At 46.1% G+C, this 125,538-nt stretch overlaps 3 protein-coding genes across 5 annotated transcripts; 1 reads left to right on the forward strand and 2 right to left on the reverse strand.

Annotated features, from left to right (window-relative positions):
- Window positions 1–23,223: 23,223 nt before the first annotated feature.
- ARHGAP31 (Rho GTPase activating protein 31) lies at window positions 23,224–81,237 on the forward strand. Of its 3 annotated transcripts, none has more exons than XM_054830452.1 (12): window positions 23,224–24,265; window positions 59,188–59,290; window positions 59,792–59,936; window positions 64,662–64,744; window positions 64,909–65,016; window positions 66,696–66,841; window positions 68,638–68,836; window positions 70,585–70,709; window positions 73,114–73,173; window positions 73,816–73,920; window positions 74,771–75,084; window positions 75,958–81,237. In XM_054830452.1, the coding sequence occupies exons 1-12, from the start codon at window positions 24,166–24,168 to the stop codon at window positions 78,424–78,426; spliced, it is 3,957 nt and encodes a 1,318-aa protein (XP_054686427.1). In that variant the 5' UTR covers window positions 23,224–24,165; the 3' UTR covers window positions 78,427–81,237. The 3 variants fall into 3 exon arrangements, with proteins under 3 accessions (XP_054686427.1, XP_054686414.1, XP_054686421.1); XM_054830439.1 differs by having other exon boundaries at window positions 23,225–24,265; window positions 73,816–74,442; XM_054830446.1 differs by lacking the exons at window positions 23,224–24,265; window positions 64,662–64,744 and having other exon boundaries at window positions 73,816–74,442.
- A 7,637-nt stretch (window positions 81,238–88,874) lies between these two features.
- UPK1B (uroplakin 1B) lies at window positions 88,875–100,943 on the reverse strand. The gene is made up of 8 exons (XM_054830462.1): window positions 100,714–100,943; window positions 95,445–95,532; window positions 94,698–94,898; window positions 93,079–93,153; window positions 92,107–92,229; window positions 91,628–91,807; window positions 90,836–90,919; window positions 88,875–90,209 (listed from the first exon to the last, which is right to left on the reverse strand). The coding sequence occupies exons 2-8, from the start codon at window positions 95,511–95,513 to the stop codon at window positions 90,159–90,161; spliced, it is 783 nt and encodes a 260-aa protein (XP_054686437.1). The 5' UTR covers window positions 95,514–95,532; window positions 100,714–100,943; the 3' UTR covers window positions 88,875–90,158.
- An 8,997-nt stretch (window positions 100,944–109,940) lies between these two features.
- TEX55 (testis expressed 55) lies at window positions 109,941–120,052 on the reverse strand. The gene is made up of 8 exons (XM_054818502.1): window positions 120,045–120,052; window positions 119,124–119,285; window positions 115,894–115,900; window positions 115,398–115,505; window positions 114,546–114,734; window positions 114,261–114,416; window positions 113,926–113,988; window positions 109,941–113,377 (listed from the first exon to the last, which is right to left on the reverse strand). Exons 1-8 carry the CDS (start codon window positions 120,050–120,052, stop codon window positions 113,264–113,266), a joined length of 807 nt encoding a protein of 268 aa, XP_054674477.1. The 3' UTR covers window positions 109,941–113,263.
- Between the last annotated feature and the right edge of the window lie 5,486 nt (window positions 120,053–125,538).

Consider the following 125,538-nt stretch of genomic DNA (forward strand, 5'->3'; position numbering starts at 1 on the left):
CAAAACAGGGTGAAAGCTTTATATAGAGGTTAAAAGGACCTCACATGGAGAAGCCTATTTTTGAACAGCTATGCAAATTGGTTTTAATAATTTTAAGAATATTGGAGATTGCTCTTCTAAGGTATATCTGGGAGCCACAGGGGATTTTTCATCTCCCCCAGGGGAAAAGTCAGTAACATTCAAAGAGAAGCAAGTCCCTTAGATACTGAAAAGCAACTGCTTGTTGTCATCTATGTAACAGACCTGTATAGAGGGACTTGAGAAAAGGGTGGGTGGGAAGGGTTTCCACCAGATCAAAATAAGACTGTGAATCATCAATGTCACACTGTTGTGAAAATGTGTAAGACCATACTAAGAAGTATGGCTAGACTCCTGTTAAGGAAGTAATCCTTCAGCACTAGAATTGGTACGAACTCAGCTCAACAACTGGCATCACACCTCAAAATGTTTGTGGATCAACTGGGCAGAGTCTAGGAGGAGGGTGCCAAGAAAGGTCAACGGTCAAGAAAACAAGATCTATGAGAAAGGACAGAAAGTACTGTGCTAGCTAAATCTAGAGAAGATGACATTGGCTGAGGAGGAGGATGTGATGCACAGTCTTCAACTGCCACCACTGCGAAAAGGATGGGAATAATCCTTTTTTCGTATCTATGCTGGGGAAAGGACATGTAGTGAACTGCAGCAAGAGGAATTCAAGCTGGACATTCAAGTTTTATGGGTAAGGCTAGAGACACACTGAAGTATTTTGTCTGGGATGGGTGAGTTTCCATCAAGGTAAACTTAGATAAATATCTGGAATGGCCCAGATACAGGTAATTCTCTTTTGGGCAGGAGATGCATAAAATGAATGTTTGAGGTCCCTTTTAACCCATATTTTTTTATTAGTCTACAAGCAATATGATAAACCTTCACACTAGCCACACACAAGGGACAGGATTTTGGTACTGGAATACAGGGAGAAGGAGTGGACATTTGTTCCAAAGGTTGCTGAGCCTTGAGAAGGGAATCAAGGACTTTCCAATTCAGAATATGCAATCAGAAAGGATTCGTTTAATGCATTAATATGCCAAGCAGAATGTTGTCCACACATCATTAGGAGTCAAGGCCTTTAAAGTCTGCTGTATGCTGGCACAGAAAACAAAAAAATTGTCCCAGTAGCCCATATATAAAAAAAATTGAATAAAATTCTCCCTCATGCCCAGCTGCAATGCACTGGCTGCTGAACACAATTTGTTTGTCACCCTCCAGCCCAGTGATGGTTGCCTTCCAGCAGCGCTGCAAGTACAGCAGAAAGGTGCGCAGAATACTTCAGGATGGAAGTTTCTCCCTACAGAGCCATATGGCCACGAGCAGATAACGCTGTGAGCAGCATTCATTAACAATTTCCAAATCTGCAGCAGCTGGAGCGTGGGATCATTTAAAACATGACTGATTTACTTCCTGCAGCCTTGAAAAGGAGGGATCGGTTGGAACCCAAATGCACAACACATTTCTCTGGACTTATCAAACGAAGCCACATGCCTCTCATTACCATCACACACACACACGCACAGAAGTTACCTCTTGGGCAGGGTACTGGAGAGGCACACAGGACAGATGCTCAGTGGTGCATTGGCAGGAGACCAGGTATCCCAGTTGCTGGGGTGGCTCCAGAAACTGAGCAGAATGGAGCAAGAGGAAAGAATATCTATAATAATCCTGATGAAAACAAAGTGTCGGGCTACTAGTTTATTTTAGCCACAGCAATAACAACAATAAAAGCTGTCAGAGGCAAGGGCTGTTCTTTCAGCAAAACTGTTCTGTGAAGGCTCGTAATGAACTGCATTCACCTAAAAATAGTGTTCAACTTAACACAGCGTACCTTAATTTGCTGGATGGTGATCCATCTTTGTGTCCACCAGATGTTACTGCATTAATTATTGACAACAACATGGCATTTCTATAGCACTTCATAATGTTAAAAGAGTTTTATAAATAGATAAAAAATTAATCAATCAATTTTGTTAGACAATTAACTAGCATCCACCATTTTAGTCTGAGATGATGCCAAAATGATGTGGGTTTTTTTTTAAAGCGTGCAAGAAGGGAGAGACTGAGCTTGCCAGAAAAAAAGAGAAATGCTTCCAACCTAAAAAATGTGGAATAATTTCTGAATGTTAAGCAATGGGGTTAAATGTTTAGAGCCTCCAAAAATTTTGGGCACCAGGACGGAATTCATCTCCCTCTGCTTGATTGAATGCAGACGTTTGCAGCTAGGCCCATCATCATGGACTCCCTTTATAGTCAGCAAAAAGAAATGAACCATGCCCTTCAAGTGCCTGTTCCTTTCGGTTGATCATAAAAAGAGATATTGTAGATGACAAGCTCTGACGTAGGCATCGCACAGCTGGGGGAGAAGAATCCTCCCCTGACAGCTCCTTTGAAAATCTGTCATGAAAAACGTTTCAAGCTCCAGCCTTGGAGCTGCTGCAGTTTAGTTCTTTAAAGATGAGGTGATATGGGACCTCAGGGGAAGGACTGCCGGGCACATGGCCAGCGCAATAATGGCACTTCCTCTGCAAAGGCGTCGCGTAACGAGGGCACGGAAAGCTGCTCCTTCAGTACCTCATCGTGGGCTTTACCCATGAGCTGTGCTGCTGCAGAGAGTTAAGTGTCTGAGGTCCGGGTTATGAAGGAAACTGTTGTCCAGAAACACATGCGCAGGCTTCACCAGGCTGTTTGGTTCATGTTTAAATTGCTAGGGCTCTTGCTGGGATCACAGGGGGGATGCTGGAAGCACAATGAGTAGTGGTCACTGGCTGCTGCGTACAAGGCCATCCTGGCTCTGTGCTTTGCACAGCCTGTGTGGGCTTGGGGAGCCTGAGGCAGTAAAAGGAAGCCAGCACAGCTATAAGCTGAAGGGGCATTAGCGATAAATAAGAAAAATATCCAGAAATGGACTGCAAAAGCCCCTGCTCTGTTGTCCCTGCAAAAGGCATCGGAGCTGCTGACAGACTGTCATACATGGCTTCTTTCATCCATTTGCCCATAGCAAATAAACTGTTGTTTGTTTTTACTCTGCTTTTTAAGAGGATGTAAGAGGTCAGGTGAGGAACAAGAGAATAGAGAGCTGATACTGTGCAGGCAATACAGCACACACTTAAGGCTGAGAGACTTGCAGTGTAAAACACCAGGACCAGGATCCCCTCTCTGGACAGCAGAAGCCAGCACTCACCTGATTATTTAGATTTTACCTTCCCAGCTGGAGAGGACTGTAGGATCTGGCTGTTAGAGGAGATATGATGGGAGGGGAAACAGGAAGGGAGAACTTCTATAAGTAGGGATGAAAATCCTGTTTCTTCCTCCTGTTTTGAAGGCCAAAACCAGAACTGTTCCTACCTTGGGGACAGCAGCATCCAGCCCCATCAGTATTTTATGAATTTCACTAAAATCTTTCCTTGTCATTTTGTTTTAATGCAATGTACAGTCACAGCACGATGCAACAGGTTTAAGAGAACAATATCGTACAAAGCAAGAACAGCACTGGTTATCACTATTGAGATAATACTAACAAGATAAGAACATTTTGTTGTTTTATGTTGGAGGACAGAAGACATGGCTGTTACCTTGTAAAGGACTAACCTTTACAACTTTTTCCTAGGTAGGCTTTTTTGGGTTCATCGGAGTTGCCACTCACCAAAATATTCGAGTGTTATTTAAAAAATATATCCATGGAAACGTGTTAAGAATACTTATAATGAGTTCCCATAGATTTATACACTTTATAAATAATGCTTAAACATTTAAGGGTTCTTCTGCATTTGTGCTCCTGTGCAGTAGTCCTCAGTGGGGATTTCAGTGGCTGTCCCCAGGCTTGGCGATGAACATGCAGCAACACAAGCTGATTGCAAAGATGGGACATGTAGGAGAATGCTACAAGGTCAGCATTACTTCTTTTATGAAGTAATGGCCATTTTTTATTTTTTTTACCCGCACCCCCAAAAGAACCCTATATACTTTCACCTTGATAGTAGTATCTTGATTATGAGTAATCTTTCACAGTCTACCACATTATACATGCATATCTCCTACAAAATTTTCTTTCAAGATCCCCACCAACTAGAAAACACTAGAGCTGCCACAGACCAGGATGCTGATTCTTTTGCCCTGGATCTCCTGTGACTGCTGGATTTTCTCCTCTTTCTGTAGCAGTGCCTGGTTTCTAGAGGCAACGCTACTACATTGTTTGTCTTGTGCCACAAATGTTTGTGGCACCCTCCTGGCAGATATAGAGAGATAGTTCCTGCCCCAAGGAGCTCTTGACTGCAGCTAGGTTAAAAAAAAAAATAAAAAAAATAAAAAGAGAACAGTAGAAGCCTGATGATAAGAGAGTGAAATGCAAGGCTTTTAGGGAATTGCTTGTGCAGATTTTCTCTGCTCCATGCTGGGAGGGGATGCTCTGTATCTCTCCTCAGAATTAAGGGTCTCATTAGGGAAACCATACCAGCTCATCTGACTGTTTGAGGAAGCAAGCAGCTGTGAAGTGCATAACAGGGCTGTGAACAGAGTCTGAAGCCTTGACTGAAATACTCTTACACTCAGACCTTGTGGCTGTTTATGGTGTGTGAATGGGCCATGGGACAGAGCAAGAACAGGGCAGATAGGAGATTTCCCTTACCACAAACCAGTGCTCACTGATGCTTCTTACTCCTTTGCATTTTTTGCACCTGGAGACTTCTGCAACCTGGAGACTTACTCAGAGAAGCCTGGTTCCCATTCACCTGCCACAGGAAACCAACCCATCCTGCCTCTTCAGCCAGCCAGGCCCCTTGCCTGACTTACTAAACAGAGGAATACTTCCAAGCAGGGAGGCTGATAAAGCGGGCCAAAGCTTTTGGCCTTTTCAGTTGAGCATCCCCATATGTATCTGTTGGCCACTCACAAATCTTGGGTTTGTTTCTGCCAGGAAAAGGCTGAAAAGGCAATTTTCAGGTGACCAGCTGAGCTACATCCTGGGGGGGGAGTTAAAACTGCACACTTCAACACACTCCAGAGACTAAGAAATTGCTCCCCAGGGAGCAAACATCATGTTACTGCGCCAGAGAGTGGACTTCAAATGTGGTTTGCACTGTATGTAGCACATAGGGTTCGTGTAATAATACTACGGAGACTGCGCACTACCCCTTGCCTTAATGCACACAGAAAAAGGGTTTACTTCCCAGAGAGGGAGGGGGAACAGAGCCTCTCTACTCTGCTACATCTGGAGGACAGGGTATGTGATTTCATCAGCTCTAACCCATAATTGCAATTCTGATTTAAGCTTTATTTTAATTTTCTCTCTCTAAAAACAAATAGAAAGAAAACAATTTCCTTAAATGCTCCAGAACTCTTAATATAATTTCTAATTAACATTTATTCTTTTAGTTTCGGCAGCTGTACAGAGCGGGCCAAATTAATCCCTGGTAAATTGTTACTAATCCCTGTATACATACTTAATCTAATGTTTCCAGGCAGATAGAGCAACTGCCTGACCACTGTCTATCTGCACAGGTTGATTTTAGTGTCTAATCTTGCAAGTTCAGAGGAGCTGCTCACCTTTGCAGTCCAAGCTGAGTTTCTTAGAGCTGGAAACTGGCTAAACTTTCTGAGAGCATATGATTTCCCTATGAGATTTTGAGTGTAGGTTGGGCTAAAATTATGTTTCTGAAGGGATAATGATACTTTTCAATTCTGATTGTAGGAAATGTGGAGAAGTACAAAAATAAGGAATATTTCAATCTCTTTGTAACCCTCCAGAAGTGTTAGGTTGGGCTGCTGCTCACATCACCTGAATCATAGAATCATAGAATCATAGAATGGTTTGGGTTGGAAGGGACCTTAAAGATCATCTAGTTCCAACCCCCCTGCCATGGGCAGGGACACCCTCCACTAGACCACATTGCCGAAAGCCTCATCCAACCTGGCCTTAAACACTTCCAGGGATGGGGCATCCACAACCTCTCTGGGCAACCTGTTCCAGTGCCTCACCACCCTCACAGTAAAGAATTTCTTCCTAACATCTAATCTAAATCTACCCTCCTTCAGCTTGAACCCATTACCCCTTGTCCTGTCACTCCACTCCCTGATAAACAGTCCCTCACCATCTTTCCTGTAGGCCCCTTCAGGTACTGGAAGGCTGCTGTAAGGTCTCCCTGGAGCCTTCTCTTCTCCAGGCTGAACAACCCCAACTCTCTCAGCCTGTCCTCATAGGAGAGGTGCTCCATCCCTCTGATCAGCTTCATGGTCCTCCTCTGGACTCGCTCCAACAGCTCCATGTCTCTCCTGTACTGGGGCCCCCAGAGCTGGATGCAGTACTCCAGGTGGGGTCTCACCAGAGCGGAGTAGAGGGGCAGGATCCCCTCCCTCGACCTGCTGGTCACACTGCTTTTGATGCAGCCCAGGACACGGTTGGCTTTCTGGGCTGCAAGCGCACACTGCCAGCTCACGTTGAGCTTCTCATCAATCAATACCCCCAAGTCTTTCTTCTCCTCGGGGCTGCTTTCAATCCATTCCTCACCCAGCTTATAGTCGTGCTTGGGATTGCACCGACCCACGTGCAGGACCTTGCACTTGGCCTTGTAGAACTTCATGCAGTTCGCACAGGCCCACCTCTCCAGCCTGTCAAGGTCCCTCTGGATGGCATCCCTTCCCTCCAGCGTGTCGACCACACCACACAGCTTGGTGTCGTCTGCAAACTTGCTGAGGGTGCACTCGATCCCACTGCCCATGTCGCCGACAAAGATGTTGAACAGTGCCGGTCCCAGTACCAACCCCTGAGGAACGCCACTCATGACTGTTCTCCACTTGGACATTGAGTCATTGACTGCAACTCTTTGAGTGCGACCATCCAGCCAATTCCATATCCACCAAGTGGTCCATCCATTGAATCCATGTCTCTCCAATTTAGAGACAAGCATGTCATGCGGGACAGTGTCAAATGCCTTGCACGAGTCCAGGGAGATGATGTCAGTTGCCTTTCCCTTATCCACCGACGCTGTAACCCCATCATAGAAGGTCACCAAGTTTGTCAGGCACGATTTGCCCCTAGTGAAGCCATGTTGGCTGTCACCAATCACCTCCTTATTTTCCATGTGCCTGAGCATAGTCTCCAGGAGGGTCTGCTCCACAATCTTGCCAGGCACGGAGGTGAGACTAACCAGCCTGTAGTTCCCTGGATCTTCCTTTTTACCCTTCTTAAAAATGGGGGTTATGTTCCTCCTCTTCCAGTCAGCGAATCATTTTGCTCTTCCCTACATTTTCTTTTAATAAAGATGGCTCTACCTGTGCATTCATTATTCAGTTCCTAGCAGCAGATCAGCTCCACAAGACACTCCTGGTTGCGATCATAAATGGCACCAATCAAACCCGAAGCTGAAATATCCCAAATTTCTTTGAACTCAGCCTCCTAGCAGACTTTAGAATTAACTATGTGGACACCTTCTGTTTCTTTACTTGGGTTAAGACCCTCCTACTATTCCTTCATTAGCATGGTAAAAGCATGCATAATGATCTCAGAGACCATAAGCAAAGAGATCAAAACACAAATCTTAAAAGATGTTGCTTTTCTGGATGAAATAAGACCTGGGCCTACCTCTTAGCTGTTTTTCTTCCTTAATCAAATGTTACTGCAGGATAAGAAGATGCATAATACCAGGGTGTGTGGCATACAAGTGTGTACTGGGCTGATGGAGGGATGCTCCCTCAGTTTGCCTGATCCTGGCTTGTGACCCTTGCACTTTCTAGTGTGAGTTCTCGGATTATACCACACGTTACCACTAGATGTCAAACTGTCTCCCAAATCCCACAAATGCCTCCAGTGTCAAGTGTGGAGGCCCCTACATGCTGTTCCTGCGCAGCCATCTCAGCAACAGTGTTAAGGTAGATTTTAATTTTTCCTCGGAGGAAAATGATTGACATGTTTAAAGGGAGTTAGCTACTGCAGACACAGGGATTTCTAAAGGTACTTTGCCCAGAGAGGCAGGCTCAGGTGTTACTAACAGCTACTAACTGTGATTTGCTTAAAAAATTAAATCTACCTGCTCATACTGTTAATGAAAGAAGCTATTAATATAAGTCCATAGAGAAAAAGTTAACTTATCAGCAACAGAGGCTATATTATTTCTTTGCTCCCTCTTGGCCAGTCTGAGTTGCTTTAAAACCAAAATCAAAAGAGAAAAAGCTGAGGAGCCTTTAGCTTAGGATGGCAGCTCTAGCAGCACTCATATGCAAAGCACAAAAGTTTGGATGAAGGATCCCCCTGCATGCAACAAAACCCACAAGAGCAGCTGATTGGTTTGAGTGGCTTAGTTTGGAAGCAGTTGAGGTGCTCCCTTTCAGAAGAGCTAAACACTGAAGCCTCTAATGAAGGGTGTTTATTAGAAATCCCATGTTTCCTTCCTCAGGAAAGGTCTATGGCACTGTTACTCTAGCCAGGTTTGAACTCACTACCTTCCACGTGTTTGGTTTCTCAGATGTGTGCTTCTTGTCATCATGTTCATGGTTAAATGACAGCTCTGTTCCCACCCAGATAGGGTTTCTTCTCAGCGGAGGTGAAGAAATTCCCATCTTACTAAATGCCTCTTCCATGAAAGCTATTATGTAAAGCATGAGATCTTGCCTTTACCATGTGTAGGAAAATACATAGTTTGTTAGGTGTAGGCTTCTGAAAGGACACCGCTTGGGCTTTTTTAGCCTCACCAGCATCCTTCCTGTTTCTACCAAAAATAAACATGCCAAGGCTTTTCTTCTCTAGCACTTTTAATCCTTCTTGGCTTTGACACAAGTTGTGTCACAGGATGTCCCACATCACCACAACATACCACATCACCGCAGCATGACATGGGCTGAGATCAGCTCAGCCCTCACTTGCGTGGGGAAGTGGCTGGGCCCCTCCTGCTTGCAGTTCCTCATCATCATCTCCCAGTTGATCCAGGGTGACCAGGTACACCAGGTGCAGAGCCAGCACAGGCATGTGCTCCCTCCACAGCCTAATCAGGAGGATTTAATCACCTCTTTTTGACCTTCTTGTTTAGCAATGGTGCCTTACACCTCTGAAAGATGTAAGGTGTGCAAGTTCCCCCCTGTATACAGCCACAATCCTTTCCCTGTCCATCCTCCACATACACTGAGTGAGCAAACAACATTTAGTCACGGCTCATGTCCCTGTTTGGGTTGGTGCTCCTCAGTACTTCCTCAGTGGTCCTCTTCCATGACCAGCAAGCTGGTAAGAGGCCCTGAGGCATAGCTCTGTAAGGACAGAGGGTCTCTCAAACATGGCGTGGCGGTGGTCTGCCTCCTGCATGGGGGGGAATGGAGGCTCTGGCTGAAAAGCTGTGTGGAAAGGACAGGCTGTCTTGGCCTGAAGTCTTTCAGCCAAACCTGTGACATTGTCTGAAGGCTCACAGCAACTCCTCCTGGACAGTCCTGCTTTTGTGCATGGAGCAGCACGTCTGACTGGAGGGTCTGCTCAACCAAACAGGCTGCAGTATAAGTGCAATTAGAAAAGCTGCCGGGTCTGGTTACTTGTCCCCAGAGCTATCTTGTCAGCCAGAAAATTTCATCTTGACACACGAGGAGGGCCTCCTCAGCAAGTGTGATCTATCAAAACCAGGGAAGAAAGGGCCTTATGCCAACAAAACCAGGCCAAAACTATGCAACCAGACCTCCAGCACGTTTAAAAATATCTCTGGGTCCCTGTACATCCCACTTCTCCTGGCTCCCTTTCCGGCCTGTTTCTCAATGCGAGGAAGGACTCTGTAGCTAGCCGGGGTTTGGGATGTGGTTTCTGTGGTAAAAAGGGTGGGGTTCCCTTGTTTTCTCCTTTTTCCCCAAAGTACTCTGGCTCTCGGTCAGTGCCTGTTCAAAGAAACCGTCGCTATTCCTCTCCACTCCCTGCCTCTCCTTCCCTCACTGGAAAGGTAAATTAAGGAGTTGAGGGATGACGGGTGCCTGCAGCAAACCTGTGCTTTCCACCAACCCTCTCATTACAGCAAGGTGGGGCCGGCACACAACCCAGGATGTCAGCCAAGGCAAGCACTTCCCTCCCAGGGCCCTCCTTCATACTGTACCCACACTGGGACACTCTTTCGTGGGATTTCCTTACTATGGTAACCCACAATGTTTAGAGGAAGGATCGTTTTGTTTTTTTCCTGTGTGACTACCTGCTCCGCTTGCCTTCAGAGTCACCTCCTGCAACCGAACGACAAACTGGCAGAGGCTGGGATGGAGACATGGAAAACACCAGGGTGCCCCAGGATAGCAATGAAATGAAGCGGCTGTTGGCAGCTTGACAATATCATTTTTCAGTCATCATTTCTCTCTCTGAATTTTATATCTGAGGCTATATCCTGTTCTGAATATAATGAAAAAGTTGTTCCCCTTCGATGACATGCAGTCCTATAGTTAAATGGTTCTCCCTTCAGCATCCTTCTTTCACGTTCACTGTCCTTAAGGTGTAAAAATTAATAGCAATTTAAAGTAAAAATGATGATCTTTTTGCGGTCAAACATTGGCATATGACTATGCTCTTCATTTTTCTCAAGCTGTGCAGTCTCACTCATCACAACTGATCCATATGCCTGAAACCATGACAGGCCAAATATCTCCCTCAAAGTTCACAGACAATCCATGGATGAGAGGAAGAAACTGCAGAAAACTTGCCAGATAACATGAGATAATAAAGAACCTGAGGAAATTGCAATCTGCTCTGGGATACTCCAAAAATTGAAAAGGAAGCAAGGTTTGCTGAATAAACAATTGATTGCAAAATTATTCACTGAGGTCTAGGAGCCAAATAAAAGGAGGGAGAAGGATCCAGAATATGTTACGGTAATAGAAAGTATGATGGTATTGGCACAGGAGGAATGTACTTCCCAGGAGCGATGACAAAGAGGATCTGTCTCCTTATTGGCATTTTTCAGAAGCAGAACAAGAGGTAAGACTCAAGAAGAAAAATAGAAGCAGTTTTTATCCACAACCCATAGATCCTGGGGCCCCAGGGCTGAGCTGTCACTTCTTATTTTTATATCCTACTCCCAGTGTGTGAGCATTTTACCAAGATGTTTTCTTTTCTCCCATTTCATATTTTCAGCAATTGCTATTGTTCTGCACCCTACAAACGGGCTCTGGGAAGCCAAGGACGGCATGAAAAGCTGAAGTACGGGAAGCATTGTAGCAGGAAAGGGCAGAGCAAGAGGACTGATAGGGGTGACAGAGACTCCAAGGTCTTCTGGAAATGCGGCGCCTAACTACCCCTGATGCAAGAGCTGTACTCAGATGCAAAGGCACTTCGAAGCTTAGGCAGCAAGTTAAAAAATTTTTTATAACCCTCAGGTATTGAGTGACTGTGGTTTCACATGTCTGTAATAAGCAGTGGGTAGTGTTAGACTGTAGTGAACAGAAAAGGTGGTGTTTGGGGTTTTTTTTTTCTTTTGATTGGAGGCTGCTAAGGACATACTAAGTGTTGGGGGTCTCCACTGCTATCCACATACAACCTGTGAAACCAGCAAACACATGAGGAACTGTGTTACTTTTTGCAAAAGTTAACTTGAAAAGAAGAAATGATCCAGCTCAAACTTATTTGTGGGTAGCCCAGACAGTTTAAAAGGGAGACAACTGTGAGTTGGCACGATCTGGGATATCTTAGAAAAGCATTTGCAAAGTTTCCACAAGACTGGTGCGTGATAATGTCTGTTCAAGATGGTGTGATTTAAAAATATCAGATAGCAAAAAAGGATGATTGGAGCAATCTATTTTAATTATGCTTCACATTTGTAGTTATTTCCAAAACCTCATAAAAATTACCAGAAAACAAAACTAAACTAAACTAAAAAGGTTGTTTCCTGTTAGCTGGTAATTAAAGCATCCTGATTTGAAACTAAATATAGCCCTTCCACTAAATTTGGTAACTTTTTGCTAGCCTGGGCTCTCTGCACATGTAAATAGAACAATCTAATCGCTCACATTTATTCGGATCCATAATTTGCATTTAGTTATGTTAGAAAATAGTGAATGGCTTTGCTTATTTACATAATTATTTTTTTACTTTGATTTGTGTCAAGCTATTTTTGGATGAGAATTGGAATTCAATTAAGATACAGAAAGCCAGCATTTTCATTCTGCTTTTTATTAGACAATGAAGCTACACAGTAGCTGTGCAGGATATACAAGACAAGTTGATCAAAACTGATTAAGCAAGGAAAGGACATATTATCTGTAGGTAGTGAATTGAATTGTTTCTTTTTGGTCAATATGTCTTACAAGGTTTTAGAGCTAATAGATCTCAGCCTTTCAAACATCATTTATACTGAGACCAAAAAAGAAAATCTAGTCTTCCTTGGTTTTCCAACTTGCTATGAATTTCTTAGGGCTGATCAGGATATTAGTTATTGAATCAAAAAAGTAATATTAATGAATAAATTGCAGAAAACCTCCTAGAACTTCCAGAAAAGGCTGCAAATTGTATGGAAAGGAGCTTTTTGACTTCAGCAAACTTCTCTTAGACTTTGTACTGGTGACTTGCCTCACTGCTGATGTGAGATTAGGACTTTAATACACTGTGTCAAAATTTCATGTTCATTTTTCAAACAGCTTCACTTTCTAAAAGGAGGATTCATTTCTTTCAAAGGCTAAAACCACAATTTAAAACAAAAAAAAGGCAACAATGATTCCCCCCCCCCTCCCCAGCAGTCCTCTTAATCCATTTCACATCTAAACAAAAGTTTCTGAAAGAGGTTCCTCCCAGAACAGGGTCCACGGTGCAACCACCAAACACAGGTTTTCGCCGCGGGTTCCTCAGAGAATTAGCACCACCTCAGCAGCCATTTTCTTGCCATTCCTGAGCTTCTCAGAGTGTCATTAATCCACCTTCTTCCCCTGATCCTCCCTGCTGGTAAGCTTTTCCGTTTCCCCTTCAGCTGGAGTTCAGGACTTCCTCCACCTGGCCTTGCTGCCACAACAGGTCACAAAAGGAGTCTGAGTCTAAAAATCTCCTTGGCCGTTCAAGCACTTGCCCATTGGCTTTCTTATAGGTAAAGGGCTGCAGCGCTATCTTGGGGAGAGTCAGAAGAGAGAAGTGGCTGCAGGCCAATCCCTTTCGCATCTCCTAAGCAACCACTAAAATAGACGAACAGTCTTTTCATAATGGCATCATGATAAAGTGATTTGGCAAAATGAGAATATAATTTCCTGTTGACTATTAAGGCTCCACAAATGATCTTTAGTCACTGAGCACAGTGGATCTGTGTTCTGCAATAAACAGCAAGTATGAAATAACCCCATTTATTACTGCAACATGAACCAAGAGCATCCCAGATTTCTCAACCAGCCTGTGTGCACCAAATCAGGAGCTACTATAGAGACAGGCCTTTGTTTTTTAGGCTGCTATCCAAAATTTTCTGAGCTTTTAGGGTTTGTGTCTTTAAAATTTCCCTGTACACTAATGAAGGATGTAGCTTTTTTGGTACTGGTTTATACTTGTCCTGAATTTTGGCTGGGATAGACTAAATTTTCACAAGAAGCTGGGAGGGGACACAGCCAGGACAGCTGACCCAATCTAGTCAAAGGGATATTCCATACCATATGACGTCATGCTCAGTATACAAGGGGTGGAGCTGGCCAGGGAGGAGGAATTGCTGCTCAGGGCTGGGCTGGGCATCAGGTTCTGGGTGATGAGCAAATTGTATTGTGTATCACCCACTTTGTACATTCTTTTATTGGTATTGTTGTAATTTTCCTCTTCCTTTGCTGTCCTAGTAAACTGTCCTTATCCCAACCCATGAGTTTTACCTTTTTCTTCTGATTCTCCTCCCCATCCCACTGGAGCTGGGGAGGGTGACTGAGTGAGCAGCCATGTGGTGCTTAGCTGCCAGCCTGGGCTAAACCACAATGTACTGAAAGCTCAGATTCTTACAAGAAATCCCCTGACTTCAGGAGCTGGGACTTTAACACAGTTGCTATGTATGACAAGAACATTACAACCCAGAAAACTCGATACATATGAAATGGCCTTATTGCCTATGACAAGGGCCATCCCCAAATGACTCTTTCAGGTATTTTAGTGACATCTGAGTTATTCAAGTTGTCTTCTGTGATATGTTGAAGTGTGATGGTGCAGGGTCCTGCTTAATGTAGCCTATGGACACTGTTTGCTAGGGGTCAGTCTGAAATGCAGCCCTTCCTTCCTGCATTAATTTCTCCCTTTTACCTGATTTGCCTGCTGTAATGCTTGAACTTCTCCCTGTACTCTCCACTCATCTACACAATTTCTGCCTAAGACTGCTGTCCTACAAAGCCTGTCAATTGGTGCTATGTGTCCATGGTGTCAAAATATTATCTGCTTAATTCTCCCCCAGCTGCATTTTTCCTGCCAGCATGTGTTCTCCTAAGCTGTTCTTAAAAGTTGGTTCCATTTTCAAGTTGCAAATACTTGGTATCGTTACAAAAAGATGCTATATAACTATAACTCAAACCATTGGAATCGTCCCAGCATCTCTTAAATTTGCCAAAGAACAGTGCGTACGTGGTGATCAGTGGAGTGAGAATATGACATTCTGGCACTGGGGGCACATGTGCTCCCCCTATTCCTCACAGGAGATTTACACCCCTCTTCTCAGGCAGGACCAGCAGATGCCTGTGTGGTTTGGGCAAATACCTTTTTAGCTGATGTTTCTCTTGCCCTAACTTTTGCTATGATTCTGGTATTCAGCACCTTTCTGCCTCTGCTGGAAATGTTGGCATCTTTTTTTTTTTTTCTCTTTTTTTTTGCAAGCTCTGACCTCGCTAATGCTTATGGGCCTAAATGAAAACCCAAAACAGATCCAACAGAAGGATGTTCCTGGAATATCCCTCAGGGATACACATGTCCTTTTGGGGCTAGAGAGTGTTTGGCTCAGGAGGCCGAAAGAAGCATCAAAGTTGGAACCTAAGGTAATGGAACGAAATCCGTTTTGGATGCAAATCTGCAAGTTCCAGGCTCTCATCATTTAGGCTACTGTGGATCAGGCAGACCCCTCTGTCCTAAAGAAATCTCTCTTCTCTCTCCTCTTCCTGTCTGGCTTTTTCTCCTTCTCCTTTGTTTTTTTCTTTGGCTCCATTTGTTTAAAACAAGCAAAAGTAATCTTAACATGGTTCTTGTTCTCCTCTCCAATAGGGCTGGGGCTGCTTTTTTACTCTCCCTACAGTGCTGAGGTTGTAGAAAATGGTAGCCAAGCACCACAAGAGCGCAGAAAAAAACAACCATGGGGTGAATGAGAAGGGCATCTGACTGCACCTGTAACCCTATATGTACATGAGCAGCTTCTACCACAATCGGGGCAGATAGCAAAGGCTTTCCAGGAACAACCTGTTGCTAAAACATGCTCTGGCAGGAATACAGGATTAGAGGTGAGGGAGAACAGAGAGCAGATCTTACATTGCTCCTTGCCACCCTGATTTGTTGCCCCTTGGCACTCCCTCCATGTCTTCTGACACCTCCTCAAAGACCGTCCCTGGGGCAGGGCCACACCACAGAGCTCTTAGCATGGGGAAAAAGTCCATGATTGGAGGTTGAAGCAACAGGGACAATTGCTTCCCATTTCCCAGTACAGTATGTTACAAAGGGCCGTTGCAAAGCTTGGCTGCCTGACAGTTTCGTTTGCAAGAGCACTGGCCCCTTTCCAAGCAATTCTTTCAGGTCTCATTGTTTGGTAGGAAACAAACAAGGGGAACAGCACTGGGTGGGCACACCAAAAAAGGGTCTAAATATAGCAGGGCAGCGTTAGGGAGCCAGGCTTCTTAGCCAAAGCTTACGCTACAGATAACAAAACCCCTCTGCTAGTCTACAGAAAAGACACCAGTTCTACTACAGGCACCCTAGTTACACAGGAGAGGGCTCCCTAGATGTCCCAATCATATTGGCCCACTACAACGATGCTACGCTAGCCATAAAAGTTGAAAGTAGCCTGTTAAGCTGTGTAAGTAATTGCAAAGCACAGAGAGAATATTATTGGTTCCAGCCTGAAGTCTTCTGAGTACTTTCTGCTATAATTCACACCCAATATAACTTCAGCATGAGTCAGGAAATAATCTGAACTACAGATTTAGACAATGAGGTGTCAGAGTGAAGGCAAGCCAAGCCTGTGATGGAAAGAAGATAACTTTGTGCCACCTTTGCCCGGAGGTGTTGCGACTCAGTAGGATTCAAACTAAATAATGTTGCTGACAGCACTGCAGGGCTGGTGACATTTCTGAAAGCAGAGGAAAAGAGAAAATAAGTGTGCCAAAGTTTTAAAACATCCCCCACAACCTGGCACATCCCCCCAGAAAACACCTCCTGATAGAACAGCCAGGTAAGGAAATGTTAAAGCAGAAATGTGGCTTTCCCTGAGGGAGTATACGGAGAGCTTTAATATTACACATCCTGAGAGAGGGGGCACTCGACTCTCAGGCAGAAGGAATCTCCCCACAGAACTGATTTCCCTGCTCAGTACCTTCAGCATTTGAGAGCACAGTAGAAAAACAAGTCATTTCTCCACTTAACCTAGGCACACACCTGACCGTGAAGAGGGATGTGGTGCAAGGCAGGAAGGGAAAGCCTAGAAAGGAGAGAGGATATGGTCAGCCTTGCAGAGAAGACAATAGGAGATCATTTATGCAGGCCCACCAGTGCTTTCCGTACAGGGACTTAGCTCAGCAAGTAGAAATAAGAAACAACAAATGTGCAGGAGCCTGCCACTTGCAAGAACACCTGGCCTTGCCTACCACAGCTGCTAGCACTCTACCCATCACAGCTGACAGCCCTCTTGCAGAGGTGTTTGCAACAGGGACATGTGGCATTTGCAAACTTTATTTCCTCTCTTCCCCCTTCCTGTCACCAAATTGTATTTTGCCTTGCTAGAGACAGAGAGAAGGGGTGAAGTAGCAGTCTGTCCTAGCTGGAGACCATCATCATAGCTGGCAATTCTTCACAGGAACTCTTCTTCCTTGTGGCACTAGACGTTCAGACAAAATAAAAAGAGTCTTAGTTGAAAGCTTGTGCTAAAACAAGACATAACTCTCTCATAGAAAAGATGATTCTCGCAAGTGATCAAGAGAAGACCGCAGAATAAAAGAAGTCAGGTTTTAAGTGACTTCTAAAAATAGCACGTAACAGGCTAGCTTTTATCCCTAAAATAGTGAACATCCCCCGAGCTATTTGTTGGGCTTGTTTTTTTTTAACAAATAAGATTATTACAAAACAGCCCTTATCTTCTACAGAAAGTGATCAAAATAGATTATTGCTTGAGTGAACCAGTAAACTCATTTCTTTCCTCCCTTCCAGCTTAGTCCTTATCATAAAGTTTCTTTCCCAGTCCTTAGCCTTGCATCACCATTAAAATAATGCAAGTGCAATGGACTGCTTTTATTTATGCAGTCGGGTTAACCCACAATTTCCTTTTCCCATGGCAACATGGTTAGCAGAACAGACAATAAGAGAGGGACATCTGAAGGTGGAAATACAGACAGCGAAGTGGGTGTTGGTGTCAGTGTTCTCTGAGTGGTGGTCAGCTGGGCTAATCAGAAATAATACATGTGAGGTCCTTTATAGTATACTACCAATGCTGCTGTTTGCCAGAATTGAGAGCAGGAGAGACTAAATAGATTGTCTTTTTGCGTTACAGGCCTCTGGCTCAACAGATTCCTCATTTCTGCTAGAACAGTGTCTATAGGATAAAGGGTAGGGAAAACTCCTACAAAACCAGTGGGGTGCAACTGTGGAGGAACAGATACTGAAAGTCTGCTCTCTCTGGTATTAGAGCTGCTGGACATAGTGACTAAGCAACGGGTGTCTGAAGTGATAATGTCCTCAGGATTTTCTTCCCCAATTAAGTTTTCTCAGCTCCTAGAGATCCTGTGTGTGCTTGAGAATCTGGTTATTGCTTGTGTTCATAGGCTGGTAAGACATGAGAAGCAATGGGCTTATGGTTAAGGCATTTCCCAATTTCATAGGTGCTGTTGATTTGGCTTTTTGCTTTGCTATAGAGTCACAATGTAGTTTTAAGCAAGTTGTTTAATTTCTGTAGGTCTCTTTGGTTACCTAAGCAGGGAGAAAAAAGGAGGCAAAAACACTTCCTGGTTCGGTGAGAATCCTTATTGTCATTATTTCCAGTGAGACAATGTGTTGAGGAAATCACCTCTCTCTCTACGAAATGCTGTCTTGCTTGTACTCAGCACAGGGCTGCCAGCTGCCTCCTCCATGTTATTCAAAAAGCTGCTGGCAGGATGCTCTTGAAAAGGCCTGTGTGAGTTTGGAATGGCTCCACAGTGTGAGGTTTGTGGCCTTCCTGCCTCACCAAATGGGTCATCTCATTGGTAAGATGCTTAGAGAAGGTTCAGAACATGCCTCTGAGATGAAGGAAGCTTTTGCTAGCTGTGTGGCTTGTCTGGTAGATTTTTTCTCTGAATGTTTGTTTTATAATACTATCATATATTATTGCACTATCAATAGAGTTTTACATGGGGACACATAAAGCCTTTCTATAATGGTCTTTATGTTGTTTAAAGAAAGAACAATTGGAGTCCCTAGTCAAGAATTACAGTTCCTCTGTGCTAGATGCTGTACAAACACAGGATTAAGCAACCATCGCTGTTCAAACAAGTTTGTGCTCTCAGTCATGGAAGGGAGATATGCTCATCTGTTTTTCTGTATGCAAGGCTTCTGAAATGACTGTGAACAGCGGGAGAAGGCAGTCTGTCTAAAAATGTAGTCACGTGTTTCGTAGTTGTGGTGTGTATAGTCAATAACTGAATATCATGCTATATTAGGCTACTTATGTACTTCAGACTTCACTGCATCTGGGATGATACTCAGGGAGGTAGAATGGACAGGAGTATATGTCTGCTCCTAACATGTCAGTGACTACATCTGGTCCTCTGGACGTAGATCCTTGCCCTATGCCCTAACTGGCAAAATGAGAGAAAAGTACCTTCCTGGTACAACAGATGTTCCATTTGTTCTCTTCTGGTTGCCTTCTATGACATTGCTGTGTTGACATAACATCATCATGCAGGCTCATAACTAAAGCCTTCTGGGCATAGGTCTGTTGTACCTCCTGGTTACACCGTCGTGTTGTGGGTATGCAGCCAGCAGTAAGGAGGCTCAGTAGCATGCAAGCATAAGGTGCCTCCTTCATTTGTAGCTTAAGTGCTGCGCTCTGCAAAGTAGCAAACAAAAAGCTCGCGTGGGCCAGACAGACACACAGAAGAAGGGGTGTCATGATATGGGGCAAGAGGGTTCTCTGGAAGGTGGAAAGGGAGAGAAGCTGAAGGGTAGCCCCATAGTCTGCTGTCCGACGTGTAGTTAGAGAAACAAAAGCCTCCACACCAAACTTTAGGCTTCACAATATCCTCCAGCTTTGGTCACAGGGATGGGAGTAGACAGGAAACTGGGCCGGAGAGGGGCAGGAGAGGAAAGAGAGTATGTCGAGGGGTGGGGAGGGAGGGTGAACTGGCGTGTCAGGGTCTAACAATGAACTGTCTGTGTCAGGAAAACAGTCGTACTCAGCAGGGCTATTTTTAGGGGTTCAGATCCCCCCTCCCTGGGTCTTCCACTCCCCAGCCCCCCATTCTTTTGTGCTGAGTGGCGCCTGGCAGATTGGTGGAGATTTTAAAGCCACTGATAGGAAAGAGCTCAAACACAATGAAGGAAATGCAGCAGGGAGGGGAGAGATGGGTGCCCAGAAATAGCCTGTGTGACGCCTCTGCCACGGCCCCCGGCTCTTAGAAGGGGAAGAAATACTTAAGCCTAATGGTTGAAGCTGTTCCCCAGGCTCTCTGACTGCTTCTGGGGTCACCGATACCTTGTCTGTGAGAATGGAGAGAACTGAAAAGTTATTATCTGTCCTACATTCATTCATATACAGACGCTGGCTTGCCATGTCTGCTCTCAAGCCGAAGGGTGAGGCATCGCACATTGGCAACGAAGCAGGATGGGAAGGTGCCCCACTTTCCTGCATGAACCTGCGTCCCTCTCTGACAGGGAGGCCTTTGTGACTAACTTCAAATCCTGACCTATTTTTACAGGTTCAAAGGGAAGGAATTAAAGTAAGTGTCGTGGGCCATGACTGCCTGATTTGGGCTGTGGTACTGTGGGGCAGCGGGCCATCACGCTGTTTGTACAGCGGCAGGGACTAGGAAGCAATCTATACAGAGAGATTGCTTCTGTGAGAGCTCTGCCTTGGCTTGGTGTTGCTCTTATTCTGCAGACTCACTCTTTTCTCTTTCAATTTTTTTTTTTTTTTTTTTTTGTTTAGGAGGGAGAGAAATTCCCCCTTCTTTTCCAGCTGTTTCAGCTTTGAACTCCTTTTTGCTTTTCATACTTCTGGCCCAAGCTCTTTTCCTCCCCAGCTTTGCCTGTTCTCATCTGTGAAAGCTTCACCATGAGAGACACTGGCTTAGTCCTTAGCCCTGCCGCTCACCCTAACTATTGCAGAGACCTCCTCGGTCTCCCAGGCTGCGCAAATCCAGACTTATTTTTTCCCTCTATGGAGGCAAACATCGCCCCTTTCCCTCGGTAAAATCCCCTGGGTCAGCACTGATTTCAGACTCTGATACGAAGCGCTTTATTTGTAAATCCTGCCTTGTTTGGTTCCTGCTCACCTTGCCTGACCTCCTCCTCCTCCTGGCCCTGGGCTCCCCAGGCAATCCTTCAGTGACCTCCCCTCTGTCCTCTCTCTGAACCTCGTCCTGGCACAGGGAAAGCCACCCCTGTAGCCCAGCCTGCCTGGCAAGAGCTCTCCTGGAGCTCCTTGTGCCTTCTTTCACTCGCTGTGGCACACGCCTCTTTCACCTCGCCTGCCACACCATTTCCTTCCTCCAGCTCCCTTTTCTCTCCATCGGGTACCTGGCATGGGGCAGCAGAACTGCAAACTGCAATGCCTGAGAGCGCCTCTATGAATAAAGTGGGAATCCTCCGTTTTGTTTCTAGCTCTTCTTCCCTGGATTTGTGCTGCAAATACTGTTTTTTCTTGGCAGGGGGATGGCAGTTTCTCCCCACCCCACAGTGGCACTCTGCTGGCAATGGCTGATGGTGGTTCTGCAGCCTGGCGCTGGGCAGATATCATTGACCCATAGCCTAGCTGGGATCAGGGCAGCAACAGCACAGCCCCCAGATAACCAAAATCAGATGGTAGTGCTTGATTTCTGCAGCATTCATCAGCCAGCTCCCTCCCTGGTAATGTGAGGAAGCCATATGCATGCAGGGGTCGATTTTATATATATTTTTTTTTTTTAAGCCATCCTCTATTGTAGATATCCTGTTTGGGTAGGCTTGCAAGGGAGGAGACGGGAAACTATCTAAGATGAGGGAGGGCATGGAGGCGAGGGCAGGAGTGTGGTGCAGTGGGTCATCAAGGCACCGGGGACAGGCCAGGGCAGTGGGCATATACCCTGTTAGTGATGCCATCTGACGCAGGGTCATGGAGAACATCAGCATGGGGAGTTTAAATGTTCTGTTAGGTTCATGGAGGGAGGGAGGGAGGTGTCTGCACGGAGGAGTTCAGGACTTTGAAGAAGATGGTGTGATTACTCACAGCAGTGAAGCGGATCCGGTGCTGGGGCTCTGTCCTGCGGGAGAGGGCTGGCATGTGCGGGAGGACATGCCTCCTCCCCAAGGGGCAAGGAGAGGGCTTTCTCTTCCTACAGAAGGCAGCTAGCTGTCCAGGCAGTGAGAGAACAGCCTGGCGAGACATCCAGGTCTGAGCGTCCTGTTGTCTGTCCGACCCGTTTGAAGTCTGCCCCTCGGCAGGCAGGCAGGATGTGTTGCAGCACGCGATGGGTTTGGCAGCACGCCGGTACAGGGAGGGATCCCGTGCACAACTCGACATCAAGGTGCTGTGAGAAGCCCAGAATAAATTCAAGGAAGCTTTAAGTGTTTCATGAGCACTGAGGGTCCCTGACAACAACCATCGGTCTGGTGGTGAGAGCTCAGTTTCCCCCCTTAGCCTGGGAGCGGGAGCAGGAGGCTGGGAGCCGACAGGCCAGACACCTCTCTGGCACCCTTCTGCAAATCATTTTCCCCTCAACCTGCCAGCCACCAAAGCTGTAAAACGGGGATAATGATGATAATTACGGTGATAAACTGCACAATAGAAGTTGTAATTGCTCAAGGTCCTTCACTAGGGCTCCAGGTGTTTTTTCTTGTATGTGAAATCTTAACACTCAATACCTTTGGGGGGGGGGGGGGGCGGAAAGAAGTCACCATACCAACAGTCAGAACCTGAGTGGCTTTTGGCAGCAACTGGATCACAGCTGGAGGCTTGATTTCTCTGAAAAACGGCTCTTTGTCAAACTACAGGGGTGAGGTGGTGAGTTTGCAGAGGTCTGTGGGAGGCGATGGGGTTTCTCTGCTGCGTGAGGGTGCAGAGCCCAGGGTTGAGGAGGGAGGTGCCTTAAAGGAGTCCTTTGCCCCATTTCCTGGCCAGTTTTCCTCCAAACAAAAACTACTCACTCTCTCCATCTTTGGTTTAATTTTTGGTGAAAAGCTGCAATTTCCTGTTTTTCCTTTGTTTGTTTATTTTTCACCCAGACCCATACAGTTATATTTGGAGCAAGCGGGGGCAGTGAAGCCGTAGCAGAGTTAAGTTTGCCTCCATAGGTGAAGCGTGCGGCCCACCAGCATAGCCAGTAATGTAAAGAGGTTGAGTTTCTGGGATAAAACAAGCAGAGAAAGTGCAAGTGACTGCTTTTACGAGCTGAGATACACATGTACTGAAGGTTAGACTAGAAAGGTGTTGGTGGAGGGCAGCAAGATTCAGGGTTCGAGGACAGACCTGTCCTGTTTCCCTTCTTGCTGCTACTGGGTGATTTCCGTTCCTTGTCTTTAAACCCCTTCGTTGGTCAAGGGGAGCCTTTTTTGACAGCTGACTCGAAAGTATGTGAACTTAGATGCCCGGACAGTATCTGTTTCTGTTTGCCGGGGAGCTGGGTGGAAAGGAGCTGAAGGTTTCCCTCCTCCCCCTTCTCTTTAGTTTCCCAACTTTCTTCCCCGCTTCTTGTGCTGTGAGCTCCAGCCTGCGCCTCTGGAGAGGAAGGCAAATCCTGAAGTGACAGAGTCATGTTCGAGGGCAGGAAGGTGCCTTGCGACGAAGGACTCGATGAACAGAGGCAGATATTTACTGGAGCAGCTCCTGGTCTCTCTCCTCCTCGCCGGCCCCTCCTCGGGCCTTTTCAGAGCTGAGTGTTGGTAGCGCAGGAAGCGTCTGACCGCGCCGTGGGCTGCGGCTGCGGCTCAGCTCGCAGTGATTTCCTCTCAGGCAGTCCGTTATCTGTCGACTGTCAGGACAGGCTTTCCCTCTTCCTCCCCCCCCCCCCACCCCATCCCCATCCCAGTCCCTCAACTCCTCTCCCCGCCTTCCCTCAGCCTCTCTTTTTCTCTCTCTCGCGCACACACACACACATGCACTTTACTGCCAAAAACTGTCCTCCGCCCCTCTCCTCAGCTAACTTCCTTTCAGCATTTTTTTGAGCTGGATAATCCTAGGATTTGTAAAACGGGGGAAAAGGAGAGAGCGAGCGAGCGGGAGTCAGAACAGGAAGCTGGTTTCTTATTCCTCTAACTGTCCGAAGGCAGGAGGAGGGGAAGGGGGGGAGCCAAAGAGGAGCCTTGTGCAGACTCTTCCCCGGTCCCTTTTCATTAGTCTGCTTGAACTTCCAGTCTCCTCCGAAAGCTGAGAGAAGGAAGACCAGACTGGAACGCTTTCTGCTGGAAGTGGCGACAGCGTGGCTGACAAAACCCAGAAGGTGGCCCTGGAGGGTCTCAGGACCGTGCTGAGGGAAAGACGTCCTCCCCTACCATCGCCTGCCCCCAACTTGCCAGCTCCGATGCGGGCACCCGTCCACCACCCGCTTCCCTCTGATGAGAACCCTTCCGGGCTCGGGCTATGATCGCTGCTGCTGCCGGCTGGGGAGCCTCCTCTTGCCCTGACCTTCCTCTACCACAGGAGCAGCCCAACATCTGGTGGGGATTAATGTTTACTTCTCCAGCTGGACGCTGTACAGGACCCCCGATGTTACTCCCTGGGAGCGGGACACAGGCAGTGGTCTGAGAAGAGCAAGATTTTTGTTGCCCAGCGTGAGACCGGGGGGAGGGGGGCAAGGCAGGAGGGGGGGCGAACCTCTTTTGGGACTAACCTCATGAAGAACAAGGGAGCCAAGCAGAAACTCAAGAGGAAGGGAGCCGCGAGCGCGTTCGGCTGTGACCTGACGGAGTATCTGGAGAGCTCTGGGCAGGATGGTAAATGCCTCTTTATTCTCACTCTGGTAGCGGAGGAGCAGGGCGCGTGTCCCCCCTTTTCTTACCGGTAGGACAGCAAACCGGACCTTTCCCAAGGCTGAGGGCTAGACAACCTGGAGCTGGTTTATCCCCAGGAAGTGGAGTCACTGCCCAGTTGCTCACAATGAATGAACAATCGGAAGATTGCTTTGGTGACGCGTCTGTGTGACCCTTGCATGAGTATGCATGTGGGGAAAGGACTGGGCTGGGGCTTTCGGGTTGCCTAAGTGTGGACAGAGGTGGCCAGCTGTATGTTGTGATGCCCTCTCCCATCGCCTGGCCATGGAAGGGGGTAGCAGGCTTTTAGGGAGCTAGCTTTGGAAATCAGAACTGCGCATAGCGTTGCCTCCTCCCGGACTTGGAAATCCTCCTGAAGTCAATGAGACTAGAGTGTTGCAGGGCTGTAGGGAGGAATTGGGAACGTCCCATCTGCCCCTCCAGGACTCCACTATAGTTCCCATATTGTCCTTTCACTGCTGGATGGAGACAGGATAGAGAATGTGGGGTGGGGTGGAGTAGGGATGTGTATGAGGTGTAGGGGGCAGCTGAGCTAATATTTTCACTGCCCTGCCTTATCTTTCTCTCTTCTCCTCCTCCCTCTGACCTCCATGCCCCCAGATATCGGAGGAGAATATGGTAGCTCAGACAAGAGGTAACTGCAATAAGATCAGAGTGTCCAGAGCTTGAAATGGTCAGTCCTGGATGAGAGAAGGAGCGGAGCGATTTTTCTTAAAGAGGGTCAGATGATGAGAGAAGGAGCTGAGAGTTCGGCATACAGAAAGACCTGCAGTTTAGCAAGAAGAAAAATAAATACATGCCTGTTACGATCCCTGATGTGAGCATTATGTTCCAGTTTGAATTAACTAACTTTAACCAATGTCAGGCTACTCCGAGCAAAAAAAAGCTGCTAGCAGCAATGTCAGCTTTGTACGGGGAGGGCTGTACAATCAGGTCTTTCATTTGCTGATGAGCATAGCTGATGAAGTACAGTGTGGAACTGCAGTGGCAGAGGGATGGACTACGTAAGTAGTCCTTTCCGTTGCACAGTGAAGAAAGCAGTACATATATCAGTAAGCTAAAATGTTATATATGTGCATTTATTTAGGTATCAGGGAAAACCAGTCATTCAATGTCATTGTGAGGCATCCATAACAATTACTGTATCTTTTAACTTAGACAGCCCTTAACAGCAATTGAATTGAAATAGCAAAAATAACAGACTTAATGAACTGATACCACTTTGCCAGCACAAGGTACAGATAGATAAATTCCATCTAGTGCTAACATGAGCTGCTGCAGGAGAAACAATTTACAGCTGTTTACAGGAACACTGAAAAACAACGCAGGGAAGGCAGGCACAGCCAGTATATTCAGTTGAAGCAGCCAGGGGGATTTTAAAGGCAGAAACATAGTTACTGCAGTTGAAATTAGGCCAGAACAGCAAAATTTATTACCCAAAATGCCATAGTTTTTTAAAATAGTTTTTTTGGGCACAAGAAAGGACATTGTCTCAAGTGTCATTTGTGGGATGGTTCACAGTTCCAACCTACTTATCTCTCCACGTTGAGGAGCAGTGGGGGAGAATGTGAAGTTCCTTTCCCTTTATGCAGTACTGCTATTTGCTGAATAGCACATCCCATTGCCCACTGCCGTGGGATCCAGAAATGAAAGACTCAGTTGTTATAGGTTTACTGGAAGGCTGTAGGTTAAGTTAGTTGGTACAATTCAGTTTGTCAGGACAGGAAGAGGAGAAGTGAGAGAATTAGAGATTGTTTTTATTTTTTTTTTCTTTGTTGGTATGGCTCTCAGGATCAATAGGAAAGTGACCAAGTATGCCAAAGTGACATCTTGGGAAGAAGTGAAGGTTCAGATGTCACCAGGGCATCACAAACTTGCAAACTGTTAACTATGAAACAAAATCAGAGGAGCATTTAGGGTGTGAGCGATGGTTGATTTGGGGATAGTTGAATTCTCCTGCTAAGAATTATTTCCAGTGACAAGCCAGTGCTCCTGCAAGCAGGGGCTTTGGTGGAGACATAAAGCAATAACTTTCTCTCTGCGTTAGATAGTACTACATGTTTAACTGGTGGGATGCAGGCTCTGTTTGTTCCCTGCTTGGAAGCAATGAAGATGTAAGACTGTTCATGGTATCTGCGAGTGATGAGGAGGAGGAGAGTACTTTGGCTGCTGTCCAGAAAATGGTTTGTTGTGGACCTTTATGAAAGTAGGTTTTAAAATGCACCCAAAAGGGTTAACTGGAAAAGAAGAAGAGGCTGTAGGACAGGCAGGACGCAAGATTGCTTGTGTTTTCATGCTCAAGTCTGCTTTGTGCCATCCTGCAGTGCTCCTTTGTGTAACTGGTCCTGCACACTCACACAGGCAAAGAGAAGCAGATATCTCCTTTGCTGGTGTTGGGGATTGCAAAGGGAGAACAGGGAATGGCCAAGGCTAGTGTAGACAATTCAATTTGGCTTTTTTCCCTCCGGATTAGTACATGGCCATTACAGTTAGGGGGTGCTGCACTACTTGTGTGGTGCTTTGTGGAAAAGATGCACAACTTGAGTCCCTACATGCTTGCGGTTGTTGAAGAGAAACTTGGGCTTTCTGCAAGGACCTTAGTCCCTGTGTTGTTGCCAAATTCCAGTGGAGAGAATTATATTCTGCTTAAGGTATCAGCATTTCCTCTCCTGTCATTTAACTGTTTAATAACTTGCTATGGTCCGCTCCAGAAATGGCTGCGTTTCAGTGAAGGGTGAAAAGATCCTGCTGTCTCCCTTACTAGACAGATGTACCTAAGGCTGTGTTATAAAGAGCTTTATGATAATACAATAAAAGCTGCAGCAGAACTACAAAGTATTTAAGAGCAGTGTAGATGGAAAGACTTTATCAGGTACAGTGGGTTAGCTCAGGAGACTAAAAATTGATACAAAGCCTTTAGCCCTAAGATGATTCTTCAGATCTGATCCAGGTCAGTGGTGATGGACAGATGTTGCTGTCTGGTGGCTGGTTCGAAGGTCAGATGTGTTGAATTTACTGCATTTCAAGTCAGTTCCTGTCACTACCGCATTTGACCCTTTTTGGCCTTTTCCTGCTGGCAGTCTCTACACAGAGACTGGTCATGCTCCTTATGGGGGCAGACTGCTATAAGTGCTCCCAAGCATTTAAAATCATGACTCAGGCCACAAAAAATCATGAGATAAAATAAGAATCAGTGCTGGGTTCTTTTTCTGCTTTCTGTTTTCTGAAACTTCAGTTTGCATCTGAGTTATGTTTTCAAGTCTTTCTGCTGGCGAGAGGGTGAGAAACTTGGGAAAAAATTAACTTTTCTTCCTTCCAACTAAAATTCTCAAACAATTACTTTAATAGCAGTGGATTTGAGGAAAAGCTCACATAAAAGAATGGTGGCTGGCAATACCAATGAGTAAAAGTTGTCTGATTTAACATAGTCCCTCTTCTGTCACTGCCAGCACTGAATCCACACATGGAGGCAAGTGATCTTTTGGAGTGTCAGAGCTTCACTAGAAAGCAGTGTCAGGCTTTGGGCATGGATAGGCACCCACGCAAGAGGAAGCTAATTTCCTCTACTAAAACATTTTCCTATGTCAAACTTTAGTAAAGTGTTGTACGGGTGCAATGGAGCTAACAGATATTAGCCCTGAAGGATTAACATCAGAGACATATTTTGGCCTCTCAATAACCAGCCTGGTTTCCAGAGGAGAAAAGCTGATAGTGTCTCTACTGAAGTCAATGGGAGCTGCACACCAGGCCCCCAGTTCCTGTAATAACAACAGTATAATTTTCTAGTGACGGTTGGGCCAGCAGAGAAGGCAAGACTCAAGGTTGTACACAGACCTTAGTTGGAGCAGGACAGTCTGAACCACCTAAGAAAGCAGTCACAAAGAGTAGTCTTGCTTCTGGTTAATATCACAGAAGTGTTGTAAGAGGGGGCTGAAAAAGTCAAAGCTGTTACAGTGAGAGGGACTAAGTCAAAATGGAGTTTAATATTCTCAGTACTTCTAACTATGGGAGATTCAGACTGGGATTTCAGGTACACAACCAGGTACAGCTTCCATTTTTTAAAATGGAAATATACACAGCATCTATAAAAATTTGAATGTACTGGTAAAAGATAATCCGGTCTTTTGCGTGGGAACCACTACTGATTTGGACCTACCTTTGCTCCATTTGCTTAGAGCCAGGTAGGACTTGGAGAAAGGCTGAATCGTTTCCTTCATTTTTAGTATGATGGTGTCTAGATGTTGGGATAGGAGGTGCTACCAGGACTGCAAAAAACCAAATCTCAGATTAGATGCCTTGTTCTCAGGGTGCAGGTCGGCTCTGTGCATCCTAGCTTCCCCTATTTGCTGCAGAGTTAATTCTGCTGTTGCTGTACCCCTCTGTGGTTTCTTGCACATCTGTTTCCTGCCTGATGTTGTCTGGTTGGGATGCAATGAGATCAGCTTTTCCCCTTAACCCCCTCCCACACTCCCCACAGCTCTCTCAACGCTTCTCATCCTGAGCCTGTGGCACCCAAAGCACTTTCCATCTCTTTTCCTAATGCTGCTCATTGGCGTTGTTTGTTATTTGCTGTAGAAACAGAGCTACTTCATTTGAGGAGCTCTGAAGCCACCAAACCCCTCGTGCTCTCCACGTGAGGCTCCTTCTTGCCACGGCAGAGAGCATGGCCGGCCAGCAGTGCTGCCTGAGGCCGGGGAGGGAAAGGGAGCTGTTGTCTGCAAATGGAGCACAGGGAGACGGGTGAGGAAACCCTTACAAGCCCCTGGATTGTAATATGGGGAAGGAGACAACAATATGGGTAGCCCACATGGTATTCTTCTACGCTGTGTGGCTGTGCAATGACTGCTTCTGCCTTGTCACAATTGCATTGGAATGAGAGGCTAAGGAAAGTTTTCATTTAGTGTTAGCGGTCTCATAAAAACATAAGACCTCTGGCTTGCAGTGACTCCCCAAGCAGGATCTTAACCACTTTTGAGAGCAGGTCAAGACTTTACTATAAGTAGTACTGTGAGATAGGAAAGTATTTCTGAGGGAAAACAGTAATTCAGTGGCAATATGCTTTGTACAAAGGAAAGGTGGCCTTGGGTACTCTTTGGCTGTTTTGGTACAGTCCCTTAGCACGCTACCTTCTGCCTGATTTTGATGCTATGATGTGTTGCATTGTGAAGCTGCCTTGTCTGTGCTCAGAGGGATGAGGAGATCTGTCACTCAGGAAGAAAGTAGTTTGTTTTGAGAACAGGCTCCCCTAGGAGCCAATCGTTAAACCTGCTACCCAGATGTGAAGCAGCTTTTCTGGGTCGCGTAGCTTTCCTTCCTCACACTTGCATGTGCAGCTGCATGTGTTTGTGGGATAAGAGCATGCACGGATGTGCGCGAGGGTGCATGCAAGTCCGGAGCACATGTAGGTGTGTACCACACAAAGACGCACTTGCATCCACTTAGTATTTTTTTTTTAATCTGCTTTTCCTGTGTTGATGTTTTGAAGTGAATGCATGCACCATAGGTGCTTTTGGTTAGCGATGCATGCAGGAAGTCCTGGGAAAACTGCTGAAGGATCATTAATGGCAATGAGGAAAAAGATGAGGCCTTTTTTTTTTTTTTTAAATCCCCCTGGAAAAATTAAAATACCACAAGATCATCTAATCTGCTGCAGAAGAATGAAAAGCTGCATTCATCCTGCTCTCAAAATTAGAAAGTGTGGCACTGGGGATTTCTGTCTCAAGAACTGATAGTGCTGAAAAGAAACCTTTTTCTCTCTTTGTGGCCAGGTTGCTTTCAATCCAGATCTCTTCCCTGATCTACCTCACCCTGAGGCTATGCAAACACTTGTCTTCCTGCAACGAAGGAAGTAGAGAAGGGGACTAGAACAACCTCTTCGGCTGGCTTGAAATGCATTAGTCCTCTTTTTTTATCTTATGTGCTGCTGCAATCTGCTCTACATTTTCACATTGCTGATGTGCTAAGCAGCCCCATGACCTGCTCTGTAGGATCTATCCCTGGCTGTAGTCATGCAGCTTGTGTGGATACTTAACCTGCATCCCCTCATCTTTGTGAAAGGAGCAAAAGGGACAGTTGGACTCCGAAGTTTTGGGGCAAAAGAGGGACTGTATTATTGTACAGTGGAGGAGAGCTGTGGCAGTGCAGCCCTGAGGGCCGAGTACATGAATTGGCAGGTGGAGTAGCTGCACCAGGCTTGGGGGGAAAACAGATCCTTGGCCTTTCAGAGTCTGGCAAGGCATGTCCAGTGGACAGGAGAGTGACAAACTCTGCTGACAAAAGGGATAGTGTGGGGGAAATTATTAATAACATAAAGGTTGCTTTTCCTCCACCCGCTCTTATAAGTGGAGCATCACGTTATGAGTCCCAGATATCAGCCTCTATGGCAACAAAGTGAGAGCAACAAGACACCGGGAACAACGGGAGCAGAAGCCATCTGTCTGCTTCTGTTACTCCTGTGTTCCTCCTTGTTTTGGATGATGTTTGTGTTACTTCCTCAATCTGTTTCTGGTTCCTGGGAGCTGGATTTTTGTGTCTCTGTGGAACAGTGTTACTGCAGTTAAACATTCGTGTTGTGAGCTCAGCCCCTTGTTCTATATTGACTTTCCATTGCTAGTGCTGTGTGATTAGCAGAGACCTCTTCCATTGCTGCCTCCTGCTTTACATTTCCCTTACCAAGCACTGCAGGAGGCACGCGTGTCGTTTGCATGCACTAAGCCCTGCTTTGATCTTGCCTTCTCCCATCCCCTGCGAACAGCGTGAATCACATGTCTTGCCTGCACATGCTAGATTAGAAAACATATCTTGATTTAGCAAATGTTTTCTCTTTGTTGGTAACAGCTGATTTCATTTGGACTTGGGAAAACAAGGAGTAGGGACTTCATGCTTGTGGTATCACAGCTCACAAAGGTTCAAGGAAAGAACTGCAGTGGATGAACTGCTGCAACTGCACAGGGTGATTGTACAGCATAGACTGATGTAGACATGATGAACAATTAGTCTGGGACATCCCCAAGAATCTGCAGTGCTTGGATCTGAAGTTTTGGTGTAGGCCTGGTTCTAGTTTGGAGAGCTCATGACACAAACAAAATACTAGAAAGCTTGCAACTGTAACTCGGTCTTTGCATGTATGACACAATTCTACAGCAGCAACGTTTGCTGGCAGTCAGGCTTGTGCCAAAGATTTATGTTCCAGTGTTTCTCCTTTAACGGTAACATGGGAAATGAAAACAGCCTATTAGTAAGGGTATACCCAGTCCTGCTCCAAGGGGCCTGGGGTGGGGTGGCTGTCAGACTCAGTGCCCATATCACTGCTTCGACTGGATCTCTGATCCGCACCGGATGCAGGTTCCTGAGTGTGAAATGCAAATGGAAGGTGATTAAAGGATGGAGAGCTACCAGCATCTGCCTCCAGTTCTGAACCACCAATGGGGTGCCCAATGCACTTAGAGCTTTGACACGGAAACCTACAGATACCTTATTACAATACATAGGCTACTAATTGGCTCCACAGCTGGTTGTTTTAGGGGCAACTAGTGTTGCTAGTTGCCTACTAGTCTCTACTTTCCATACATTCCCAGAGCCTCAAGCCCCAGCTGTCCTTTGTTTGTATGCCAGAACCTTCAGCTTCTCTGCTGATAACTTCAGTGAATGTGTTTTGCATTGTCAACAAAAAAGGAAAAAAATCTGCAGCATGTTTACAATGGACACAGACAGAGAACAGTGTAACGTAAATTGAATTTAGTGTTAAATTAAATAACATGGGGCAACTGTGCTGACTGTATTATTAACTTTCATACTTAATGCAATATGTAGCCCTCTGTTTTCTATATTTATCTGAAACCACAAGCAGACTTTCTGGTCTTCTGCCCCAGTGTGACTGCAGATATGAAAATACTTACCATGGGCTTGAGACCTAGCTTGTTGTCAAACGTCTAGGCCCTTGCATATAATGAAGTTATAGACACCAATACTAAACTTCACCCTCACTCAAGTGCCAAATCAATGCTGTCAGTGCGTGTGAGAGCAAAGAGTTTAGTCTCTAACGCTACAAGTCTTGGCACACCTCACTTAAGCGGCAGGGAAGTCCCAGTCCTCTTCTGTCTCACCCCCCTGCCTTGAACATGACGCTGCAGCTGGATTAGATTCCCCTTCTTCAGCCCAGTGGAGGCACTTCTGATCTTAACAGTGCACTAAAAGGGATAAAGCAAACCCCATGCTTTTTGCATTTGGCTTCAGCTCCTGTGCCTCAGTTGCTGTCCTCCCTTTTGGGAGCCTGGTCTAGGTTCAAACCAGCCTACCTCCATCCTAGTGCAAGCAGCTGATGCTGTGTGTGACAGCCCCAGTTCCAAGCAATGGTGGGTGGACTGGATGGCCACTTGGACTTAGGTAATTTAATGTGCATATGGGAAAAGTTACATTGACAACAGCCAAAAATGTGACAGAATCACAGAATTATTGATATGAGCAAGGACCTCTTGAGATTATCTAGACCAGCTCCCTGCTCAAGCAAGGTCAGCTAGAGCTGGTTGCCCAGGACTGTGTCCAGCTGAGTTTTGAATATCTCCACAGATGGAGACTCCACAACCTCTCTGGGCAACCTGATTCAGCCTTTGACGACTGTCACCATAAAAAAATGTTGTGTTCAGATGGAATCTCATTTTTTTTAATTCGTGCCTCTTGTCTTGTCAACGGGCACCACTGAGAAGATCCTGGTTCCCTTTTCTTCATTCCTTCCCATCAGGTATTTGTACACATTGATAAGATCCCTTGTGTTCTTTCTTTTATCCAGGCTGAACAGTCCCAGCTCTCCCAGCCCCTCCTCATATGGGAGGTGCTCCAGTCCCTTAATCATCGTGGCCCTGAGCTGGGCTCGCTCCAGTCAGTCTGTGTCATTCTTGTACTGGGGAGCTGGACACAGGACTCCAGGAGTGGGCTCACCAGTGATGAGCAGAGGCGAAGGATCACATCACTTGACCTGCTGGCAACACTCTTCCTAATTCTTCTCATGTTCCTAGTAATTCATACAGTTTCTATCAGAAATTGGCCTTGGTCTCCCAGGCTAGGCTGGCAATGTCAGTCAATAACTAACATGCAACTGGGACAGTGTTAAGGATCCTTTCTGCCCTGGTTAATGCTGAAAATGAATTGTCTTTTCATAAAGGGCCGCTGTTCTTTAATGATTTCTGCAGTCTTGCAGCTGGCCAGCTCAAACAAATTAATGCATGCTTTATATAATATGCTGATATGCTGCATCTGATGAAAGCTTTGCAGAGCCTTGGCTTAATAGAAAGCCTACAAATCATGCAGTGAAGCAGCACACCTTTCTCAGGTGGTGGTTGTACAGCCCCCACAAAGGCACCGTGCACCGCACTGGGGGCTTGTGGCCGGAATTCTTCCTTTCGCGTTCCCTGCGTTACATGCCCTTCTCCAGCACGGGGACTGGGCAAGGGGAGGGGAAGTGTGCATCCCTGTGCAGGATTCTCAGCTGTGGCTGCTGCTCTCAGAAATGTGCCCTGAGCAGCTGAGCTGGGTTCATAGCCATTTATCTCCAGCTCCTCTCTCTGCCCTCTTCTACACTCAAGGCTCAGCTAACTAAATGCCTTTGGAAATGCTATTATCTCCTGTGCTCTCTGGGGCCAGGAGCAGTTTGAAGATTTATCATCTGGAATAGGAGGCTTTGTTTAGTTCTGTAAAGCACAGAACTGTTAAAGAAAGAACAAAAACAAACCCCCAAACCAAATGCAAAGCTCTATTTACATTTCATGTCTTTCCTTTGCGTTCTCTCATCTGGGAACGTGTGGGCATTTGGTTTTGTAATGTGATTAAATGCTGTCACATGGTGAAATGTTTAGAGGAGATATACCTGCATCTCTAAAATAGGGATTGAACATCCAAAGGGCCAGGAGACATACGCAGTGTTAGACAGGAGAACAGTTCAGATTCTCCAGTACAAACTTATTTTAAATGATACCAGTATGGTTTTCACCAAACACAGCAGCATTAGTACTGCATTTTTTTCTGAAAGGTGCTGACATGCTTGCGAACTTCTCTACATGTGGGATGCAGGGCTGAGAATCCAGGCTAGATCTGTGCCTGATCTTACTGTCTGTATTCACTGGCTCATCAAAAAATGCTGATTTAGCAAACCCAGAACACTGGGAGAAAAGGGAGGGGTTTGTTTATTTGGATCTGAATATTTCAGCTGGGATATTTTTGATACTGTAAGTATTCTGTGTTTGCCATCTCTAGCAGCGAATGTGACTGTCAGTCCTGTTGCATACAGGCAGCTTGGCAGCACAACAGGGGCAATCAGCCTGTGGAAAACCCTTTGCTCCATGTGCAACTAGTGCTTGTTTTTCTATTCATCTCTCATTATGGTGCTGCTGGTAGCGATGGCAGTCACACCTCAGGAGGTTCAGAGGTGTGATCAGGCAGGGTGAGCCTCCTTCTGGATCCCTTGCGTCTGTGCTGCAATTTGTGTGAAATAAATAAGCTGTCAGCGGGACTGAATTGTTTTCTTTCCTTATGCAAAATCAGAGAGGGGAACAGCTTCACCATTTTGCTCTTTCTCTTTTTATCTTCCTAGCGTGCTCCGCTTGATATTGCATTTTCCTTACCCTTGCTCTGGTCAGGTAGTTTCAGATACATGAGAGACTAAATGAGAACAAACTCTCTTGTGAGATTTATTGCATCTTCTGCTTCTAATCAAGCCAGAAAAATAGAGCAACAGACTTCCTTCTATAATCCTGTTCTCTCCCTTCCAGTCCCGGCTGGAAACCAGAAGTACAACAAGGTAGAGGAATGCAGAAAAAAAAGTTAAAACAAATGTCCTGGAACCTCTAAAAGGAGCGTGGGGTTTGGCCTGAGGTGATGGCTCAGGGTTACAGAAGGGGCATGGGGGATTCTCCCTTCTCTCAACTGTTTTCAGTTCCCCTTACTTAGTTGGGTGTTTTGGTTTTTTTTCCCCCTGCTCTCTTTCAATAACTTTATTGCCAGGATGGCAGTATGCACATGTTGCCAAAGTCAATATATCAAGCGTCACCGCCTAAGGCGGGCTTAAGAGCAGTAAATGGGAAGAGCTGGTTTTGATCTATTGAGTCCATTATTCTTCCTTCCTGGCTCAATAGCAAGCGCCAGTCACATACTGATGCCCAAGGTTTGCTGTGTAAAGCCACAAATGCGGTCTAAGTCAGGAAATCCAGCTCTGCATCCCAGTAGCTTTGATTTGGGGTCCCCCTCTAGACATCCTCCTGCAGCCCCATCCCAAGATCAGCCAGGCACAGGTGACCCGTCCTGGGGGTGGCAGGCAGAGCGCAGCAGTGGAGGCAGCCCCCCGCCCCCAGCACTGCTCATAAATGTGCTTCAGAGGCAGGGAAGGAACCAATGTAATAAATGCAAAGAAGGGCTAGGAGTCCTAATTAGTCCTCATTTCTAGCCTGCTAAAATACCCATCTGTCACTCCGCTGCAATAATGAGATTTGAGAAGATTAACTGGATACTACTTAGGCTCCTAAACATGGCAGCTCAATAAGCGTGCTGCTGTTCAGCCTTAAGCCACGCTCACAGCAATTACACCCTAAGCAGGTTTATGTCTGGTTAGCGCTTGCATGGGAGTTGCTCAAAAAAAGCTGCTGCAGGAATGGGGTGGGTGATTCAGAAGATGGCAAGCACATTATCAGTTCAGTCAAGTTGCTGCCTTGGCATCGTTTAGGGTAATGTTGCCACTTGAACGCAGTGCAAAACAAGGGCCCCAATCCTTTAAAAAAGTTCTGGTTTATCTTTTGTATCTAGGGGATAGGGACTTTTTTACGTATGTACATGCTGTGCTGTGTCTTCCCCTTTCCAGAAACAATTTCAGCTGGAGCCATGGTTTGTTTTTTTTTTTAACTCAGTGTCCTAAACTGTCACGTAGTGTTGCTCTGCCCAGCTCAACAGCTGCCACCTCTCAGCCTAGAGGTGGGTGGAGTAAGTCTTGTTTTTGCAGTTTGTGAAATATTTCAGGATGTAAGGCGCTCGTTAAATTATTGATAGCTCTTGGGCATTAAAGACGGACGTGAACCGCAGCTCTGGATCCTAAGGGCTTTGGAGGCTTATCCCTGCCATAGTAATGGTTCCCTACTTTGGATTTTTCATGCATCTCTTACTATAGATTTGAACTCACTGCAGGATGGTGGAAGGATTTAGCAGATGGACAAAGGGTGACAGCAAGGCTTTTCTTTGTGACATTATATACCTATGAAGCAATTTTAAGTGAGCATTGGTAGAAAAAGAGGAAAGAGACATGCGTGTGGTTTTTTTTGGGAGAATAGGAAAAATCAGAAAAATGTGTTCCTGCCTCTTGACAGAGAATGTTTGCAGGATATGAAAAGATTTTGCATAGCTGTGATTCAGGGGACAGTGCAGGTGCACCTGACATCCATTCTTGTGCTTAAGGAAAGATATTTTAGCTTGTAAAGTGCCTTATTTCTACCCCTTTCCCCACTTCTGCCTCCTTGCAAAGAGGGTGATAGCAATAGCGCTACTTGCTTTACCTCATGGTGATGCTGCATGGAGGCTGGGACATTCCGTGCTGTCCTGTCTCTGCAGTGCTTTCAGCTCTTTGGTTGGGCTGCGGTGCTGAAAGCGGGACCTCGACCGATGCGGGACAAGGGAGAGTAGGCAGCAAGCGTGGCATCGCGCACTGCTGAGATCTCCGGGTGGCTTTGGGGGCTGCTCCCAAGTGCACAGGGAACTGGCTGCAAACCTGGGTATGGCAGGAGAATCCTCTCCCGTAGTTGACGAGGGCTCCCATGTTAGGGTTCAAATGGGAAGCTTCTTCCTTCCCCACCCATTCTCCCCTCCCTGCATCGGGCTGTTGTGGTTTCACATAAACCTCCTGTTTATTATGGGGGAGACGAAGGGGTGAGGGCCATCTCTGACCCTCTCCTTCCCTTGGCAGTTTGCATGTTAATTAGCTTATCCCTACGAGACAAGCCCGCAGCCCGACAGAGCGGCGATTCAGTGGCCGAACAATGTCTGATTATCCCAGCCTGGGGAGCAAGAGGCCGGCCCCCAGCACGTGGGCTCCGTGTCCCTGGCCAGATGGCTCCTCGAACTCACTTGGCTGGGCCAGTAACGCTGCTTGGGGAATTTGACACATGTCAGCGGTTTTGGCTGAGTCCTTTTGTGAGCTACTAGCAGCACAGTTGTCTGGAATATTGGGAAGAGCTCCACGTGTGCCCTGGGCAGTGCCATCCGCTCCACACCCCATGCCAAGGCAGTACCGGTGGCTAAAAGGGAGCATGGATGTTCACATGTGAAATGAAATTTTGCACCCTCAGCTTGGCTTCCTTTATCCTGCATCTGGTTTGGTGACCTGGCAAAGATGTAAGCAGCTTAAAAGCACACCTTTTGCTTTTCTCTTTACATTGTGGTGTTTGTAAGCAAATGAAGGCTATGTTGCTCAGATTGGAGTTTGAATTACGTAGAGCAAAGGAGGTGGTTGGAGTCACACCGGTGGCATGCCACAGGCTATGGCAAGCTCTGCTCTTGCTGCTGCTTGACTCGGTGAGAGACCTTAGGCCACTCTTTCTTTTTCCACATCCTACTCCCCTCAGTGGTTAAATGATGCTGCTATCGTCTTCTTTTTGGTGCAAAGTTCTCAGTATTATTATTTTTTAAATTATTGTTATTCTTAAATGGGAAGGGTCTCAGCTGTTTTCATCACCCAGTACTGAAAAGTGAGCTCTTGTGGCTGTGGGGAGTGCCACACTGGATGACGCTGAGGGTGGAAAAGGATGGCGCTTGCTCAGCTTGCCTCTTTCAGGCCAAGGGCCTCAGAGGGAGGCATGAGGAACACCAGGATGGCATTACATACCTAGAGAGGAAGGTTGCTAGTGCTTCCTCCTGAGTTAGCAAGGCCTCTGCCCTGATACGTGACGTTTTAGCTTTGAAGAGAACATGACAGCCATTTACGACCTAACCCCTGGGTCTAGGAAATGGAAAAACAATGCAGCATCTATCTGAAATAGCAGAAGAGATTACCCTAAACTGGAATTTGGCCAGGATGCTGTCTTTAGTTCTGCTAATCTTGCAAAAACAAAACAAAACAAAAAGTGCTGCAAAGACTTTCTGCAAGACTGCAATCTTCATTTTATAGTCTCTGATTTAGAAAGGAGAATATGCAATAACACAGCTTTTTCTTTGCACACCCTGGGACATGGTTCATTACTGGCTCATGGGAAAGACTGTCCCTTACAAGTCAGCGGCAGCAATTTCAATTGATTCTGGTTTTGGAACCAGGCCCAACCTTAGGTTATTGATAGAAGCTAATGATCACGCATCCAAAGAAACAGCTGGGAGGAAAGAAGTGTGGCAGAGAAATGAAAAAGGAGACTGGAAGGAACGAATGGGGAAAGGGAATAAGGGCAAAGGTGTAGTGGAGAAAGCATGTGAGGAAATTCCAATATACTTGAAGGCGAAGGTTGGAAAAACTAGTCTGAGAGCAAAACTGACTGTATTGGAACTGTAGACTGCCAATGAATGGTAGTAGAGAGAGGGCTGTAAGTGGGAGCAAAATTCAAAATCCTGGCAGCTGTGGTAGTAGGGTTAGAGCAGATGAAGAGATGCTTTTCTGGGTACAGACAAGCAGAGGATAGACAGCAATAGTGTTCATCAGAAACAGTGGAGAGGAAAGGAAGATGCTCACAGTGCCAACACAACTCTTGTTATCCAAATCTCCTCTTCCAGATTCTTACCCAAAACTGAGCCAGGGCAAGAGGTGAGGGAATTATTTCTGGCTCCTTTCAGCCCTTGAAACAAGTTTGGTTTTGGAAAGTGCAAGGAGATGCCATTGACTTACTGCATTGCAAGTGATGCATTTTTTCATCAGCTAACTACATTTTTCCATTCCCCCCCTTTGGTGCCTAACTGATGTTAAAATGAGCTTCAGTCTCTGATCAGTTCCGGAGTCTATGGGTGTGAGCAAGAGCAGCTTTATCTCGCTTTGATAAGCTTTCAATACTTAATGTTTAAATGTGCTCAGCTTCGTTGCCTGCTGAGGGCATGCAGTGCCTCAGCTTCCTTTGCTTTGGAAGCCTGTGCTATGAATCAAAACTTCTCTGAGTTTACAGGCTCCAATAAGTTCCTGCTTTTCGATCATGCAGTTCATCCCCCTTTGAGACAGACTTGTGCAAGGAGATGAACTTAGCCTGGTGGTTTTTTTCCTCTCAAACCCATCAGCCAGGTATTAACATCAGGATATAGGTCTTGGCCCACAGTGTATGGCTCAGCTGTGTTGGCTGCAGAGAACTGCAAAGGTAAAGAGATGATTGACTTATACAGAAGTACTGTAGCTATCAAAATGTAAGGAAGTTTGATTAAGTATGATCTCAACACCCTTTTCCTGCAACACCCCTTCTTGTGTTTGCAATGTGTTTGTTAGTGTCTCAAAGCCCTTAGTACAGCAAGATCCAGGAGTCAGACAAAAGAAACAGCCCAGAAACCCAACTCCTTGGCATTTGCCTTTGAAGAAACGTAGTGCATTAAAGGATTTTTTTCGTTGCTTCCTCTTTCCTTGCTTCCCCCAATCTTTGTTATTCCCAGCAATGACCATATTTACTTATTTGCCTCTTCCCAAACCACTGGACAGACAGGGGCTTCATCAGGGAGCAGTTTAGTAGGACTGCTGGAGTGGGCAAAAACAATGGGGCTTTAATCAGGGTGCCTCCAGCAGCCGCTGCTGGCCAGAGGTTTCTCTGAATTCCCAACATGGAACAGTTGCCTCTTTCATGAAGCGCCTGTGGGATGAGCACAGGATTGCTACACCCAAAGCATTTTCATGCAGCAACAGCTCTCTGAAAGGAACACTGCTGAGGACACCGCCTGCAGTGCCCCAAGCTACTGGGGTGTCCAGTATGAGAGCCTCTTTCTTCCAGGCCTGGGCTGTGTTTGCCTTCCACATGCAATCTGTGAATAGCTCAAGTCTGGAAAGTGTTTAGGAAAGCATCTAACTTTTCTCTTAAAGGAGAAAAAAAAAAAAGGAGAGGAAAAAAAAAAGAAAACGTCAAGGGTAATGAAATAGTTTCCAATGACTTGATGCAATGTGGCCAAACCATTTGTAATAATTTCCTTTAAATTCCTTTTATATAGAAAGAATTAAATATGAAATCATGAATCAGGAAGCAGTCATCCTGCCAACCAGTGACATGTACAGAGAGATCAGAGCAAAGTGAGAAAGACACAGAACAGCAGGAGATTTGCAAAAACCTTTTTTAGCCCTCTCTTTTTCTTCCTCTTTTTGTTTAGTGTACGTATCCATGCAGTACTAACATTTCTTACCCAAAAGAACCTGCGGGAATCTCCTGCTGTTCCTTGTCTCTCCGATGGCAGCCCTGAACCTTCCTGTCTCGATGTGTCTCATCTGTCTGTGTTTCCTGATGGATTTTGCAGTCCCCAGATGTTTGGATACCTGATTCATCTCAAAGGAGACTGTGAAACATTAAGAATTTTTAAATACCCAGCTTTATAATTGCTTTGTTTAACTTTGCAACATTCTGAACTCATATAAGGCAATAATAAAAATCACTGATGTTTTCCTTCAAAGGATTTTGCTGCACTGCTTCTAAAGTTGTGTGCGCGCAATGGCTTTTGCCTTTGCGCTAGCAAGGTTATAACATTCTTGTTTCCCGAATTCATATTTTCCCAAGTCTCTTTTTCAAACCCTCTATAAAGCTTCCTGTCAGGAGTGCCCAGGCTGTTGTGTAAAAGAGGACTGAGGTTACCCAAGTGCTACCAAATCGAAGTTAAGAAATTTCCCCAACAAAACCTGAAATCAGAAGAAAAAGACCTTGTGTTTGTTGTCTACAAAGGTCTACAGGTCTACAAAGCTGACTTAAGTTTCACCTGAGTTTTGCATATCTCAAGAGCCTGCTTGGATTACACTCTGGAAGTCTGGCACTGGCCTCTGCTGTCTCCTGCCCAAAGTGGGAGATGAAGATGCCTGTCTGGAGCCCAGCTCATTTTGAACTGGTTCTTCTCAGATTGCTCTGATCAGGGCTGAATTTGGAGTATAGACGCCTGAGTTCAATTTCCCTGAAATCCGGGGTGTTCAGCTGCAGGGTTTTTATCTGAGTCTGTCTCTAGCTTGGCTCCAAGGGAAGGGAGAGTAAATACTACAGGCCAGGAGACTACAGATGCAAAAAATTATAGGCTTTAAAATGTCACTAGCTGAGCACATAATGGATATTCTTTGGATTTTATGATTAGCTGTTGTGTTCTGTTAGCCAATGCTGCCTTCCTGATGCGATTTATAAAGGCATCTCAGGTTGCAGCCAGGCAAGCTAGATTCAAAAGCAGATTCCCTGGGAATGCCACTATCTTTTGCAGCATTTCCTTTGTTTCTTCTGAGCAGGACAAGCTTGCTGATGTACACCTGAATGTGACTCCCACCCGCTTTGCCATCTCCCTTTCCAGCCTGAGTCCAACAAGATGTCATCCATCCAAATATCTGCTTGCATGCTGCAAAACCAAGGGGGTTATGAACCAGGCTATGCTGCTAAATGCTGCCATTATGCCCAGCATTTCCAATCAAGGGTAGCGCATTATGTGCGGGATTCATACAACTGACTCCCATCTCTACCCAGAGCCATCCTAAAGCCTGTGATGGCCTGAACGCTGCATGCAAAACCAGGCTCTAACTCTACATGGGATCATCTGTGCCCAGGGGACCAGGGCATCGGTCTGTATTCCACAACAGCTGTGTCTGCACTTCATGCATTCATGTCTCCTTGCAGCTCCTTTCCTACTCTGCTCAGGTGGGCCAGAGGCACAGCTGGCCTGACTGAATGTCCTCTGCCCAGCAGTCCTCTGGTATATGAAGCTATGTAGTAGAAGGGAACATGCAGGGCTGTGTGGCAAAGTTTGATGGAGCAGGGCTGTACAAGCCAGGGGATCCAGTTAGGAACATAGGGGTTGGCTGCATGTTGCACCACAGGCCTTCCCTAGCATGTGGCTTTTGGCACCCCACGTGTCCTTTCAAGTGCTCCAACATGCAGGTTCTCTCACAGTGGGACACAAGAAGTAGACAGGATTCACGTTGCTGGCAGAGAAAGGGTGTCTTCATTTTGTTACTGTGGCTCTGAAAAGTTTTTCCAGCACCTTGCAGCACTCTGACACCTTGCCTCCATTTCAGCATGCTGCCTTTGACCACTGAGCTCCTCCAGAAGCACAGGCAGGCTGCGTGGCATCTGGCCAGCTTCTGACCTCAGTGACACTAGTATAAATCTGGGAAGCTACGGCCAACTGGTGGGGAAGTACTTCAAATCTGCATATACAGCAAGTGTTCCAAGCCGTAAAGGGGCTTATGATTTAGGTTGGTGAAACAGCAGGACAAAAGCAACGTCTACATGACGTGGGTACTTGCGAATCTCCCCTGTGACAAAGTGCTTTCCCTGTTACCACCAGCGTGAGACATAAATTAGCTCCAGGGAAGTCCAAGGAACAGACCAGAACACAACAGCTGTCAAGAGTGAAAAAAAGAACCAAATTTTAGGTGGATTTGTCAACAGCAGGTAGCACTGTTGTAATTTACTGCACTTGGCATTGAAGATAGTGGTAGCATCAACTCTGAGAAAAGTAGATTGTGTTGGCCTAAATCTCCTGAAGGACAGACTGCTGAGAAAGTATTGGTGAGGCTGGATGTGTATCAGAGGAGCACTCAAGCTGAAAGCTTCGATGACAGTGCCTGGATGGGAGGTTCTGGAGACCTGTAGACAAGACGCTGTCTGTTTTGAGAGTGCTTGACCACAGAATGACCTTCTTTAAATGAAGCCTAGCTGCAGACAAATATGATCTTTTTTGAGACATGCTGCAAAATTCCGTTTGGCCAGGGCCCTTTTCTGCTGTAATTGGAGAAAATGAATTAATAATAAACAGTGGGAAAAAGCATTGTGGTAGGGCAAGATTGCCTGAACCTGAGAGGTGCAGAACAGAGAGCAGGAAGAGCCTCAGCTCATTCCTAAATATGATCATGTCCTTAACATGATGGCTACCAGGGAAGTGCAGTAGAGCACTCGGGCTCTTCAGGCTGAAGCCAAACACGTTATTTCAGAACAGCTGAGAGGCCACGACCGATATTTTGCAGCATATTGGCAGGCAAAGCAGAGAGAGCTGGACAAATGTCCTGGAAGCCCTGAGGATCCCCCTTGGTACAAACACTTCAGGTGGGCAGAGGAATGATGCTAAGGCAACCTTTACTGGGCAATGCAGGCTAAAAGTGGTTCCTGTGATGGGGCAGAGAAATACGGCCTGTGGTTGGTAGTTGACTCTTTTTCCCCATCCCTCCTGTGAACTGCCCTGTGATGCTGCGACAGTGGGCAGACATGTTTTGTGGGTACTTCCCATGGCTCAGGCGGAGCCTGCTGGGCTCTGCACAGGCTTGCAGGGAACAACCCAGGTCAGGATGGCCGGCAGCGCTGTCTGCCCCTACCCCGCAGCGCAGCCAGTGCTGACTAAGGAACAGCCAGTAGCCAGGGAGGTCCCAGGTCATCTCAGAGCAGCCCTGGGGGCGTCTGGGGAGGTGACAGGGGGTGTCTGGGGTAGGACATGCCTTTGTCCCCCCACTTGGGCTTGAGAGAAACCATTTCCACTTGGAAGTCAGCAGAGAGCTAGAACAGCCATGAGGGCTGTGGTCTCTGACACCCCTGCAGTCTGTCGGCTTGGGAGGCAGCAGTAATGCGTATATTTTGAGCCTTCTTCCAGACAAAGCGGGGAATGTCTGAAGGGGTGGATATCCATCCCAATATCTGAGGAGAGCCCTGACTTCCCAGCGTGGTTTCCTGTCCTCCTGGCAGCATTGGCAGCTGCTGGTTTGGAACAAACAGTCTGCGTGTCGCTGTGCGAGCCAGGGCAGCTGGAGGTGGATTTGTTTTCTGTTGATTTCATGGCAGTGTTGCTGCTTCAGGCCACTGCCTTGGTGTGAGGAACAACAACATCCTAGAGGAGACACCCAGTGAATTGCTGACTGCTCCACGGCTACACAATCTGTATGCCCAGCGTGGGAAGTGGTCAGACCACCCTGACGGCATCAACAAAGTCATCATGTTTGCTGACATTTCAAGGGAACAGAGAAGGGAACAAAAGCTGGGAACAAAAGCTAGGAACAAAAGTCTTTGATCCAGTTTAGAGCTGCAGTTGGAAGATACAGGCCTGAATCGTAAATGCCAGATCCAAGTGCCTTTTTTTGCTGGGGAGGGATTTTTAAACTTCAGTCCAGGTCCCAAAGGTGGGACTTGAGTTTGGTCCTCGTGGGAAGAAAATTATTCTGAAAACTGAGTGCCCTGTGAAATGAAAATGAAAAGTAAAGAAAGGAAACCAATGGATAGTTGAGGAGATGGAAGAAGTCAGAAGACAGGGAAGTTTGGCATAACTGATCTGTGAACAGACGGGACATCTTTTCCAGTGAATTCAGGCCTCCCCCCCAACCAACCTCCCTTCCCTGAAATGATCAGAAATGATGCAGTTTCTCCCCATATGGCCTCTGGGTAGCTTCTTGCCATTATTGTGGTATTTAGTTATGAGAGAACCATTCAAGAGGGAAAAAAATAAAAGAATTAGAAGTGAGACCAAGCCACAAAGCGTGGATCCAGTTCTAGACATTCCCAGGCACAGGGGTACTGAAGTCTGGTCTTTTGGTACAAGGCTAACTTTTAGGACAACCAACCCAAAAGGTTGCTCCAAGAATCTGATTGGCAATCTCTGACTCAAATCTTCTTCTGAGGTTCTAGTCCGTGTGTCTAGATTTTTGGCTAGAAGTTTGGGTAGGGAGGGTCTTTCTGGTTTGCTAGAAGCCTGGGAAGAGTTGAGCTCCCAGAAAAACACATCTGTGTGAGATTTTTAACTCAACTTTCTGGGTCAGTGATTCTGATAAGCCAGTTGTAATGTCTGCGTGCTTTACCAGCTTCTGAACTTTTGAAGGTAAGTTTCTGTTTACCAGAAGTTCAGATACCAGAAAACTGGCCGTGTGGTTTAGTTACAGAGCGGGAACCAAAGCCATGAGCTCTTCAACTAACTCATTGCATGATCTCAAGCTGCCAACTAATCTCTGTTTCTCATTTTTTGCACCTATGGGATGAAAACAATACTTACCCTCTGTTAATTCATGACTCCTTGCCAAGGGGTTAGATTTTTGCTGACGGAAGCAAAGCACATTCTGCAAGACTGTGCTGGGGTTTTATCCTCACAATGGGGGACGTGAGATACAAGCAAGATTTCAAATGAGGGTTTTTTGTATCCTGAGGGTTGAAAAGCAAACCCTAGGACACTTGCCTCCTTTTTCTCTAGTTCATTGACGAGAAACACACACAATATTATGGGCTTCAGCTTGCAAGGAATGGTGCTGCCATCCTCAGAAGTGTACAGAGAGGAGCAAACACTAGCCAGTCTCTGATGATATCACTCAATATTCATTAGAGCCGGTTCCTGTTTTGCACTGTGCTCCATCTTCCCCTACCGCAAGACTTCCTTTCATCTGGAATCAGAATAAAAAACGAGAAACTTCCCCTAAATAAAAATTCTTCAAAAGGTATCATTGAAAATAATGATATGGAAGTGAACACATTTCACCTTCTAGAAACAATATATTTGGGTGTTTCTTTGGTTGAAAAATTGAACCGAATCCCTGTGTTCCCGTGAAACATTTTGATTCTGTGAAATGCACACTTTTCCACTGGAAAATCATTCTACTGGAAGATTTTCAAGTAGCCTTTCTTCCCGCATGCTTTAGTATCCAATTTAAACTCCAGCTGCTGGCTGCGGTTGCCCCTTGTTGTAGCGAGTGCTGGCACTATATGCTTTCCTTTATAATTAACACAGCAAGCTCTTCCACGGGTTCTCACTGTGGCTTAAAAGGCATCACCTGATACCAACATCAGAAAGATGACAGCGGCCCGTGCAGGACTGTTCCCTTCAGAATAGTCTCCTGCCTAATTTTGAATATCCAGGCAGCGTGGCTCCCACCTCCTCCCTTGAGGAGGCAATTCTACAACATGACACTATGTCTCACTCTTAGGAGGTTTTTTCCTACCATTCAACCTAAATTTCCCCTCATAATTTCATTCAGTCACTCCTAGTTACAACCCCTTGATCATCCAGAACAAGCCATTTCCCTCAGTGGTAGTTACACTCCGTGCAGACCACTACTGTGTGCATTTGTTTCTCTCCAGGTAATTTGGGCCAGCTCTGCCAATTCACCACCACCACTTTGTTCTTCCTTGCGAGTCAGTCCCTGTAGATCATTAGAGTTTCTGCTCCTTTTCTCTTCCTCCTTCCCATATGCAAGCATGGTATCCTGTTTTCCTTGTAACTGTAGCCATGCTACAGGGCTAAAAGATTCAAGGATTTTTCCATTAATAATCTCCACACCCTTTTCCTGGTCTGAACATTGCTTAAGAGGGATTGAGGTAATTCATTCACGAATAGCAAGCTGTACTAAAAGAGAGGGAGTGCGCGACGGGAAATGTGAGCTCGGTGGAGCCTGCTTCTCTTGCGTGCTTTTTCGTCAAAGTGCGGCTTTGCTCCCAGGGCAGCTTTGGAAACGGGGTCCCATCCTGCAAAGCGCTCACGGATTTTAGCTGGTGCTGCCAGCTGCTAGGCACCTTCCAGAAAAGCCACTGGCATTGTGTAGGCTGGAGCTCCCTAAAAAGAACAGGGAGGTTGCCTCTCCCAGTCCCCCATCCTGCTTTCATGTGTGCGCAGCGGCACAGCTCCAGCTGAGTTTAGCTGTGCGGGGCACATCTTCTGTGGCCGGGAATTCTTGCCGAAATATCAACACTGCGAATTTCAGCAGCCATAGTCAACTTCTGCTGTGAGAATGTAGGTGGGCTTTTTCCCTTTGCATCTTACACCCGCATCAGCCATCAAGATTTTGCAATTGCACCGTGAGTAAGAATTTCTTCTTGCGAGGAAAACTAAGCCCCAGTTCACTCTCTTGCAACTCCGCCAGCTCTGCCAGACTTGGGGCCACATCTGCTGCTGGCTACAGTTGCATAAAGCTGGAGAAATTTTGTCAGCCTCTGTGGCAATTTATGCCTGGAGATTGGAAGTGTAACCCTTTGCTTAGTTCCTACAGTGACACAGGAAGGTGACCAGGCAACAGATAGGAAAAGAAGGAGAAAATCACATAACAATATTGAAACATACGAGAAACTCATCCCCAGAGGACCATTAGGAGCAGTAGTTGAGACTCTAAGGGACAGGTCCTGTTTTGGTTATTGCTAGGGACCCCTTGGTAAACCCCCTCCCCACTCCACCCATTTTGGACATAGCTTTAGGTGTGATACAGAAAATGCTGGGGGACCCTATTTCCCCAGTCATTCGCTAAGTAAGGGAAACCTCTGCTTGCAGGCGAACATCCTAACACAAGGCAGCTCCTCGCCCTGTGCTGGAGGCTGTGGGGGGCCGTGTGGCTGAAAGGCTGTGGAGGGCAGGCAATGCCGCCACCATGGCTGGCTGTGCTCCTCGTGTCGTGTGTGCCCACCGTGACGGAGCTTGCAATCACACGTTCCCGGGCTGTTTCTCATAGTGTGCAGCAAACTGATAAGCTTCTGGTGGGAGCTGGGACAAGCCCATCACCTGCTCTAATGGGACAAATGCAAACCTGGAATGCCACAGACCGGAGGAGGTCTGAAATGGTGTCTGGTTAGGTTTGCCCTTCTCTGCTTGGAGCAGTGGCTCATGCAATGGCAGTCTGTGGAGCTGAAGCGCTTCAGCTTGGCATAAGCCGTGTTCTGCAATCGTCGTCCAGTTTCTCCACTGTTGATGAAACAGTGCTGGCAGCGGTAGAGATTCCTCCATTTGAAAGAATAAAAATGAAGGCAATGGTCTAGTGTAAAGGTCTTGGCATCTCCCACAGCTTATGACAGCGCCGCTGGAGCACAGGGGCCATGGCTGTAGCTTTTCTTTTGTGAGCTTACATTCCTTAGCAGTGGGAAATCAGCAGATGTAATTGGTCTCTGATGTTCTCTGCTAATAACTGATTTCTCTGGTACTTGCAAATACCGGCATCCCTGAGACATAGCTCTATTGTTTTGACCTCTTATCTCTTCTCTCTTCTCCTCGAGAGAGGCCCCAGATGTTCTTCAACACTGCTAGGAAAAAAAAGTCCAGCCCTGCTCCTCCCCATTATATCCCTGTCTCCACTACCTTTTTTTTTTATTTTTATTTTTATTTTTCACGGCCTCTATATAGGAAAATGGCTCCTGCTAGTCCTCATGGAAAAGGACACAGATGCCGGCAGGAAGCCCATTTGCTTTGGGAGGAAGAGGGGCCTGACATCAACAGGAAGCGCTGCACGGCAGAGCTGCTCCTGCCTCCAAGCGAGGGGGGCCTTGAAAACAATGTCAGCTCATGGTTTAGGACTCGCCGGCAGGAAACGCATGCACGCTGGTGTTTGCAGTGCAGAGGAAATGATAAGCACTACCTGGCCTGACTTGGAGCAGAGATAGCACAGTGAAAAAAAAAAAGGGGAGGGGGAGAAGAAAAAAAAAAAAGGTTGTTTTTCCTCACACTGGTTTGGAGCCTGGCCTTTGCCAAATGGAAAACAAAATAAAGAGCAAAATATGGAATGTATCAGGAATCCGTTGGGGGGCTTGGAAACTGAGGACCACAATTGCAAAGTGACTAGATTTACTACTTTAGTAACAGCTGGATATTGCTTTTTTTTCCATTGTTAGTACTGAGAATGACCCTCAGCTTGATAACCCCTGGCATGCATATTTATTGAGAGATGAAGGGAGGGAAAGGATTGTATCCCATGTGGGACTGGGGGGATTTTCTGTGGGGGGAGGAAAGTCATGGGGACAGTGCCGTACACTCTGGGTGCATCTCGGTAGTTACGTGCCGACATCCTGGGGTGGAGGTAGACTCAAACAGCAGGGCAGGAAATATTTTCTTCCAAACAATCCCAGCCCAGCATCAGCCTCTAGAAGGCTGGGAGGTTGTGTGACACCATCTGCAAATGCTGTTTTCCCTCCTCTGCTGTCCTTGATGATTCTGGCAGGCTCCGGAGAGCAAGCGAGCTGTCCTCTTGCAACATATGTGAAGCGTTGATCTGCCACAAGGCTGGCAGATGGAGCAGTGCTGTATTCCCTGTTGTTTCTGAAAGAAACCCTGAAGGTGCAGCAGCACCACATCCAGATGTTGAAGCCAGGCTGCTTAGCAGCTTCTTTTAGAGGTCTTTACCCTCCCTGGTGTCTGGAAAGGAAAATAGGATCCCTGCGATCAAGGCTGTAAGGTACACTTTAGAGGGCTGCAGCCTCTGGAGATGAAAAGGTGTAGCCAAAATGACCCATATACCACGGGCTACCCTTCTTAACTAAGCTACTGAGTGAAACCAACCCACTGGTTCTGGACTTGCTGATATAGAAATCCATGCATGCCTGAGGAATCCACCCCCAAACCAACAGCTTTCCTTGGCTGAGAGCAAGTACTTCACCCAGAAAGGCCTTCTGCACATTAGCAACATGCAGGACAATGCACAAGCTAAATGCACTTTGCCTGGGACAGGAGGGCATGGAAAATGTCTGTGGCAATGACTTATTCTCTGGCTAGCTGAGCAAGCTTCAACAAGCAGAGCACCAGCATGTACTGATGTATCCCCCAACCTATGACATCAGCCTAGCAAGACTTTTGCAGCTCTTGACTCTGTAAATTAGGCTTTGATTGACATCTTATAAAAAAAAAAAAGCTATTTCTCTAAGAAGAATTTCCTGGTAATGCACATGAAACCTCTCACACATGCAAATATAATTGTATATGTAAAAATACATGCGTGTATGTATATGTACACACACACACATATATGTTGATATATGCAGAGATACACATTTATTTATGTATACGGGTATGTGTGTCTGACCAGGTGCTGCTTCTGGCAGAATTTTCTCCCTGCTGCTTGGACACAGAAACTGAGCCTGCAGGCTGTGGTGATTGTATGCCCTGGGCATTACTTAGGATGGGTAGAACAGCACCTCGTTTCACCAGACAAACATCAGCAATCCGAGTCACCCACAGCTTAATCCTCTTCAAATAAAGACTGACTTGTTTTCAGCCTCCTCTGAGCGGGGCTGGGAGGAGCATTTCTAGGTGACCTTCCACTGCCAGCAGCAGTCTTAATTCTCCACTCTGTGTTGAACCTCACACCATCATTTTATGCTCCTGTAAAGCTGGTGAAAATGCTTCTATCATTCCTGCACCTCGTTTGCTACTATTTGCATGCCACAGTAAGAGGTAAAAGAGAGTAGAACAAACAGATTTATTTTTTTTCTCTTGTGGAAAATACTGCTGAATTCAATGGGATTTTTTGTATGAGTGCGGTTCTTTGGGTCAGGCCCAGACAGCCTTGCAATGAAAACACTCAGTCTAAATATATGCTCAGCAACTGAGCAAAGATGGAATGGATTTTGTGCTGCTTGGCTTCAAACTATAATAACTGATTATTGCTAGTGCCTTTGCATGTTTGTTTTCAATCAGATTGACATCATAAAGCCTTATTTACTTTTTCTCAAAAGTCTGTTTTCATTTGCCTTTCACTTCTCATTTGCAGCCTTTACGGGTTTGTATTTAGGCTCCTCATCTGTCTGTCTGTGATATATAATGATCCTCAGCAATCTTCCCTGCTCTTTGCCCTAAGTTGTTGACTATCCGTAAAACAGTCCATTTGGAATAACCTCTGGAAATTGCTGTATCCACTCTTCACTAGGAGAGCCCTAGAGGCAAGATCAGTGAGTGGCCTGAGTGAAAGAACATTGCTGCATAATCTAGTGTCAGTCTGCATCAGTCCATCAGTGTGACAGAGGGCAAAATAAAAAGAAAAGATATAAATATGTGCTGTAAGATTCAGCCATGAAATTTTTCATCCATATGAGAGCTTGGCCCAGGAACAGCTTCTCAGTTACTTTCTACCTTGCTACCAAACATTAACCTGTGCTCTCAGTGGGGGGATTGGCCCCTGCCCCCCCTTTCACACACCTGAGCTCACTGCCATTGCCATTCTGCATTAGTTGGCACAATTGAGTGTGCGCTTTAAAGCTTGGGAATGTCTGTCATATACGCTTGTAAATCACTTGCTGTACAACAAGCTTGGAAGAAGAACCATGACTGCTGATGGACCTCCAACCTACCCTTGCACATTCAAAGGGACAACAATAATTCCCTGGGAAAGAACCTCAGAGAGAACTGCAGAAAAGCTCACCTTCTGCAGCACCAGAGTTCATGAGGCAACTGCCCAGCTCCTTGCTTCACTCTGTCTCTTCACCAGCGGGATAACAGCAGCATCATTTTTCCTGAAACTTCTATTTGGGAATGAGTTGCTTTGTCACCAGCATGCCATCACTACGAAAGTGGACTAAGGATCTGTCTAACAGTGAGACAGCATGACAGAACAGCGCAGAAACTACAGACAAATTCTATGTCCTATAGAGATTGCTATAGATTTCAGCGTATGGAGGTGGTGTTTGTGAAAGTCACTGTACAAAGGACTTCAAAACTGTTTAACTAGTAGCTGGTATTTTTCAGATGCACATCAAGATCGAAACACACAGAATTTCTAACAGCCCCAAAAGGCTTCCTTATGAAGAGAAACCTGGAATCCCTATGTCCTGGCACACTAAAGTCTGAGTAAAAAACAAATAAGGAACAAACTAATACTGACAGTCAGGGAGTATGCATTGATCCCCTTGAATTGCCTTTCTCCAGATTCTGAGATCCTAAGAATCTCATGTAAGAGTTTCCATGTGTCAGCGAAAATGTTGGTTGGTTTCTACACTCTTTTTACAGTCAAGAAATGAGTATAACAGCTTACAAGTCACCTCTAGAGTAATTTTTGGACTCTAAGAAACTAAGCAAGTCTGCATCAGCTAGCGGGCTCAGATAGGAGACGGAGACTGTGCACTGTTTGTTTTCCAGCTTGCTTCTGAAGCCCTCGCAGATGAAAACATACAGATCAAACCCTGTTGAGAGGAGGAAAAAACTTATGAAGTCCATATATTTTCCTTGCTTTGTTGCCAACGGTTAAGTAGGTTAGCGTGACTTACATCGGTGTCCATGCTTAAGAAGAGAGCGGAGAAAGGAAGGAAAACATGATACAGTGTGACACCTGCAGTCCATAAGCTTGTTTATTGATCTGGATGAAAGGCACTCAGAGAGACTTCAAATGGAGCCTACATCACCGCCATCCATCCCAGCGCTCAACACTTACCTGCACTCTTCCCTTGCAAACTGCTTCTCCCAGCTCCCTTGAGCTGCAGCATCAGCATTGCCCTACTCACTCCCGCGCTCCATCAGCCTCTGATACTGCCTTTGGGTTTGGTAGCGGTTTTAGTGCATGTTGTCAGAAATGAGGTTAACGGCAGAATCCCTGCCTCACAGCCTGCGTATCCTCAGAGTATCTAGGCATTCCCCAAGATGGAGGGTAATTCATTTCATGCAGTTTCAAAACTATTCTAATCTTTTCTATACTACCTGAGTCCCTTTTCCGACACAGCGTAAGTTGTCCCATTACTCCTGTGTCCAGAATTAATTACCCCAATTATTTGTGCTGTGGTGAACAAAACTCTGTACAATATACACCCTCATCTGCTGTGGATCGGAGTTGTTTGTTAGGATTCAAATGGCTAGGTGAGGCCATGCACAGCTCACTGCCTTGCCCTGCAGAACCTAAGCCACTGTTTTCCGAGGTGGCTTAGTCATAAAAGTTAGGAGCAGAGATATCCTGTTCGGTTATCTGGTCTTTTTGTGCAGGAAACCCACAGCAGGATGTTTCCCTAATAAAACTGTTCTAGTTTTCAAAAGTGCCTGCATGACAGAATCTGCCAGCTATGTCAAGGTACTAGTCACATTTCAGAGGGGCATGGTGACCGCCGGGGTTGAGAGTCAGCATTCGATGCCTGCTTGTGCAGTGCTTTCTCTTAGGCTTTCTTTGATGTGTGCTGTCGATGCGCTGGCCAGGTCTGCCGTGGGCTCTTTCATTTCTGCCTGGAACATCACAGTTGTCAGATCTGCTCTGGAAAATCAGGTGTTCCTACATGTCTTATTTACAGATGTGAGATGTAAGCTGAGTATAATATCAATGGGAAAAGCCCACCTTGATAGTGGTGCCGTTGACTTCATTCAAACTCACACTGGGCCTGCAGGCTGTGTTGAAATGCATTTACTTGAAATCAGCGTGCCACATCCCGAACAGTGCTCAGGGTTTCCACTTCCTACCCAGGCCATGGAGGGTGATGGCATGCAGCATCTGACAGATTCGAAATCCTTTTTTTTTCCCCTACGTCTTTGCCCGCCAGAATCACAACTGCGTTCAGGACGGTGCTTTCATCGCAGGGAACGTCACTGTTGTGCTAACCTTTGTGACACTGCAGAGACGTTTCCCACAGAAGTAGAGGGAATAAAAATACAAAGCGTGTGACTTATATGGTGATTCAGTTGTGTTGTCCATGCAGACAGGATCACCTTGGCACCAGCTATTCGTCTTTTTTTAACTGTGTTTATGGCAGCTAAGGGGGAAGAGGCGAGGAGGACTCTAACAAGGTGATTTGTTTTTAAGCCTGTTTAGTGTTGTTTAGCTATCTTACGCTATTCAAACACAGGTGTGTGTGTGCATGGGGGGGTTGTGGTAGCTCAGTGCTAACAGCCAAACTAAACACTGGAATTTGATGGTGAGACAGTTTATTTTTTCTTCTTCTGTAAAATGAATTTAGTGCTCATGAAAAGTATTCATAGACATCCTGGAGACTGAAGCCCTCTGTTTGTCCTTGTAGCAGTTATGTCCAGGCAGGGCAAACCTTCCCCATCCCTAGCTCTGCCAACTTCATCTCTGAGCAGCAGAGATCCTCTGCAGAGATTTCGGATGCTGTGGTCCCTTCCATCCGTGGCCACCGCTGAAAAAGAGATGGTGGAAGGCAAAGGAGATGGTAGCTGGGGGCAAAGCAGATTTTATCCTTAGCTGCCACGGGTTAGGGCAATGCATTGGGAGGCAAACTGGAATCATGACTGCCATGCTGGACCAGAACTCAGGCAAGATGCAGGGAGGAGAGCAGTTTGATCTCCTCTGGAATTTGTTTCTCAGCCAACCTTGTGCCTAGTAAAAATCAGACAAGATCAGCAAAAAAAAAAAAAAAAAAAAAAAAAAATCTAGTGAATCAGCATTAAAACTCATGATTTAAAGTAGGAAGCATCAGGAAATGCAGAAAAATGTCACATCAGAGATACTGCCTCTCAAGTACGTTGCCATTTATACAATGCTGTTCCTTTCCTGTGATTAGGAGGCCAAGTTAATGTATTAGTATGTTCTAAAGTGTGTACTATTTTGTTATTTTTTGTTTGTACAAAATAACAGCTCTTGGTTGGTACAGACTGAAGCACTTATTTTTTAGGAGGAAATATTTCCTAATTTAGTCATTTAAATTGAAACAAGAGACTATTTTGACCTTTATTGTCATGCTATTGACATAGCATGATAGGAAGCATGCACTGCTATTGAGGGCAATGGAAGACAATTTAAAAAAATACTAATACGTAACAAAACCAAAATGGTGAAATAAAAATGCCCACAACTTTTTTTATGGCACAAGATTCATTTTTAGGAAAAACTTAAAAAAACCCCTCAAACTATTTCCTGCAGGTCAAACATCAAAAAGTTGATGTTTCAGGTGGAATGAAAGGTCTGCATTTATTCTCCTGTTACTTGAACTAAAATTAAAATAAAATTAGAGAGGACATGAAACCTCCTCCGTGTGGCATAAACCAACCGCTAAGGAGGACCTGAGTAGCTCTGTCACTAATTTTTATCCTTGCAAGGAGCCCTCTGAGACAACAACAGAAGGATAAAGACAAAAAAGAATGAAGCATGCTACTATTCAATCCATTTCAATACAGTGTACCCTGAATACATGACCCAGTCCAGGTTATCTAGCTGTAAGCACAGTCTTGCTGGACAGTATTTGCACTGACTGGCATGGGTGGCTGACGTAGCAACCTACTCCCTAGGGTCCCTCTGCAGCCCATGGAGACTAAAAACTTCTTCTGGAAAGTGGGACTGAAAGCTACAGGGCATTGCTTGCATCTCCAGCTGGACCAGGGTCTTTCTTGCTCCTTGCTGGCTTTGGGGAGACTGGGAGGCCATCCTCCCACCAGTCATTAGATGGAACGACTCCCCTCGCTTCCTAGTATTCCCTCCTACTAGGGCTGCCTGGTGATTTAGTTAGGCGCATGCTTAAAGGTCTCCATGACTTTGATCCATAATGCTCGGCCCTGTGCCAGATGAAGCTTTTGTCAGGCAGGCAAGGAGTGAGCACCTTGCTGGCTGGTGGAGAGCTTTGGTGGCTGGAAAGGGACAGGAGAAGGGAGAGATGCCCCCTTCCCAGAAATGCCGGGAGGCAGGAGGCTCAGCACACATCGCTGGCGCTGGAAGCCGGTGGGATCGGGAGGGGAGAGGAGGCAGGTGTGATACCTGACCTAGTGGAGCCGCTCACGTGTGTAAAGGAGGTGGCATGAGCTGTGGTCATGGAAAAAACCCTGGTGAAGGTGAACGTGTACACTGAGTTGGAGGTGATATCCAGTGAGAGTGGAATGAGTTACTGTGACTGCCCTTCTGGTTTATTTTTGTCTAGGGGAAAAGAAGTATTGTCTTTTGTGTGCAGTATGTTTATAACTCAATTTCCCTTCTGACTGATGCCTTGCTCCACGCTCTCTTCTCCTCCTCCATCTGGTTTCTATTGTAGTTTTAAATGAGGACAGTTTGGCTGTCTGGCAGAACAAGTAGGGTCTGTGTGACACCAGCTGCCTCTTCCAACTTCTAAGCCTCCAGCAGAGTTTTAATTATAGAAGTGTCAAGATTGGACACCCCCCCCCCCCCCCTTTCTGTGCCTGCATGCACACACACAGCCCCTGCTACAAATCCCCTTCCACGTCCGATCTTCCTTCGGGAGAGACCCAGCACTGTGATTTATGTGTGCCCCTGTAACACCAACTGAGTCCTGTTGTAAAGCACGTGCTAGAGTCTGTACCCTCCGGCATTTAGGGTTGATCACAGCCCTTGTTTTGGTTTGTCGGGAGCCACGTCCGAAATTATCAAACCACCTAAGAGACGTCTGGAATTGAGAGGGAGCCGCTCGCTGCCACTCTAACCTCACCTCCCCTGAGTGCCCGAAAGACTCAGCTTTGTAGGAGATCAGAGCTGCTCAGGAATTTCAGAGCTGCAGGTTCTGCTCAAAGAAAACATTTATTGTGCTCCAGTTTCATACAAGCGCTGCATTTAGGGGCTTGCTTTGCAGGAAGCTGATGCAGTCCCTTCACCTCCAGGGATCTGAGGTCAAAAAATCTGTAATTTTTGGTTGCGAGGGAAATGTGTCCTATGTGGGATTTTTTTTTGACATCACAAAACCGGCACACATTTTGGTGTAACTGGCTATTTCTCTTCATAAGAACCAAAGATCTGGTAGGGCAGGAAATCATGTATATGAAGAGTGAAGGGCATTTGCAGAGATATGTGAGAAGCTCAGGGCTGGAAAAGCAGGGAAGATTGCAGGGCTGGAGTAAGAGATATCTGCAGAGCTCAGTGCATATTGTCTATCTGCAGTCAATAAGGTCGTCTCTGCTGTGGAGTCTTCACCCACTTTTAAAAACAGGTTGAATTTTATATGTTTGCTACAGATTATTCCCCTCAGGCCCCTTTTTTTGCTTACTTGTCCTCAACAGATGGATCTAGCCTTCTCCTTTTTTTTTGTATAAGAGGTTTGCTTACCTGCCTAAGGCCTCTTGACCTAATTTATCCCACAGAAACTTAAAACTCAGCAAAAACTAAAGGCCTGAACTCATTTGCCTTTCCTTTTTTTTTTTTTTCTAGCATGCTCATCATCATATGATCTGAGTTCCCTACTGCAGTTACAGATAATCATGTCTTACTCAGAGGTAGGAAGGTCCTCTTGCTAGATATGTCACTTGGCAGGATTTCAAGGAAATTTCATACTTTTATTTTGTTCTTTCTCCTTCCACATTATCTAGTCCTCTTAGGAAGTGAGTGCTGTAGGCACTGAAATGAATGCTTCCCATGTTCCTTCTGAAAGGCGCTGATGTACCTTCTCCTCAAGAGTCCTTGAGGAGAGAATCCTATAGCTCTGTGACTGCTGTGGATGAAGCTTTGATTGTGTAGACTTCCACTGTTCTCTTGGCGATTTCATGGTTTCCCATGAACATTGATTTTGTAGTAGGCTGGGGCCCCTGCCAGAAGCTCTGCTGTTAGTCTTATCCCAACAACTTAAGGGTCTTAAAAATCAGCCCAAGGGCTTTGAGTGTGAGGCAGCATGGGTAATTTATCTGCATTATGGGTCTCTGCTCTAAATACATAAAGTCAAATTTTCCCTGTTATTTTGGAGAGGCTCCTTTAACTGAGGAGAATTAGTCTGTTTGGATCATTCTGGTTTCTGGCACTTTGTGTGTTCGTGCATTTGGGTTGGCCAAAAGAGAAGGTACACACAAGAAGGACCTCTTTACCTCCCTTGGTGAGAGTCGGGAGGCAGAAAGGTAGCACTTCCCTGACCGACTGGGCTCAATAATAATGTGTCACTGAGGTGGGTGCCACCCTGGGAGTCCTCCTCACTGGAGCCTGTGCCCTGGGCAGCTTGGTAGGGGCAAGTCCACCGATGAGCTGGCTCTGGCCTCAGTGGCACCCATGAGAAATACAACAATGTTCCAGCTGACTTTTGTTCAGGCTGTCCTTGGAGTATTGGCTTTGGATCCCGCCTGATGAAGCACATGTTGATGCCATTATGGGCCTGAACTTCAGGCAGAAGAAGTCAGGGAAGGTCCAGCTAGAGGCATTATCTCTGTGGTGTCGCAAAGATGCAGTAGTTGCTATGCCTGGCTTTGCAGTCAAATGTGTGGCTTAGTCTGTTTTCCTCCATACAGCTTTCTGAATGCATAATGGAGCAGTGTCAGCATTACAGCAGGGAACTTTAACTTCTGCATTTACTGACTTTTGTGCTTATGGCTGTGTGAAGCATTGCGTTTAATACATAGTAGTTTCTAGCACCTAATAAGGAAGGGTTCTCTTACTGTTATTGTTATAGCTAGGGTTGTTATAGTACTGGGGACAGGGAGGCTTGGTCTGACCAAGAGGATGAGGGTTCCCTATACCTACATAATGGGGAAAAAATAAACATATGGTTTGGGTCCAGGTCTGGATGTAAATGTTGTGCCTCAGGCTCCTCTCAGCTTTAAGGCTGGTTAAGTCTTTGGCTGGTTATGTTGATGGAGTTCTTTTGAAGCCAATGTCAGATTTTGTCAGTGTGCAGATCTAGTCAATATTTGAACTTTATACCCCCTCTGTGGGAGTTTATGAGCACTAAACTGTGGGTTTGTAAGCTTATATGGAAGTGTGAATGCTTCTCTGATTTTTATCCAAGCCAATCAGACCTTTTGGCATGATTCAGTGAAGCTGGAGCTCTATCTTGGGGAGGGGGGAGGTTCCCAGGACCTCATGCTTTACCTCATGCTTTCAATTAGAATGAAATTGCCTCTTTTTCTGGATAGAAAAGAAAAAGGGAGAGAGAAAGAAACGCTACCTTTCTTCCCACAATATTTCTGTGACTTCAGGCTCAGTCATTGTCATATGGCATGGCCCAACCATAGCATATCCTCACTCTACAAATCAGCTGTGTCCACTTTGTGGGGTTTATTTTTGGTTTGCCCTGTTATTTCTCCCATTGCAGTACCTCTCCCTGCATCCGCAGAGAGCCTCTGCTCTTGTTTCATGAAACTGTCTCCTCTGTGGTGACTTGTGGAAGTTCTCGGGGTGTATTCATTGGGCATCTTGCCTTGCTTTCCTCTCCTAGTTCCCTACGTGCTGAAGAGCTGTGCGGAGTTCATTGAGACTCATGGCATTGTGGATGGGATATACCGCCTCTCAGGAGTGACGTCCAACATACAAAAGCTGAGGTAAGGGCAATCTGTCTGAGTGCCAGAAGGAGTCGGTGACATTGCATGGTACCTTTTCACTGTTAGTCCCTCAGGCATAGATTTGGGCCAACAGAGCTCTACACTGATGCAGAAGAGAAACTATCTCTGAAACTGGTAACAGGGACATACCACGTTTCAGGGCTTAGTCCATGACAAATAAAAAAGATATCTCCCTCTGCATCTATTAATGGGAAAGGCCTGGAGGGTCTCAGCACAAATGCTGAGTTGTTCTCTCTCACTTCAGGACAAAACAATCTCTTTATATCAGTTTGAGGTCCACTCATGGGACTGCTGTGGAAACCAGAAACTAGTTGAAACCTCGGGGCCTGATCCCGAGAGACAATCTGGGCCAGGCTGCAGAGATGTCTCTGCTTTCCAGTTTGTTTTTTTCCTTTAGCCGTAAAAGAGTACTTAGGGTGGAGTACTGGGATGCTAACAGCTCTTATTATCCTACATTGCTATGTTTCCATATTGTTTCAGACAAGAGTTTGTTTCTGACCAATGCCCGGATCTGACAAGGGAAGTTTACCTCCAGGACATCCACTGCGTGGGGTCACTCTGCAAGCTGTACTTCAGGGAACTGCCCAACCCTCTCCTCACTTATGAGCTCTACAAGAAGTTCACGGTGAGACCCTTTGCTGTTCTTCTTTCTCTCCAGCAGCGTGGATGTGCTGCAGGTTCCTCCATGACAGCTGTTTGGGATTCACTCCAATGTCCTGGCTTCTGGTGCATCTGTCTGTATAAACACTTCTCAGTGCTCTTCCCTTCTGGTCTTGCGCTGGCTCTCTTTCCCTGTCCTTGTTTCTTTCCCCCATTTCATGTTTATTTCTCTCAGTTTCTCTGCTGTTTCCTCCCCTTCGTTTTGCTCATTTTGTCACCACATTGCTTCCCTCTTTCTCCCCACTGCGCACTTCCTCCCACAATTACTAATTCCCTTTCTTTTCCTCATTACTGTCCATCACTGAGAGTCTTCTGGGTCACCTGGCGCTTGTGATGATAATCACAAGGATGTGGTTTCCTCCTCCCTGTCCCTCTGACAGTCCCTGACACCTGCGCAAACTGATTGCTCAGCCCATGTATAAAGCACCAACTTTTCTGCATCTGTAGCATTTTTCACACAGTTTGTCAGAGTGCAAATGATGACAGAGGTTATGCCAGCTATGGCATATCATGTCCGTCATGGTCATGTCATAAATACAAATGGTGGAGGAAAGTGGCACCTGGCCAAGCAGAAATCTCTAACCGTCTTTAAAGGGATTATAATTCAAAGAGTAGTAACTCGATCTGCAAAACAACCATAGATTATACATGGATACAGTTGGAGCCTAGGAGCAGACTGCGGGGGAGCAGAAAAATAAGACCACAAAGCCTGAATTTTTAAGAGGGTTGGCTAATTTTGATGACAGATAATATTTTATTAAAAGATGGCACAGCAAGCTATGCTTGTTGTTAAGGTTGCCTGCTCCTTACCGCTCTAAATCCACTTTCAGTTGTTTATGACACTAAGAAATTTAAATCCAGTCATTCAGGCTGAAATCTTACGTGCCAGAGGTGTGAATTTTCAGCTAAAAGCATTCACCGGCTTCTTAAAACAACTAGGGTGGGGGGATGGAAAGGATTGTTTCCTCAGTGTTCGAAACATCCGTCCTTTGTTAAGAATTTCTGTCATCCTACTCCTTCCCATTTGCTGGGAGGTGGGGGGGGACAGACATCGCCAAAAATGGCCGATGTTGCAGAGAAGAAGTTTTGCAAAATCATGCCCGAATGAAACGGGAAGTGGCAAGCAACCTTAGCTTCAGGTGTTGCATCACCTCTGTCCTGAATCAAGCACTTCCCAAGCGGCCCTGCTACGGCACAGGAGGCACTGATGGAGACCCATGAGGTCCACACAAGAAAATGTTCTCCAAAGACTCCCCGTTGCCCGGTGTGGGAAGGGGCAGGCACACCTGTGCAAGGGGGCAAAGTCAGATGGGACCAGCCAAGCAGCAACCTGCTGTAAGAAGTCAGGTAGCTGTTAGAGACTACAACTGAGCTGGGGAACACGGGGTGGGAATTGACTCACTCTGCTGCCTGACAGATATGCAATAGTGTTGGGTATCTTGCTGTTTCAATGCCAAATTTTAAGCAAAATATTTCTGTGTTTCAAGGTAATGTTTAGTCAAAATTCTGAGCAGGTCTGAAAAATTGACCTATATCCTCAGGACATAGGGATGCTGATGATATAGGGTGGGTTTTCAAAACTAGAGACAGTCAGGATGAATAGGACCTTGAAAATACAGGGTATTATTCAACCATTCACAGTAACTGATGAGTCTCATTCTTGTTGAAGCTATTTGGCTGGTGTCTTTCTGGCTATCAGTGCTGATTTATGAAAGAAAAATGCTCTAAAGGAAACATGAAGATTTAGATGGAAACTTTTTAAGGAAAGAATGTTTGCTGAAAAGTGCAGTTTTGGGATGATGACTTGCAGATTTTCATTAGATACATTTGGTAAATAGTTTTATTCAAAAACAAAAGGGAAAACACTTCTGTAACTGTCTAAATGTTTCTTTTACAAATACTTTCTAAAGGAAATGTTTGAACATTAAATCAACACATCTAACTCGCAAATAAATCATCTTTCAGAAAAGGGTTAAACAGCCCCTAATTTAAATGATCATTTCTTTCCCTTTTATTTGAGTGTGATGCTTTGGTCAACCTTGAACAATTGTTTTTTAAAATCTTGTGCCAGCTCCCCAAAATGTTATCACTTTGGATTGACCTAAAAGGGTTGGGGTTTTTTTTTTTTTTAATCTCTGGCTTTTTAGTTTGTCTGCTCAGCCACAAAATCCATTATTCTCATAAGTCTACTCAGTAGGGATTTATAATGGGTCACCCAGCTGACAGGAAGCACAGTCAGATACCGGGAGGAAAGAAAGAAAAAAACTCAATTCCACAAGGAGCAGAAAAACTGCTAGGAGCGTGTGTACGCGTGGGGTGTCTGTACAGGGAACCGTGGCAGCTGTGCCTCGGCAGAGGAGTGCTGGTAGGAGTAAAGGATGCATGCTAATCCCAGCCTGACTCAGTCAGAGCTGTCTCTGAGATGGGATAGGCTCCACTTTGAGTCACCAGAGTGATTCAGGCATTTGTGGCTAAGGAAAGTCAAATTCTTAATTACTAGGGAGGGGTTGGCCTTTTGGTCATTGCTGTGTTAAGTTCATGGATGTAACATCCCAGTCATGACCTCACTGGCTGTCAAGTTTTGCAAAACGATGCCCTCTAATGCTCTCCTGTTTGCCCTTTTGTATTCTGGTGATGGATGCTTGTTTCATGGGATAGATAACTTGAATCTGCTTGTCTTAGAGGGACCGAGTACTCACTCAGAGCCAAGGAGGCCAAGCCTGCCTTCTCTCTTGGGACTCTATTCCACTTGTTAACTAGTGTTAGTGAATCGTGCTCTCCCAGAATCACCAGCGGAATAAAAAAAAAAAAATCCAACATTTTTAATTGTGTTTTACATACCTTTACATACCTGCTTTCCTCCAAGTGTTCTCTTCCCATTTGTAAGACAAAAATTTAAATGACATGAATTCATACATTAAAAGACATGTAATAAATGGAGTTATTGGTTCTTCCTTGAATTCTGTATTCTGCTGCTGTAATCCTGAGTTTTGGAGAGGGCCTCAGAGTTCAAAGGCACAACACGTATGGGTCAGAAATGTGGCTCGGAGGTTTGAATGGATCATGACCTCAGAGAGGCTGGTATTCACTTGCTGGCTTTGAGACCTGGCAGTTAAATATAGGGATGAAAACCAGCATTGGGGGAGAAAATACTGTGTACAATCTAGCTGAAATATAATGTTTTAGATGCACCAGTTAAAGTTTGTATTTCTCTCTTTCTCCATTTTTGGACAAGGCCATTCAGCTGGAAAGCTTGTATGAAGATCACAGAGTTCTTATACTTAGGATTTCTGGGCTGATGGTAATAGGCTTTTTTTTTTTTTTTTTTTAAAAATAGAGCTGTAGTTATGGGTAAAAAGTACTAGAAGGAGTAGTTAACCTACCTTTAATTTGGGCAAAACAAGTGCATCCGCATCTCATGTACACCAGACTAGTGAGCTCACTCGTTTTAATTTGCCATCACACCAGTGAGTAAGTTCAAACTAGAGGGCATAGATCTCAATTTGCAGTGTTAGGGAATAAAAGATGATTCATATTAATCTCTGGCCTTGAAACTGGCAATATTTAGTTTGCTTGTGGTTGAACATGAGAAGTGGCTTGCTGGGAAAAGGACAGTGACCAGAACAGAGATGGCAGCATTACCAGTGTGGATGTTGTAGTGATTGCAAGGACAAGAAAATGCATCTCTAGTTGTGGCTGATAATTTCAGGTTCATAATGTTTAAGCCATGGGTGATTTGGGATGGGTTATTTCCTTCCTTTCCTAGCAGTGCTGACGTCTGTCTGTAGGCAAAGCTTCTGCTGGCAGCATGGGTCCCAGCATCTTTCTCTGAACTCACTCCAAACTCCAGTGGCAGTAGGGTAGGCAGGAGGTTCCCAGACAGTCATGCATTGTTTCAACTCACTGGTGGTTTGTCCTCCCCCAGCACAAATATTGAAAGGGAATAGTTGAACAGATGAATACCAATGTAGTAAACTTCTAGGAATGCAGACAAAAGCTTATCGTGGCTCTCTAAGCTCTTGGTCCATAGAGACTTGCTCAAGACCAAGATGTATAACCTTGATTCTGTCTAACCTAGTCTAACCCTGAGTATATGAATTTATTAATCCACCTGGATTTTGCTAAGGCTTCTCCCATCATAAAAGATGCAAACTCACACAAAATACTCCCTATAGCTATCTTCATATGGCAGCCAAAAATATTGCTTATTTTGATGAATATGGAACATGCATATCTCAGCTGTTTTCATAACACAGGGCTTGAAAGATCTATTTTATTTTTTCCACAGTTTAGGGGGGTGTCACTTTTTTTTTCTTCATTATTTTCACTTCTCTCTTTCCCTCTCTTTCTATTCCATCCATCACTGCACAAGTTAAAAAAGAGAAAAAGAACAAAGAAATAAAAGAAATGTAACTCCTAATTGAAGCTCTTGGTCCTTAAACACCCCTCTCCCCAAAACATTGACCACCCTGTCCCCACATGTGGGAAGGACGTACTGAGATGTAAAATAACAGCACAGCAAATCTCTGCTGTGCTGGGAACATAAGGCAACTTCTTCTACCAACTTCTTCTGTAAGGTAACAAGAGAGCATTCCCTCTGAGACAAGCTGTCTTGTGTGACCCTCCTTATCCCTCTTCCTTTTCCCCTGAGTCCATTGCCAGGGTGGACTGTTTCCTTGTATCTCCGCAGGAAGCAGTATCACGCTTCCCCGAGGACGAGCAGTTGGCACGAATTCAAAATGTCATCCAGGAGCTCCCCCCATCGCATTACAGGTGAGAACGTGCCCACCAAAGTGCTGAGGAACAGTGTGGTGACCTTCACTGTCAGGGTATATTGCCTGAAACAGCGCTGGAGTTAAATTTCCAAAAGTTAATTTCCATTGGGCAGGAATTGGTCACTTGACACTTTTTTCTCTCTTTATGTGAAACCGCTGCAGAACGCTGGAATACCTGATCAAGCACCTGACTCACCTGGCCTCCTTCAGCAACATGACCAACATGCACACCAGAAACCTGGCCTTGGTGTGGGCTCCCAATCTCCTCAGGTATAGTAAAGAGTCCTCTAATCCAGAGCACCATGGGAAGCACCAGCACCTGAGCCTGGAGACCCATCCCTTGAGAGAAATACAAAGACAGGGAAAAGCAGAACAACTAAAGGGGACAGTAGAGCAGAGCAAACAGCTTTTAAAAGGAGAAAAAATTCTTCCAGGTTGAATAATCTGAGGTTTTACTGCCAGCATCCAAGGAAGCTTGTGGCTTTGTGTGTTTCTTATAAAAAAAAAGCACTGTTATTTGCAAGTTGAGCACATTGATTTAAAAATGAGGAGTTAGCTCATCACTGTGGAACGGAAATAACATTTCTGACAGTGCCAGTGCTTCTGCAATGGGGTGGTGTGAGACAGCAAGGCTTGGAAGGGAGGGCAACAGGGCAGTAGTACTGCTTGAACATGAGTGAGATGAGTTCGGTGGGATTAAGATGGCAGTTATTGTCAGATCTCAAGATCACCAGCTAGTTTGTCATGTTTGCTATGCCTCGCACTCTGCTGGGAAGAGGCCCAGATAAGATGCAGGCAAAGGTTTGGCTGGTATGTTGTAGAGCTAAGCAGAACAAGAAAAAATAGTATCTGGAAAAAAAAAAGTAGTATTTTGTATCTTGTTGAAATTCCCTTCCCTGTCCATCCCATACGCATGTATTGAGAAGAACGGGCCATGCAGGGAGAGTCCAGGAGTGCAGCTGGGCAGGAGAAAGGCGCTGGCAGAGCTGGTGGGGGGAGCACCGGGCTGGCAGAGGACAGTAAGGAGGAACATTGGCTAGAGAGGTACAGGCCTGAAAAGCATTCTCTGAAGTGTTATCTCACCCTTTTAAGTCACAAAACAGGCAAAGCAGGTTCTGAAAATGAATCAAATGTTGACTCTATTGAATATCGCAGACTGGACCTTTACTACTGAGACATTTTCATTCTAGCATCTATCCTTGTCAAAAAAACCTGAAGTCTGTTTCCTTTTACAATCTCTTGTAAGTGCAAGTCCCAGGGAGGATAAGAAAGGAGCGAGCAGTGCAACTGCAGTCTCCTTACAGGGTTATCCTCTTGGCAATGCCCCAAGCTATTATCTAACACACCAGTCATTAACTTTACAAAGGATCCATTGCCCAGAGATAATTTCTTCAGCAACACTTTGGCATGTCAAGATAAGGAATGTTTCTTCGCTGAAAGCAAGAGTGAGAATGTGGGAGTGCAGGGGGGCAGAGAAGAGACTACTAAGGCACATGGTAAAGCATTGAAAAAATTGGCATAGGGAAGACCTGAGCAGGGTTCTAAGGGATTTCACTGAGTGATGATCGAAGCATTGAGTAGGGAACTGGAAGCTGTGTTTGAAGGCTTCTGCATTGTGTTTCAGGCTCAACTTCGAAATAGCTAAAAGAGGAGCATAGAGGGAGAAGAGTGGAGTTTGAGAGTTACAGTTTTATCTGCTGCTGAAGAATGTAAAAGTGAAGTAGGGAAAATAACACAGGCAGGAAAGCAAGCAACAGAGGTGACAGAGAAAACAGGGAAAATAAAAAAGGCAGAGAGAATGAGGGCCTGTGAGGGAAGGAGAGCAAGACGTGCAGCAAGAGTGGGGAAAACATCCCTGTTCCAAGTCTTGCAGGAAGAAAGCTGATCTCTCCTTCCCAGGGGCTGTGTGGGGCAATGCTGGCTGCTAGTATACCTCTTTCCTGGTGCAGGTCAAAGGAGATTGAGGCAGTTGGCTGCAATGGGGATGCAGCTTTTCTGGAGGTGCGAGTGCAGCAGCTGGTGATTGAGTTCATCCTGAATCACGTGGATCAGATCTTCAACAACAACAGAAAAGCCAGCTGTGCGGAGAACATTGGTAACGATCTCCCTGAACTGCTCTATGTGCCACTTGCCATGTACTCCAGCTCTAACTGTATCCTCTTCCACTAATATTTCAAGCCCATCAACCTTTACCATGCTCACAGACTCCCCCAAACATACCTTGAGCCCAATGCCTCATTAGTCTTGTCCTTTTTGTCCCCATCTCCAACATTTTCTTTTTGAATACTAGCCTCCTTCATTGTACTCCCAGATTGCCCTATGGCTCATCCTTTGCATGATTTCACTTGGCTTAACCCTTTCCGCAAAAGGAAGATCAGCTGATTGCTTCTCAGTCCTGGCCTAAGCTTTCTCTCTAAGCCCATCAGCCATGGTCTCAATTCTTCTTTCAGTGTCCCCCAGTTATAATCCCTCATACCGACGATACCTGCCCTGCAGCCACCATATCCACCTAAGTCAGAGGCCACACTCCCAAGATAAAACTTAAGCTTGTATTCTAAAAACTTATGTCTTGTACTTGCAGACATTTTATAAAAAGAGATTTTTTTTTTTTTCCTGGAACATCAACGGTCTTGGGAGATGCTGATTTTTGTTATTTAGTGACAGGTTTGTTGTCAAAATGCTTTTAAGCCTGGAAAGTGAGAGGGCTTGGATCCAGAGTGATCTCACATAATTTCAGAAATATGCATTGTTCTGTTTTACACACTGGGAAGACTCACAATACCTGCAGAAGTGAGGGAGTAACCTTTCTGCTTTCCAGCCCTGTGTTAGCTTGTCCCATCCACCTTTCCCTTAACACTTGGCATTCCCTGCTAGTCTGTCCTTGGAGCCCACAGTTCAGGTACAGTGCCCTGCTCGACCTGTAGCATCCCTGCTCTGCCGGTGCAGGTGCCATTCCGATGTCCTTCTTTATGCCCTGGCAGAAGGCATGGAATAAGAAAGTGCTCCCATACTGCCTTAAGCATTGCAGCAAAACACTGACTAGTAAATTCCAAGGCTTCTGGTTGTACTGCAGGTCACTGACCCAAAATTGACACAAGTTTTGTAAGCACTGAACACTGCTGGCCTTTAACCGCTGTGTGGAGTCAGGAGAGAAACATGCTGATGGTCCCAGTTGACTTCTTAGTGGGAAAGTGCCTCTTCACCCAGTCTCTCTGCACAGGCAGGAGCTTGCACCCTGCTTCAGGAGAAGGGCTAAGTACCTAATGGACTACAGAGACTGCACTTCTTTTGTGCATGCCAAGGAGGTGTGCTTAGGACAGGGCTGATGGTGGGGCGGCATACGGGAAGTTGGCTTTGCCACTGCCTATGTAAACAGGCACCTTCAGTTTCCAGGGCTGTTGGTCACACTCCTTTCCATAGCCCTGAAATGCATTAGGAAGGTAAAATAATGCTGGTTTTTAGAACAGTCCCCCTCCCTGGAACAAGACAAGGAGAAAGATGTGGAAGTGAGAGAAAGAATTAGGCACCAGGTTTGGATGGGGACTGAAATGCTCCAAAATCTGCCAAGGGAGGGAAGGAGGAAGGAGAAAGGGGAATGTGTGAATCCTGGTGGTTTTCAGAGATGTCTCTTTCACACCAAAGTGTCTACAGCAGAGGCAGCAGGTCTGTGCAACGCAGCCTTTGGCTGGCAAGCGTGGCCCCTGCTGGGAATGCTCTCAGATGGATAAGGTTGCTGGGGAGATGGAAGACTTATCTGACAAAAAGCCTCTCTCCCTGCATGTGCTGCTCCTTTCCCCCTCCGCAGGAGATGTTCCAGTTCAAATAAAGACATGAAGCTCTTGCTCTCGTCTCTCCTCACCCCAAGCTGGAATGTATTTTCTTGCTTTTCAGAGAGTGCATCAGTTGTGAAAAGTCTGACCCTCCCCTCGACCTCCCTGCCAATGAAACTGGTGAGCCTGGAAGAGGCGCAGGCACGCAGTCTGTCTGCCTCCCACCCTGCTCGGAAGGAGAGAAGAGAGAACAGCTTGCCCGAAATTGTCCCCGTAACTGGGTCCCTCTTCCACACAGTTGTTGACCTCCCCGACAGCAAGTAAGTGCCAAGAGGAGTGTAAAGTGCAAAGAAAAAAGTGCAGGTTCCCCAGCATGATCAGGAATGAGATTTTTGTTAGCGTGATACCCCCACACCTGCACACATGAATCTACAGGCACCACCGAGAGAAAATTCTGTGCCCTTCTCAAAAAAGGCACAGCTGCTCCTGAGAAGCATTGTTAGTTGCTGGGTTCATAACTCCACTACTCCTCATCCCTCCATCGGGGCAGAACCTTGCAGACCTGCTGCGGGAGGAATTAATTGTCTTTGCATCCTTGTGTCAGCTCAGGATTTGGCTAAACATGGGCTGAACGTGGAGCAGGTCCAGACACAGCTCTCCTACGAGTTCCACCTGCTGGCAGCTGGTCCACGGCGCGCCTGGTGGCATTGACCTGCTCAGCTTCATCGTTCTCCAGGTTCCTCTGCTCTCATAGCCAAGCAGTAAGGTGAATTTTCACTCCTAGCATGGAGAGACGTTTACATAGTGGCACCTATGCCAGGAAAAGAGTCCAATTTCAGCTGAGGTTGCTGCAGTTGTTGGCACTGATGCCCAGCATAAGTATCTATCTATTGGTCTATCTATCTGTTAATATATGGCCACTCTACTGCCTGGTTCTGAGAGATTATAGCCTTTGTAGTGGGGGGGCTCATTAATCTACTGACCCATAAAGCACTGGAGCAAAGATATTTATTTGCACTTGATATATTAAAGCAAAAAGGAGCCATCTAACAGAATACTGGCAAGAAGATAACCAGCTTAAGACAAAAGGGTGTATCCCCCTCTATGATGCTTTTTCCTTTCTCACTTGAAGAAAACAGTCCTGTCCCCAAGGTGTTAATCCTCTTTGTAGGACTGATTTGTGCTCTTCTGAGTACTGATCTGAAAGAAAGGCAGAACTATGGGGTTAGAAAGCCCGTTATGGAGAGCCAGGCAGGGAGATAAGAGGGTTCTTGCTCTGGAAACAGAAGTTAGAATGGGTATGTGAAGGAACTGAAACAGAGCTTCATGCAGTAATAGGCGTAGAAGAAAATTGTCTTTGGGAGTAGCAGCTTCTTTCTGTTTAAAGCTGAGATTTCCAAGGAGACACAGGGAACTGGTGTCCGACTTCCTCTGACAATTACAAGAAATTGATTTAATTCGCTTAAGCCTCCTTTTTGGTTAGTACATTATACTTGCATATGATCATATAACACCTATTAAATTAATGCTGGACTGAGAAGCATAAATAGCTAGTTTGTATTAAGGGATCCTTTTATTTTCACAAATTCATAAAAACTATACAACATGTGGACTTTAAAGGATAGCTTTGTGCACTGAGTGATAGTACCATCAGTTGTCTGGAATTTATCTTGCATTCTGTCATTAAAACCTGTTGAAAAGACAACTCTTTTTACTGTATTGCAAAATTGTTATAGCTTTGGAGCCTCTACTTTCTGGAGAAAAGCATGGTTGATCGTTCAGTCAATCACAGTTGCTGTAGCATGATGCCAGAGCCAACTCTCTGAAGAGCTGGCTTAGTGTCTTTCCATCCATGACATGGTTAAGTCAGCAATACAGATAAATCACTTACTTACAGAAAAGCAAGAGCTGATTGTGTAGCTATGCCTTGTATGCCTTAGAATTAAAAGAGGTGTGAGAAGAAAAGAGAGAGAGTGTTGAGGGGAGGGAGCTCAGAGGCTTTTGTGGAATATTAAAAAGACAAAAGTCTCTAGGGTTTGCTAACCTCCTGAGCCCTTTTTCCTTCCAGGAGAAAATTATCTACCAAGTCCAAGAAATGGAAGTCGATATTTAACTTGGGCCGTTCTGGCTCAGAGTCAAAGTCTAAACTGAGTCGAAATGGGAGTGTCTTCGTAAGGGCACAGAAGCTCTCTGGTAAGAACACACTTTTCAGTTAAGTATTTGTCTCTGCAGCTTTCTCCTGCAATATTGATAGCATGGGGCAACCTGTATCCACATGAAACTAATACCATTAGACTTGAGATAGTCTAATGGGGTCATGTTTGTTGCCTGGTTTCATGCACATCTCATTTTCACATGATGGTGAGAAGCACCCATTCAGGAGGATATGCCAGACAGCTACAGTAAATATTTCATTCTGGTATGTGATAAGTAGGCTGTCCTGGCCCAGCTGTCAAGCTTGGGGACTAGGAAATGCTATGTAGGTTCGGATTAGTCCACTCTTCCAACCTAGCCAGCCTCTGGCTCCTAATGTTCCTTACATGGCACTGGGTGAATGGCTGTTCTTCCAGGCTGTCCTTCCACTAAAGGGCATTAAAGAACCAACTGTGTTCAGTGTCTTTGTGAAAAACGAGGTGCCAGGAGTTCCTATGGCTGCTGGCTCTCAGCGCTTTGAGGGAAGCTATTACTTTTGCAGAATTTACAAGAGAGAAGTTGTCTTTTCTCCTGGCTGTAATCCAAAGTTCTAGCCCCTCCTGAGCTACAAGCTCTTAAACACTCTGCTTCCTAGAAAATCACATGGCAGTGCCAGTTCCCAGTGTTCAGAAATGATGACTCAAGTTCTAAAAATCATGAAGTTGGCTTAAAAGCAATCACAATTTTTAAAAGAAAGCATACCAGTTTTTACCTGGTTTCATAAAGAAGTGTTTCGGGCTTATATGTCCTAGATTTTTTTAGTATGTCCAAGACAAGAAATTTACTTTTTAGAAAGAAAGTGAAGGTGGGATTTTTTTTTTAGATAATCTCATGACTCCAGGAGCTGGTGTTTGGAGGAGCACTACCAAACATTGCAAGACTTAAAATAAAATAGTTAATGTTGGCAGCATTACCTACCACCACATATAAGAGAGGCTGTATTTGGATCAGAAGTGAGTGTGAAGCCAAATGCTGGATCCAGCTCTTTTTGGACCCCTGCCTTCCGCCATGTTTTGCATGTACAGATGGCCTTGCATAGGGTGCCCATGGCAGACCTCAAAATAGTGCTCCATCCTATTTTGATCACGGGATCACCTTCTCACTTTGATAAGGAATACTCTTTCCCCAAATAGTGCTAACCCAAGGATGCCCAGGGATGACTGGAGCCCAGTGATCGTGGGGGCCGAGCCTTGTTCCAAGCACAGTACCAAGTGACGGAAGGCTGTTCATTTTCACCAGCAGGACACACAAATGCACAACCGTGTGCAGCGATTTAGGCACTGAGACAGTGCTTTTGAGAAGCTGCCATGTTGCATTTTTGTGTGTGTTCTGCTTACAGCCTAATGTGAGGAAACAGATGAACTTGCTGTTGAAACTCAGCACATGCATTAGCACAGTTTGTGTCCATGCACACAAGTCTGTAAGTCACATAAAATGCGAGCTCTGCAGCTTGAATTCTGTTCCTCTGGGAAAGCAGAGCCAGTGCTCAAGACATCATGCCATATGAACGTAAAAGGTAGCCAGGACTCCATATAAATGCAAAAAGTAGCTGGAGTTTCTCCGATGCTCATGTGAAAGTCAGTCCCAGAAGCCTTAATTATATAAACAAATGAAGTCCAACAAGCCTGCTCACTTTCTGCCTTACCTACTTTGTGCAACATTGTAAACAGCAAACTTTGCTCCCAGACATTTTCCAGAGCTCCCTGGACCCTTTTTGCGCTGCCAAAGACGAACTTGTCTTCCTTGCCAGCTACGTTCCGCCCATCTACTCTTTTCAGAGCGGTAACAGCTACATGCTTCCAAAATCTCTCAGGAACAGACTTGTAGAGTGTCTGGTGACAAATGGCAGCTTGTTTCTGGACAAGCAAGTCCAGCGAGGATGACCAGGAAAATAGGTTGCTTACTGCCCTCATAAATTTCCCGGAGTTCTTGCTGTAGGCAGGGTATGCTCATGCCAGGAAAAGAGCCTGGGAGTGCAACATAAAAATAACCTAACATTTGCTATCAGGAATGAGAGGTGAGAAGGCATTTATGTCAGTTTAGTTAAAAAGTCCCCACAACCAATAGCCTGACTTCATCGGGGAGGGCAGTGGTGCATAACAGCTTTAGGGATGCTTAAGTGCTTCGCAGTGGAGATGGTGTTGACTGGCTGGGTTAAGTATAGCTCTCCACATGTCCGGCAGGTGCAAAGCTGTTGTTAGTGCTAGCAGATCCCCAGCTGTGTGGACAAGTGTTGTGGGTAATAAGCCGCATGGTGTGGATACAGAGGGGGAATGCTTGGAAATGGAAAATAACTTTGATGTCTGCCTGGCATGCCCATCTATATGTAGCCTTTAGTCTTTATGGGCTGAAACTTGCAAAGCCGCAGGATCTGAAGCCTGCCTCTAAAACTCATTTTCCACAGAAAAAGCAACTATTCGGCCTGCGAAGAGCATGGACTCGCTGTGTTCCCTGCCAGTGGAAGGTGAGCCATCAATAGCCTATAGTGTAAGGGTGAAGGATTGCACCTCTGCATTCTCAGCTTTCCCCCGTGCTTGCATGGATGCAGCAGTCTGTTTCTTTGCCTATCTCACCGGGTTGTGTATCTTTGTGTGCTTATGCCATGGCTACTAACATGTGCCCTCGCCTTTGCGTGCATGCATTTTTAACCCTTTTCTGTGTCTTCTATGTTGGTGCATTCACCTGAGAGTTACCGCTGTGCCTAGCTGCACCTTTATTAGCAGTGGGATTGCTTCAGTTTCATTGTTGTTTATTCTGGGCACAAAATTCCCATTCATAAGTGAAAAGTGCTTGCAATAAGCCAACAAAGCCTGGAGCTGTGATCATAGTCGGCAATGCATGCTAGCACTAGACTTGGCTGCATCTGATTGAGAGGGGCCTCTAATAAAAGTCTTAGGTGATTTCCAGGTCCTATCCAGACCTGCCTGCCCAGTTTGAAGGAGTCCCCAGGGCTGGAGCCTGCAAGGTCCCCATCTCTCTGGGGAAATGTGGGTGTGCACCAGGGCAGGAGTCATCCCTGGAGGGATTGAGGAGGACTCCTCACAGAGGAAGGTTATTTGCTAGTGCTTTGTTTCCCACTGAATTCCTCCTATCGTCCTATCTTTAGGGGAGGATGAAAAGAGCAGATTCAAACGGACAGTGACTACTGGAGGGTTTTTTGTTCCGGTGATGAAGATACGAACAGGAGGCACAGGCAGCTCATATGACCTCAGTAAGGAGAATGAGTGGGAGCGGGAAGGATCTGCCATGGGGGCCAAAGGAAGTTCAGAGCTGAGTGGGGAGAAAGGTCCTCCCCGCACACCACAGGCAAAGTCACTCCCTGAGCAGTTGAAGGTCTTCCGGGCAGCAGAGGATGCTGAAAATGAGCAGACTTGCCCCAAAGGTGGCCGCATGTTCTACACCTCTGAATCAGCTGCCAAGTCAGGCTTCCCAAGCAGCCTTTTTCCCTTGGAGGCCTCCCCTCGTCACCAGAGGAAAGCCCTGAACATCTCAGAGCCTTTCGCCGTCTCTGTCCCACTGCGGGTATCCGCAGTCATCAGCACCAACAGCACTCCCTGCCGCGTGCCCGCCAAGGAGAAGCTTTCCCTCTCCAGCCTAGAGGAGCTGTCTTCCCTGGTGGCCGAGAGCACCAGCCCCTCTGCCCTGGAAGCAGGGACCCACACGAGGACAGAGCAGGCATCAGAGCGGAAGGAGAAACAGCCGGGGCCCACCCTGCCAGCGTCAGCATCCAGAGGTAAAAGTGTGTTAAGGAGGGGAAAGTGGAGCCTCTGTCAGGCTGCTGGAGGTGATCTGCAGCTCAGTAGTGTGAAGGTTGCTCCAGCCTGCTCTGGTGGCCAGAAAGAGATCAAGCTGTAGGAGGGTGGGTGTTGATGGTAGCAGGTCAGGTTGGTGCTTCTTGCAGTAACGAGACTGGGGAGGTGGGTGCCCTCCCAGCAACGCCCTGTCATGCCCAGATCTTTAAATTCATTAGTTGGCATTGGGTTGAAACAGCACCGCTTTGTCTTGGGGCACATCTATTCAGTCACAAGAAGTTGCATCATTCATTTGTGTTTCTGATCCAGGCTCTCACCCAGAGGAGCTGGTGGCAGCCAGGAAACCTGAGTCCTTAGAAACTCCACAGCCAGCGGCAGAAAATCAGGAGACGTTAAGTGGGCAAAGCAGCTGCACAAGCAGCACCAGCAGCCCCCGGCAGTCCTCAGAGCAGAGTCCCACCTTGGAACAAGCACCAGCCTCAGAGGTTCATACAGGGCTGCTCCCTGCAGACAAGGCAGAGCAAGGACAGTTCAAGACGAAGGATACCTCCTCAGAAGGCAGCTGTGGCCAGCAGGAGATCGAGACAGCTAAGACAGAAGAAGGGTCACGCTTAAGAGATGTGGTAAGGAAGAAGGCATGAGAAAAAAGATGGGGGACAATGTCATGGTGGTGACTGGGAGGTTGTTTAAAGTTTCATTGTGTGTCCATCGTCACGAAAACTCAGTCTATGACCTAGGCTAAGCAGGGTCAAGAATTGACCATGGTTGATTTCACTTCTGTCCGCATCACCATGTGGTGATTTACCTTTACACAACTCCCTACTGTCCCCTTTTGGTCTTCTTTTCCTGTAACTATACGATTGCAGTCAGTACAATCTGTCTGCTCTGAGACTCTCCAGATGCGAGACTGTTCAGATGTCTGAGCATTTTGACCCATGGTACCTCAATTCCCCTTCTATTTTTCCTGTCCGATTTGTTCTGGACAGCCTGAACGGTCCTTTTTTCTTCCATTCTCTAGACACTATTTTTTAATTATTATTATTTTTGCCTCCTCTGTATCTCTTGCAGAGCTTTTTCACCAAGTTTCTTACAGCAATACTCATCTGGACAGCTATTTAAAGATCTGTTGGCATATCTCCTTGAAGAGATTATTCATTCCAGTTCGTGTGCAATTTGGGAATGCAGATCCTCTGGCAAGGCCAAGTGAGCCTGAATGGGAAGAGCTGAGAAACGGGCTGAGACATTCCAGCTACTCATTCACCTCACCCTTTCAGTACATCTGTCCAGGCCTCATTTTGGCTGCACCTCAGATCTTCTCCTACATAAACCCACTTGTTTATAGACATATTTCCTTCCTTGTGTGTCTGTGTTTCTGTACCGATGAGTGTACTCATCCAGTAACCTGTCTGTTCTAAGAGGGCTGTCTGAGGAAAATGGAAGGGTATTTACTTGTAAGTTTTGAGCTGCCAAGTCATGATATTTCTTTTGTTTTTCAGAATGAGGAGGACCCTGCAAATGCTCTTCTAGAACCGCTGTGGCCAGAGATACAGCAGGAACTGAAAATTATCGAACCTGAAGAGGAGCTCTTGCTCTTGCCAGCAACTGTCCCCAAGACAGGCCTAATTTCTGAATCCTCTTCTTCAGTACAAACAGATAATTCTTCCGCTGGCCCAGGGCAGAGTCCAACACTGTCTGAGCAGAAATCTGCAAGCAGTACACCAGAGATAACAAGTCAGGTGCCTTTATTTGGTGCCACCGGCATAGAACGACAAGACAGCCTCCACAAATGTGAGGCTGATGTGGTTGCACAGCAGAGCTGTGCTTCAGCCCTACCCAAACTGGGTACTCTTCCAACTGGCAAAGCTGCTCCAAAGAATCACCACCCGGTGGTGGACAGCAGGAGTGAATGTCTCACTCCTCCCCTGGACTGGAAGCTTCACAGTCAATCAGAATTTAATGAGGTTGCCCCAAGCAATGAATTTTCTTGTTCCAAAGAAGCATGTCCAGAGTTAGGAAGAGAAAAAGATAGCACTTGCCAGCTGCAGGGGGAAAAGAATGGTCTTACCAGAATCCAGATTCAGAGGGAGAAGCCTGAGATAATGACTGCTGATGAAAGGGACACATCGTCCTCCAAGGCACTGAGTGGAGCTGGAATCCAGGAGCTGAAGGAGGGCAATGCTGTTAGCAGAACCCATGATGCTGGTGACCAGGATGATGAGGATACCTGGACAGATAATGTGCAGAGCTTAGAACTTGTGGAGCCATGGGAGGATCACCAGTGGGTTACAAGCCCACTCCATTCCCCCACCTTTAAGGACATTCAGGAGAAGATGATACAGGAGTTTCAGCCGCAGAGCCAGAGAGCAGAGACAGGCCTTTCTCTCAGACCACGATTCAGTCGCAGCCTCTCCCTGGACAGTAAAGACACGGTGATGAGTCTGTGGACTATCCCATTCTCTTTCATAGATGCCACTGACCAGCAGCAACCATGCAGTGACATTCTGCCAGTGACTTGTGAACTGCCCAAAACACAACCCATCTCCCCCTCTAGTTTGGGCAAAGCTAAGCAAGATGAGAATGTCACAAATCCTCCAGAAGAACCTTCAAAACCTGAGGAGGTGAGGTACCCCCTCAGCAGGAAGGAAGCACCAGCTGAGAAAGAAGGACCCTCCGTAATCCCTCTTTCAGAGCCAGAGGAAAAGAAACTGGATGTAAGCAAAGAAAACCCTTGGAGCTCAAAGCTTGAGCTGTCTTTACCATACCAAAATAGAGCAGGCAGTTCTTCACAGGTGGAGAACACAAAGGAGGAATTATCCATATCTCAGGACACTGCCCTGGGAGGAGAGACTGTTACCAAGGCATTGTGCTCTGCCACTGAGTCACAGCTGTGTAATAAAGGTGAAGAAACACCTCGCAAAGTGAAGACTAGGCCATCGTCCCTCAACTTGGATTCACTCCTCCCAATCCCAGATTTCTTCACATTCGAGAGCCTGTCCATGCCCTCTGCCCCTGGGAACCTCCTGTGCGGGCAGAAGGAAGTAAAGAGCAGTGATTCTGTCCCATCCCTGCCAACTACCTGCCCTGCTGCCAGTAAAGGTGTTCCCTGGGGGTCTCATTTCAATACCCACGTGGATCTAGACTTGGATTACCTGGCAGTGGCCCATGCCACCACTGGCCGTCGTAACTCTGCCCCTGTCAGCGTGTCGGCGGTCAGGACCTCCTTCATGATTAAGATGTGCCAGGCTAGAGCAGTGCCTGTGATACCGCCCAAGATTCAGTACACGCAGATCCCCCAGCCCCTGCAGGCTCAGAACACCGCTGCGCCGGCCGAGAAGAAGGAAGCAGAAGCCAAGCAGGCCATCAGGCAGAATCAAAGGGTGGCATGGAGTCACTTGGAGACCCCCAAGAGCCCGTTGACAGAGAAAAAAGCCAAAGCAGAGAAAGAAAACAGTGACCCAGCTCAAAAGGACTCAGCCTGTCCTTGGCACAGCAGCCTTGGCTCTCCGCTGGAGCCATCTCAGTCCAGTCATTACCCTGCTCTGGATGCCCCTGTTCTGCGCCGAAAGCGCACCTCTGAGGAGGAGACAGCTGGAGATAACCCACAGTCCTCAAAGATGGAGAGGCCATCAGGGTTCTCCAAGCCTTCTTATAGATCTAGGCCTGGCAGGCCCCAGAGTCTGATTCTCTTCAGTCCCCCTTTCCCCATTATGGACCACCCCTCCTCTTCAGCAGACTCCAGGGTGCTATTATCACCCATAAGGAGTCCCACTCAGACCACCTCTTCGAGCCCCATTTGTGGCGATCTGTCTGAGACTGCGCGGACAACGCCTGAGGGGGTGACGCTGCGGAACAAAATGACCATCCCCAAGAACGGCCAGAGACTGGAGACCTCTACCAGCTGCTTTTACCAGCCCCAGAGGCGCTCTGTGATTCTGGATGGACGAAGTGGGAGGCAGATCGAATAGCAACTGCTTCTCTTATTCCTTTTCCATGGTGGATGGGATGGGAGTGTCCAATCTCTGTTGCCATTTTGCTGTTGTTATAACTATTTTGTGCAAGATGGACCCAAATCCTTTACGGTTTCCTGCAAAGCATTTTGCTACGGAGAGTCATAGTCTTTTTGTCTTGCTTTTCCTTCCCTTTCTCACCCCTGCCTAGTGCCTCACTGTCTGCTTTTTTTTATAAGCCAGTCCTAGGGAATTTGCATTTCCTATAGATATTGTCTAACAAGCCCTGTGAAAGTCTCATCCTCCCTATGGAAAAAAGGAAAAATAAATCTTGGTGTAGTTAGAAAATAGGGCTGGGAGGAAACACTGTTCCAAAGCACTGCAGCCCAGGGTGCAGGGGCACAACATCTGCTGAGGACGTAAGTCCTCAGGTTTGGGACCTCCTTCCATTGTTTCCCAGCCAGCAGAGAAGGGCCATGCCTATGCATCTCTGTTGTCTGATTTAGACAGTGTAAATAGTGCAGGAGGCTGGGGATAGCTGAAGAGGAAGGTGATGCTGGTATGAGCAAGTCACACAGGGTGTGAGACACCCAAGGATGTTCCAATGACAAACATACAACCTGAAGGTGCTGCCTCCAGCTCTGCCCTTGCATCAAAGGTGTGCTCTTTCCAGCGTGTGCAAAGGCTGGAATGAAAGTAGCTGGATAGAAAATGCCTAGTTCTTCTTTTAATCTTCTAAGTCCTGCTTATGAGTTTTGCTGTTCTCAGCCACACCTTCCTTGGGCTGACAAGATCTGTGTGGCTGGGGAAAGACTGTGCTGGATGTCCAGTGTTAGAGACTACTCAGGCTGGTAACAATGAAAGCAAAGATACGGTCGTAACAAAGGCCAATATCAACTATTTTCATTGTTGCTTAAAGCCAGATGACACCTCTGCAACTATCTCCAGCTGTGCTCCACACTGCCAACAGCAGAGAAAAGCAGGAGGATCTTCTGATCTGCATGTCCTTGGGCTATTGCCCTCTTGCACCCCGACTGACATATCTTTGACCCTTGGTCTTTCATTGCCACCGTGTGGCATGTCCCCAGGTGCTTCTTCCTTTAAACTTCCTCTCCTTGTGATTTTACACTGTTTCTTTGAGAGCGTGGCTGGTTGTCACCTCCGTGACCCTCAGTGCTTTCAGATTGATTAAGAGTATGGTAAAGAGGATGATTCGTGGGACCGCAGAACAAATCATGAACAATGTCCTGAGAGGGGGATTTGAAGTTAATTAAACTCTCTCCTGAAGGGCCGTTATTGTTACAGGCAAATACACGTTCATATAAGCAACAGCTGCTGTGGGAATAGAATTAAAACTTCCTTTATAAAGCCTCTATGTTCACCGCAGGCTCATCTATTGCCTGGTATGTGACCGTGGGCAATTGCAAAGTCAGGTACAGCCCATGCTGTCTCTAATTTAAGTGTCACTAGTGGCTACGGAGTAGATGGAACACAAGTGTTGCTGCCAGCACTGAGATTGTCCCCGTAATGATGCTTGCAGGGGCCATCGTTCATGGAGATGTCTGAGTCTGTACCTCAGATGGGTATTATGGGGCTATAGTTTAAGCAGTAACTGAGCATCTGGTAGGAAGTGCTGTAGCCACCACAATGAGTGTCAGTCAGAATTTCCCAATGGATGTATGTTTAGGGCTTTTTTTCTGAAGTACTGGCATTTTCAAATTGTTAGCAAACTCAACCCATGAGCTCCTGGTCTGTGCTGAATGTGTCACTTAATTGTGGCTGGAGGGCCCAGAGTCTCTATGGTGCTTTCTCTGCACTCTTTGATTGCTAAAGGGAAGAGATGCCAGAGTACTTTTGAGAAGTTCTGGGCCCAAAAATGCAAGGAATATATCTTCAGCAGAATTTTCTCCTGCCGTATCTAAAGGAAGTGTGAAAAAACAAGAGGGCTTTTCCCTGTCACCAGCTGCAGTCTTTTATCCTCCCCATTGTACTCCTCACTTGTGCATAACGCCATATAAGAGGGAACAGAGCAGAGAACTAAGTCCATGCTGTCAGTTTTGTTGAGGTAGAATATTAAACCAGACGAGATCCTGGAGTTCTTGTTCAGGTCCATGTTCTCTCACAGGTGTCAGCCCATGCTTTACCTGGGCAAGCCGTGGACGGCAGGTCCAGAATATGCAGCTTCACGACAATTGTATTACCCTCTTCCCAGAGCATAAGATGCCTGGGCAGCCTCTCATTAAAACGGGGATTGCCAGTCCTCCATGCTCCTCATAGTTAGCACAGCTCTGCGCTGCATTTACATGGCACCCAAATGCCTTTTTTTACTGCCTCATGGGAAAGCTTTTCACCACCACAGCTGGGGTAATGGCAAATGACTTGGGAAGGTGTGATACGAGGTATTGTGGTAAGGCTTTACAGAAAGTAAAAGTTGTGGAAATGATGCCCAGGTTTTTTTGGCATTGACAAAATAGTTCACTTTGGGCAGGGATTTATATTCTTTCAGTTCCTAGAAGTTTTGACTGCCAAGGCATCTGGAACGGAGCCAGCGAAGCTCACCAAGTAATGTATCAAAAGAAAAAGAAAATGTGATGAAACCTTGGCACCTTAAAACCATTCTTTTTTTTTTTTTTTCTTCCCCCTCCTTATTCTCATATAAGCTGATCTATGAACAAGAAATGAGGTCTGGCAATTTGTATATAATACACTGTCTCAACTCTTAACAGCGTTCCAGTAAGTAATAGCGCTTTTGGCATAAGTGGTGAAACTCCTGCAAGAGAAAGTTATTAGAAATCTTTACTTAATATTAAAGATCAGCCTCAACTAAAATCTGTATCCAGACTATACTTTTTAAAGGTGTTTCAGAATTTGAACTCAGATCCAGGTCCTGGATTTTAATTAAGCAGACATTCTGTAATGACATCTCTATTTTGTAGCTCGATCCCATCTCTGTCTACAGTTTCCTCTCCAGCCTTCAGCTGATCCATCAAACTTCCAAGAGCCTAGCCAAGTGGGCTTAATGCAGGCACATCACTACAGCTCTGTGGTCACAGGTGGGCTTGTATCAAGAGCGCTGAGATAAAGGCCCAGATCCTGCAGAGCTGAGAGTACTTGTTTAGTTGCAAGGGGCACCATTGCACAGGTGTCACCATTCCCAACTCCAGACTCAGACTTTTGCAGAGTTTGTAATGCTTGATGATGAATCCATGTTGATACTGGCAGTGGCAGTCAGCTTCAAGGACCGGAGCTTGATAGTGGGACAGAGCCAGAAGACAGAAGCCATCTCCTGTCAAATGGTGCTGATGGCGTGGTTGCAATTTCCTGAGATCGAACTTTTCTAAGCCATTCCTGAGGTCAGCTTCAGGGTCAAACATGATGTCGTCTTTGCTTCAGAGCCTTTAGGTTGTCCTCTGCCACCCTGTAGTAGCAGACTGAACCTGAGACTGGAAGCTCTTCTGAAGGTCAGGGTTTTGCAGTGGTACATTGTGGGTACCAAACTCCTGCCCTCCAGCACAACCCTGCAACACTAGAGACTTTAAGAAAGGATTTGGGGTTTTTTTGCTTGGTTTTGCATTTGTTTTTCTGTGAAGCATTATGGAGAGGGATAGATCAGATTTATGGGAAGTGGGTCTGGCCCGGAGTTTGAAGTTTTGTGTGCAGCAGAGCTAAGTCGGTTGTTCTTGGCATCATGGAAAGGACCTTCCTAAATAGACTGGCATATTATTTGCAGCTCTACAAGGATCATTTCAGGGATCCTGCAACACGTTTCGATTCCCCTGAGACTTTGAAGAGTGTAAAGGCTATTCCCAAGTTTGCAGATGGCCCCAGTCTCAGTCACAATATGGTATCACCAGCATGTGTTGCTTGTGGACTTTTACCAATGAGAGACAAGTGACTCAGTTTCACTTATTCTTCCCGTGTAGTCAGGGATTTTGTGCAGCTTCTGTTAAGTGTAGCTCAGAGTGAAATGGTTGGGCTGGCAAAGATGAGAATCCCCTGATGGAAAGGAGGGACGTGGACAATGTTAGCTCATGTGGGAGCTGCCTTACTGGTGGGAGAGTAAACAGAAATGAAGATTGTATTTCACCTTATAAACCACATTCCTCTGGGCTGTCCATCCCATGCTATGACTTCAGACAGACTGAAGCATGTCTTTTTTCACCTTTAGAGCTTCAGAGGAATTTAGGTCTGTATTAGAGAGCATACATAAAGGCCTGCAACATTTTCCCTCATCCAGAGTCCAAATGGTGCAATCAAAGTCTTTTTTTCTTTCTTTATGAATTCTGAAATGCCTGTAGTGGTGAATATTGTGTTAAATTTTTATATATATATATATATAAATAAAAGAACATTCTATATAAATATATTAGAAAGGAAATGTAATTAAAATGAAGAAATTGCCTAAATAGAATCCTGCACATCTGTGAAACTTGGGCTGATGCATGGAACTGTTTTCTGCTGCAACTCTTGTAGCACTGAGATCAGCTGGCTTTTTGCCCACAGAGGAGAAGCTAATTAGTTCTGCCTAATCACTGATGGGCAGAAGGCCTGAATCTGCCTTCCTGAGCCGGATCTTGTCCTGGGAGAGGAGGGACAAGATCAGGGGAGACCACAGTGCAAGGACTGATACGGCTTTCCACCACGAGCTTTTCCCCAGTCCTTGAAAATGCAAACAATCTACTGGAGCATATATTACCTTTCAGGCACGCCCAGGTTTTGCAGTTGTCCCTTTTGCTTCTCTCAGTCTCTAGGGGTGGGGAAGAAGCTGTAGCTGATCCCTATTTGGTTTAGCTTTTGCTTGCTCCTAACTGATGTAAAGGCTTGGTGATAACTAATTCTGCTCCAAGCAAGGAATGGAAGGCATGCCGCTGAGTTCAAATGGAGATGGAGCAGGACTTTAACAGCCCTGGAAAGGAAGAATGTCAGGAGGCAAGAGCTTCCTGAGGGCTCCATGCAGCAGCCCAGACCTTAGATCTCGTTCTTGCAGGCACTGGTCCCCTTTATTTGCTGCCAGGTCAAGGGAAGGGCTGGAAGTCAGACACTGTGAAAAGGACTGTCCCCATCCCACTGGCCCTGGTCTGTGATTATTTCTCTTGCTAGCTCTGATGGATTGTATTTTTGTTAAGCTTTGTTCTCTGTGTGGACTTGACTGCCTTTGTGCCTTATTGCTTTAAAAAAAGAAAGAAAAACAACAGCCACAAAAGAAAGATGTTTCGCCAGGTCTCAGCCATGAGATTAAACTGGAGTTTTTATAAAAACAGACCTGTGCCTTAGTGATGTTTTGGAACATTTTCTTTTTCCTGGATTTGGTTTATGAATGCAGTGCAAATGTATTTGTCTTCCTCTGACATGGAGTTTGAGCCCTTCTTTTGTTGTGTGAGTAGCCAGGGCGCTAAGTTGTGTTTGTCTGGGTTTTGACTGTGGGGATGAAGGTTAAGGTCTGATCACACACTTTTCTGATTGGAGGTTATGAGGGCCGCAGCTGCTCTGCAGCTCTGAAAATGAAGCGAGAGCTTGGAGACTTCTGTAGAATTACCATTATCTGAAATGCTTTAAATTTTCAAAGGGTAAAATTAATCTTTTTTTTCCTTACAATTTCTACTTCTACCAGGCTGAAGTTTCAGTAATGCACGACCACGTCCTCCCATTTAGCACATCTCCTGCAGAATTCTGCCTTGCCTGTGATAATGTAGAGCAATGCAGAATAGAGTACAGAAATAATTTGGGATCCTAGTGCTTGTAGAGGGGAAACCAAGCTGGAACAGAGAAGTTACTATGAAGCCTCTGGTGTATCGTGTGTGCACTTCTGTTGATTCATAAAGGACAAGCAAGAACTTAAAAATATTATGAATTAAGTTTCCTGGTTATCTGGATTTTTGCAGTGCCCTCATTGGTCCAATCTCTGAGCTGTAGCATGGAAGTGAATATTATTAGTATCTGTCTGTTATTCTACCCTGGGGAATTAAAAAAAAAAAGAAAAAAAAAAGAAAAAATAAGAAAGAGAGGGGTTCTTGTGGTTGGAGCCTCAGTGGGCATACCTGCAGTTCAGCCTGCTCTTTGTTCTCCCTAAAAACCAGAAGAATCATTAGGTTAAATGAGATACTTTTTTTTTTCCCCTACTCAGCAGTTGAATTCAGGGCTTGACTCCCTTTCCTACCTCCTTCATGACTTCAATTTCCCTTTAGGAAAATGCCTGGGTTGTGCTTCCTGCTTACCATGGCAACTGGCACACAAAGTGAGAGAGAAAACCATGTTTGTTGAACTCTGGAATTGCTGTTAGCCATAGCCAATTATTAGTGCTGTACGAGAACCAGTATTTTTGTATTCTTTGTGCCACAGAGTCTAGCAATGACTTGGCTGTAAGACAAGAGGAGAATCTCAAACTGCCCCCCAGCATTCCCATGGTTATGAAAATCAAGCGAAAGGCACACTGCAGACCTAGTCATGGTCCGCTCAGCACCGTGCCCTAAATCAGGGTGCTTCAACACGTGGAAGTGCTTGAACACAATTTCACCCAATTCCGTTTGCCTGCTTTCCCATCACCGTGCGTTTGAAAGTCTGACTCAGGGCAATCATCTGTGTAGGTTGTATTGGAAGCGACAGCTATAACATCTTGGATACTTTCAGCTAAGCCAAAATCAGGATTAAGCAAGTTCCCAAACTGGCCGTTAACCAGGAAAAAATCTAAGCCAGTGCCAAAGAATGTTTGATACCGGTGTCTCATGCATCCTCCTTGCAACACAGGAATTCAGCAGCTATGGGCAACAGGACATCTAGCTGGTATCCCACTGGATGGAGCTGAAGGTCAACTGGCAGCAAAGGGAAGGCAGGCACAGTGCAGGGAAGGAAATTTAGCCCAGTGAAGAAGACTTAGGCCGAGCTGGCACAAGGCACCAACAACAGCAAAAAGAACAGGATCATAATGGCCAAGACAGAGAAAGGCAGTGAGATCTCTGAGTTCATTTTCCATCTGAGCAGGATAAACTTTTCAAAGGACATGTCTCACCACAAGGGTAAATGAACAGTTTCAGAGTTAAGGATTAGAAATGAATGGAAGCTGTGAAGCTCAGACTTGGGCAAGTCCTGATGCCCCCAAAAGTTAGATACAGTATGAGTGCTAAAACAAGAATGTTTGGTTCATGCCATAATAAAAAAGGGTAGCTATTTTCTCATGTCTTATTTGCAAACTGCAGTGCGAAATGAACTAAGTTTTACAAATCTAGAAAATTTATAGGAATTACATTGTGCGCTTTGGGTCCAGATCCATCTTAAAACTGGACCTGTTTTCTCCCATAGCGCATCTGCTACAGGGAGCACGTATCTCTCTATCATTTAAATCCCTTATCTGAAACGACCAGGAAATAGTTGAATTCAGTGAAAGGAAATGACTTCAAAGAAAACTTTGTAGCTGCTTAAGAATGAACCACAAGGAACAGGAACATGGGAACAACCAGAGCTGGAGAAAGGAGAATAACACACATGATGATTATTAAACGGGGAAAGTTTCCAGATAAGTAAAATCCGAAAAGGAAAAAAAATCCCACAAAAACCAAACACAAACAAAACCTAGCCATAAGATAGAGTTGAAGCAGTCTGAGAAATATCAGGTAACTTCTTTCCCTCCTCCTTCATAAGAGTCAGAAAGAAGTTTAGATCAGAAAAAATAGGTGCTCACAAACTGCTTTATTAACTTTTTTTTTTTTTTTGTATTGTGAGATAATTTGCTTTAAACACCAAGGGTCAGACAGTGGAGGCAGAAGAGAGATTTAAAAAGACTAGGTCGGTTATTTGTGGAGATCATTTGAAGTGGCTTGTCTTTACCTTCTCCAGCCTCTGTGCCAGCCAAAGTACCCTGCTAAAGGTGAGCATTGCTTTGGAAAAAATAGAGAGAGGGAAGGTTTTCAGTCCTGCATTCACTCACCGTCAATAACAGCCATGGGTAGCCAGAGCAGCTCACTGCTCATCCCTTAGCTCTCTTGCAGAGTTATCTCAACTAGTGAACGTGAAGAACAGCAGATGACCTTGCCTATGCTGGAATTTCACCTCGTGTGCAAGCTAACACAGTCAGAAACACCCTCACCTTTTTTGCCTGTTGAGGATAAACCCTCAGCAGTCATCCTCAACTCCTCACGCAGTTGGATCTCCTAATGATAGATGCCTGAAATTACAGGGAGAGTCCTTGCAGGAGGTTCCCAGCATACCACACGTTGCAGAGGCTTTCCCCAGTTGCCAAAGAGGGCAGGGCTGCCAAGGGGTGGGAGAAGGAGACTTCATTTATGAGCTAGTTTTAGGTCATTCTTGGTCCCAATAAACATTTGCTTGGCATGAGTCCCTGTCATAAAGAATGTGAAAAATTAAGACGCCAGGGCAGTGAGCAGGATGGGGAATAAATTGCCTGAGTCAGAGGACAGCAAACGCCACCGACAGCCTGGTGCTGGTTTTTGCAGTGAGGTGGGCAGCCAGATGCAAGCATGGCACGTAGTGGGCATTGCGTGTTGTAGATGAACCTGCAAGGTGAAGAGAAATAAGGACTGACAGAGTCTGTGCAAAGAGATCTCATGCAGAAGAAGCGAGGGGAAAGGAGGAAAGGGTAGGAAAGCCTGCTGCAAAAATGGGAGCAAAGCACAAAACACGCAAAGGCAGCCCCACATTGCCCCATTGCCTGAAAGAACAGAGACCTTCAGTACTGCCAGCCACAAACATTCAACAACGTGAAAGACGCCAGGTTATATTTGTGTGTGTACGGTAGGGGAGCAGCTGAGGGTGTGGGATTCTTGTTGGCTTGGAGGCCACGCTGCTCTGTCAGGTATGAACAGAAGAAGTTACTCAGCAAGACCCGGATTTCTCAGAGCTGGGAATATTACAATAAATTAATAATAACAAAATACAGTTGATAACTCTGTGGGAGAATTGAAACATACTTTTTTTTTTTTTTACTAGGAGAGAACTATGAATATTCACACCTACAGAGAAGAAATACTCAGAGCAAATCTGCAAACAAACCACACAGCTTCCACCTGGACAATTTTTTTTTCATCCTGTCTTAGTCTAGCAGTATTCATGCATCTGTGCATATTGCCTGCTCTGAAGACCACATACATTACATCCATACCTTCAGGCAGCAATCCAAACAGCTGAGAATGACCAGGATTTCTTTACAAGCCTCAGCCAACACGTGAACCTGTTCACCACCATTCTTGTCATGGACTCCATCCCTTCCTCACCCTCCCCTGGCATCCCAGGTAGGAAACTTGCAGAGATTGGAATCAACCTTCAGAAGCTGAAAAACCAGAAAAAGCTGTGCAGGATTTTTTATCAGCCTGCTCAACATCATTCTGCCATCAGTCCAGTCCTCTTCTTCCTCCTTAGTTCAGGCGGACAAAGCTGGGTTTTTCTGGTTGCATTGTGGCATGCTTGGCACTTCTGCATAGATCCACCATTGCCCAGATCATTTGTTCATCACAGCTTTTATTTTTGCAAAACATAAATCATAATGTGCCACGTGAGGCAAGGGCTCAGGAAGCAGAAGGCAAATTAGAAGAACCCAAAATTAATTGGCTTAAACTGCCGTTTATGCAATAGGTCAATGGTATCATTTGCAACTGGTTGGAGCAGTTAATACTCCAATAGTCCATTCAAAGTAGTCTCAGTTCCTCTTCTGCAAAATCCTGCAGCATTTTCTCTATATTGAGTGCAATGCTATAATCACACCACGTTTAGATGTAGCAGGAAGGAAGAGACCTCTGGGTCTGAAACAACAGACCAGAGGAGAAAATAATATTTGAAATTACCTGGTTCTGTGGTCATAAAGTTTCCTACAGGCCATATTTCGAGCCACATCTGTATGCAGAAGGCCTTGCTAGTCTCTAGAAAGTCACATAGCCAGTTGTTTCACCCATTTGCAGAGCTGCCTGAGTTTCAGAAATAACTTGAGCAAGAGACCTTTATGCAGGTGTGCAGCTATCCACGAAGGCTGCCATCGCTGAGGAGTTACTGGAGGGGTTTGGCCAAGCAAGGACAGAGGCTGTGTGCCTGCACTGTCCCTCCTCTCCCATTTCTCTCCTCTCTGCTGTTGCAGGTGGCAGGGATCTGCAGTTCACGGTAAGCAATGCAGAACCGAGTCTTTGCTATTGCTGCCTAACTTAGGCAGACACCAATTCTCTTTAGATTTATTTGGATTTAGGTATTATTGTAGCTTTCAGCAACATACGCACATGCGTGCACACACACACAAATAATTAAAAACCAAACCCAGACCACTTCCATACACGGTCCCCATGGTCTGTCCATGTCCTCGAGTTTCACAAAAAGTTTTTCACAAAAAAGAGTTTCACCGTGCTTTGTACTCTGGTCTTCAGTATGGGGTTACAGGACGTTAACACTTGCCTTTGCGCTCCCCAGGTGTCCCAGATACAGACCTTTAGCATTTCCCCTTCCCAAATACACAATCTTGAACAAGAAAAAAGTTTCACTTCCACTTCTTTTTAATTAGTATTTTGGTGAATATACAAAAAAAAAAGAGAATCAAGGCAGCTGGCAAGTGTCAGGAGCTGAACCAGTACACCTTAGGAAGAGGCTTTACCTTACAACGCTCTATACAGGAGCATATTTCGCAAGACACATGTAAATACTGAAGCGTTCACTAGGACAGACATGGGATCAGCCAAAGTAAACAGCCTCTGTTGAACTGAATGAGAACTCTAACTGCTGATGCAAGGACTGGATTTGGTTCAGTTAGTGCCTTGCTTGCATTTTTCACAAGAGTTACTCGTTGGCATTATTTGCCTTTTGTTCTACCTGATCCAGGGATGTGGAAGGGGGAGTACACAGGGGATGTGACCATATACACGAAGGTAGCTGCAGCAAGAAGCACAGTAACCTAGGGGTGTGGGACAGCCACTTTCGCAAAGCCAACTTACAGCACAGGACCCCTCATATTCTGCACGAATCCTAGCCCGTAGATGTGTGAAATTTAGTGTGAAGTACATAACAGGTTTTTTGAAGGAATCGCTTGTTAGCAAGTGGAACTTTTCCTGGACTGTCACTTCCGAAGGCAGGAGCACATGCAGTAGTTTCATCAGTGACAGGAGGTAGGCTTGAATGTAGGCAGCATATTGCTGAGGAGTGAGCTAGCCTTTTATTGGGCTTGACTAGCACCAGACTTTTCATCTGTGACACGTCTTTACTGCTGACACACTTAAACTCTTAGAGAATCTGCCTTATTCTAAGGCAAGGGGTGACAGAGACTAGGAACAGAAGTTGAACATTAAAATATATTAGAGAGGTCTGCAGTCTTCTCCCTTGCAGCATCTGTCTTTATTGGTCACAGTAGGTTACAGTTTTGCTCACATAGCCCTTGCTGGAGCCTTTAGCATTATGATTTTACATTCAACCTAGTTTTAGAGAGACATTTTTTCTGGAGCAAGTGTATATGGACATTTTCCTTTCTGATATCATCACAGAACAAATCAGATCACTTTTTATCTTATGCTCCAAGGATTTCTTTCACAGTAAAAGAAGGATTGTGCCTCAGCCATGAGGCATTAAGGCTGCAGAACAAGGGGCAAAGAAGGGAGAAGAAGATTCTTTCCTGGCATCATCAGGTCTGTGCGTCAAGTTTTTGGAGGGGCAAAAGTATATATGGGAGAGGTAGTGGGAAAACTTCAAATCCTCCATGGCAGAATGGAGCAGGAGACGAATGAATGGAGTTTCACATGGTACTTCAGGACAGCGCTGAGGACACCGGGCCTTCAGTATTCAATTCTGCTCCAGTAGAACATGGTACCGAGGAGGACGCAGAACTGAAACGACAAGACTGCTAAGTTTCTCTGCTCCCCATTTCCTTCTCTCTACCTCTCCCCCAGCCCCAGTTAGTCATACTGGTAGGAGAGAGCAACAGAAATTCTTGATAAGCAAAGTCTGCTCAGGCAGAGGAAGCTTAAAGTTGTGCAGCTTTATCTGCACAGAATCTTCACAGTGAAGAAGGAAGATACGTGCAACCATAACTATTGGACTGGATCACTCAGCTTGCTGGGTATTATCTGTCATGAAGCTGCTGAACCCTGAGTACTTAAAACACTCATACAAAGTCTTCGAACTAGAAACTGAATTATCTGTCATGATTACTGTTTAGATGATCCAATACCCTTCACAAAAAAGTATCCGCAAGCTGTATTTGCTATGTTGTATTGCTGAGATGGCAGCAGGCCACAGCAGGCTGGAAGGCCACCCAGCTCCTCACCTGTGGAAGCCAGAATGGAGGGGAACTTGTAAATGTAGCCTAGGCTACAGGCAGATTGGTGATGAATGAATAACTATAATCCGCAGACATTTTAAATGCCTCAGTCTTGTCATCCACCTCCACCCAACTGGGTGTGGAATAGCAAGAAAAGAGAAGAGGAAATAAAGGCAAATATTGAGTACTCACAGTCCAGCAGAGGATGGCAAAACCAAACCAGGCAACACCCCAGGCGTGAGTGTTCATTGGCCCAGAAATAGCATCATAACAACCCTGTAAGACAACCAGCTTTGAGCTTGTACCTCAAGGCTTATCCACCTCTGAGAGAGACTGAGGTGACATGCTCTTCTCCTATTGCAATTTGGGTGGCTCACAGGGTCTCAAGAAGACAAACCAGAGCTACACTGTTGTAGACCCATCTCAGACACTTCAAGGACAACTTCCTGTGCCATCCACTTGCCAAGTATACATATATAAGAAAACACAGCCAACACAGAGTTGTTCCAGAATCAAGAAGCTGCAGGCAAATTTGGAAGCTTGAACGCTTTCTAGAAATGCTTGCTAGTGCAGAAGTTGATGCTCATGACCCAGCAATCTCTTTGAATAGGACAAAGATGGTCTACTGAAAAGTTCTAGCTTGAAGAGGAGAATGCTGACTTGCTCACTCATATTGTATGCACTCATCTTTGAGCTAGGTTTGATTTAGCTCCTGTCCATCTACATGTCGGAGATGTCACTTCTTACTGGTGGCATTGGGAGAGTTTTCTTAATAGTTCTCTCTCCATCAGGAAAGCCTGTATTACAACCTATCCTGTGTTCAACAATATGGCCAGGACCCTACAGGCACTGTTTCTCCTCCAGAAAGCTTTTGAACACCTGCAGCTTACAGTGGAGGAGGAAGGCTATTCACTGTTTTCTTCCCTTCCAGCAAGGCACTTTTGACCCACATATGTTAACTGGAAGAAGCGGAGATGATCTTACGTTGCTGTTATAATAGCCGGGAACTCCAAGCTTGCAGCCGTCGAGGTTGACGGGAGACCCTTGGGCATCCATGACACAGCAATTGCGCGGCCAAGGGAAGTCGGCATCGTTGTGCGTGGCGCGGAAGGCAGATGTGTACTCCTGCCAGTCGGAGGGGCCTCGCACCCCGCAGCACTGGTTCTGTGGGGCGAGAGAAGGGAACGGTCTTTATGGGCCCGGGTCACAGCCCTGCACACCGCTGGACCCTGCACATGGCTGGTTAGGCATTAACCACAGATTTATGGGAGAGATTTTTGAAGTGCCTGCCTTTGACAGTCTGACATCTGATAAATGAGCAAAACAGGGAGTGTGGCAGGACGTTCTCTAAGGTTCAAGGCAGATGCCATCCTCTTTATTACTGAGCGGCCCCAAGTAGGACTTGAAATTCCTGGGCTGCAGAGCATTTAGTAATTAGTGAGAGTTTTCAGTGTTATTATTACCTGAAGCATGAGTTTGTTCCATGTCTTTGTGACCCCTTCAGTCATCCATTTGTCATTGTTATTTTCTGTCTCTGACTTCTGATATCTCTCCAGCATTTGCTTCAGGAAGAGATTCGGAGTGAGCTACAGAAAAAAAAACCACAAAGAAGAATGCAGGAACTATGTAAATAAGTGGCCATGTAAAGCAAATATAGGGTTATTTGGGGTGGGTTGGTTTGCTTGTTATAGTGTCCTGCTGCAGAACAGGAATGCTGCTTCTCCCCCAGTTTTACACACAGGAGAATAACGAGCAGGATTTGAGGAGCAGGAGCAACAAAGACATATATCTTGAGCACGACTCTTAAGCAAGGTGTACCAGATGTCAGGTCACAGATGTGCTATGGCTTACATTTGATATTTTGCTTGAAACTAAAGCACCACAAGTCACTTCCCTCCCTACCAATATCTCCAATAACCCACGTAATCTCATGTAATCTTTCCTTCACTAGTAACACTGCCTGAGGCACTGCTGAAGATTTGTTTTCTGCATGTATGGTAGATTAATCAGTGTGTAGCTGAAAGACTAAACACTGTATTGTTGATTCTGGGGATGTGGAAGGGGAAGTACACAGGGGATGTGACCATATACATGAAGGTAGCTGCAGCAAGAAGCACGGTAACCTAGGGGTGTGGGACAGCCACTTTTGCAAAGCCAACTACTACTATTATTTCCTTAACTACAAGATTGTAAACATTTTAAAATGTTAAAAATAACAAAACTATGTTAAAAAGAACAAAGTTATTTCCTTGATTAGAATAATGACATTGGAGACTTTCCTTGTGGGGTCTTATTCTAACTCAGCAGAAGTCCTTTGAGTTTACACTGTACCACCGCACAGGCCATTTACTACACGGAACAGGACCGCCGTGTGCCCTAGAACTGCCACGTTTCCCAGCGCAGTTGCAAGAATGCATGAGGAAAGGAATACTCACGAAGTCTTGGTGAGTTGCTGCCGTGATGCAAGAAGCCATTTCAAATGCATAAGTGATCAGCATCAGAATAATATACTGTGGGAGACAGACAGCAGAGTTAGCTCTTGGAGATATAGTTAAGCATTTTTTTTTCAAGATTAAGCCTGAAACCCCGCTCAAGGCAAAGGAGGCCAGGCTATCCCAGTCTCCTCAATCCTCTCCATGCCCCTGAACATTTATGTAGCCCTTCCCCATGCTTGTTTCAGTTTGCTATCTGCTTTCTTGAAGGTGTATGACTGGAATTGTTCTCCATCTCACAGACAAGATTTCATCAGAACTTCATGGCATTAATACCACCCTGCCTCTGTGGAAAATAGTTTGCTTGATATGTCCTAGAATAACATTTGCCCTTTTCTTTGTTGCATCTCATTGGCAACTTATGCTTATGCCATGTCTCCTCCTTCCACTTCCACTTGCCAGGTATAAGCTTTTCCGCAAGAAGCTGTTCACTTCTAGCAGGAGAGCTTGTACTTTGGGGAAACAGAAGGTGAAATTTAGGATGTTGTTCAGATCCCCCTGATTTTGCACCATGAGATTTCCTCAGCACTCCTACTTTGTGAGCAAAGATCCTTCATGAAAACATGCTGAATACCATCTCTCATTGTCTATTTCACTGTTTCTCTTCCCTTCTCAGTACAATCCCTTTAACCTTTCCCATATTCCCTTCGGAGTTCTTGTGTCTCTACTTCTCCTCTCACATTTTATGTTCTTCTCAGATTCAATGCATTTGTTTCCTTCTTACCCCAGCTTCTGCCCCTTGTACTCTCTCTTATCTCCTGTACCACAGCCTTTGGTTTCAGCCAAGACACCAAAATTCAGAGTTAGGGGAATTCTCTTCCCTCAACCATTTGCTGACAAATTCCCTGGCACAAGAGCTCAGATCTCTAAGTGTCTCTCCTTTAAAACAGACACCCTGCCATCCCACATTAATCCAAGAGTTTTTGGCACTACCCTTCGTTAATGCAAGCACCGATAAAGTTTCGCAACTGCCAGCCTAAAGGGCTAAGTAAGAAATTGTACAGAGATTTGTTCACATCTTAACATTGTCCTTGGCTTATCCAAAGGTCTCTGTCTCCACCCCTGTAATTTCTGCCTGCCTGCTGATGTCTAATGTTCTCAATTGCACCCATATTTGGTTTACTAACATATACTAATACCTTGTACAGCAGTCATTACTTATCAGCTCCTAAACTGAATGGTATATGACAGCTGAAAGGCAGCAAAGGGTGGGGAGAAACAAGGATCTAAACCACAAACAAGCTACATCTGATTGCACAAGTGCTTCTGCATTGCTTGAGGGCAAGGTGAAGGGTGAAGCCAGTCAGCTTAAACCTCCATTGTGACTATCACCATTAATTCCCTCAACCTGGTTCTGGAGCTTCTCGTGCATCTGTCCTCACAGGACTCGCTTTGTGGGACACCACAGCCATGATCAAGCAGAACCTTTGGCTCCTTATCACTCATAAAAGCTGTCTTTGCTCAGTGGGTGATTACCAAGGTGAGCAGGGAAACTGAGGCAGCATTTTTTTTTTTTTTTTTCAGTTTGGCAGCAATAGATAGGCAAACTTTGCTACACTTACCACCAGCAGCAAGGTTCTGCTGGACTTAATGACTCCAACGATACCAAGTATAGACAGAGCAAAGAGTGCAAAACCAACAAAGATGCCAATCCAGGCAGCAGCATAGATGTCATCGTTTTCTGTGGCTTCCAGAAGAGGGTAGAGACCATGGGGATCGGACACAAAGAAGATGCACTCTGCTGTCAGGGCAATGCCGCACATCTGAGAAGCGCAAGTTCAGGAAATCCATTAGATCAAGCTTCCCCAAAGAAAAAGCAGACACAGAAAAAGATGGAGACTGCTTTCCTTTCATTCAACTTCCTGCCAAACAGGAGCTACCCAACTCTTCCTCTGCCCAACTCTACAATCTCTTATATTGTGCCTTCACAGAAGAACTACAGGCAAAGCTCATCCAGCCTAGACCTGACAGATCAGGCCTAGGACTTGAGGATGCTAAGAAAGAATTAACAGAACCTTTCCTGTCACTATATAGAGGGATGTGGCTGGAAAGATGTTGATCAGCAGCAAGGGCTCTTCCCCTAGAACTCATGTTGCTCTTGTGGATCAGCCCCTGCTGTCCCTTGCTGTCCCCTCCCCACCCAACTGATCAGTTAGCACAACTCTCCTTTACCCCTCCTCTCACACTTTACTGGTCTACTTATGTGTGGACTTTACAAGTGAAGAGGGATTTCATGGCTGGGAACTGCGGTTTTAAGAAATGTCATACTGGAAGGAAATCTCCACATGTACTTGTCCCATGTCACTTACCCCAATGACCACATTTCCGAGGACTAATAGACCCTGCAAGATGCGTACACCATCATTGCTTTTTGCCATCTTCAATTCTTCATGCAACCTGGGAAAAAACAAAGACAGTCTTCAGTTAGACCAGTACAATACGCTTCACTCAGACATAGAAATTATCCTGGAGGAGAAGGATAGACAGAACCTGTCAGCTTGTCTGTACACCTTCCACCCCTTGCTTCATAGTAGTTTCAGAAGAGAAACTTCCCCAGGTGTGACCTGGTAAGTCGAACTCTCCCTGATACTTGAGCTACAGAAGATTGGGACTGCTCTGGGGGCAGCCAGTGTCTTTGGCTCCCTTTTGGGTAGGGTTTTCATCATCACAACAGCAGCACCCCTGCAAACCTCAGCTCGTGGTGTTGCACTTCCACCTGGCTAGAAACACCAGCTACACCTGGATGGACGGGGGACGAGTTCAGTGCCCTCACCTCGCCCCTCTTCCAAAGGAGCCAGTTTTAACCCAGGGTATGCTACCCACCCCGCTGGCTGTTTCATTTTGACCAGCACTACCACGGGACAAAACTGGTAACCACGGTGCTTTAGCTGTATCCTACACAGGTACCTACGGCACGTGGCTTTGGCAGCACCTTGTTAAGGGTAGCCCCATCTCACACCCATGCTGGGAAATGGAGCTGGGCCCCCTGTTCCCGGTCAAGTGCGAGGGAGGGAGGGAGCAGGTCAGGCTGCAGCTGGCTGACGGGAGCCAGGCCAACTAGCAGTCCCACCAAATTCCTGAGAGCGCTATATCCTGCAGGCTGGGGCCGGGTGCCCCACGTCGAATTCATCTCCTTCCAGAGAGAGCGGCATAAAGGCACTAGTCAGAGGTGTGAGACCTCTTGGAGAAACAAGCCCAGATGCCGACGCCAACGAAGCCCTTCTTTCAAAGGGATGGAGCGTGTGTGTGCGGGGAGAGGGGGAGGGGAAAAAGCCCCAACCCCGAGACAGCTGCATTTGCCGAGTGGTTAATAAAATAGAAGTTGTGAAAGAAAGGCTGAAGTGGGCCCAACTTGAGCAGACAACAGGAAAAGCAGCTTGAACAACCCCTTTTCTGCCAGAGTACCAGCACTAGTTCCTTCTCTTGCTGGGATTACTGACTCTGGGATTCTTCAAAGAAGCTGTTGGAAAATAAGAGCAGACACAGCTGTCAGTGAAGGGGAGTTTCTTGAGGAACAGGTCATCATGGGATGTCTCTAACAATGCCACCTTCAGCCTCCTCAGCAGCTGCCCTTTTAGGGTAGGCAGGACTTCTAACAGTGACAGAGGGAAAAAAACCAGAATTTCCTACCACCCTGTCTGCAGTGGCTTGAGGGTTAGGCATGGAGAGATCTCCAGTGCTCTCACCATTATACCAGCAGCAGAGCACATAAGTATTTTTGCATGATAGCCTGAGTGGGGATGGCCATTATTCCCCATTATTTCCAAGGTAAGAAGTCTTCTGGTCCTCTACTCATCTGGAAGCTGTAGAGACCACTGCCTGGCTCATGGATTTTCGTGCTGCAAATGCCAGAGATTTTAGAAAAGCCTTTAATTATTGCCAGATAAGAGACATCACAAGTCAGAGAGCAGTCAAAAAACAAGGAAAGGTCCTCTGCTCAATCGCAGGCACATGAACTCTGACTACTACACGTAAAAGCAGGTCTGCTGCAGTTGCCATGTAGATGGCAGAGTTGAGTGTGCCACGTGGCTAGCACGACAGATCACACCAAGTGTGATTAACAAGGTCACAACCCTTTCCTTAACATCACAGGAACCTCTTTCTCCCTCCCTTTCTCTCCTATAGACCCCCTGCAGTGTCTCACTCACACCTTGTATGTGGGTTGTCCACCCAGCCCATGTGCTTGCCTTCCCACAAGCTTGCTTTCTTCTCCTCCCTGGCAGGCAGGACTTGGCTCGCTCTTACCTCTCCTTGGGCAGGTATTACTGCAGGCATGCCAGCCCAAGAAAGCAAACCTCTTCTCTTGGGGCAAGCCCATCTCCTAGGCTACTGTAGCTGGGAGGGAAGCTGGACATGGTCACCACCACATGGATATCAGCTGGAGAGTGGCAAGCTTCCTAGGCAACCTAAGGCTCGCCAGTACCTTACCTAAGACCAATGGAATTCCAGGGCAGGGGGAATCACAGCGACTGGGAACAGGAAAAGGGAAAGAAGAGCCTTTACTGTAGACCTAAACATGAATACTGTAATGATGTTGCCATATTAGTACGAAATTCTCTTTCTGCCTCCAAGTGATCAGCACCAAGGGAGTCAGTTTCTCGGTGTTCACTTCATTCCCCTGTGCCACTTGTAGCAACCCCTCATCTGGCCCCTTCTCTGTCGTAGAGGGTCTAGTATTAGCATCATGAATGAGACACTGGGGAGGTGCTGCAAGGCCGTGACAACACCTGGGCAGCTGGAAAGCTGACCCTTCAACATGCCCCAGAGGAGAAGCTGCGGGAGATCTGGGGCTTTCCATCTACTGCCCGCTCCTCACGCCTCAGAGGTCAGCTATGTTAAGCAAGATCAGCTTGCACAGCACTTGACGCAGGTGCATGACTACAGAGGCATGAGGCAAACCTTGGCCGGCTTGCCTGAGGCAAGCTGCATGCAGGTATGACTCACAGCCACCCATGGGGTGTGACACTGGCAGTCAGTCCTCCTCCCAGACCCCAGAGAAATAGGTGCCAGCAGCTCCTGCCTGTGGACACAAATCAGTTTGGAGGTAGAGGAGCCTTCTTTGCAGGCTGGTTAAGATTAGTTTTATGACCCATATAGAGTTTCCTGGGGCTTCAGGTAAACCCCTGAGGAAATCGGAGCTTCAGCTGCAACTGTTATCCAAAATCTCCACACAAGAAGGTGGCCAGGTCCTAGGATTTCAGCCTTAAACTTGCATAGACCTGGTGTTCCTTAGCACATTCTGGGCACCTTGCAGTTTAGCCATGACCATCTAGGTCCCATGTATTCAATTATCACTACCACAGACTGGTCCGTGCTCCAAGAAGCTTTGGAAAGGTGTCTCTTGCTCCTATTGTACCACAAAAACCTACATCCTTCCTGAAGCACATCCTTCTTCCTCTTCTTTATGCCCTGGTCACAACCCAGACTGCAATTTCTCCCCTCTCCTCTCCCCTCACTCCAACAAAACACTCCTGACACTCATGGGAGTCCAGCTGAGCCTGTCAGAGCCCAGCAGCAGTGGTAGCCCTGCCTCCCCCTGTTCCTCCACAAGTTGCAGACAGATCTGTTATTGCCATGTCCTTGGAGCTTTCTTGACCTCCCTTCCCTTTCTGTACTCACAGTAGCTCTGTGAGACCTGCAGCACAGCTCTGGGAGCCAAAAAAGAAGCTGCTTTCTGCAGAGGCTGGCTTCTGCCCTTGTATTTTAGGTAACAGCCCCATAGAGGCTTTCAAAGGAAGCCCTGCTTGGAGCGGGTCCTGGATTCAAGCAGGATTCAGTCTCTGTTGTGCATCCTTCACGCACATTGGCCTGGTTGATCTTTTGAAGCTTCTACACCCTCTTTCTATAGACTGGGACATGATTTCAGTGGCCTTACAGATGAATGCCCCCTGCTTAGCCTAGTCCTGCTCCATCTCTAGCCAAAGAAGCCAATGGGTAAGAATTGGTTTGGCATTGCCCCATGCAGAAGCGGGTCGCATTTTGATTGCCTTGTGTTTTGTGCCAGTTGTCAAGGTGGAGTCATGGCACTGTGACCAAGGGATGCCCAGAAACATCCCTGTGAGCATCATTTGTTTCTACACTCTGCTCTTGGAGGTCTCTCAGTGTGGTAGTGGGATTTAGAGGGGCTTCACCTCACCCCTTGCTACCCCGCTTTGCTTCAGCATCTCTGTGCAGGGCGTTGCATTCTCATCCCCTGGCGTAAGGAGGCAGAGACAAGGGACGCATTTGTTTTATTACTCATGGGCTCCGCATGCCTTGGCTGAAGGGCTCTGCACCGCTTGAGCGCAACTAAACAAACCCAGCCGTTCAATGGCAGAAACCTGGTCCTTGCCCGTACCCCCCTCTGGTGCAGAAGCCCGAGCACCACACCTCCTGCCCCTCGTGCTCACCCGGCCCCGGCTGGAGAGCATGTCTCTACAGGCAGGAGCGAGATGCCTGGGCTGGGGCTGGGGTGCTGACGGAGGGAAGCCAGCGGGGTGGAACCGCTGCTGGAGGTGCCGTGCCGGTGCCGGTGCTGGTGCCGTGGGAAGCCTCCACAGACCTGCCCAGACCCTGACCTGCTGTAGGCTCTGATGCATTGAGGCTTGAGGGGCCAGACGGCAATAAACCTACTTTTTTTTTTTTTTTTTTTAATTTGCTTTAGCGGAAAATTTAGGGACTTGAAAAGAAGGTAGTTTCTGAGCACTTGGGACATCTTCAGAGTTATACAGGTTTTAAGAGGATGCAATGAATTATGTTATTGATGAATTGCTTGGACAAATGCTTTACAAGTGTCAATTCATCATTCATTTACTTATTTTAAAGAAAACACCTCCAGCGCGCACAAAACCACACAATTCTCCTGCCCCGCTGGACTTTCCCCGTCGCCCCACCTGCCCCAAAAGGCAGCCGCCTCTGACAGGGAACAGTTTGTGCACCGGGACCCAACCACACTCAGGAAAGGAAGAGCCAGCCAGTTATTTTGTGCTACCCAAGGAGAAAAAAATAAAGCAAAAACAAAGCTCAAGCTCAAGCAGGGGTCAGGGACTAATTAAATTTCCTTTCGAGAGAGATTGCTATGAAATGAAGCCTGCATGAACAGTGGAATGGCTGGTAAATCATCATCAAGCATAATTACCTCGGAAATAGAGCTGGGAGGTAGGTTTTTCCTCTCTCCCTCATTGGTTTAGCACAGCCAAAACAAGAGTTGTTGGGGGTTTTTTTTTTTTGCCTTTCCTATTTTCACAAGTGAGGAGGAATTACAGGATTCATCTTTCTCTGTAACAATTTTTTTTTTTACGCTCAGATATATTTGCAACAGATTTAATTTTTCCGTTCCCTCCTCCCCAGTCTTTAGGAGAAAAATATGAAACAAATTAAAACAGCCATAGAGAAGACACAGCCTGAGGTAAGAAAAATTAAATATTTAATAATCTTCTGCAGTTAACCTTATGCAGGTACCAGACTCCCATATACTAAACACAGCCCAGAGACTAAAATAAAAACCATTGAACATAAAAGCTTCCTTTTCTCCTAACAGACACTTATTGCTCACATGCCCCATTAAGAGTAAGACAATGACCAAAGCAAGGCACTCACGCTTCTCTTCTTGTGATGCTTCCCAGCAGAAATCCTGACCCACCTGCAAAGCTGAAAAAGCCCCTTTCTCCCACCTCCGCTGGGCTTTAAAGAGCCCAGGTTGCTGGAGGAAAGTGCTGTGTGATTGGTAGGGTGCCCATCACATGAGGAAAACTTTTTTTTCTAGCCAAACCTGTTCCCCAGTCCTCCTGGGACTGGAGGGTGTCTCTGCGATTCTTAGATCGTATCGGAATGTCGTTGTGCCGAAAACACAAAGCTTTAAAGAATTTCTATTATTATACTCTCGAAAGGGTGGATGAATGACTCACTCATAAGAGAAACTTGAACTTTAAAGAGGGTGGGCAAGTTGGAAGGACGTAAATACAAATATTAGGATTGCTGGACTGCTGTTTGAACACAGGAATAAGAAAAATGTACTGACTAGAAAAAGAGAGTAAATGAATTTTAATGTTTTCATTTAATTACGTTGCATGGGGGAAATCCAGTGGTTTGGGTTGGATCCGTTTTCATTTTATTTAGCTTGGGATTTTTTTTTTTTTTGAAACAGAAGTGTAGGCATTGGCTACTCTGCAAGACACTGTGGATAACATGAAAAGAGGAGAGACTATTGCATTTCCTTGGGCCCCCTGGATTTTTAACACATTCAGTCTTATTAAGACTAAGCAAAGTCAAGCAGAGACGTATATATTAATTGGCCTGTGATGAACTGAGAGGGGCTGAGGAGCGCAGCAGAAAAGGAATGTCTCTCGCGTTCGTATCCCTCACCCATTCCAGCACAACTCTGCCAAAAGTCATGATTCCTGTTACTGGAGCCTTGAGCAAGTCTCTGGCAAAAGCGCAGGTGCTTGTGCTTGGTGTTCTGCATCTGCTGGTGCAAAACCCACCCAAATGAATAATGGGCTTGGGAAAGGTGAAGGGACCCTTGTGTTTTTAGAGCTCTTCACAAGTCAAAAGCAAACATCAAAGGAATATATATGTATCTCCTTGGTAGCCATCCTTGCAAATATCTTGTGGGAAATTAGTGAGAACTGCAATAGCTCTAATATTTTATGGATCCTTTTGGTACTTGGAGACAACTGAAGAGACATTCAGCTCTCCCATGAGATCCCCATGAGATTTCACCCTGAGAAAAGGACAGTGCTTTTGGCATTTCCAGCTCCATGAGATATCACAGTGATAAGCAAAAGAAGACCCAGCCATTGCAGCCAGCCTGATCTAGTAGACAGGGACAAGAAATTTGTCGCTTGGGTGCTCGAGAGCAGGGATGCAGATTTGTCTAGACCTAAATAACCTTTACCTACTTGCCCATTATTTGTGCTCCCTACAGCACGAGAAGTCCATCTGGGTGCGGTCACCCCCTCATCTTTCGGCACTGCTGGTGGGACCATGCATTTCACACTGACTGGTGCGCTGGGGTCTAAGAAGGCAGGCTCCCATCATCACTGGTGGACATTGACAGCAGCCGGCGGGGGGGATAAACAGCGCATGTCCTGAGTGTCACAGCCTGGTAAGACATGGGGCAGTGGTTAGCCACAAGCCCTACCATGGTAGCATGCTCAACCATATCTCACCCAGGAGGAGAGAAGAAGCAGCAAGCATGGAAGTGCTAATTTGGAAAAAGAAGATGAGCAAAGAGGAGAGAGGGAGGGGAAGCTGTTAGTGAAGTCCATGATCTTGCACCGAAAGCAGCTGTTGGGAGAGAGCCCTGGTGCAGCTGAGCTCTTGCTGCTCCATAGCCCAGTCTGGGAAGCTGCAAAAGGGTGTTAGCATGAGTCATCGCTGGGGCTGGACAAGTGGGTAAAACCAGGGAGGGTGGTGTCCAGTCCTGAACTGCCATCACCATTTGGCTGCTAACAGCTTGCTGTTTACCTGGGTAAGACTATCTTTCAGTGATATCCGGAGGTAAATTTGGTATTGGGAAAGAGAGAGTTGGGTTGGGTTTTTTGTTTGCACTTTTTTTTGGTGTGTGTTATTAAGGGCAGACTATGAGTTTGCGTGAATTTGTGTGCAGAGCAGAGGGTCAGACAGAGACCTTGCCCGAGCAAAGCAGTGCAGTGGGGCTGACAAACCATGCGGTGGGAAGGCCAGGTGTCACCATGGGTACTTCCAGTGGGATGCTACAGCTGCTTTAGCCTCCCCTGTAGGTCCGCATCCATGCTGGGATACTTTTGATGAGAATGTGCCAGCATGTCTATATAGCCAGACGTTTGTGCAAGCGCTGGCACTCGCGAATGCTAGAGACTCACAAGTGCACACACCTCCTTACAGAGCCATGCGTATGCACACATGTATATGTACACGTACAAATCCACACATGCGTGTGCTTTCCTCGTGTGTATCCAGACATAGGTCCACATATGTGCAAACTTCTGTTGTGTCTGTGTTAAAGGCAAAGTGATGCCTTGGGAGTGAAGACACGCTGCAATTTGGGGTCTCATCTGGAGACACAGTCAGATGCTGAGGCCACAGCCTGGCCCATTTTCAGATGAAGGTGGAAAATGAAATTTCTCTGGAGATCTATCACTTGCTCTATGGGTGACAGGGTAATGTGAGAACACGTCTGTCACTAAGCGTGCCAAGGCTTTTCAAAATTGGCATGGGAGGGATGCTTGAGGATGCCCAAAGAGATAAAGAGCTGCTGAAAAGGGCTGATTAGATGCTGTAGGTAATTCCAATGGGCTGGCCTTGCTCCTAACCTTTGAGGATACTCTTTCACATCCCTGCATCCTTTGAATTTCCTTTATTCATACTATGGAAATAGTGATTTAAGACAGAGAGTGTGAGAGGGAGAGAGCATACATGGAGGTTATGGCCAAAGCAGCAGTGTCTCAGGAGTCATTTTTGTGACCACCTCATTCCAGCATCACAAAGGAACCACTACCATCTGTGAACAGGAGGCTCCTAACTGCATTTGCAACTTTGCATGGGAAGATCAGATCTCATGGTTAAGGGAGAGACCTCAGGAAATCACACATCCCTAGCAGTGTGGCTGCAGTGTTGGCCAAGCCAGTGCACAGGTTCAGCTTGACACACACCATCTGTTTGTCCCAGGGAGGGCAACTTTTTTGATGATCATCCCTCCAGCACACGGCAGCAGTGCGCGGCAGCGCTGATGGGAGTGAAGCCGAGCATCCCTGCTGCAGCACGCTGCAAAGGCGCTGCCCATGAGCGGAGGGGCTGCTGCCTTTTCCGGCAGAGTCCCCACCTCACCGGCTGGGTCAGCAACGTCCCCCTGAGGCACTGCTGCCAGCAGCCCCAGCCCCAATTCCTGCCACCCGGTTTTGCTCCCACATTCCCAGGAGGGCTGCGAACAGCTGCTTCCCGGTCCGCAGTTCAACCTTCCTTCCCTCGGTCAGATTTTGGGCTTGAGGCTCGCGCCTGCTGCCCAAGCCCTCCACGTGCCATGGCCGGGAGCCAGCTCCTCCCCGGAGGAGAAGGGAATTCCTCACGGCTGCCTCCTCTCCTGTTTCGGTGCATCCAGACGGGGGGCGAGGATGCGGGTGGTGGGGGACAGATGTCCGCTGCGCCCCTTGGGTTTGCAGCTGGCCTGGCCTCTCGCCAGCCTTGCCTCCTGCCTCCCCAGCCGGGTCGTGGCTTTTGCTACAGCTGCCCCCCCCGCCCCCTCTTTCTGCAATGTTTTTGTCCATTTTTGCCACTTCTATACCTCTCAACCTCACAAGAGAGGGATAACTACAGGGTGCGGAGAATAAATAAGTGAACACCACCTAGGGAGATCAGGAGAGAGCAGCTCTGTGCCTGAAATTGTTTACCAAACAGTGCTGAGTGTAGGGAGACAAATGGCATACCGTTAGCAACAACCATGGGCTAATTATAGTGGGTTAGGATAAACCACCCGGTCACTGGGCTAGCCACTCCAGCTAAGCCTGCAAACATATAGACTGAAAAGCAGAACTGTATGTATATATTTAGTATAATGTGGAATGCAGTAAGTAACTTCTTTCTAAAACCTCAGATACCTTGGTGAAGAGCGGTACAGAAAACCCAGATACAGGCATCTTTGTGACGCTGGTGATCCTGGTATTTTTGCATTTGGCAATGCATAATCCACCCATGAATATGGCATTACACTCTTCATTCCTAAGAACAGTGCTATAAAGCACACTCTCAAGGACTGGGGTTTCTTAATATTTTGGGGAAGGAGAGGGATACACCTTATTTTTCTAATTTTGTAGGGTAGTATTATTCATGGGCTTATAACCATGGCTGTATTTTGGTGGTGTTAAGACTTGCAATTTGGGGTGTTTGCACAAAGCCCAAGCTACTGGAATCACATGATTGCATCAAAATCTGTACTTTCAGCCTTTCAGAAGAGACTGTTTCTTCTCCTTCTAACAAGCGAGCAAGCAGAAAGGACAAACAGCTTGGCGGAAGCTGCTCTGTCTGGTAAAGAACTGCATTCAGGCGGGGAACTGCTTCCCCAGGGAGTTTTGGGCTAGTGCTCATAGTGAAATTTGCACATGTGGGTAAAGGCAGTAACAAATTAAATCTCGGTACCCCACTGCTAACAATTAGGCCAGCTGCTGTGGCTCCCTTAGTGGTCTCAAGCCAAAAGCTTAGAGAAATAGAGGATGTTTATAAAGGCTAATATCTATTGGCTGCTACTGCTGTTCATAAAGAAGCCCCTCAGGGTGCCTTCTTGTACACATTGAGAGAGATTTGGGCTCTAAATCTCCCCCTAAGGATGCCTCTCTTCCTCTGCTGACTATGAAGGAAACTCACAGGAGAGCCTCATCACAGGCCTGAGGCTAATTTCTGCAAAGAAAAACCCAGACCAAAATATCTGCATCTTAGAGCAACTGATCTCACCTAGGTCTTTCAGCAACCTACAGGTCACATTTTGTATGTGCAGAGACCAGAAGATAAAACAAGCATGGAGGAGCCTGGGGGAGCCCTGAGGTCAAGCCCTGCCCTTGTTCCCCTCCCACTGGTAGGAGTTTCTCCTGGCAGGGAAGGGGAGCCAAGCCCTGCAAGAGTGGCACTCCCTGGCCAACACCCTTGATGGCTGTGCTAGTTTTGGCTGGGATAGAGTTAATTTTTTTCACAGTAGGTAGCACGGGGCTATGGTTTGGATTTGTGCTGATAGCATAGGGATGTTTTTGTTACTGCTGAGCAGTGCTTACACAGAGCCAAGGCCTTTGCTGCTTCTCACACCACCCCACCAGCAAGGAGGCTGGGGGTGCACAAGTGGTTGGGAGGGGACGTAGCTGGGACAACTGACCAAAGGGACGTTCCACACCATATGACGTCATACTGGGGGAAGAAGAAGGAAGGGGGAATGTTCAGAGTGATGGCATTTGTCTTCCTAAGTAACCGTTGGGTGTGATGGAACCTGATTTCCTGGAGATGGATGAACACCTGCCTGCCCATGGGAAGCAGTGAATGAATTCCTTGTCTTGCTTTGTTTGCGTGCATGGCTTTTGCTTTACCTATTAAACTGTCTTTATCTCAACCCATGAGTTTTCTCACTTTCACTCTTCCGATTCTCTCCCCCATCCTGCTGTGGGGGGATAAGCGTGCGGCTGCATGGTGTTTAGCTGCTGGGTGGGGTTAAAACACAACAATGGCACAAAAGGGTCAGTAAATGGGACGTGGCTTTCTCTTGAATCTCATCTTCGGATGAGGGCAGGCCAGTTCCCTCTGAAGAGGAGCCTGCCCACAGGAAGACTAGAAATTTCACTGTGCCTGGGCAAAGGATTCCCTGGGATCTTGCAAAATACATAGCAGGAGAACAGACTTTTGAGAAAACAGCAATTTTCTGCTTTTGTTTTAGACAGCTCTTTTAAAAGGCTGACAATGTCCAGGGAAGGTCTGCTAGAAAGTGTCTCCTTATTGCTCTTGGTTGTGAATTCAAGGGCTTTCTGGCCTCTGAAAGACTGCATATGTCAATGTTGATGTATCTGTTAGGACATGGTCCCAGCTCCTGAATGGCCCTGGCACTGTGGTGGTCCTTTGGTGCTGGTGGTTCAGTTGAATTTTATCTAACAGACAGGGAACAAGCTGTTCTGTCTGGACCCATTGGTTGCATTGCTCTTGCTGATGGCTAAAAAACCTCTCCTCCAAAATGCCATGTGTCAGTCATGACCCACAACATGGTAGAAAGGTCTAGTTTGGGGACCTTTACTGCTTGCTTGCAAGCGGCCAAAGAAATTTGTTCACATGGATTGTTCCAGCTCATTATTGAAGGGTGTTTGGGGATACCTCATTCCTCCCAAACCCATCCTGCTTGCCTCTTCTGCATTAGCTGGGAGGCTGTAACGGACTGGCAGCGGAGCACTGCCATCTACATACGATTGCCTGTCACTATCCAGCTTCCAGCACGCTTGCTGCAAGCCAAGTGCTGCAAGCATAGGTCTGATTTATCTCAGCATCTCCACTATCCACCTTGCCAGGGGGCTGCGGCACCCAAGAGAAAAACTGAGGACAGTCACGTTCAAGCTGCATCACAAGAGTCTCGACAGCAGTAGAAAAGGGGAATAGCAGAGGGGTGTTGGCTGGTGCGGTGCTTAGGAGCACTGGGATGGAAATAAATAGCATGCATGCCTTAGGCGAGTTTATAGCACTCCTGGGGTGACAGCCTCTGCCTTGGCAAGGGTGTGGTTGATGTCTCACATCGACTCATTGTTTTGACAGAACTGCAGGCACTGTCCAATATTCTTCCACTGAAACTCTCTTTTAAAGTTTCAGTAACTAACTGGAAACTTCCCTGACAAGTCTGTGAGACTCGGACCCTGTCGTGTGCCTGGGATTTGACCCAGTCAGTCCTGTACACAGCTGTACCTGGGTTTTAGTTTCAGGTGGGCGATGGATGGAGCTGTGCTTTGGGCCATCCAGCCCTTTTACATGGATCTTTTCTCCTCTACTTGTAGCTAGTCCACGGCTGGACGTAAATTCTTGAGTTAGTCTCCCTGCCTCTTAATTGCCTTCAGCGAAGGCTCAGCCGGTCTGTGCTGCCCTCTCATGGACACAGACAGGAAAGGTTAAGTTTCACCCTTCTTTTTCTTCAAGATGTTTCTTAACCTACTGTGTTTTTAAACACAGGATTTCTGAAAAGCCAGGAAGGTTTATGAACAACTTCTAAGAGGTTTCTGAAAGGTAACTACGAAAAGTAGTTCTGTCTACAGTTGTGCTGGACTCTACCCAGCTCTTGCCTTTCTAAAGAGCTTTGCTTTTCATTTGGAAACATTTAGACATCTAATAGAACAAAAAGTAGGGAGCTGTTGCTCCCAACAACAGGCTGAGCTTCTCCCATATGCACTCCTATTTGCCATGTCAAATGTATATCAGCGTCATGGCATCATACTATGGTCAAGGAGTGTCTCAAGAAAGCTCTGCTGTGCTACCAAGGATTCAAACAACAGGGCCAAAGGCTGGGTTCTTCAATGGGCAGTACTTGCTTTCAGTGCTGTGGGGTTTCAGCAAACTGGCAACACTGTCCTTCCCTGAACCTCCTTGCAAAGAGGCAGGATATTAGGCTAGACCCAAGGGGATGTGTAAACAATAGCGGGATAGAGCAGGCATTGCTCTGCTCTTCAAAGGGACTCCTGTGGTGTTCGTGGTGTTTAAGCAACTTTGAGTCACTGTTCAAAAACTTTGGCTGTCTGACCACTTGCCTGCATTTAATATAGCCTTCTCCTTAATATCTACTCATCTGTCCAAACACCAAAAGCTCCTCAAGGTGGGAACTGTTTTTCTTCAAGGGCTGGTATGATGTGCATTTTCCCCGTTAAAAACCAATTGTGCTATTCCACATCTTTATTCACCTCTGTTTCCTGTTTTATACTAGAAGATACACTGAGGGACGGGAAGGATGAAGGACAGAGGTCACCTCTTGTTCTTACAAACTCCCTAATCCTAATACAGATCCTGCCTCCTAGTTTGTAAGTAGGATTTTTAAGTGTTGGGCCAGGTGACTTCAAGTAAGACATTTGCCTTAAAGGCTTCTAAGTTTATAGTGAAGTTTTCACAACCAGTGTAAACTGAGCATTGCACTCCCTTAGCTACATTGCCTACCTTTTTACTCTGCGAACTGTACTAGATAGCTGCACACCTTCATATCCGGCTCAGTGTAGCCCCCTGTGTAGTCTAATGAGTGACAATGAACAGGAGGCTAATTTTGGTCTCAAAGTAACGACACAAAAAAGGAAGCAAGTCCATCTCATAGTTTGTTTCTTCCCTGGTATGATTTCACTGCAGTTTATGAAAAAACACTAGCAGCTTCTCCTATTTTCTGCACTGGAAGATAGAAAGTTTACCCCAGATTCCTGGATGAATATGCCACGAGGATGGCTTTCCTAGTGCCTAAAGGCAGCAAGGTCTGTGACAAAGGAGAGTGAGGTCTTCCCACCTGTGAGAGTTGCATGGGGAATGGAGATATAGATAGCCTTGAGAGAAAAAGGAAGAGCTACTCCATCCGTTCATAGTGGGCATTTCTAATACAGACCAACTACCACAGTGACTGCAGTCAGTTTCCAGCCTTGAATTATGTGTATAGAAATCTCTTGGGATTGCTTTGCAACTTCAGCTGTTCTGCAATGACATTCCAGCCCACCACCCTTCCCCAGGAGATGACAAGTGACTGTTCATCCAACCCATGTCACCTCAACAACTCAAAGTTTCATTTGTGTATGTTGAGGCACGGCTGTGAACTTTTGGTGATACTGCTACATCAATGTTGTCCGTGAAGGCAGTCCTAAAAAAGGAATGCAGCTGTGGATATTGATGCCCAACCTTAGAGGAATGTTGCTTCTTTTTCTTCTGCATTTCATCTGGCTGAAAGAGTGGTCAAGAGAAGCTTTCCCCTGAATACAACCTGAAGGCATGTCAGACAGGGTTTGAGCAATTTGACCTGGTATATTCCCTTTCTAAGGACTCCCACATTCTCCCATCTTCAGAGCTCTCTCTTGAGCTTAGCTCTTTGTTGGGCTTTACCTAGAGGTTAATTTCTTTCATTTCAGACATGCAAGCCCTGAATAGTTGCTGCTGCCTACTTCAAGTTTCACATGATTGTGAAACTTTGAAATCAATGGCATTAAACTAGCTTAAAATTGGTGTTATGTAGCAATGATTCATATCCAGTGAGTCACAATGAAATGTCTCATGCTATAAGTAGCTGGCCATTGAAGAGCTATTCTGCCGGTGCCCTCCGCCTAACTAAGAAAGCAGAGCAGAGTCTGTGTGAACTTTTCAAAAGATCTTTAATCAGCAGTTAAACATTTTTTTTTTCCGTTGGTTAGAGGCAGTACACAGGCAACTTTAGTATTGCTTGGGGCATCTGAGTCATTCTAAGTTCCATACAGAGAGGGCAGAAAAAGAAACGGATGTTTTGATCCAAGACACCTATTTCACAGTAAGTACACTTTCAACTCGATGTCACGCTTCTGTGCCAGTCCATGGATCAGCAAAAAATCTCATATGTGAAAATACTGCACTTTCTCAGTGCCCAGCTCAAACTACGGAGGAAACACCCTTGGGAACTGCAAACTACCTCCAACTTTCCTACCTTCCACTCCATGACCTATTCCTATCCATTAGAAGCACACAGCAATACACAGGTGTGGGTAAAAAAACAAAACACCCTTTCAAAAAGAATGCACTTCAGTGCACAAACATTTCCCTCGTGGAGAGGAGAAAGAACAAACAACAGATGTTAGTCACGTTGCTTAGCACACTACTGGAGGGCATTCAAATATACTGTGACTAGCGTGCTATAAGGACTTATATGGAATAGTTTCAGTTACACATAATGAACCATTAATTCCTTCAGAGCACCCAAGGCAAGAAATTTAATGACAGTTTAATGTCATATTGATAAATGTCCACTTATGAAGAAGAAACATGGATCCAATGGTTTGGGAAAGAAATTATGGAAAAGGAACAGTCACTCTGGAATTAAGACTACAACAAGTGTTTCCATTTTAAATCTCACTTTTCTCCTATTCTTCACCACAGAAAAACCTTCATACACACAAATGGCAGTGGTGCATTTGTGAGGCAGAATTTTTCTAGAGCTAAGGTGTCTTTTTTTAGCAAAACTCTGAGGCAAATAAAAAAGGACAGCTGTGTGGCACTAGCTTAAACACAACAATCTGCACACCTTCTGGGGGTTACGTTTTCTATTTTCATAAAACTAAGTTCCTGGACTTTTTTCCTTGAAAAAAATGCAGTTCAAAATACAATTCAATCATCTGAGGGACTTGAGGAGAAGGAAGTGACATTTCTCCTCAGGTCATGATAAGTTCCCCAAGACTTCTGGTCAAAGCCTTTGCTCACAGCTGATCAACTCTCCCCCTAAGTCTGTGAAAGCTGAAGGGTTGTCATGGGCCTATTGCCTTCCACAGTCTCTTGCCAGCTACACATGTCAACTCCAGGCCCACGCAACTGTCCTGAGTACAGCCTCATTCATTTCTATACAACTGCTGCTCCTCAAAGGACAGGGATGTCGGTCCTGAGAAACAGAAAAGACAGCTGCTCTCTCATACGTGCACTGGGGCTACCACGCAGCAACTTTGTTAGCCTGAGATAAGGTGGTCAGGTCACCAAAGGAAAATTTTGGCCCTGAGATTGCTGAGGAACACTGGGTAGGGTCTCTGTTGGAAAACTTCTGTCATCTGTAAGAAGATTACTTTCCAGCTCACCTCAACTTATCTGAAAGAGAAATTAAGGATCTTTCCTTGTATAACTCCTCTAATGTTGACATGAAGTTGAGGGCATACACCTATAGTCCAAGAATATATTACAAGTCAAAAGTTTTTCATAAGTAAAAGAGAACAACAAAATACAATACACAAATGATAGAAGCAAGAAATTCACAGCTAAGGCTGTATCCAAAAGCATCCTAATCCTGTTCTACAACAAAATTCAAAGGCATACCAACTCCTCCATTTCTTGGGAAAACATGCTGACAAGTGACCATGGAGATGAAAAGGCTTCAGCCACTATCTTCCATGCATTTCCTGTTTGACAGAGGTGCATTAGCACTTCTTTTACGTTCACAGGGCACGTATGCATGGGGCTGCTTATAAATTCTTGATCACAAATATATCAGGCTGAAAAACAATCAGTGTCTCTGTTTCATTAAGCGTCCAATTCTTCCAGTTGCTGAAGTAGGGTTTTCAAAAGCATCTCACTGCTTTAGTGGGATCTAGAGGTCTAAGTCTACATCAAACCTCTTATAAAACCCATGAAGATTTTATCTTAATCTTGAGCCATATTTAGGCTCACAATAACCTTGAAAACATCCCTGCCTTATGAATGACAGGGGTGCTTACCTGCCTTTAAGATGGAAACACATGAGTTAACTCATCATTTTTGAGAATCTGAGATAGAAAGGCAACTCTTCTCAGGCCCAAGCTCTGCTGTGGAGTGTCACACAATCTAATCATCAGACTTTTAGCTGAAAATAGATAGATGGAAGTTTCTATGGTGCTCTCTTCATAGCCATAGAGACAGTCATTTGGGAATACACTACCATCCATCATGAAATTAAAGCACTTGCCTAAAAAAAGAGAAAAGTCTGTAGTGACAAAAAACTTTCTGGCATCTATTGCACATACACATTAAATGAAGCCAAAATAACAGTATGTTCTGTTGCACATTTTCAATAATCTTCAGGCAAGTGACAAGAAAAACAAAGACAAAGTTTCTTTATAGGGTGGAAACAAACACTTGGATAGTATGAAAATCAGGATTGTAAGTGTTTTGAGAATCAAAAGCAGTTCAAAAGATGTGTTTGCAAAGTGTACCTTGACTCTGAATTTCCTGGGCTACCAGGAAATTGGTTTTGGTTGGTTTAGTTCAATTCACCTCCCACATTCCTGAGTGACAATGTCTTCTGAAGCCACAGAGGGTGCGTGCAACTGTTGCTTTTCTGTTCTGGTTATCAAAATATACATTGTACTTGCAATGATACGAGCAGGGCAACCCCAAAAAGCAGAGTGATTGGAACTCAACAGGGATTGTTAAGGGTAAGACAGCTGTACTCAGTGTGTGGAAGAGGCAGAGAGACAGCTTCTTGCATCAGAGAAGCTCTGGGGGCAGTGGGAAAGCCACAGACCCAGCCTCTCAAAGTATTAGATAGGCATTGGCATTGCTGCATAGCTGGAAGCAGTAAGCCACCAATGCAGCACGAAAAAAGAGAGGACTGTGGGCTGTCTAGAGCTGCTTTTTAATTCCACTTGCTTTTGTGCTTGCATTGTCTGAGCCGTGAGGTTTCTCTGCATGAAAAAGCAGAGTCTAGGGGTGGCCTACATGTGGTATTTATGCATTTGTATGCACAGACCACGTAGCAGTTCAGCAGACCTGCCCCTTCAAGATGTGCCATATGTGCATGCAGGTCCATGCATGCTTTGAGATTTGAGTTTGTGCATCCAAACCAATACATGGTTGCAGGATTTAAACCCAAGGGGAAGCACAAGCATACAGAACAGAAAAATCAGGAAACAGAGATACGAGCAGACCTGTTCCGAGTTACTGCCAACGACTACAAAAGCATGGTGCTGTGAAGGTCCCATGCAACACCACAATGGCAAGGTCAGTAGGGGTCAAAAGGAGTGCACAGGACCTCTTCCAGAAACACCTCTGCATCTTCATTCTCCTCCAATATTCCCTCCATTTCTGCCTGCCTGGCATTTATCATAGACTGTACCTGTGCAAAAGGAAAAGGAAAAGGGTCATTTGGGAGCCTATTTTCTTACCACTGGTGCCCAGAACTGACCTTGCCATTCCTCTGCAGTTTCTGCATTCAGTACAGCATGAACCCAGCAGCAAATCACAAAGGTGGTGCTTCCCCTGACTGACTAGAGGGCAGTGAAGGAAAAGGTTCTCTCTCTGTCTGTTCTCTTTCCTCTAACCTCCTCCTTTCCCAAAGGATTTCCTGTGTTTTAATACCCTGCAGGATCAGCAGAGACAGGTCTCCTGAACAGGGGTGTGTGGGCAGGAAAAGGGTTCCCTCCCAGTGTGGGACAGAGGGAGCTGGAGAAGGGTCACAGAGACACAGAGGAGCCCTATCTCTGTCCCTAAGCTTCCCTCACCTCTCAGATAACAGTTCTCCAGGGCATATTCCTCCCAAGTGAGCAGATACACAGTGAGAGAAATAGTCATGGGTTGACCATGCTTCCGGTGTGCTCAGCAAAGCTGGCTTTCTGCTGTGCCCCTAACAGACAGTTCCCGCTGAGACCCAGCAAGACACCATACCTGCAGCAACATGAACTGCAAGGGGTCATCGGGCTTCTGGTACACCAGTTTTTCTGTGATCTCCTGAAACAGAGACAGAAGGAAAGAAGTATTGAATCTTGGGCAGACAGTTGGCTGCACTGTCTGCTCCAAAACTAGGTGCATCTTAAAAAGTGAGCCGCTCTTTCAATCTCCACAGATGATCAAGGGTCCTTTTCTACTGCTTTTCTTAAGTTTATGTTTAAGAAAGCACAGGACAAGGAGGGATCTGGGGAAGGGATAATTTAGTCCAAACTAACTTTAGACCAAGTTTCTCAAGCAAGCCTCTGGAGGGAAAAGGGAAAGAGAAATTTCACCTGAAATATCTGCAGAATATTGTGTTTCTCCATGTACTTAATGGAGACTTCAAAGGGGTCTTCATACACTGTTGGCTGCTCCAATGGTTCACATGTAGTCTCTGTTGGCTTGACTACAGTTGCTGATGACTGAGCCCCAGGTGTTTTACCGCCAGCCTGCGTGGAGTCAGACACATACATCTTGGCTTTGAAACCTGGCTGTTCACCCACAGGTGATCTGATCTCATCCGAGTTTTCCCTGAATGCGAGAAATTCAGCGACAGGTAACTGGTCCTCAGAACCTACCAACTGGTCTGCAGGCACTGGCAATTCCACTACAGATGGCTGTTCTGCAGATGCTGGTGTTTTAATCCCAGGTAAGTCATCCAGTGACGGTGGAAATTCAACTGTAGGTGCCTGGTCCTCAGACATTTCAGCAGCTGGTGGTATGCTAGATTCCTCTGCTTCAGATACTGAAGGATCATTGGGCTTTTGCTAAAATATTTAACAAATAAAGAATAAAAAATGTATTAAATATGTAGCCCCACAGACCAGATGTATCACATTGCTGCATCCTTCTGTAAATATGTTGGAGCCCCTCTTAGAGCAAGCACTAATAGGTTTTAATTTCCACCCACTCTGCCCATGAGCCCAGGAACTCCATTTAAACTCAGGCCCAAGCCTTCAGACCTGGTCTGAGCTATGCAGTGGGTGTACCTGTGCCTGATCCTTGCTTACTGACTGTTTCTCTTAGGGGAGCTCTAAGTGCATATTGTACATTCCCTGGGGCAGAGGAGGCAGGAGCCGCGTCAGCCGCTCGCTGGTTTTGGGGTTCCCAGTTGCAGCTCATCACCTGAAGCAGGGTTTGGGGGGAGGCTGGAGGGGTGCATGACCCACGTCCTTCCCTGTAATTGGGAAGGGGGTGTTATGCCAAGGGACCAGGGGGTACGGGGAGGCGGGGCAGGACGCTTCATTTCGGGGGGAGGGGGCTGTAGGCTGCAGGGGCCAGGGAGGCTGGGGGCGCAGGAGGGCGGGACAGGGTGCCTGGGGGCAGCCCAGGTCGATGCAGCCAGAGAGGGTGTAGGGGAGATCCTCGGGGCTGGGTGTACGCGGGGGAAGAGGTCTCCGGCCCTGGGGGCCGCCACCGCCCGCCCTCACCAGCCCCCGACTCTCCATGGCAGGGCAGCGTTGCGCTTCGTCTTCCCCCGGCGCCGGCCTCTTCTGCCGCTCGTCGCTCACCGTAGGCGGCAGAGGTGGCGGAAGACGCTGGAGCGGTTGCCAGGGAAACCCGCTGCCCCTTCTCTGGGTAGGCAGTGCCGCAGGGGTCACGTGGGCAGCGAGTGCCGCGCGGCCATCACGGATTAGGGCGGAAGGGCCGGGCGGGGGGGTGAGGAGGTTGTGGGGGGCTGTGGCCGGGTCTGGCGGTCGCCCCCTTCCCTGCGCTATTCTTCCCCCTGCAGCAGTTAGAGAGATCTCCTGGTGCGTGTCAGCAGCCAGCGAGCCCTCTGTGGGGGCCTCTGGCTGCCTGTGGCCTGGTGGAAATGAGGGGTCGCTTGGCGGAGGGAAGGGTGTGGGGGATGCCCATAGCCCGGCATTTTGTTTTGCAGGGAGCTGAGTCACTTCACTGTGGATTCCAGGGTCCTTTTGGCCTTACCAGACTCCTGTAAAACACGCAAGAAAGCTCAGGGTAGCCATTTGCTCTTGTTGGCCTTGTTAGTAAGTACCATGGAAGTGAGGAGGCCTGGAGGAGAAGGGCAGAGATGAGCTTTACACAGAGGGTCAGATGGAAAAGGACATGGCAAATCGGTTGTAAAGAGAAGCAGGGAAGCAAGAGGTAGGGTAGTAGAGTGGTGAGAGAAATGTGTACATGCACATCCATGTGAGAGGTAGTTTCTCCGCAGTTTTACAGAGATCCTGACGGTGTGCTGCGTGATGAATTTCGTCAGAAAAAGCAAATAAACAGATTGCCAGTTTCCCCCAAAGAGGAGATGAAAGGAATAAAGATAAAAGCTGCGCTGGGTTACCACAGTAACCAGCTTATGAAATACTCTGGTTCATGCTCCAGTGTGACGAGCTGGGATTGAAACATGAGTGGCTGAAACTGCCATGGGGGTTGATGGGGGGGTGAGAGGGAGGGAGATAGAGGACTTCAAAACCTGTGCTAAACTAACATAACGTTTCAATTCAGAGCAGTGCGGTTTGTGTGTGTTTTTCGGGTTACGCTGCTGACCTTTTAAGAAAAACAGCTTCCCCACTGCCCCAGCGCTAGCCTCGTGACACTGTTGTCTGTATCCTCAGCCATGCTGACTGCTCAGATATCTTGCACTGGAGCGCTGCTGTCTGCACTCATGGGTTGCCGGGTCATTACTCAACTCCTTTGAGCCCATCTTGTCTCTCCCACTTTCCCATGTGACTGCAAATGGTCCTGGACAACATGGGACTGCTCGCTTTTTTGACTGTGGAGGGTTTTTTTGTTTGTGTTCACTTGGTGAGATCTTGAAAGACACTGGGTAAAATCAGTAAAATTGTTGAAGTGTCTTGGGCAGTTGGTTGGGTGGCCTTTCAGGGAGATTTCAGGCTGTGACTTCTTCAACCTCCACTGATTATCCCATCGTCACATGATGGGAGAAGGTACAGTATACTGCCCAGTGCTCAGGATTATCAGTCTTTGATTTGTGGACCCTGACATATTTCCTTTAGGAGCTGTGGACCAATGGAGCAGGCTTAAGTTTGTAGGCAGAATATTCACTGGTTTGTCTTGTACACCCCTTAGAAATACTGTTTGTTCTGCCATGATATATGCATATTTAAACTCACATTTGCAACCCTTGGAGCTGCGAAGAAGTTTTTGCTTGATGAGGTCTTGCTGCCAGTCAGTCTGGAAACTAAGACAGTAGTGTCCAGAAACGGTTGATGAACAGTTGATGTGTGAGTTAGGAGATCTTTCCTGCCCTGCAGCTAGGTATTTCTGCACAGCTGTAATGCTCCCGTAGTGTATTGAGGGTCTGAAAGGAAAGCTGTGAACTGTTACACACTTCAGGGCGGCAGTGTTTGCTCTAGTCACTGCAGTTACACTTTTAACTGAAGTAGGCATCTGCTTTCAGTTGTGTGTGTATGGGTAGTTGTGTGCCGAGCCATCCCAGTGCTGTTTTCTCCACAGCATGACTCCCTGCAGAACTTCTTCCATGGGTTTCTCCTCTCCATCCTTTACTGGACGGGACTAAGCAGTTCTCAGCTGCCTGCTGGCTTCAAATAGCGTCCTGCTGTGGGTAAATCTCAAGCCCCATGTCTTCCTTTCATCTGTGCCTCATTGGTAAACAGCAGATCTCTCCATTTCCAACCCCACTGCCTACTGCAGGGATCTGGCTGCTGGGGCTGGAAAGCTAGGATTTTGTACAAGGAAGTAAGATGAATGACTCCATTAAATAAACATCACTACTCTGTTTATTCTTTCAAAAGAACAGATTACAAAAAGCAGAAGATGCATTTTAAATGCATTAAAAATTCTGGGCAAAATAATGCCTTAAATACAATGCTCATGTAACATAAATCACATGGCTTTTTTTCTATCCAGGCACATGGAAAGCAAAAACGTATTATTATATCATTATTTATATGGCACCATATGCTAAGTCTGGAACTTAAAGACTTTGAAATAAATAAGAAAACACCAGCTGCAGATCAGCAATACACTCCTTTATTGGGAGTCACTGTGTAACTGTGGCTATCATTCCTGCTGTTAAGTTAAAACTTAAATAAATTGTCAGAGAAATAAGATAGCCATTAGAGATTCAGTGTCTGTCTCCTGGGGACACTTTTTTTAACAGCTGTAACAAAGATCTGCTGCTGGTTTTGTCCTATCTGTGTAGTAACTCATTGCATTTGTCCCTGCAGTATCACACAGTTGTTCAGTAGAGATGGTTGAGCTGTTCACTATAAATAACGTTGGTTAACAATGCGGCCCCTTTTGGGTTAATAAATTACACTCAAATCACTCCTGAACCTCTTTGATTGGTTTCTTACAAGTCTGCAGTGAAGAGTTGGAACAAATCACTTTCCACAGTCTGTTCACTTTGAATATTTCTTCTTATTTTATTGAGCTGTAAATATATATGTAGAATAGCCAAATCCTGAAACTGCCCGTCTTAAACTCCTGTCACCTCATCTGATACTTGAAAATCATAATGGATGCATGAGGTGAAGCACATCAGAAAATTAAACGGCATTGCTTAAAGGGGCAGAGGGCCCCGGTCAGCACCAGACTGGGGAATTCATCCCCCTCCTTCGTGCTGGAGCTGCTGTCGCATCTCAGGCTTTCTCCCAGGCCGAGGTTGCTGGCCAGAGCGACGAGCTCACCTGCTACGTGATGCACAAGGCTGCCGCAGCGCAGCCGATAGCCGCGGCCTCGTGCTTCCCTGCACGCTGTGCCCAGCATCTTAGTTCCTTACCTGTAGGGTGGGCTAATTGCTCTGCCCTCCATCCAGAGGGTTTTTGAGACAATGACTGCCTTACAGGCTGGGAGGAGAGCAGGTGTAAGTGCGACAGAGCAGCGTGCAGAAAGCAAGATCCTGCATGAGGCAGAGAGGGCTGAGATGCGAGGGGAAGAGAGGCAGGCTGGGGCTGCCGGCTTGCACCCAGGCTGCTCCTGCACCAGCAGCCTTTGATGTGGATCCTTTCTAGTGGAGGGTGTCCCTGCCCGCAGCAGGGGGGTTCGAACTAGATGATCTTTAAGGTCCCTTCCAACCCAAACCATTCTAGGATTCTATGTGGGCCCACTTCCGACAGTGACGTCGAGGAGGAGACTGCACCCAGATGCCTATGAGTGTTTGTGTGCAGAGACCAAGCCAGAGCATGCTGGCAAATCCAGATTTTTTTCCCCAGTACGGCCTCTTGCGAGGGCTCTGCCTGCATTTCCCAGCAGAGAGCAGCAGAGCCTCGTAGCTGCTCGCCGGGGCTCCGAGTTCATCCTCCAAGACCTTCTTGCAGTGTTTGCCTCCACAAAACGCAGCAGTAAACTTTCCCTGAGCTCGCAGGCGCATGTCAGACCTGTCAAGAGCATTGGTGTGGGCAAACAGAGAACACATGCTCGCAGTCCCAAAGATTCAGTGCTTTCCTGAAAACCAAGGTATTCGTGGAATTCAGAGAGACTTTTCTTGAAGGGATGCTCTCCTGGTTGTCTTTGTGTTCAGTGCGAAAAGGGAGTGCCTCAAGTATGACTTCAAAAAGTGGGGAGATACCTGTAGCACGTTAAGCAAACCTCTTTCACAGGTGACTGGCATGGTAACTAACTCCTTGAGGTCTCCTTCAGCCCCATTTTTGGCAATGCAAACGTGTTACTAGCTTCTCTGTTTGGAAACACTTGCTTTGGGAACCTGTTTAGCCCACTTTAGATTTAACCCTTTCTATTAAAAATAAATTTTCAGCTGTGTCTTGTTCCCTCACTTTTTAATGTTATCATGAATGTTACTAGTGATAAAGATGAATGAAAAATGTGAGATACTGCTCCTTTGCCAAGGTGTCAAAACTAATTAATCCATGTCTAATTTAGACAACATTCTCTAGAAAAACAAGACTTTGTCCCATTTGGAAACTTACCTGCTGTTCCCTGGGAGTTTACATAAGCCAAATTTAGGATTATACTGGAAGCTCCTCAACAGTATTAACTGGGTCAGCTTCTGTCATTCCTTAATTGTCCCATTCTAATTCCTGAAACTATTATTGTTTTATTGATTCCCTCAGGAAGTAATCATAGACCTTCTGGGAGGCCCAGTCCTTGTGATGGAGAAGGCTTCAGTTTGGTCTCACCATCCCATGGCGCGAGAGGGAGGGGATGCTCTGTTCTGACTGAAGTCCACAGTGAACCTTCATCACATCCGCTCCACATCAGCTGCGAAATCCCTGAAGGGAGAAGGAAGAGTCCAGGCGTGATGTTCACCTGAGGGAGTGGTGCCTGCGGAGGATGCTGGGGGTAGGGACAGCAGCGGGGTAGTGGGAGGGCACAGGTTTGCCTCTTCACCCTGTGAACACTGCCTTGTGGATGTGATGCCCATCTTTCGCCATGGGATGGGGAGGCAGGCATGGATTTTGGAAGGCAAATGTATCACGCAGTGACAGCAAGACCCTGGATAACCCTGTCAGTAGGTCCCTCTTGAAGAGGCAGTAAATCCACAGATGGTTGTGAGTGGCTTTCTGCATTCTTCAAAACCTTGCGGCTGGAGCGCCCCCTCCGTTCCTGCTTCTCCACACCCCTTCATTTGGTTTGTAGCCAAGCTAATTTAAAATGTGATGCAAACCACCTCAGCCCTGGGGTCACTGAGCTGGTCTCCGCAGCCTCCTGGCACTCACCCTAGGTTGGATCTGTCCTTCTTTATTGATGCAAATGATGCTTCGTCTCTGAATCGTAGCTGTACATGGGAAAGGTGCAATTAGCTGCTGCAAGGAGCCGGGCCCGTCTGCCTTGCCTTGTTTAACAGAGGCTTTAATTAAAGACCCCCTGATGCTAGAAAGCCACATTAATTATTCATCTGAAAACATTTACATAGAGTCCCCCGTTTCCCTTCTTCAATAAATTATCAACTTCACGTCTCCATAATTCATCGAAATGACTAAAAATATATTGTCTCAGCCTCCATCACCTCCCTCCTCGCTCTGGCTTTGTCTGTTCCAACTGTGATGGGTTCAGTATCTTAATGTGAAGGTTTCCTACTGCTCTTAAGTAAAAAGGGGGCATGTAGGAAAAGAGGGAGAGGGAGAGGGAAAGTTTTGTCCCTGCATGGGAGTCATGCAGATAGCCGTCATTTTTCTCTTTTTCTTTCCCATACAACTGGCATGATCCTGAGGTTTGAAGAAGCTCATCGACTATTTCTAATGAGGAAAAATCCACTGAGGGGAGGAGAAAAGACATTTTCAGGAGCAAAAGAGGCCTGGATTTAGACAATGTTAATGCTCAGCTGCAGATATCCTGTGTGACCCAGAACCCAGCAGGTAATCTCTCTGGATTACCTCCATACCCCACCTGTAGACCAGGCCAACGTTTCACTGTCTTCCTGGGAGACGGATGCTGCTTTACTAATTATAAACTGTTCCAATATAGCTGTTTTAAAGAGGAAAAAAGCAGACAAGCTTAAGCAGAGGAAGAAGTTCTGCAGGAATTCACAACAAAGATGTCACTGCAGGCACAACTGAGGGAAAATTCACTGCAAATAGTGTTCTCCAACACATTTCACTTTGTGATAAAGTGAACCATCACATGAGAGAGGAAAAAAATCTCAGTCCTTTGAGGGCTTGTTTACATGGGGAGTTAAGACAAATTAGTGTGAGGTGTGAGTTAATGCACAGAAGTTGAAGTGGATTAAATCTCTGTGAAGGTGCTCTGATACAGAAGGAAAATGACCTCAGTTCACTGTGGTGACAATTAAACAAAAGCAAAGCAAGGTCACTTTATCCCCGAATGTCCATGCAGGGCTTAACATGCTTTAATTCCTGTGTATTCATTTCACATCTTTGCTTAATTTACCTTAACTTTCATGAATGTCCTAACCTGCAGGGCTTGGACAAGTGTGTGTTCCGCCTGACACTGAGTAACTACTGTTCTCTGCAGAACCGGAGTTCTGGTGCCTACAGAAATCAGACCTGATGTGCTTTCCTGGGAGCAGAGGGGGTCGGTGGCTAGGAAGGGGTGATCTAAGGTGGTGGGTGGAAGGGGGCAGGATGGACACTGGCAAATTTCTTGGGATGTGATCATGGAGAGCATTAGAGAATGAGCCAGGAAAAGAGAGCACTGACTCCAGAGGAGTTTGCCCACTGACCTTTGAAGACCTGGGTTCAGTGTTTTCAGAAGGAAATAAAAGGGTTTCTATGTTTGGATCTGAGCACATGCAGGATCTGGGTCTAAGACTAAAAATGGGATTGAACTCATTGCGAAAGGAGTGGTACATTTATCCGAAGCATTACTCAGTTAACTTCTGTCTTCTTTTCCCTACCCTTGCCCTTGTGGCAGTTTTAGATGGGCTGTCTTGGCTCAGCACTGAATATCATGGTGACAAAACCCTCACCTGGCCATGAGCATGTGCCTCAATCTTGGGCACTGTTCTCTTGGAGCTGAAAGACTAGAAACTCTTCCCACATTCACTTCCTGGATGACAATCCCCTGAGGTCTTTTTAAATATGAAGATGCTAGCTCTGATTCAAGCTTTTTCTCACAAGTTGCTGGAGGCTGGGACGGCATAGGAGGGAAGTACAGCATATTCTGCCCTTCACCAAAGATGTGTTCCTGAAAGGTGTGGTGGATAGCAAGTTAAGAAAGAACCACACAGTATTCCCTGTAGAATTAACGTCACGGGGAGGAATGTGTCTGGGGACATATGTAATACACAAATTTTAATACGCAGGAACAGTATCTGACAGAGATGGAGGAATAGGATTGTCAGCTGGAGGAGATGCTGGCTTTTCAGAGGCTGGCTTTTGGAAATTGGTCACCATTTGGAAGATCTCATCTGCTTCACCATGAATGGCATGGAGTAGTACGCTCTAGTTTGTTAACCCCAGTCCAGTTCTGGGGTTCTCCAGAATTAGGAGTAGATTTTTAGCTTGGTGTGCTGTTAGCTCTGGGAGTAACCTCTTCCCAATGATCTTTTCTTTGGAGACTGGAGGTACCATTTCACAGGATGTGCTGGAAAAGAACACCAGTAGAGGTCATTCTGCTACTCAGGATATCTCTAGAGGATGCTGGGTAGCACTGAACTCAGAGCTTTCTATCACTCAAATAGAGTCAGATACTTAGGATTACATTTACTAAGATATAAATACCATCTTTTGCTTACCAATTAAATTATAGTTCAGACTATGTTATTAAGGGATCTGAATTAACATTCTTCTGGATGTAAGAGAAACACATCTTTGCAGGCATTAGGAAAAAGCTCTCATCCTTCTCTTCCATCTAAGCAAATTGGATTAAAATTTTCCACAGTGAAGTTTTTTAGCACTTTATACTGTCTATGGAGACCCCTTAAAAATTGTCCAGGCTGTGGCTTCCATCCAAATGCACATATGTATCAGTCTTTAGATATCTCACTCACAGTCCAGTATTTACTGTTAAATTTATATTGGCCTTAACATGCTTTGTAGCAATAATCGGTGCTGTGTCTCCTGGGGGATAGGACAACATGTAATTGGCTTAAACAGAAGGAAGGTCTGGTTGGACATTAAGAAGCCTTTACTAATGGTACAGTAATAAAGCACAGGAATAAATGGCTCGGGGCTTTCTGCCTGCAGAGAAGTTTGGATGAACACACTGAAATGATCTTCTCCCGGAAGAAAAGCAGAGATGATTCTTTGCAGTTTCTTTCAACTTTATTTTCTATGATTCTGCATATGCCTGCAAAGTTTTCTTGCCAAAAGTGGCAACAGCAGCATTTTCATTGCCACTGCATTGTCATTGAAAACGCTACCCCATCAGTGCCCCAAAGGAAGCACCGGGTGAAATAACAGAATGCCAATGAGAGCATCCTTTCTTTCCAAGCTGGCAGGAGCAAGCCATTTTGGAAAGTGATGTACATCTCCCATAACCCATGCTCCAGCTTCCTTGGTTGAGCCAAATTGTCTTCCCGGCTTGTCAAACGGGAGAAGTGTTACCACTGTAATTAGAAACATTAAAGCAATCAAAATGAGCATACAAGCATAATTAAGGCGCTATTGGTTTATGTCCCCTGCAGGCATTCTTTTAGAATAAATGACTTTTTGGTTTAATTTAAGCCTCTTCCAAAACATCACTAAAACAAAGGGGGAAGGAATTTCTATCCATATATTCGCCAGTAAAACTACTTAATTTTCAGTCTCATAACCTAGTTTACACTGGTAAAATTTCCCCACACTGACAAAATCTAGAGGGTATTGCTGAATAAAGAATGTAGCTTTAAAAGAATAAGTTGGATCTGGACAAGAAGAATCAAAGAGGAGCAAGAGAGACTTCCCTGGCTCTGGTTCAAGTGCTTCATAAAAGAGGAATCAGCTCTGCTGTGCCAATGTTGGACATGATGTTATGAAAGTTACTTTTTTCCATGTGAAGGAAAGGTACACAGACTAATTAAGAAGGCTGGAAGAGGGTTTTCCAGCCTGGGTGGGTGGAAAAAGAGGAGATGAAGATCAGGAACATCTAGTGAGTATTGGGGAGCTCCAACTCTTCTGCCCCTCTGTAAGACTGGAGTAGGGTTGCACTATGGAAGAGGTTGAACCCTACTCGTGATGCTCGCTGGGTTAAGCCTTGGAAGAGCAGATGCTCAACTCTGACTTTCTGAGGCTGCGGAAAGTAGCCACAGGCTTTCTGCTTTGGGCAAGATGGGCTCAGCGCTGTGTGTGCATGTGTGTGTGGGGTGGTATGGGTGGTGACAAAGCACGCTTGCCACCCATTAGGAAAGTGCTGCTGCTTCGCTCCTCATTGTGCCAGAGGAATACTTTTGCTTGTGAGCCTTGTAGTTGTGACGGCCAATTAAGCCCAAGATGCTCAGAGTTACCCATGGGTGACGACAGGGTTGCTGTACAGTGGGTTGGCAAAGAGTGGGTATATTCACACACCGAACATGTTCATATCTTCTAACCTGGCTACCTTCACCTCGCAGGAAGGTTGAATGACTGGAGGAATGGCACATCGACTTTATTCCAGGTTGATGTTAACCTCCTCACTGGTGGGAGGTCATGGTGTCTGCTGAGTATTTCTAGCGGTCTTGGGAAGACACCTCAAATTTGACCATCTCTACAGGGATTTGAGGCTACAATATGTTCTCAGAAATGTCTTCCTCACAACCAGTCTCCCCTGTTTTATTGAGCTTAGGTTCTTTGATTTATCCTCTGACGATATCCCACACAAATAATGTGACTGGTATAGGTGAGAAGCATACAGAGCCAGCTAGCAGTGGTGCAGATGGGAGGACTTGGCTACTTCCTTTGAGGACCTGCCTTTCTAGCAGGATTAACAGGGTCTCCTGTTAGCACTGTAGGGTCACTGTCGTGACTGTCGTGGCTATCTCCAGACTCAGCTGTTTGCCCATAAGCCAGAAGAATAGCAGCTTCACAGTTAGCATCTCCCACCGCTGGGGCCCTGACTTACTCAGGTGCTGTGAACTGCAGACTAAACTCATCACATGTGTTTCTTCACTCAGGCAACATGGGAAGCAACAGGTACTTCTGGGTTCTGCTGCAGCTTCCCGGTCCTGGCACTGCTCTCACAGGTGAAAAGTGCCATCTGGCAGGATCTGAGTGTCCCCATGCTGGACAGCTGAGAAGAGGTGGGCAACCTAAGCCG

This window comes from Grus americana, chromosome 1, assembly GCF_028858705.1.
Source record: "Grus americana isolate bGruAme1 chromosome 1, bGruAme1.mat, whole genome shotgun sequence".
Taxonomy (NCBI): Eukaryota; Metazoa; Chordata; class Aves; order Gruiformes; family Gruidae; genus Grus; species Grus americana.

Bases quoted from the DNA above. Each gene is read 5' to 3' on its own strand.
- UPK1B (XM_054830462.1), bottom strand. From the start codon at position 95,513: ATGGCAAAAAGCAATGATGGTGTACGCATCTTGCAGGGTCTATTAGTC. The intron at 94,899-95,444 runs GTAAGTGACATG...TGCGCTTCTCAG, and splicing joins TCGGAAATGTGGTCATTGGG to ATGTGCGGCATTGCCCTGAC. The intron at 90,920-91,627 runs GTAAGATCATCT...GTTGTCTTACAG, and splicing joins CCGGCTATTATAACAGCAAC to GGTTGTTATGATGCTATTTC.
- TEX55 (XM_054818502.1), bottom strand. The intron at 114,735-115,397 runs GTGAGGGCGGGC...TAAATATTTTAG, and splicing joins CCATGGAGAGTCGGGGGCTG to CAAAAGCCCAATGATCCTTC. The intron at 113,989-114,260 runs GTGAAATTTCTC...TCTCTGTTTCAG, and splicing joins ATATTCTGCAGATATTTCAG to GAGATCACAGAAAAACTGGT.
- ARHGAP31 (XM_054830439.1), top strand. From the start codon at position 24,166: ATGAAGAACAAGGGAGCCAAGCAGAAACTCAAGAGGAAGGGAGCCGCG. The intron at 70,710-73,113 runs GTAAGAACACAC...CATTTTCCACAG, and splicing joins AAGGGCACAGAAGCTCTCTG to AAAAAGCAACTATTCGGCCT. The intron at 73,174-73,815 runs GTGAGCCATCAA...TCCTATCTTTAG, and splicing joins GTGTTCCCTGCCAGTGGAAG to GGGAGGATGAAAAGAGCAGA.